This window comes from Sarcophilus harrisii, chromosome 3, assembly GCF_902635505.1.
Source record: "Sarcophilus harrisii chromosome 3, mSarHar1.11, whole genome shotgun sequence".
In the NCBI taxonomy this organism is placed as follows: Eukaryota; Metazoa; Chordata; class Mammalia; order Dasyuromorphia; family Dasyuridae; genus Sarcophilus; species Sarcophilus harrisii.
Window position 1 is genome coordinate 591,701,295 of NC_045428.1, and position 115,018 is coordinate 591,816,312.

A 115,018-nucleotide genomic window follows, 5' to 3' on the forward strand; every position below is an offset into this window, starting at 1 on the left:
GGCACTGATCAACAACACCTTACACTGAGATAAGGTTGAAATGGCTTCATGATTTAGACATAAAAGATGATACTATAAACAAATTAGGAGAACAAGGGATAGTCTACCTCTCAGATCTGTGGAGAAGGGAGGAATTTACAACCAAAGAACTAGAAAATGTTATGAAATGCAAAATTGATTATTTTGATTACATTAAATTAAAAAGGTTTTGCACAAACAAAATCAATGCAATCTAGATTAAAAGGGAAACAGAACAGTGGGAGAAAAAATTTGCAGCCAGTGTTTCTGATAAAGGCTTCATTTCTAAAATATATAATTGACTCAAATTTATAAGGATAAAAGCCATTCCTCAATTGATAAATGATCAAAGGATATGAACAGATAATTTTCAAATGAAGAAATTAAAGCCATTTCCAGTCCTATGAAAAAAATGCTCTAAATTACATTTAATTAATGAAATACAATTAAGACAATTCTGAGGTACTATTTCACACCTCAGATTAGCTCAGATGACTAATCTGAGGGGATATGGGAAAACTGGGACACTGATACATTATTGGTGGATTTGTGTACTGAACCAATCATTCTGGAGAACAATTTGGAACTATGCCCAAAGGACTATCAAACTATGCATACCCTTTGATCCAGCAGTGTCACTACTGAGTCTATCCCAAAGAGATCATAAAGGAGGGGAAAAGGATCCACATGCGCAAAAATGCTCATATCAGCTCTTTTTGCAGTAACAAGGAATTGGAAATTGATTGAATATCCATCAGGGAATGGCTGAATAAGTTGTGGTATATGAGAGTAATGGAATATTGTTGTTCTATATGATTTCAGAAAAGCCTGGAAAGACTTATGTGAAGTGAAGTGAGTAGAGCCAAGAGAACATTGTGCAGAGTAAGCAGAAAGATTATATGATCAATCGTGATGGACTTGGCTCTTGTCAATAATGAGATGATTCAAGACAATTCCAATAGACTTATCATGGAAAGAGCCATCTGCATCCAGAGAGAGAACTCTGGAGACTGAATGTGGATCAAAACCTAGTGTTTTTGCCTTTCTTCTTTATTTTCTTTTTCTTTCTCATGTTTTTCTCCCCTTTTGGTCTGATTTTTCTTGCACAACATAACAAATGTGGAAATGTTTAAAAGGATTGCACATATTTAACTTATATCAGATTGTCTGCTGTCTTGGAGAGGGTGGAGGAAGGAGGGGGAAGGAGAAAGATTTGAAACACAAAAAGTTTTACAAAAATGAATGTTGAAAACTATCTTTACATGTATTTGGGAAAATAAATGAAGAAAAAGAAAAATATTTCCAATACTTGTCATTCCCTTTCCTCCCTTTTGAAAATAAACTCCAAGACTTACACGAACTGATGCTGAGTGAAATGAGCAGGACCAGGAGATCATTATATACTTCAACAACAATACTATATGATGACCAGTTCTGATGGACCAGGCCATCCTCAGCAATGAGATCAACCAAATCATTTCTAATGGAGCAGTAATGAACTGAACTAGCTATGCCCAGAAAAAGAACTCTGGGAGATGACTAAAAACCATTACATTGAATTCCCAATCCCTATATTTATGCACACCTGCATTTTTGATTTCCTTCACAAGCTAATTGTACAATATTTCAGAGTCTGATTCTTTTTGTACAGCAAAATAACGTTTTGGTCATGTATACTTATTGTGTATCTAATTTATATTTTAATATATTTAACATCTACTGGTCATCCTGCCATCTAGGGGAGGGGGTGGGGGGGGTTAAAGGTGAAAAATTGGAACAAGAGGTTTGGCAATTGTTAATGCTGTAAAGTTACCCATGCATATATCCTGTAAATAAAAGGCTATTAAAAAAAAAAAAAAAAAAAAAAGAAAATAAACTCCAGAAGGGAGCTTATAGGGGCAATGGATAGAGCACCAGCCCTGGAGGCAGGAGAATCTGAGTTTAAATCTGGTCTCAGATACTTATTGTGTGGACTTGGGCAAGTCATTTAACCCCAATTGCAAGAAGAAAAAGAATTTATAATAATTGATATCTCTATTTCCTTTCCTCTGCCACTCTTAAATTTCTCCTACCTGGCTTCATTGAACTATTCTCTTTAAAGTCACCAATGATATCTTGTGGTGCTCTCTTCTTTTTTATAACATGATGGTTCTCTTTGGGAGCAGGTTACTTGGGGAGGTTTTCTGGAGGCAGCCTTAGTTTCAGTTCAAAGTAATAATCACTTCAATTATAGCCAGCTTATAAAATTCAAAAGTTTATTTTCTTCTTCCCAGTTTTGTCTCTTTCCTTGGGCCGGTTAGCTTTCTTAGAGGCCTCTCTCCCTCCTTGGTTCCAAGAACTCTTGCAGCTTGTCCTTTGTTGCTTCCACTCACTCCTGGCTCTCAATCTCCCAGAGTGCTCTTTGGCCCTGAGAGCTTCTTGCTTATATGCTGTACACTGAGTATACACCAATCATTCTATCACTGGAAAACCATTATTTGTTGTAGGATTAAGTCAGTGCTAAACTAGATTTAACCATTGTCTCCTCAATTCCACTTAGTACCTTGTTTCAAGTTCTGGCCCATAACATCTCCTTGTAGGATCAGATCAATCATATGGAACCATGCTAAAGTCTGTAATTATTGTCTATCAATTCTAATGACTTAACACTTTGTAAGGATTCCAACAATATCTTAATTAACCAAGGGCTTTTTTTAAAAAAGTTTTTATTTTCCCCAGTTACATGTAAATTTTTTTTATTTTTGTTTTTAAGATTGAGTTCTAGATTCTCTCTTCTTCCCCCATTCCTCCATTGAGAAGACCCATGTGAAGTTGTGCAAAACATTTCCATAAAAGTCATGTTGCAAAAACAAAAACAACCCCCCCCAAAAAAATCCTCAAGGGAAAAAGAAAAATTTTAAAAAGTATGCTTCAGTCATTTCTTATAGAACAATAATATTCCATCATAACCCCATATCACAATTTATTCAGCCATTCCTCAATTGATGGGCATCCCCTTGATTTCCAACTCTTTGCCCTAAGAAAAGAGCTACTAGAAAGACCTTAGTTTGAATCCTTACCAGATGTTGCACTCTGGGCTAGTATTTTAACTATATGCCTCAGTTTCCTTATCTGTAAAATGGAGATAAGAGTATTTACCTATCAGGGAAGAAGAAATGAAATAACATAATACAAAGAATTTTGCAAATCTCAAAGCAACTAAAAATATTTAAATAAGGCCCTACAAATTATATTTATTAATTATAAAGAACTGCTATAATTATTTTTATACATATAGATTTTCAAAATCTTTTTTGGGATTCATGCCATACCCTAGTGGCATTATTAGGTGAAAGGATATGCATGATTTTATAATCCTTTGAGCACAGATCATATCCTTTGATCATTTATCAATTGGGGAATGCCCCCCCTTGTAAAAATAAATTTGACTCAGTTCCCTTTCCATGTGAGAAATGAACCAAGGTCTTATTTTTTTTTTTTAATCCTTTGTCCATCTTCCCCTCTCTATAACCTCTGCCTTCTTGATTATTTCCTTTTCCTAGGTATTTTCTTCTTTCTAGGTCTCAGTTTTGGTTCTCTTCCTGTTGGCAATTCCCGAAGGTCCTGAGGTGGATCCTTTCATCTTCTTCCATCATATAATTTCATTTGGTGACCTCTTTGGCTCCCATGGATTCAATTGTCATTTGTTTCTATGCTGATGATTCCCAGATCTATTTGTCTAGCCCTTACCTTTCTCCTGACATTCAGTCTTGCTTCTCCAGCTGCCTATTCAACATCTCAATTTGGATGTCTTACAGATTTCTTAAACTCAACATATTTATAAACTGAACTCATTATCTCCTTAGTCTCTCATCTGCTCCCCAAATTTCCTTTCCTCTTAATTTCCCTGTTATTGTTAGGGGAACCACCATCTTTCCAGTCACGTAGGCTGGAAATCTGTCATTTTTGTCTCGACACCTTGTCTCCCCACTCTCTCTTTATTCAATTGTTCAATCAGTTGCCAAGTTCAGGTGATTCAACCTTCATATTTCATGTAGGCCCCCTTCTCGCTTATGACATTGCCATCCCGTGCTATAGAACCATATCACCTCAAGTTTGGATTTCTGCAGTAACCTTTTGATTGGTCCCAAGCTCATATCTCTCCCTTCTTCATTTCAACCTCCATTAACTGCCAAAGTGATCTTAAAATATAGGCCTGACCAGATCTCTCTCTATTTAATCAACTCAACTGACTCTTAGTGACCTTCAAGATTAAATATGAATCCTCTGTTTTACATTCAGCATCCACTAACATTGGTCTTCTCTCTGTTCCTTGAGTTTGAAACTCCATCTCCTAACTCAGGGCATTTTCATCGACTATCCCTCATGCCTAGAAAGTTCTGCCTTCCAATGTGTATCAACTGGAGAATGGCTGAATAAATTATGATATGTGATTATGATGGAATATTATTGTTCTATGAAAAATAATGAGCAGGATCCTTTGAAAAAACCTGGAAAGTCCTCCATAAACTCAAGCAAAGTGAAATATGCTATATACAAAGTAATAACAATGTTCTGGTATGATCAACTGTGAATGACTTGGCTATTCACAGCAGTACAATGATCCTCTACTCTTTTTTTCCCCCCTGAGGTAATTGGGGTTAAATGACTTGCCTAGGACCACACAGCTAGGCAGTATTAAGTGTTTGAGGTCAAATTTGAATTCAGGTCCTCCTGATTTCAGGCTGGTCCTCTATCTACTGTACTACCTGGCTGCCCCGATCCTTGACTTTTTTGAAGGACTTACGATGAAAAATGCTTTCTATATCCAGAGAAAGAACTAATTGTATCTGAATACAGACTAAAGCATACTTTTAAAAAACTTTTTTTTGAGTGGGAGTGGAGATCTATGTTTTCTTTTGCAACATGACTTTTATGGAACTGTTTTGTATAACTTCACATGTACCTTCTTAATGGGAGATGAAGAGGGAAAGAATCTAAAATTTTAAAAACAAATGTAAAAATTTTATTTTCCATGTAACTGGGGAAAATACAGAATATGAAATAATTCAAATAATTTTTAAAAAGATCAAGTTTTCCCTCTTTATCTATTTCCTGGCCTCTCTAACTTCCTTTAAATAACTGAAATTTGACCTCTAACCAGAAGCCTTTCTAAATCCCTTCTGATATTGCCTTCCTTCTGCTGATCAGCTTCAATCTATCCTGTATGCATCTTGTGGTATAGTTGTTTACATGTCTGTCTCTCCATGTCTTATATATGAGAGTAGGAGAGCAGGACTTTTTTATTTGTATTTCCTAAATTCAGTGCTTGGTACTGTCACAAAACTTGCATGAAAATGAGGTTTATTACAAGAGAAATGAGCATGCACGTGAGACCCAAAGAGTTCACTAACACAGAAGTTTGTGTGTTTGTGATGTCGCAGTAAAGCGGGGAGAAAACACAAATCTCCACCTAAAGGGACAGTAAAAATGGGAAAAGGACAAGACCTCATCCAAAGGGGAGGAACAAGGCAAGGACAAAAGCTACATTCTTTTCCCTTGGGGACTGTCAGACCATAAAGATAGGGTGGATGGTCTGCTTACCTACAAGTTCCAGCTTCATAAATGTAGTGCTGCTTGCTCTGGACCCAGTGTTTGAGGAAAAAAATGGCAACTCAAAAAGAAAGTTCAAGGGATCCCCTAACAGCACACAGGTACAATCAGTTCTGCTATAAAAATCATCATAGTATGCAAAATTACACAATAAAACAAAGAAACTTGTGTGAAAAATGAAATTATGGGTACTACACTAAAAAAAAAAAAACTCATTAAAAAAGAAAATAGGAACCTAATAAGAATGATAGCAAAGCATTATACAAGTTAAATGGTTAACAATACAGCAAACAGTGGCAATGTCCATGGCCTTAAGCTGCTTTTTGACCTTAGTTCCCATGGTGCCAGCAACCAAAGTTGATGGCAAGTCCACAGAGGGGTATTAGAAGGGGACCATGGCAATCTTGAGATGTTGTATTTGGGAGAGTGAGGGGGAGAGGAGAGTATAGTGTCTTTGGGTGGCTCAGTCCTTTGCCCATAGTTTCTACTGGAGCAGAAGATATATAATATGGCTCTTTATGTCAAAAAAAGGCCCGAAGTTTGCTTGTGGAAGTGGGTGTTTGTAAGGGTTTCTAGCTTGGGAAGTATTGTGAAGTAGTATGGTTTCTCACTGATGAAAATCAGAAATTAGCTAGAGGCAAACATGGAAAGCCCATTAAGGCTAAGTTGTCCCATATCATATTAAACTTGTGTTTTCAAAACTAGTTTATATAGAAATCTAAGTAATTGTACTTAAGTTCTTATTGGCTGACTGACCTTAACTAGCTTCTAGGATATTTCAATTAATCCACTATGGACTTTAGACTAAAGGTCAAAAGTTCTTCAAACAAGAGACATTGCACAAAGCTGAGGAAACTTGGCCAAGCCCCAGGTCCCATCCACAAATTATCAAGGTAGTCAGAACTGGGATGATTCCAGAAATTGGAATAAGTGTTCCAGGAAGATCCCTGAAAAGAAATCTTCTGTGGGGATAAGGGGAAGGAGAGGCCTCGGAATTACCTTTGACCAGACCAAAGTAATCTTTGAGGGGTCCAGAAGATGTTGGACTTCCTGTCTTTAAATTCTGGGGCTTAATTCCCCCAGAGAATGGGAGCCAGGGCCCAAATAGACATGGCTTCAGAGCTCCACAAGGAGCAGTTAAGGATTCCTCTGTTGACAAGAGCTCAGCAGAGCTTCAGGCTCTTTGGGAACAGTTTGAACAACTTACAAGTATGAAAAAGCAGGTAGTAGGTGGGAGCACCCTTTTTGCCATATTGTTCCCTAAGCCTGAGCCCACTTTTCCCAGGGCTCTTGTTTTGTGCAGATGTCTCAGACTTCTGGAGGGTGACCCAGCTCTGCCTGGACTATGAGATAGGATCAGAGGTTTCTCAGGAGCCTTGTTATTTCAGTGCCTCAGGTACCACTTGGAGATTGGCACTTCAATGATTATGGCTGTGGTTCCTTGTGAAAAGCTGTGACAAAACAATGCTTTGCTCAGACTCAGAGACTTTGGCAGCTCTTCCCCATTTCTCCTGGGTCCTTCCCTCACTTTCACCACCCTTTTATTTTATTCTCTGGATTCCTTAATCTATTGGTAACAAATTGTTCTTTATATTAAAGATGGTTCTGCCTCCTTCCTCCATTATTTTGAATTTATATTGTATTTGCTTTTCTACAACATGTTCCTGTTCCCCCTCCGCTCCCCCCCCAAAATTCAAGCTCCTTTGGGGCAAAGGCTTTTTCCAAGCTTAACACAGTGCTTGGAATAGACAATAAATGCTTTTTGAATCGCTTTTATACAAAATAATACCAGGTAATTTCAAGATAGAGAAATTATTACTAGCAGAAATCAGAAAAAGCCTAATTTAGGAAGTGGCCTTGTGCTTTGAAGAATTATAAAGATTCACCAGCCAGAAGGTAAAGCGGATAGAGTGCTGGGTCTAGAGTCAAGAAGACTCAACTTCCTGAGTTCATATCTGGCCTGAGACACTTAAAAGCTGGCCAAGTCCTATCACCCCATTTGCCTCAGTATCCTCAGCTGTAAAAGGAAATAGGAAACCACTGCAATATTTCTGCCAAGAAAACCTCAACTGGGACCACAAAGAGTCGGGCAGAACTGAAAATGACTGAACAATGTGATTCTGGGGGGCAAAAATGAGGAAGGCATTTCACTTATGTCCTGAATGGTGTCTTTGACAGAAACTAAAACACATCCCTGAGGAAAGCAGAGAGAAGGCACTGATAGGGATCTGTTTAGCTCTATGGTCCCATCCTCTGGGGAGATGAGCCAGTCTGAAATTCAATATCAAACTCCTAAACCCCCTTCCCTTCCCCCCGTACAGTCCTGAGCAGTCTTGCCTTGCCCCACCCTTTCAGAAATCCCAGTCATGTCCCTAAGTTTAAATTTTCCCTATAAAATCTACTTATGGGGCCATCCCATGGTTGGTTGCTGCCTTCCTTTGGGTCAGCCCACTGCCTCATGGTTTGTTTTCCCTTCCCTTTCCCCCATGCCATGTATTCTTTCTCCTCACTTCTCTCTCCTAATTTCCCAACCCACTTCTCCTCATAGCTAGCTAACTTTTGGGTGCCATGTTCCTTTCAGGAACTTGTCTTTCCCACTCTGTTTCATACTTACCATTCCCCATGTCTAGTGTACCCCTTCATTTTGCTGTAACCTCTTCCTTAAATAAATCTACCTTTTGCCAAAGAGAATGACCACTGAGAATTCTTCACATGACTGAACCCCAACTTTGGTGCCTGCCATCATCTGGTGCCTACATCATCCACATTATAGATCACATCAGATCTATTATAGGAATATCAAATTGGCAATTGTGGGTAAAGACAAATACTTGCTAAAGAGCATCTTTTATAGAATGAGAAGCTAAGGCTTATAGAAATACACTGACCTGCTCAGTCACAGAAGTAATGAGTAATGAAGCTAGGTCTCCTGACTATAGGGTCAAATGCTAGAGGTCCGGGGCTGGGGGCTTCTATCAGTCCCAGTTCCTTCATCCTCCGAGCTGGGAGTCTTGAAACGACTTAGTGTGAACATATGAATGGGGAGAATGGTTAGGAGGAATTCCGTGGCCTTTGAGCTGAGGTGCCATTTTGATTGTTACCACATTCTAGACTGGGTAGACCTGCTTCTAGGCATATGTAATGGGGCTGACTCAGAGCATGAACATGAGTATTCTAGGTGTGGTGATTTTTAAGTGGGTTGCTGCTGAACAGGAAAGGAGTGCATAAGTCAACAAGCATGTGTGTGTCCACACATAAAAGACGGGGGGAGGAGATGTGTATGTGTGTGTGTGATTGTGTGCAACTTGACTAGTTTCCTGGCTATGTTCCAGTAAGGAAGAAAAATCTTCTAAACTTCTGGATGGTAGACTCCTTCCCCAATCTGGTTGCAATATGGCTTCCAAGCCCCATGATGGCTATGTGGATCCTGCCTCTATTTTTGACTTGGGAGAGCCCTCCTCTACTTAGATGAAGGAAGCTGGAACCATGTTGTGAATTCAAAAAGCTGGGGGGTCAGAGGTCAGGGGTCAAGAGTCCACGCCAATGTGTGCTAGTAGCCACTCACTCCCTGTGCTTCAGCAATCTTGGAGACCTAGGTCAACAACACATGCAGGTGGCAGTGAGACACCATGTACCTTTTGAGAAAGGCAGAGACTTGGCCAAGAACTTGGCATGTGCTTGCCTTTCTATTTTTGCTATGACTTCTCAGTAAATATTCTTTTGTAAAAAGGTGAAGTTAACTAGTTAGATGGCCTTGGTGTATAAATCACTGGGTTTTAAGGAGATGCCAGTAATTGGCACTTGATATACTAGGGGAGATGGCAACTAAGTAGATTGTGGATACAGCGCTATGCTGGAGTCAGAAAGACATCTTCCTGGGTTCAAATCCGACCTCAGATACTTCCTAGCTGTGTGACCTGGGCAATCACTTCACCTTGTTTGCCTCAGTTTCTTCATCTGTAAAATGAACTGGAGAAGGAAATGGCAAACCCCTCCAATGTCTGTCTCTGCCAAGAAAACCCCAAATGGGGTTATGAAGAGTCCAACAGGCCGGAAAGACCTGAATAACATCGGGGTGTACACACCAGAATGTGGCGGCTACAGGAGGTGGCGTTCATTAGGAAGAATCGCCCAGCCTCTCAGAGCAGGATTTTACCCTAAAACCCTGAGTGGGAGTGGGTGGGAGATAGCCAGCCTTACTGTGGATTCAGACCCAACTGGCCAGTAGCTGAAGGCAAAGATCATGGAGGTGTCCACTTTCATTTTTTCTGTTGTCTCCAGGCCGGATCTGGAGCATTAGTGCAGAGACCAGCACTCTGGAACCCAGTTCCCACTTCATAAACGATTACAGTTGAAAAACGAGGGTAACAATGTAACACCTCCCTCACGGACTTGTGAAGCCTGTGTGAGTTCTCCGCAAGGACAAGAGCTAGCTTGGATGAGGTGCACTGGGTACCTTAACTCACTCAGTAATTCCCCACCGCTCCCTGGGGGGCAGCTGCTACGATCTGCTTCTTTTGACAAGAGGAGGAAATTGAGGCAGAGGGAGGGGCACTGGGGGCCACAACAGAAATTTGAACTCTCTTCGGTTCCAGGAGCAGCAGTTTCTAAGTCGCCGGGACTTGGGAGCGAGGACACGTCGACCACAGAGGATAGTCTGGGGAGCAAGGGGCCCATAGGCCCCGGATTCTTCCTAGGGCGAACCCCGGGGGAGGCTTCCCGCCATCGGCTCAGTCAGGCCTCAGCGGCCCCCAGGGCGGTCTTGCTCCGCCCCTCAGGAACTTTAGAGGGCTCCCCTCGGCCCCGCCCCCTTACCGCCCAGGACTTTCTCCGCTTCCCCAGGCCCCGCCTCCTCAGTAACTTTGGTCTTTTTCACGGCCTCACACCCCGCCCTCCGCCCTCTCGGCTCTCCCCGCCACTCCTAAGCCCGCCCTGCGGCTCCCGTTTTGCTCCCGGCCCTGCCCCATCTGTCCGCTTCGGCTCTTTCCGCGCCTACTCGACCCCGCCCACGCCCCGCCCCAGCGCCGACTTTCAGGCTTTCCCCGCCCCACGGGGACTTTCCAGCTCTTTCGCCGGCCCTCAGCCCGCCCCACGCCCCGCCCCTCGGGCCCTCGGCCCTCTCCGCCGCCGCCGGGACGTGACGCGCTCCGCCGCCCCGCCCGGCCCGGCCCGGCCTGCCCCTCCCTCTCAGAGGCCTGGGCCGCCGAGCCGCCCAGCCCGGCCCGCCGCTCCTCCTCCTCCTCCTCCCCCGCCTCAGCGTCCGCTCACAGCCGCCGCCATTTTGTGTACAGTCCGAGCTCGGCAGGCGCGGGCAGCCGCGCTGAGGGAGGGCAGGAGGCAGGAGGCGTCCGCAGGAGTCCCGGAGGGGCCGAGCGCCTCCGCCGCCGCCGCCGTCTTTCCTCGTCCTCGGCCTGGTCCCGGCCGCGCCCGCTCCAGCGCTCCCGCCGCCCCGTCCCGTCCCCGCCCGGCCCCAGCCCCGCCCAGGCCCCGGCCCCAGCCCCGCCGCCGCTCTTTTGCCCGCCGCCCGCCCGCCCCGATGAGGGCCCGGGCTTCAGGGGCCAGGAGGCTTGTGAGAGCGCCTGCCTCCGCAGCCCCGCAGCCCAGGGCGGGGCAGGGGCGCAGCCGCCACGCGCCGCCATGGAGGGCGGCTCGCCGGAGCTCGCCCCTGTTGCCGTCGCCGCCTCGGACCCGCCACCGCCGCCCTCCTCGTCCTCGCCGCCGCCGCCGTCCCCCACCGCCCAGCGTGAGCTCCAGCGCCCCGGCCTCAGCCTGCTCCTGACGACAGGTCAGGTAACCCGGCAGCAGCGGCGGCGGCGGCGGGGGAGGGAGGGCGCAGCCATGATGGGGAGGGGAGGCGGGGAGGTAGGAAGGAAGGGCGGGGTCGGGCTCCCGCCCGCCGCCGCCGCTGCCGGCCCGCTTCCCTCCCTCCCCTTCCCTCCTGCCTCGGTCTCACTGCGGGCGCCATGCTGCAGGCCAGGTGAGCAGCCGCCCCCGGCCCCCGGCCCCGGCCCCCGCGGGAGAGGGCGCTCAGGGAACCAGGGCTGGGGGCGGCCGACGGGATGGGGGAGGCGGGCGAAGAGCCCCAGGCCCAGGCGGCCGCGGACCACGTGGGCCTCGTGCCCGGACCACGCTGCCCAGCCCAGGATTCCCCTGCCCCCTTGAGGCTTCCTCTCCTTCCCTTTTGTCTCGCTCTCCTTTCCCTTCTCTTCCCATCCCCTTTTCTCTCCCTTCCCTCTTTCTCTTGCTCTCTTCCCTTTTTCCTTTTCCGAGGGATTGGATTTGGGAACACCCCCCACTTCCCCATCAGGAAGATGAAGCCAGGTACCCATTCCCCCACTTTTTGTAAGAAAGGCTTTGGGACCGAGTCGCTCCCGGACCCTTTCTTGGGGAATGAAGAGGGGAAATTCTGCTTTCGGAGGAGGAGGAAGTCAGGGTAAATCTAGGATCCTTTCCCTTAGAAAAATCCTCTTCCTTAAATTTCTGTTTATTTTTTGGGAGTGGCTTGAGGAATCCGACTTCCCAGAATGGCATTGGGGCGGGAGGAGCAGGCAGGTTCTCCCGGGTGGGGTGCAGTTTAGTTGGGGTAGGCTCGGGTGAGGCCTGAAACAGGAAATGTGGCCCCAGGGTCCCGGGCTGCCTTCCCCTCTCGAAAGGATTCTCTGCATCTCCGGGCCTCCCCGAGCAGTTGCTGGGCTCCAAGTACCCTCACCACAAGGCCCTCTTTACCCCTCCAGCACCCGGAATTTGCCTCTTTTTTTAGACAGTGTAACTTGTCTTTTCAAAGGGAAAAAAAACCACCACGTTCAGAGACACAAGCACAACTGTTGGGTGAGCATTTTTTTTTTTTTTTTAAACCCCTACTTCCTGACTGCAGCCAGCCTACAGAAGGAGAAAATAAACAGATTAGCAGAGGAGTGCTTGCCAGCCCAGGTTTCTCTTCGGGCTGCCCCCCTCCCCTCCTGGGGATAGGTGCTTTACCACAAGCTGCTTACACTCATTAGCAGGCCTCTCAGGAGTTCTCTTATGTCAGAAGTGTATGGCATGCAAGGGGTTGGGATGGTAAGTAGTCTCTTTTATTCAGTAATTAAATTAGTTCTCTCTTTGCTTCCTTCCTTAGCCCAGGACCAGAGAGATGCTTTTAAAAGAGTTAGTTTGTTGAAACCAGGCGCTCTGCTCTTGTTGGCTCTTTGAGAGTTGCACATCCTTGCAAGTTAATCATTTTTAAGTTATCCCTGAAAGTGCACAGTTTTCTTTTTTTTTAAAAAAGTCTACTGTATCATTCTCAATTAGCGAAATCTACATGTGGTCGGGATCTGACCTCTTTGCCCCTCAGATCCATTGCTTGATCTCCAGCCTTCATCCTTTTATGAAGAAAGTGGATACTGTATCAGTGCCAGTCATGCCTATGTCTATAGGACAGAGAACAATGTGATCTCCTCTTGTTAAACCGCCACCCTGCTCTGCTGCTCCCCCCACCCCCTTACTGGGGGGGGAAGTGGTCCACGTTTTCTCTCACATCTTCTCTCCTGTGTCTTACAGTGTCGATACTTGATGGAAGTTTAAACTGACCAAGTCATTTGTAACATACTGTTGAAGCACAAACTCTGTGAACTGTCCAGTCCCAAGCTTCTGGCTGCTTCTACTGTTCCTTTGTTAAGCACGTGCCTTACAGTGAAAAGTTCATGTGAATGTGTTACACACTCAATCATGGTGGTCAGTACACCCCCCTCTGCCCCTCCTCCCAATATATCCCTCTCTGTCCTTCATGTACAAAGGAAAAAAACATCAACAAAATGACTTGCAGTACCGTACAACGGATGTGTTTTACAAGCATAAGTTTCTTGGAAAAATACAAAACACATGCTGAACCTCCATTCTCTCCCTTTTGCCCTGTGTACCGTACATATATAAGGGCCCTTTGCCATCCCTCACATGTAGTCCCTGCCCCAGCCACAAGTCTGTGTATTAAAAAGACTCACTTTTGGGGGGAAAGGGAACCACTGTCCAGATTCCAGTTGAGTCAGCCACTGCCCTCCCATATAACTACTGCTCTCACCACGTTTGTGGCTTCATAACCTCTTGGGTCTGACCTGCAATTGGGGCTCATGTGTCAGTGATCTCAGTGGTTGAGAGGGAGAGCCTAGTGTGAGCACACAGCTCAGCATTGTGACATAGCAATAGAAGCTGGAGCAAAGATGTCTGAAGCACCCGCAGGGAGCACATGTTTCAGAAAATCATTCTTCCTAGGGCCAAACTAAAGGGAACTGAATTTGTTTTACATTGATGTCAAGTTTCCCTTCCAGTGTGAAATCCACTCCCACTCCCAAAGAGGCCAGTGGCCAAGAATAGCTACCAGCAGCTTTCCATTACTGTTTGAAATGAGAGACCTCCTTTTAGCAAAAACTTGCTGCTTGGGTCAGTGGAAAAGGATGCTCATTTTCCTTTTAAGTTTTTTTTTTTGTTTGTTTGTTTTTTAGGTTGAGTGTATTGGATAATGCATATTCCGAAGTGAAACAGTTTGTAAAAAAAAAAAAAAAGTTGAAACTGTTTCCCTATCATTTAAGTCTTCTCCACATGCAGGGTACATTTTGGGCCTTCTTCCCCCACCCACTCCCCACTCCTGATACAGACCTGCACCAATATGTATCCTTTTAGTTTAAAAGGAAAATGAAATCTAATCTAGTAAAGCCAAAACAAAAAAGGGTTTGCCCTTGAAGTTGGATTTGTACTTTTGTTTAAATGGATTCTTTGCTACAGTATCACTTTTTTAAAAAAAAATTAACTGATGTACTCAGTGTAGTTCAAAATACAAATTTCTGGATGTTGCAAAATAGAAAAGGAGGATGTTTATGGAATCCTTGTCAGCACATCTAGTAAATAACATTTAAAAAGATAGGATTCTGTTTCATAGCCTGCCTTCTAAGGAAGCCTTTTTGTGTGCAAACAGTTAAAATGAATTTGTCCAAGCGTTAGAAAGGTGGTTTGTTTGTTTCCAATCTGAGGAAAAAATTATTTGGACTGTACACGTTAACAGAAGCCTCTTGGCAGAAAAATATTGAGATGCAAGGAGCCAGGATCCTCTAAAAATCAGTTGCTTTCCCAGATAGGGAGTTTTTTTTTTTTTTGTTTTTTTTTGTTTTTTTTTTAATGCATAGCTTGACCTTGGTCTTGCAAACAGTGGGTGGAACTGAATAGTTTTATATTTTATGTTCTTCAGAATCCCCAGAATTCCATAGAAGCAGCTGTTTGGAGATAGTCCCTTCCTTTCCTGCCCTTTTTTTTTTTTCCAACCTAGCTAGAAATGGTCCTCCCAAAGGACATTGAGTGTCTTGTCTTGCTCCTGAGACTTAGGGTTTGCTTGTCTATTTCCTGGTTTGCAAGATTAGAAGTAAACGTTTGACTATAAGTTTGAGAGAAGGTTTCTAGGTTTGTTGGTGTAGAAAGTTTTCTCTTGTGCCATGTTTATTTTCAGGCAAAGTGGCCTGGTTCTTGCTCTTTTTTTTTTTTTCCTCCTGTGATAGGAAAAATAGTTACTTTGGGGATGCCATTCTTTGTAATAAGTAATGCTTTTGTGTTATGTGGTTATTGGAAACATCCTACAGCAGTAAGGTTTAGCTATTTTCCATAGCAGAGCACAGGCCAGATCTTGGAAAAACATAAAATATTATGATTGGAATCTGTTTCTAACCAGAAAATTTTAATGGGCTACTTCTGTGGAGTTAGAAGGGATAAAATTCCAGTGTCATAAGAATGTAGAAGACTTTACAGTTCTGTTTGGGGATTTTGTGTGACCGTGGGTCTGAGCTATCCTCCCCATCTTTGGGTCCTAGTTCACTCTATAAAATGAGGCCATTGGATTAGATGTTCTCCAGAGTCCTTTCGGGATTTGTAAAATCGAGTCACAGAACAGAATAATGCAGAGCTCGTAAGAAAAAGCTATGACCAGGTAGGGTATATGGAATTTCAATTGGATGGTAGATTAGCTAGGAAATGGTTTGGAATCAGAGGCGCAAAAAATGTACTTGGTTGAGACGTCTAGAAGAAGTTGTTCGTTGGCCCTATTTATTTAGAAAGTGAGAAGCTGGGATTAGGTCAGGTCATATCTCTCCAGCAGTTTGTGAATCTAAACGCAAGCTTGGAAATGTGGGGGGAAATCACCTGGCCAGCATAAAGGGCCATTCAACTGAAAATGTCTGTGAGCCACCTACACTTTCATTGCCAAAGAGCTGAGCAGGCAAACGGTACTTAGTCCTTCAAGTGATTCTGATCAAAAGGATAAGGCTTGAGCCCTCTAGAGTTAGATGACCTATTAGTCTGTACTATGTATATCAATATAGAAAATCAGGCCAATAGGCCCATTTTTATCCCAGATAGATGACTGGTAGTGGGGTGCTTCTATCCTCCCTGGACAGACATCTAGTTGGATGGGGTGCTTGACTTCCCAAAGTGTTGGGATGAGTCATATAAGGATCACGGCTGGGTTTTGTTAGCCTCTTTGACCATCTCTTTGGCGGGGTTCTCTCTGCTGGGGAGTAATGGTTAAATTGGTGCGGATTGAATACTGTAGGCTTATGTTTCTAGTTAAGGTTGGTGGATACAAACTATTTTCAGATAACTATGAAATGTGATCAGTAAAATGATCCTCTGAACTCTTTCTTATGAAAGAGACATTAGACCTACTAGAAGTAGGGCCAGTCCTCCTCATGGAACATTTTAGAGGGGAATTCAGAGAACTGGACTAAGTGATCTGAGGCCTAGCACTAATCTTGCATCATTATGGGCTGGGATTTGTGTGTGTTGGGATCAGTCCTTAGCACAGGTATTTGCAGAGAAACTAGCTTGTTGTTTTGTTTTCTCTTTTAGCTCTTTTAAGGCTTCAGTCAATTTACATTGTGATCTGCATGAATTGGGTGCTGGAGTTGTATATATTCTAGGAGATTTTTGAGGCCTCCTTGTCCTGTTTGGTTTTCTGACCTGATCATTTTAAGCTTTTCAGTGACTGAGATTGTGTTGTCCTCATTGGCTGCCTTTCATTCTCAGTGACATTTCTGGAATGGAGAAATTGAGGCAGAAGGTTGGTCATTGGTACCAATTACTACCTTGGCAGACCACATGGAAGTCTAGTTGGCTGATACGGTTTCTATTAATCTGGTTCTTTGACTTGGGGCTCACTAGCCCAGGATTTACCCTCTCATCCCACTTCTCTTTGGCTAAGGAATATAAAAGCCAGGGGTCAGGTACAAAGGGAATCGGGATCGCTCATTAGCAGATATTGGCCTCTATGTGGTCACAGGGCCCTTGGCATTCAGTCAGGAGCCAGAGACTGGCCTGTTCCCCAGAGTCAGTCAAGCCATCAGTAATGCTCCAATCCATTTTCTTCTACACTGAATTATGTCTCCCATGCCAGTGGCTCCCTGCCTGAGTTAAAGGACAGCACGAGCCAGGGGTTCATTTTGTGGCTTGTTACAGTTCATTTTAAATCCTATTACTTGGCAGCCTTGCACGTAGGAGGTAAATATTTGTTGAATGAATGAAGGAATGTGACCTCTGCAGGACACCGGCGGAGTATTAACGAGGTCAGGTTGCCAGTTGGTTCGAGACTCTGGGCCTGCCTTGATTCCAGTAAGGAGGGTATGTGGAGTATGGAAAGAATGGAAATGTTAAGTAAATTTAGAAATAGAAGGTTAGCCAGGGGGAAGAGTGCTAGGCTGAATTCTAGCCTCAGTCCCACCATGTCGTGAGGCTTGTTTGGGCAGCTCACTTGATTCTCTGAGTCTTAGTTTCCATTTGCATGGTAAGGGGGTTGCAGTAGAGCATTGCCAAGGTTCCCTTCCCCTCTTAAGGTCAGTGAACCAAGAAAATTGGGATTTTCCTGGGAAGAGTGAATTAAGATAGCAGCAAACTTTGAGTAGGTAGATACTGTCAGGTGAGGGGCTTCTCTGGTTTGAAAACAGAATTATTGGTGTCTTTTCCCTAAATATTTGGAAATTGTTCTTGGAATTGCTATCAGCTTTTTTGATCTAGATTAGACTGGGCCTGGGCCTGGATTGTTAGAAAGGTTAGGGAATTCAGAGGTTTCTGCATATTTCAGAGCTTCTCCTAATAGACAGCTTGGTGAAAATCGTGTTTGGTCAGTGAAGATGTTTCTGCAAAGTTAAATAATGTCTTGGAGAAATTTGCCCAAAGCTGCCTTTTACTGTTACTCAAGTAACTTAAACATTTAGACCAGGATGTAGCTGCCTTGGTGGTAGGAAAAAGCCCCAGCTTGTTGCCCCCAGGTTTCCCTGGTAAATTTTATTTTAAACTGTACCCAGATGCTAAGGCACAACTCAAGAAGCATTTCATCTTTGGAATCACACCTGTAGAGAGATTCCGCTGCTTAGAGCACGAGGCAGATGAATTTTCACTTGGGACAAAGGATTGAGGCCTGCTTTTTCTCCCTCCTGAGTAACTCTGGACAATTAGCTGTCTTCCATCTATAAAGCTAAGCCGATCCTCTTAGAACCAAATATACTTGGTATTATTATACCTTCTTTCTCTTCCCCCAGTTACTCCATTATACAAAGTCAGATCTTTTAACAGGGTGCCGACATCCTTTGTTAAAAATCAGAAGGGCAAATACCAATTCCGTTGCTTTGTATAGACCGTCTCTGTAGCAATTCTGGGTCCTGGCGTGCCGCCTTATGGTTATTAAGCACCTGCCTGCTCTGTATGATGGCCTGTTCTGGAGCAAGTTGGGGGTGGGTCACAGGGAATGAGACCTTTATAACTCAAGCTCAGTGTCTTGTTGCTTTAGCTGGAATAACCCTGTGAGGGCCAGGGGCTGTGTGCACCCTGCTCAGAGCCATGTTTGTGTTGAGCCTTTTACTTTTTAGAATGTTTGATTAGGCTGCCTGATCCAAACAATAGCCTTGTTCTGCCTTTGAGATGGGAAGGGTGAGGGGTAACTATTCTAATTTTACACTTGGGAAAATTGCTGTCTGATGGCAGAGTTGCTAAAGGGCCTCCTTACTCTTACTCTGATGCTTTTGTGGACTCCATGGGCTTCAGCTTATTATGAAACATATCGGGGGCCTCCAAGATTGTTGTTGGCCAAATTGAAAGTAAAGAAAATGGGGATGAATGCTGCCGGTTGACCTTTCCTGATTTTCCTAACACAGTTTCTGCTTGGTATGACAGACATCCTCCCTACAGCTTTCAAAGGTTGCTAGTGTTAGCACATCGCCATGGAGATCATGGGACGATGTCATAGATACTGGGCTATGACCACACTTGAGAATTGTGAAAGGGAGGTTAGACTAGTAGTACTCTTTTACTCTTGATTAATGAACCTAGGTAGCAAGGACACAGCAAAACACGTGAAAGACCAAAGGTTTATTTCGAGACTGTTCTGGTCCTGAAAATACGTGAACCAGGTTTTATCATGGTGGTGATGTGACTTTACCACTTAGACCCTTTAAATGCCGAGGAGACCTTTCTTAGGGACTTGACAGAGCCCTCAAATTATTTTCTAAAAGAAAAGCTTTATCTAGTCCCACTAACTCCTAGTAAAATTTTTCCTGCAATGTCAGATTTTAGGATTCCAGAGGAACTTAGTTAGGTCTATTGGTCAGTTGCTAAACGTTTGGGAAAACTAGCCTGTATTTAATTTTCGAGGGCTTGTTCCACGGGGGCCTTTTTCAACCCTCGGGATACATTCTGAATATCCTGAATTATTGAACACTGAGAGAGCCTCCCTGGGCCCTTGGCAGATTTAGGGTTTGGGCTGCCAATCACCATAGCCTTGGCCTTCACATTGCCTAGCTAGCTAGCCGCCTTCTGTCAGTGGCTCTCATGCTCTACAGGTAACCCCCACCATTGCCATGAATGTCCATATTTCTTTTCCAATCATCTATGCCCTTCTCGGTTTCACAGGACTTTATTATTTTTTTTCCCGCATGTTACTTGAATTAATATTTGCAAGCAGTGTAATCTCTTCTTCAGAGATTGGTTATTCTATTACTGCTTTTTTCAAGAGGCCTGGACTGCTTGTCTCTTAACTGTTTTACCACTCATTCCCCTCCCCAAACCCCTATCCCCTCTCAGGAATAAGGGAAATACCAACTTAGTGATTTTGTTAGCAGTGCTCTTGAGACAGCTGTTGAAACGTCTTTAATTTCATCATTACCACTGCATTGTTCCTCCTAGCAAAAGGAGCTCTGCTCAAGAGAAACTTCCATTTTAGGTTTATCAGAGTGGGCTTGCTTAGTACTTCTGATAGGTAGCAGTGCACTTAAGATGTTTTCTCTTATTGCTGTTGTTTGTTCCCAAAGAGAGAGAACAGTGGTTGGAGCCCATTTATGTAGAGAGTCCGGTATTGGTGAAGAATTTCTTGGGTTCTGCCTGCTTGTAGAGCTCAGGGAACGGTGGCCCTGTTCATGTAGTGTGTCCAGTTGGCCCTTGGGTAATTCCCTCGAATAGGCTTTCTGCTTACCAGGTTCAGAAACAGGTCCCTTAATTTTCTGAGTAGGATGCTTTGGGGATGGGGGGAGGGAAGTGTGGTGTAATGGAGAGATCTCTGGAGTAGAAGGCAGGAACACCTGAGTTCTAACCTGGAGTAGAACCCTGGCTTAGGAGACCCAGGTTTGCCTCCTGGTTCTTCTTTTTTCCTCTTAGTGTCATTTTGGTCCAGCTCTTCTATCAGTGTAGACCTCACTTTGCAGATGACTGTTCATGTAGGGCTTGGCTGAAATAACCTTCAAGAACTCTTCCGTTCTAAGTCACTTGAACCCTGCCTTCATCCTGATGAACTGTGCCATCTTCTTAGCTGTGGGACTCTTGTTTTCCAACCTCTAAAATGAAGGGATTAGATTTGATGCCATCAAAAGGCACTTCTGACTTTTTAAAAGAGTCCATTTCTGTGTTTCTCAAAAGAGGGGTGTTTGTAAAGTACATAGTACAGAGCCTTACACGTAGGAGGTACTTACTAAATGCTTGTTCTCTTCCTCATTTGGCCTCCTGTTGCAGAGGAATTTAGGAATAGAAAGCGGTAGAATTGGCTGTTTGTGGAATTAACTTTTTATTTGGGTTTTCTTTTTGAGCCCTGCCCTATCCTGCTTCTGGATAGGTAGAAATAGAGTGTGCAGTGTCTCGGTGATAACTTTGGCTAGCTGAAATTTGAGTGGTTTCCCCAGTGTAAGATTTAGAGATGGGAAGATCAGTCTCTAACTAGGTTTAGATCAATGAGCCTTTCCTTTGAGATTATTTGAGTCTTCCTGAGAAATTTTTCTTTTGATATTTTGCTTTGATTCTGTCCTATTTGCTTTTAGTTTTGGAGCCCCCCTCCCCCCATTGTTGTATTGTTGTGTTCAGTCTTAGAAAATGGCTAGGAGGATCCAAGTAAGTGAGGACTTGCTCATTTAACTCTTAAGAATCCTCTCTTTCATCTTTTCATTTGCTATGTCTTTCACCACTGACCTGCAGCCAGTTGTGTGAGATGATCCACAGAAATGAGTTAGCTTAGAAAACCTGATGGGGATTGAAGCACATGAGGTCATTAGGATTGTTCTGCAGGCTCCGACCCATGGCCCAGCAAGCCCTGTGTGCTTCTATAAGAGCTGCAGGGAGAGGTGGAGGGAGCGGGGCTTGGGGAATACAGTCCCAGCAGATTAGGGACACGCCAGCACCCTGGCTTCCCTAATAAACCATTAGTAGTCATTCATCCATGAATGGACATCAGGTTTTTCTGAACCTGCTCCTTGTCTCTACGCGTTCCACTTTGGGCTAATGAATGTCCTAGGGCTTTACTACCCACGGTACAAAAAACTACCTCACTGAACATGAAAGCTCAGGGAGCCTATTGCAGTCTCAGAGTATGAAGAGCCCTCGGGTGGGAAATCTAGCGGGTCAATCTGTTTTCTTCCTTCTGGAGCACAGGCCAGTGAGCCAGCAGGCGGAATGAACATCTCCTTTGATGACTTGGAGGCTTTGGGCTCTCAGTCTCCCTCTGACCATCCCTTCTCAGTCACAGGCTTAGGGTATTTTACTAAATTCACACCTGAGAAAGGAATATCAAGAGACAGAAAAATGGAATTCTAATCTGTTCTACTGTTAGTTGATGGTATGAACCCTGGAGAGTCCTTCAGTTTCCCCCTCTAAGGTGTCATCATTATGTCCTCTCACAGACTTCCAGTGGGAGGGGTAGTGTCCGTATTTGGCATAAGCTGTTCATTGTACATTTGACTGGGTTCTGTTCTTTGTCATTTGTCATCATCTTCTAGTAAGCCAAAAAAATCCTTTGTGAAACTTAACAATTCCAGCTAATTATCCTTCTCTAGATCCTTAATATCTTTCTTAAGGCTCAGTGATCAGGAGGAACTCCCCACCATTTTCCAGGTGTAGATTTAGATTTGCTGGGTGAGTCCCTTTAATAAATCATCAGAGTGTCACACATGCAGAACTGTGGCTCTCTTTTTGGTGAGCCTGACACCTGAGCAGAGTACCTGCTTCTGAGGCAGCCACTGATGTCTGCCCCTGGTGAGGAGGTTTACATTTGTCCCAAAGGTTTGCTCTTCTTAGATGACTTCAATTAGATTTTCCATTTAGCTCTCTCTGGAGAACACAGGCTCCTAGAGGGAGCTGCCTTATAATGGCCCCAGCACACTAACTAACCATTTCCCCTCCTGGAGGGGAGCTAGTGATAAGGGTTCTTGCCATACCTTGCCTGGCTCATGCCTAAAGCGTCATTTTCCGACGTGTCCGGGGGTCTGAAATTGAGCCTGGCAGAAATGTGTCCGTGTGTGTCTTCCCTATGAGCCTGATTTATCTGCTCCTTTTCTTTAGAAGTTGGAGTGGATTCATTTGTGTTTGAGGAGGCAGGGAGTTGAACTTCACCCAGTGTGCTTTTCTCTGCTAGTTTGAGACTTTTATGATGGGTCCCTGATGCTTTTGGTTTGGGAATAAAGGTGAGCAGTGATCCCAGTTTTATCCAGTCAGATTTATACCTTAGGAACCTAGAAAAGAGAATTCCAGGCAGGAAGGTGGTGGAGGGCATATTCTTAGTTACGAGTATTTTTTCTGCAGATCAGAGGATCTGTTTCTTCTGGCTTAATCAGTTTGCTTATTATCCTCATGTTTTTCAGCCATACAGTTCCCATTGTAGAGTGGAAAAACTGAGTTGTGGAAATGTTCTTCTGGACTTTAAATCAAGCTGCTAATGAGGCCTTTGAGATAGAATCATCTTATTTTCCTTCTGCTAGCTCTGGACCTGGATTCATTTCCTTTTGGAGCTTACTGATTAATTGGAAAGGGTAGAATTCCAAAATTGTAAGCAAATGTTTCCGGGGGCTGTGGGGAAGGCATTTGGAAGCCCATTTTCTTCCTTTCAGCCTTTGAGTCTGACTGTTGTCTGTGGGAAAAGATGAGGTCCCTCCCTCCTTAATTGCTTTTTCCTTCCTTGAGGTTTCCATTGGGAAGTAGCATTTTGATGTGAGAAAGAGTGGGATGGTCAGCACAGAATGGAAGGATTTGGTGTTTAGAAGGTAGAGAGAGGTGAGCTTGGAGAGAGGTTCAGGCAAGTTTAGATGGTGAGGAAGGGAATAAACATTGACAGAGTACCTACCATACGCCAGACACTGTGTAAGCACTTTACAAATAATATCTCATTTGATTCTCACAACAAGCCTGCAAGACAGGTGCTGTTATTTTCCCCATTTTACAATTCAGGAAACTGAGGCAGGCAGAGAATAAATAACTGGTCCAGGGTCACAGGACTAGGAAGCGTCTGTGACTGATTCTGAAGTCAGATGTTTCTGATTCCAGACCTACTGCTCTGTCCCACTAGGTAGCCAACCGGAAGTTGGGGGGTAGGGTGGGACGTTGTGCGACTCTCCTGTCATTCTAATGTGGTCCCAGAGACTGGCAGAGGATGTGGGCATTTGATGGAGTAGTGGCTGCCTTATGTATCCTGTCTTTCCTGGGTCACAAGGACCCAGCACTTCACCACTGTTACCTCTTCCTCTCAATTTCTTACCTGCATGCTTTGTCCCACTCTCCTCAGTGAACTTGTTCAGGGATCCTCTAGGATTGTGGGTAGTCCAGTGGTGGTCTAGATTTCCCTGTTGCTCCTTCAGTTCAGAATGACGGTGCTGAAAATAGCAAGCAGTCTGTTTAGAGGTGGCAAGGCAGGGCCCACACATCCTCCTGGGGAGACATTCTCATCTCTACTCTTACCTGGTTTGCTCTCTAGATCCCTGTCTTTCTGTCTCTGTCTCTCTGCCTTTCTTTCCATCCGGAGAGAGAATGCTATATTTTCAAATCTATGGATCCCTCTGTTATCCGTTACCTTTTAAATGGCAAAACTCAAACCAGAAAGCAGCCCAGCCTGGCAAAGCTCCTTTGAAAGCCTTCTCATGTTACAATATCCTTGGGTATACAGGGAAGATGGAGAGTTGGAAGAAGGAGAACTGGAGGATGATGGGGCCGAAGAGACCCAGGAACTCTCTACAGGGCAAGAAAGGAGCCGAAGAGAGAAAGGAGAGAAGCATCACAGTGATTCGGATGATGAGAAAGCTCACCGGAGGATGAAGCGGAAGAGAAAGAAGGAACGGGAGAAGGAGAAGAGGCGCTCCAAGAAGAAGCGGAAATCCAAACACAAGGTAGGTTGCCGAGAGCTTCGCTTTTCCTTGCAGTGGGTTCTTTCTGTTTGGCTCAGCTTGAGATGAACAAGTGGGCATTTATCAAGAACCTCTGGTGCCCTGTATTGCACCGAGCCCTGGAGGAGTGCTCCAGAAGGAAGGGCAGCATCCTTGCCTCCAGGAGAGCTCCCACTGGGCACCATGGGACTAGAGGAGGGGAGCTGATGAGGGGCTGCCTTCCCGAGCACGGAAGCTGGCTGAAGGGAGATACTCGGTCTCTCAGTGGGGAGATAAGGACGGATTTTGAATACTGGAGTGATGTGGTCAGTCAGCCAGGGAACGTTTATTAAAGGGTTACCAAGTACTAGAGACAGAATTGGGACTGTTACTGTGGCAGTCTTGAAGCAAGTAAGTATTTGGGTCCGTAGGGTTCGCTTCACTTCTTCCTTGCCTTTCACCCTCAGGGCCTGGACAGCAAATGCTGCCCTGCTCTGGATCAGCATCTTGCATTGTTTCCCATTCTCTCTGTGCCCTCTGGCCCCAGCCCAGGACATAGCCAGCCTCTGCTGGTGTACCTAGCTCAGCCCATGTCATAGCAGAACTGAGCTTGCACACCAAGGTGGCTGGCACTTACCTCTAGTGGCTCCCCATTGCTGATTCAAATTCAGATTCCTCCTCTCAGTATACAAGGCTTGGTGCTCTCAGTCCTTTGGGGCTCCGGGCTCCAGCCTTCTAGGACTGAGCTCTGTCGCTGTGATTTACAGCAGGACCGTGTTTGCAATAGCCTCTCTTTCCTCTGGAAAAGATTTTGTTTTCTCTTTGTAACCGAGTGTATTTTGTTTATTTGAAGCATTATTCTAAAAAAGAGAGCTATGAAAAGAGCTTTTAAAGCTAGCTCAGATAGCAGCTCCTCCACAAGGTTTTCCCTGGCCGTCCGCCCCTCCGGACTGTCAGATAACCCTTGGCCTTGGGACTTCCTAACGTCCTTGAAATGTGGCCGTGTCAGCTATACTGGGCCTATGAGCCCCAGAAGCCCAGTGTCTTGGACCCTTCGCTGGCTAGAAGCGGGCTTTGCACACAGTAAACTCCAAATGTTTGCTGTTGCAGTAACTGGAGGAAGGGGCAGAACTAGAAGCACTCGGATAAGTTAACCGCCTCTCTAGAGAGACCTGAAAAGAAGGTGGATGGCTTGTCTGAAGAAGGCTTCAAATACGATAGATGCTGGAGAGGGAGATGTTGGAGAGGGAGTCTTCTCCGGGCGTGCATAGATAATTCTGTTGCTGTTTTTTCCCATGCTAACCTGTGAATGTCACAGACTCTCTTTTATAACAAAAGCCGTAAATATACTTCCCTTTTATCCTAGCGACATGCGTCTTCAAGCGATGATTTCTCCGATTTCAGTGAAGACTCTGATTTCAGCCCCAGTGAGAAAAGCCATCGAAAATATCGGGATTACAGTCCTCCGTATTCATCTGTGAGTAGAGGCAAAAAAAGCAGCGTATTCCACCAGGGGGATTGATTCCCTTCTAACGAAGTGTTGCATTTTACCCTGGTGTTCTTGGCTCGGGGAGTAAAACACACGGTTGTGTGTGATCCCGGTAGAGCAGCATTATATCATGGGAGTCCTCGCTGGCTGGCTGTCCCTCAGAATTTAGAATTGATGTTGAAAGGGAGCATGTGGCTCTTGTAACCAACAAAAATCATTTATGTATCAGAAGTAAAATCCCCATCTTATCATACTAGCTTTGAGTTTGGCATAAATTGAAATTACTTTTGGATAGCTTGGTTTTTCTCCTTAGAAAAGGAATTCTCCTACCTCCCTTCTCCTAAACAAAAACCCCCAAACCAAATCCAGAAATCTTTTTGAGAATAAGTAGATAGATATCTCACTCTCTTAATGGCTCTTAAAGGTTAGGATTTGACAATTCAATATAGTGTAATAGAAAGAGCCCTAAATTTGGAATCAGAGTTAAAATTGTATAAGGTAATTGTGTAAGAGCTCTTTCTTTTTTAGATTATCAGATCAATCTGTTTTATTTCTTAAAATACCTTTCAGTCACCTTGCTAAGAATTTATCCCCTCTCCAGAGTTAAGGAATAACAATCCCATATCCTCTTAATTTAGAAAAAAAACTTTTTGTTTTAATATTTAGATCCAAGTGTTTTGAAGTTTATTATGACATATGGTATACAAGGTTTTGTAAATGGAGAAACTCATTATGAACAGGAAGTTAAGCCCATGAAAGATTCTGTTGATTTACATATGCTGCTATTATTGGAATTAGAGATAGCTTTTTTTTTTTAAATTTAATTTAATTTTCTGATCCACATTCTCCCTTTCTCAATTCCATTCTTCCCTTCATTGAGAAAGCAAGAAAAACCAGTTCCCTCTTAGCCATTCTCCATTGACCCCAACCCTCAAGGCCATCTCCGTTGGCTCCCCTATGGCAGGAGAGGGTCTGTGGGCTCATCGGAGCTCCTCTGGGCTTGTAGCAGGTCGGGGGGCTCCTGTTGGCCTCGCAGCCTTTCGTACCAGGCCTTCCCTTGGCGGCCTGCAGGAGCTTGGCCGGGGCAGCTCATTGCTCCTTGTCTTCCTGTTTCTCCAGTCTCACCAGCAGTATCCTTCATCCCACAATGCCCCGTTGTCGAAGAAGGGCTACTCAAAGATGGAAAGCAAGAGCTACGGCATGTATGACGACTACGAGAATGAGCAGTATGAGTACGAAGGGGAGGAAGAGGAAGGCCTGGCGAAGGAAGAGTACGATGACTTTACCAAGGAGCTGAACCAGTACAGACGGGCCAAGGAGGGCAGCAGCCGGGGCCGAGGTGAGCCCTGTGGGAGAAATCCCTCCTCGTTCTGGACTCAGGGCAAGGAAGGTCTCTGCTGGAGGGTGTGGAAGGGGTCCACAGCCTTTCCAAGCTTTGGGGGGCTGGCAGGGGCAGCCTGGCACTGCCCAACGGTGCCTGTGGTCCGGTACCCTGTGTGCCCTCCGTCCCAGGGAGGGCTGTTGCTTTTCCACGTCACCTCACCCACCCTACGCCCTTAGTGCTGAGAGGGCTCTTATTGAAAAGGGCAAAAGCCGTCTGGAAAGGCCACCCCCGGCCAGCGTGGGCAGCTCCGCGCCCCTGGCCTGGACTCTAACTCTGCCCTCCTCACACAATTGAATCCATCATCTTGCAGGAGCCAGAGTCCGAGGAAGGGGCTACAGAGGCCGAGGAGGGCGTGGAGGATCCAGAGGGAGAGGAATGGGTCGAGGAAACCGGGGCAGGGGCCGAGGCTCCATGGGAGACCACCCTGAGGAGGAAGAAGACTTCTATGAAGAAGAAATGGAAGTACGAGATGCTTCTCCTGGCTTGTTTCCCGTCTTGCCTTTGGTGACTTTAGGAAGGCAACGTTCCTGGACAATGGTTTGGGGTCCCCAGGCACAACCCACAGGATCTTAGCCTAAGTGGGTCTTCTGAGGGAAGGGGGACAAGTGCTGAGCTCCAGAGGTTACAGCATGTCCCGGGTGCAGATTCGCCAGGCGAGGGCCCCCAGACAGAGGCCGCTGGGGCTGGGGTCTGACGGGCAGGCTCTGACACTGCCCTGTTTGCCATCCTAAACGTGGTGCTCTCTTTACAAAGGATTGGCACGTGGCACGAGGGGAAGGGTCAGCCTGTGGTGGCGCAGAGAGTGGGGAATGTGGGCAGAGGCCCCCTCGCCCACACCTTGGCCAACCCCCTGCCTTTCTGAATTCTAGTTTGGAGAGAATGAGGAGCTGATGGGCGACGAGGAATATGACGAGTACTCCAAAGACATGAACCAGTACCGCCGGCCGAAGGACGGTCGGGGGCGAGGTAGGCCGAGGTCCCTGCGGGGCGGTGGGGGTGGGGGCTGGTGGGTGTCCACAGGGTGGCGCAGGGGTTCGCGTGGAGGGTGCGTGCAGCCAGTCAGTCTTCTCTCTGGCAGGTTTGAGTCGGGGCCGGGGCCGCGGCTCGAGAGGCAGAGGCAAAGGCATGGGGCGAGGACGCGGGCGAGGCGGGAGCCGGGGTGGCATGAACAAAGGCGGGGGGATGAACGACGACGAAGAGTTTTACGACGACGACATGGGGGTGAGTGGGCTTCCCCGGGGGTCTCTGGCTGTCCTCTGGGCCTTGGGTGGATGCCGCCCTCAGCATAGGAAGCTCCCTTGGCCCTGAGGGGTCCCCAGTGAGACTTTGGGATGTCAGGGAGGGTCCCTGGGAACCAGCTCCCGAGGGCCAGCACGTGCACAGAGGCACCAGGGGGCCACCTGCTCCCCTCTGTCCTGGCACCGCTGGCCGCTGACTCCTGACCTCGTTGTGGTCCCCACAGGATGGTGGCGGGGGTGGCTATCGGAGGAATGACCACGACAAGCCCCACCAGCAGTCGGACAAGAAGGGGAAGGTCATCTGCAAGTACTTTGTGGAAGGCCGCTGCACGTGGGTGAGTGAGGGCCCTTCCAGTGTGGGGTGGGTGGTGGGTGCTGGGCCACACCTGAGGACCCCCTTGGGAGGTTGGGCTTCCTTCCCAGCACCTGCCTGGTGTGTTCTTGGTCAGGGGCTTCCCGATGAGGGAACCACCCTCCTTTCCCAGCTGGGGGTCACCCAGGAGGAAGGGCCCGGGCAGGGAGCAGGGCAGGCCAGGCCGCCCTTCACACGCGCACATGTGGGCGCTGCTTTCTCTTTCCTTCTCCAGGGAGAACATTGCAATTTTAGCCACGATATCGAGCTGCCAAAGAAACGCGAGCTGTGCAAGTTCTACATCACAGGCTTTTGCGCCAGAGCCGAGAACTGCCCGTACATGCATGATATCCTTGGACCTTTGGTTGTGGGGGCTGCACCCTCACTGGGGCCTCGGACCTCACTGATGCTGGGAAGCAGAGCTTGCCCATGTGGCCCCTCTGTGCTCCCATGTCCCCTCTTGTTCTTGACCATTCACCGAGGGAGGGGGAGGCGTAGTGGCTGAGGTCCCGGGTGTGATCCCATGGGGGGTACTCTGCTGGGTGCCCCCTTGGAACCGTCGGCCGGCCAGACCGGGGGGCCCTGGGGTACGGGGAAGCCCGCTGGCCTGGCAGCTGCCAGGGAGCCCCACCACATCCCCGGATGGACAGCAGCCGGTCCCAACTGCCCCTCCCCAACTCTGACAACACAAGGTGTTCTCCTTGACCATGGCAAACGTGATTTTCCTTGTAAGCTCTTTCACACCACTGGGAACTGTATCAATGGCGACGACTGCATGTTCTCCCACGACCCCCTCACCGAGGAGACAAGGGAGCTTTTGGACAAGGTAAAGCTGGCGCGGGGCAACCTTGGAGGCTGGCCAGCTGAGGAGCCCGGCCGGCCGGGGGTCTGGAAGCTGAGCCGCTGAGCTCCCACCGTCGGCCTCGGGAGCCTGCTGTAGGCAGGACTGGGACGACGAGTGGGAGAGGAGGGGGCCAGGAAGGGAAGTAGTCAGTAAGCATTTATTAAGCACCTACCTGTGCCACACGCTCCGCGAAGGGCTGCACGCACACAGAAAGGTGGAAGCCCCTGATCCCTGGGGATGGCAGCAGGGTAGCAGCTGCAGCCAGGCAGGAGGTGCTGGAGAGACTTTAACCAAGCGAAGGCATCAGCAGTCAGGGGGAGTGGGAGCAGGACGGAGCTGGGGCTGGACGGGAGCCACAGGGCGTAGGATGCGAGGGGAGAGTGCGTGCCGGGCCCGGGGCCAGCGGGAGGGAACGCGGCCCGACCTCCCCCACCCCTCTCATTCTGATACACCTCCTTCTCCCCATCCTACACCATCCAGCAGGAGGCGGGGATGGTCATCTTTAGGAAGATCGTTTTGACGGCTGAGTGAAGGGTGGACTGGAGGCAGAGAGTTCAGTTAATCGGGGCAAGGGGGGAAATGACGATGGATCCCAATCAATTTAGGGTTAGCCATTGAAAAGGACCAGAAAAATGCCACCCACCTCCAGAAATAGAACTCTGCAGTCTGGATGTGGATCAGAGCATACTATTTCCACTTTTTTTTTTCTCTTGTGGTTTTCCCCTTTAATTCTGATTCTTCTTTCACAATATAACTAATATAGAAATATGGCTAACATGATTACACATGTATAGCCTATATCAGATTTGCTTGCTCTCTGGGGGTGGGGAGAAGGAAGGAAGGAAAGGAGGAAAATTTGGAATTCAGTCTTTTAAAAATGAATGTAGCAAATTATCTTTACATGTAGTTGGGGAAAAATTAATTTAAAAAGGAAAAAAAAAAGGACCAGAAACAGTAGCAGTTTTGTGCAGAATATAGAGATAAAAGGAGGGTATGAGCTGATCTCCCAGCTCCAAGGCCACTGTCTCCGTCATACCCTCCTTAGGGCACTTTGAGGGCAGAGCCTGTCTCTGCTTTTCCTTTCCTTTTTCCTCAGCACTTGGCACAGTGCCCGGCAGAGAGTTAACGGTAAATCCTTGTAAAAGATCAGGTTGTTCCTGTCTTTAGCCTTTACTTGGCTGTGTTTTAGTAATAAAGTCAAGAGAGAAATCGTTGTAAATGGGACTAAGAGTTCTCATGGAAAGGTCTGTGTTCTAAATTAGTCTGAGTTAATTCCTCAGTCTTACAAATACAGTGTAAACCGTCCTTTCTATAAATGATTGATATTATAACTTGGTGCAAAAGGCTTGTCAGAGAGTTAATTTTAGTTCCCTCCTTAGGCAGGAGTGAGAAACCCCGGAGGTGAGAATCGGAGAGTGCTGCTCTCACAAGTTTTGTGGTTCCTTATAGCTCCTTAATGAAGCTCTTTGAGTCATTTTATTTTCACAAGCTTTTTCTGCTTGGGTAGCAGGTCATCCCTGCATAGCATAGATATCTTGCAGCCCCTCAGCAAGGCAGGGTTTCATCAGGGTAGATCCCCTGGTCATTAACTGTGTGACCAAAAGTCCCAGTCTAGGGACCACTATACTCCTGAGTGGTTCCCTCTAGTGATCTTCCAATTTACACTCCTGGTTCCAGACCCAAGAGAGCTTTTATAGTGGAGTGGAGCTTGTCTTTTTAATTTTTTTCATCCTAGGTTCACAACCTAGTTAAGGAAAAAATTAAACTTTATGTTTAATAGTATTTTATTTTTCCAAAGATATATAAGGTTAGTTTTCAATATTCTTTTTCGTAAAAAAGCATTTTTCCAAATACATGTAAAGATAGTTTTCAACAATTATTTCTGTAAAGCTTTGTTCTAAATTTTTCTCCCTCCCAATTCTCCTATACATATTTCCACATTTATCATGCTGCCCAAGAAAAATCAGATCAAAAGGGGGGAAAAAAACAAGCAGGCATATTAGTAACAACAATAAAAAAGGTGAAAATACTATCTTGTGATCCACATTCAATCCCCATAATCCTCTCTCTGGATGTAGATGGCTCTTTCTCCATCACAAGTGTATTGAAGTTGCCCTGAATCACCTCATTGTTGAAAAAAGCCACGTCCATCACAGTTGATCATCACATAATCTTGTTGCCATGTAAAATGATCTCCTGGTTCTGCTTCTTTAACTTAGCATCAGTTTATGTAAATCTCCAGATCTCTCTGAAATCATCCTGCTGATTGTTTCTTATAGAACAATGATGTTCCATTATATTCATGTACCATAATTTGTTTAGCTGTTCTCCAGCTGATGGGCATCCACTTAGTTTCCAGTTCCTTGCCACTACAAAAAGGGCTGCCACAAACACTTTTGCACATGTGGGTCCCATTCCCTTTTTTATGATCTCTTCCACATACCGACCTGGTAGAAATACTTGCTGGATTAAAGGATATAGTGCAATCCTTTTAAACATATATGAGAAAGAAAAACAAACAAAAAGGTGGAAATACTATACTTTGATAGACATTCAGTCTCCATAGATCTCTTTGTGGATATGATTGGCAAAAAGTTTATTTTATTTTTTAAAATACCCTGCTCTATTAGAAAACTCAGCCAAATACCATCTTTAATGTCAGCAGGATAATCTTCAAAAGAGGAAAAATAAACTTAGTTGTTATTTAAAAGAATATTTTAAATTTAAATAATGTAAAAAACATTTAACAATCCTTTTCTAAAAGTTTGAGTTCCAAATTCTTTCTTCCTCACTTCCCTTCTTGAGAAGGCAAGCAGTTTGATATTGATTATATTTGTGTGAAGTCCTGAAAACATATCTTTATATTAGGCAAGTTACAAAAGAAAACAAAAATAAAGGTATAAAAATAAAGATAGTTTAAAAAATGAGTATGCTTCAGTCTATATTCATTAGCATCTTAGGTCCTTTGGAATTTAAAAGGAAATTTTAATTAAAAAGAGGCAACTGAGAGGCAAGCCTTTTATGCCTCAACTACAACCAAGAGTAATACTGGCCTGTTCATGTAATCAGCATTTATTGTTTGCAGAAACACTGCACAGTCTTAGCTTTTTTCATGCCTTTATGTATGTTCCCTTTTTCCTGAAATCTTCCTCTCTGTGTACATTTGCCTGCAAAACCCTTCTCTTCCTTAACGGCCCTTTTCAGAGGCTATCACTTTTAAATCTGCTACTGAGCTCCAATTCTGCTGTAGCATTTGGTTATTGGGCATTTCAGATTCAGTATTTCTGAAACAGAACTTACTAATTTTCTCCCCAAATCTTCCCATGTCCTGAACTTCCCTCTTTCTGACTGAGGCCACTACCATCCTTAAGTCACTTAAACGTACAACCTCAGAATCATTACGTATTCTTTAGTTGTTCCTTGTTCACCACATCAAAAAACTTTTCAAATCTTGGCATTTAAAAAAAAAAATGAATGTCATTGATTAAATTAAAAATATTTTCTATTTTTTCTATCTCCCTTCCCCTTTGGGGGAAAAAAAAGGAAAAAGGAACCCTTGTAACAAATATGAATAGGCAAACAAAACAAATTCCCAATTTGGCCAAGTCCAAAAAATATATGTCTCAGTCTAAAGCCTTTTTGTCCTTTCCCTTCTTTTCAAAGGGAGAGAAGGGGGCAGCAGTCTTTCTTTATCATAGGTCCCCCGGAATTGTGGTTAGAATGCTTAAGTGTTTTCAAATTTTCTTTACACCTATTGTTATTGTATGTATTGTTCTCTTAGTTAAAATCTTCGTAGTTTCCCTTGAAAGTATTTCCTTTTATTATGTCTCCTTATAAAAAAATTTCATTACATTCATATGTTCCAATTTGCTTTAGCCATTTATAGTTGATAGACATCATCTTATTTTCCAGTTCTGTAACATTATTAAAAAAAAGAAAAGAAAAGAAAACTACCTGCCCTAAATATTTTTGCCTGTATGTGTCCTTTATTCTTTGATCTCTGAGGTGTAGGTCAGTTAGTGCTACTGTTGGGTCAGAGGGTATGCGTAGTTTAATAATTTCTTGGATATAATTTCAAATTACTTTCCAGAAAGGCTGCACCAAATCACACTTTTACCAACCCTGGGATGCTGGGATTTTGGTCACTTTGACATTGACCAAATGAGTTCATTTGACCCCATGGCAAAAGTAGAATTAATACGCTTGTTTTCCTACAGTCCTTCCAGCATTTGTCTTTTTCTTCTTTAATGTCATCTTTGGGCAATTTGATGGAGGTGAGATGGAACCATATAGTTGCTTTTATTCAAGTTTCTCCATTTTGTGATTTGGATTTTTTTATTTTTTATTTGCCTATAAGTAGTATGGATTTCTTCCTTAGGAAAATGCTTACCCTTGTACTTTATTTATCAATTAGGGAATGGTTCTTCTAAATTTGAAGCATTCCTTATTTATTTTCCTTATGAGCTCTTTATTGGAGAAACTTATTGCAAAGATTTTTTTCATAGGTCCCTGCTGCCCTTCTAATTTTAGCTACATTGGTTTTGTTTGTGGAGAACTTTTAAATTTTGTAGTCAGTATTATCCATTTTACTTACTTAATTTGTGATTTCCTCCATCCTTATTTTTTCATTAACCTTTTTCCTCTCCATGAATCTGAAAGGTAAATTTTTTCTTTGCTTTGTTTATGATGTCACCCCTTTATTGCTAAGTCATGTACCTACCTGTTTGAGCTTCTCTTGGTATGTAGTTGGAGATGTTGGTTTATACCTACTTTTTGTTAAATTACTGTCCAGTTTGCAACAGTTTTTTCTCAAATTGCAACCCCTTAGCTGGAATCTTTGGGTTTAAAACGTTAGGATGCTATTAGGATAGGATAAGGTAATGTTATTTACCATCCGATTATTTATTCTAATCTATGGCAATAATAATTATTTTTTAATCAAGCCAAAGGCTTCTCATTTTGCTTGCTTCTGTATTTTCTGTCCCTAAGCTGTTCCACTGATTGACTTTGGTTTTTCAGACAGGACCCAGTTGTTTTGGTGGTTACCGCTTTGTAGTCTCTCTAGGGTCTCTTTTGTCCCATGTTTTTTGTTTTTTTAATTTCCCTTAAGTTTCTTGACTTTTGTTTCTCTACATAAATTTTGTTATTTTTTTTCCAAGTTATTTAGTCCTTTGGTGGTTTGATTGGCTTGGCACTGAATAAGGAAATTGACTAGTTACTATGGTTACTTTTTCTAGCTCGGTTTACCCTTCTACAGTTACTATTTCCCCAGATATTTGTGAAGAGCATTTTTGTAGTTGTATCATGGTAGTTCTTGTGGGACTCTTGGCAGGTAGACTTGTAAGTAGTATTGGATACATTTTGAGTTTATTAAACGAGTTCTTCTCTTCCAGTCTCTTGGGTTTGGTTTTGTTGGTAACATAGAGAAACGCTGGTGATTTATGTGGCATTATTTGATATCTTGCAACTTCTCTGAAGGGATTGTTTCAGCTCTCATGTTTGGGCCTCAGTGGCAGCCCCCTCCTCGGGGTTTGGGTGTCAGGTGTCCCCGACCCTCTCCCTTAAGCTGCTGGTGCTTTCTGCTCACAGTTTTTCCCGTGGGTGTATTTTGTGTCCAAGAGTGTTGTTTCCCAAGGCAGGGACAGTTGGCTTTGCCCCTGGCCCACGACAGGCGCTTGGTCCTTGCTGCTTGGAGGCCCCTGGCCAGAGGAGACCTCCGGGGCATAGTTTGGTGCAAGAGAAGCAGGCCAGACTGGCCTGGCCCTGGGGCCCCGGCACATGAGTGGTTTCGGATGGGTGGGGGCTGCCCCAGCTTCTTGCCTGCTGCTTTGACCTGGAGAACCACCCCATGAAAGGCACCAGCTCCGCCCGGCAGGCCCGCCCTCACTCTCGGTCTCCTCTCCCCTTGTTAGATGTTGGCTGACGATGCAGAAGCAGGAGCGGAAGATGAGAAGGAAGTGGAAGAGCTGAAAAAGCAAGGCATCAACCCTCTGCCCAAGCCTCCGCCAGGAGTCGGCCTCTTGCCCACCCCCCCGCGGCCCCCCGTGCCCCCGGCTCCCACGTCTCCCAATGGCAGGCCCATGCCTGGAGGCCCCCCGCCACCACCCCCGCCCCCACCTCCCGGGCCCCCCCAGATGCCCATGCCCATGCCAGCGCACGAGCCCCTCTCTCCCCAGCAGCTTCAGCAGCAACAGGACATGTACAACAAGAAGATCCCCTCGCTCTTTGAGATTGTGGTTCGGCCCACGGGACAGCTGGCCGAGAAGCTGGGGGTGAGGTGAGTGCCGGGCGGGGGGCTGGCCGTTGGGCGAGGGAGCGCTGGAGGGGGTGGGGGGTTGGCTCCTTAGATAGTCTCACACCACACAGGAAGATGGCACAGGAAGTTAATGGAGTCAAAATCCCATTTTCTGTTTTCTTTTAGACATCCTGCTCCACCTCCCCCCAGATTCCCTGGGCCTGGGGGGCCCCCTGGGCCAATGGGTCCCGGGCCCAACATGGGACCTCCCGGGCCCATGCCAGGACCAATGCACCCGGACATGCACCCTGACATGCACCCAGATATGCACCCCGACATGCACCCCGACATGCACCCCGACATGCACCCGGATATGCACCCGGATATGCACCCGGACATGCCGATGGGCCCTGGGATGAATCCTGGCCCCCCCATGGGTCCCGGAGGCCCACCAATGATGCCCTATGGTCCTGGAGACTCCCCACATTCCGGAATGATGCCCCCTGTTCCGCCAGCCCAGAACTTCTATGAAAACTTTTACCAGCAGCAGGAGGGCATGGAGATGGACCCGGGACTAATGGGGGAGGCAGGTAGGTGCCTTGCTGGGATAGGGGCTGGGCAGACCTGCAGGGAGGATTCGTTTGGTTTAAATCATCGGCAAGGGAGCCTTTTTCTGGCCGTGATCTCTCCGATCTCTCTGACGGCCACTCCGGCCAAAGCCTTTCGCTCGCGATCTCCTCGCAGGTTTTGTAGTAACTTAGTCTGGAAGCTAGCAGCGGCATCCTGCCCCCTTTTGGGCATCGCTTCGGGCTTTGTGCCTGCGGCCTCTGGGCTCTGCTTCCTTTTCTCTTCCTTGTCTCGTCTCCTGTCAGGGAAGTTCTCTCTTGTTGGCTTGATGGTTGACGCCCACTGGGCGCTGTGGACTTGGTATGTGGGCCGCCCCTCTTGCGCCCTTCCTTCTGCAGACGAACGAGGGTTTAGTTAATTCACCCCCTAGATTCGGGCCGCCTCGGCACGTCGACCACAGGTGGTTTTGTCACACTGAGTAGGGCGGCAGCCACCCCCCCCCTCCCCCCCCAAAACAGGCGTCTCATCTGTTTTCTTTAGCAAAAACAATCTGCTTGTTCTCAGCGCTTTCCTTGCACAACAGAGATAGAATTCTTGGCGCGCGTGTTACGCGTGTGTATTTGAGGTTTGAAACATGCACTATATGTTATTTCTGAGAAGCCAGAGTCTCTCAGCATTTATTAAGCACGGAGCTGAACGCCCAGTCCTGGGCCCAGGGTCCCAGGCAGCGGTGTGAAGGAGCCATGGCCTTCTTCCTTTCTTGGGCAGTTTATTCCACAAGTAGAAAAAGAATCTGCTTTTACATTCCCCAAATGATTTCTCAATTCAGAGTGAACCCCAAAGGCAGAGACCTTTCTTTCTCTGCCTGCAGAGGAGAGGGCATAGGGACGCTCTCACTCAGTGATCTCTGAAGCCAGTGTCATGGCGCTCCTTCCGTCGTGCTGATGTGGCCATCGGTCCCTTAGCCCCAAGTAGTCCCGGCTGCTCCTCTCTGCTGCAACCTGCTCTTGGACAGTCAGAGTTAAGGGGATGCCCCACCAAGGGATACCCTGTGGTCTGGTCCCCCTCCCCACTGGTGCTTTCCTTACACCGTGTGAGGTAGCAGACTCCCTCCGGTCAAGAGTAGGGGGAGAAAGGCCCAAGGATTCTGTCTCCTTGGAAGTTCTCGGGTGGGGAGTCCCCGGGCAGGAATGGCTTTGGCGTTCCCACCGACTTCCCCAGGGCCTCCTTCAGTGGGGCCGTGGTCTCCCTGGCGAGGGTACTCCCTCGAGGAATACGAGTCCTCCCCGCCTCCCAAAGATTAATACTTCGCCCCGTGGTTATTCCCCCCAGCAGAGGACTATGGACATTATGAGGAGATGGAAGGCGAGGCAGGAGAGCACGTTTTCCCAGAGCAGCCCCTGGAGCCTGATGGCTTCCTCGAAGCAGGGCCCCCTGGGAGACAGCAGCCCGCCACCAGTGTCCCTGACTTCCTCCCCTCTGCCCAGAGGGCCTTATACCTGCGCATCCAGCAGAAGCAGCAGGAAGAAGAAAGGGCAAGGAGGCTAGCTGAGAGCAGCAAGCAGGAGCGAGAGAATGAGGAAGGCAAGTGTGTTTGTGCCCCTGGCCCCAGAGTCCGGGCCCTCGGGGCTCCGGCCAAGGGTCCCGGGCCACAGGGAGGTGGCCTGCGCGGCGCACCTTCACGTGGCCGGGCCCGGGCGGCGTGGCCGCAGGCAGTGTGGCCGGAGCCAGCGATGGGGGCCGAGAGCCTGGTGCTTTCACACAGATTGTACGGTGCGCAGTTGAGTCGTAGCCCCCGGTGCCCTGAGACTCAGTGAAGGCCTCGGTGTGATGTAGGCTCCACAGAGCAGGATGCCCGGGTGACAGACCACTGCTCTTTGTCCCGGGCGCCTCGGCCCTCCGTCGGGATGGGGGAGACGGAGAGGGCCGGAGCCCCTCCTCGGGCCCGGAGCCCGGCACGTACCGTGCGCCTTCCTCTCTCGGCTCCCGCACCCTCGCTCCCAGTAGCCCAGGAGGGAGCATGACACGTTTCCCAGAGTAGGCGCCCAGAGACAGGCCGCAGGCTCTGGATGGCTCTTTGCCCTTGACTTCATGGACTGCACGGACCTCGTTCTGCCTCTCACACTCGTTACCTTGGCAGGGGGGGACGGCTATGGTAGGGACTGGCCCATTGGCTGCGCGTCGGCCACGGCCGCTTGCTGACGTCTGTCCTTCTCTCGCAGGTGACACTGGCAACTGGTACTCGAGTGACGAGGATGACGGGGGAAGCAGCGTCACCTCCATCCTCAAAACCCTGCGACAGCAGACCTCCAGTCGGCCCCCAGTGCCTGGCGGGGAGTTGGGCGGCGGGGGACCCCTGCCTGCCGTGGGCGATCCCCGCCTCCAGAAGGGGCCCGCCGCCGGGGGCAGACCCGCCGACCCGCGCCTCGCCAGGGACCCAAGGCTCTCTCGTCACACCGATGCTCCCGGCTCTTCGGGCTCTGGGGATTCGGGGCCCTCGGACCCTCGGCTAGCCCGCCCCGCCGCCACCTCCAAGCCCGACGGACTCCATCCGGGTCCGGCGTGTACCAATGTGGGGAAGGGGTCTGGGCCACCCGAAGAAGAAGAAGGGGAGAGGGCTCTGAGGGAGAAAGCGGTGACCATTCCTCTGGACGCCGTGCCGGGGACCCCCTTGCGGGATCCCAGGTTACAGCTACAGCAGTTCAGCCACATCAAGAAGGATGTGACCCTGAACAAGCCCAGCTTTGCTCGCACTGTGCTTTGGAACCCTGAAGACCTCATCCCGGTCCCCATCCCCAAACAAGACTCTGCAAGCTCTCTCCCCGCCGCCCTGCAATCTCTGCCCGCCCTCGATCCCCGCCTCCACCGGCCCCCTGCCGCTGGGCCCTCAGATCCCCGGCAGCGGGGGGTGGCCCCCTCGGACCCCAGCGCTGCTCCCACTGCCTCTGCTGCCAACCTGCCCGACTTTGAGTTGCTCTCTCGAATCCTCAAGACCGTCAATGCGTCCAGCCCCTCAGCGCCCAGTCCGAGCGATAAGCCCAGCGACCCCCGGGTGCGGAAAGCCCCCGCCGACCCCCGGCTGCAAAAACCCGGGGACGCTGCCTCGTCCCGTGCCCCCAAGCCCAGCACTCCTGAGGTCGCCGCGCCAGCCCCCGCTTCCTCCGGGGAGGCCTCGCCTCCAGCCATCGCCCCTTACGACCCGCGGGTCCTGGCGGCCGGGGGGGTCGGCCAGGGCGGCGGCGGCGGGCAGAGCAGCGTGCTCAGCGGCATCAGCCTCTATGACCCGAGGACTCCGAACTCTGGCAACAAAGTGGCCGAGCCAGCCCCCGAAGGGGGGGCTCAGCCCAAGGGTCCCGACGGCAACGGCAAAAGCTCAGCGGCCAAGGCCAAAGAGCCCCTGTTCATCCGCAAGTCGGCCTTGGAACAGCCGGAGGCGGGCAAGGCGGGCTCGGAGCCCGCGGCCACGGACAGGTACAACAGTTATAATCGGCCGCGCCCCAAGGCAACCCCGACCCCTGCCACCGCCCCCTCAGCCACACCCTCCCAGGAGGGGGCCCCCCAGCCTGGCCTCCACAACCTGCCTGTGCCCACCCTGTTTGGGACCGTGAAGCAGGCGTCCAAGGCTGGCTCTGGGAGCCCTTTCGCTGGCAACAGCCCCTCCCGAGAGAGCGAGCAGGATGCCGGGTCCCTCAAAGATGTTTTTAAAGGCTTTGACCCCACTGCATCCCCTTTCTGCCAGTAGTATTAACCTGGACCCGCCCCCCGCCCCCGCCCTGTGATTGTACGTCATGGCCACATTCAGTGTTGGGAATGTCAGGGGAGGGGGAAGAGGGGTGGGGTGGGGTGGGGGGAGCGGGCTCGGGGTTTTTTATTTTTTGGTTCCTATAAATTGTATATAAAAATCTTTGGTTCTGGTCAGTGCTGTATGACTCACAGGCTATCTCCAAGAAAATGTCTTTTTTAATTGAACAATCAAAGTCTCCTGCCCAGATTCCTTCCAAGTGCATCTTGGGCCCCGTGGCGCCACGGGTCTCGGGGCCACTTTGGGTCTAGTTGTGTGGCCGTCCTGTGCTCTGTTCCTTTCCGTGTGTATGAGGCCCCAAAGCTCCTCTGTCCATCGCTGTCCTGTTTTCAGAGCCCGGGTACACCGGCTGGGGTGGGGGGAATCTTGGGGAGTCAGCAGTCCCCCGGGAACCGGGACCGGGCCGGCCCAGGGCGAGTAACTCCATGCCCGTTGGGGTCCTCTGGTGAGGGGGCCAGGTTGGCAAGGCGGGGGTGGGGCCTCTCTGCTCCCCCTTCCTCCCCTACCCCCTTGTGCAGAGGTCAGCTCAGCCTGTCCCAAGGCCCGGCCGGGCCAGACCCTCCACTCCCCCTCCTCGTTCCCACTTCCTTAGTGCCGACAAACCGTTCAGTCTCGAGAAGGTTTTTACTTTGGTCATGCTTCCGTTTCATACCTTTTAAACCCTGGCGGGTTTGGGGCTTATAAGAGTGATCCACAGACACATAATCAGTGCAGGTAGGACCCGGGGGGCCCGGGAAAAAGCAGGCTGTGGGGCAGGCCTGCTCCAGGGGCCTCGGACCTCTCTGTCCTGGGAGGAGGGGGTGGGGGGGGGATGCTAGCTACAACCGGGCAGCCCTGCCGAGAACAGGCCAGGCCCCGGGAGACCCCCGTGTGGCCTGCCCCGGCTTCACTGCTCGAGGGAAATTTGAGTTTGAACATTTGAGAAACTCGGGCACGGTTTTTAATCCAGAAGCTGTCCTGTACGCTCCTCCCCAGGACCCCCAACGAGGCTAAACATGGTCTTTTTAACGTGGACTTTTTGCATATTCTCTTCCTGTTCTCTGGCCCCTTCCTTTTGCCCACCCCCTCCCGTTCCATAAATAATGTAGAAACTGCCTTCCCTGGCGGCGGCGGCAGCTTCTCGGGCTCAGTCGTGCCCCTTGGGGGCCGGGCAGGGCGTGGGGCTGCTGCCGATCAGGTGTTTGAGGGGGCCCGGGACATGATCAGGACCGAGATCGCCCCCTGCCCCCGGAGGGCCAGGTCCCGGGGTGTTTGTAAAATATGCAAGATACGGTGTTTTTTGTTGAGATTTTTTTTTTTTTTTTTTTTGTAAAACTAAAATGAAATAATTTTTTAAAGGACCTAGAAATGGGATCAGAACCCCCCAGAGCTCTGATTCGTCCATAGTTTTTCCCATCAGGCTAGAGCTTTTAAGGACAAATCGTTCTCTAACTAAGATTGTAATAAAAGTGTAAATACTATTTCAGAGTTGACGTTGATGCCAATCTGTATATACCGCACTGTATTTTTACAATTATGGTCGCATGGCTCTCCTGCAGTCCACCCCCCTCCCCCGCCCTTTTTTGTATCCCACATCTGTCTTCCAGGAAATGTCATTCGCGCCTTTCCCCTGTGGTCCCTTCATCTCCAATAATTGTATTACTGCCATTAAAGGATGCAGTTATTTTAAAGCGATCTGGTCCCTTGCTGCTGGTGTTCATTTTCCGCAGGATTCAGAGCATGAGACAGGCCGCCCACCCCGCTAGTCAGCACTCGCTCCCTGGGATGGTGGCGCGGGGAGCACGCTCCCCAGAAAGGCGCCGCGGGGCCGAGGTGCGAGCGTGGTGGCCCCGTCTGCCGGCCCTCGGGCGCCTTGGCGCTCCTGGTGCGACGCTGTCGTAAAGGCCCGGAGTTTGAGGGATTATTCTAATCCCCAATGAGCCTGCGGTCGGGAGGGCAGGAAGCTAGGCTCGGGCCGACTCTGGCCCCTCCCTGGGCCTTGGTTCCCTCTTCGGGGCTCTGGGTGTCAGGACAACCGCATCTGTCCCTTCTTGTAGTTCTTTGGCTCATCAGGCCATCTCTTGAGAAGATCTGTAGAGTCCCGTCCGCCCTCCCTCTCTTGTGAATGGGACAGATGGCTGCTCTTGGGTCCTTTGGTGACAGCCACTGTTGTCACTCAATCTGCGGATTCCTTGGCATTCCGAGGGGCGCTCGATCCTTCTCTCCAACACGCGGGTCCAGTCGCTCTAGAAGAATCCTATGGACTCGCTACCGTGTGGTCTTAGTAGCTCACCCATCTGCTTCCCAAGGAAAGTGGGCAAGAGGAACCAGCAAGAATGGAAGCCAAGGAGCTGCTCCCTCTGGACTCTGCTTCCTGGGCAGCCCCTTCCTGCCTTCCTGGGCAGCCCCCTCCTGCCGTGATGGGCATCCCCTTGCCTCAGAGGCTTTGATAGCACCTCTCGTCTGGCTCAGGAATCCATTGCCCTGTTCTTTTGGGCCACATTTACCTTGGGCTTTGCAATCTCCCCTTCTGGGCAGGGGATGCTTCTGTGGTGGCAAGGAGCCCCAACCTCTGTCAAGGGCCTCATGTGATCCGATGCCCGCTCGGCCCCCGCGGCCGGCAGCTCCTTGGCCCGACATCCATCTCCGGCGAGTTCGTCGGCTTTCTCAGAGTCAGAAGTTTCTTGGGCCTAGCTCTTCCGTCATCCTTGGAGTCATTTTGGCATCACGGGGGCATCCTGCCAGCTCCAGCCCTCCCGGCTGCTCCCCCCATCGGATTGCGGTGTTCCGTGGTGCCCTCCACTCCATTCTTCACCCAGCTGTGAACACCCTCCTTTTCTTGAAGGGGGCAGCTGTGCCCGGCCCCCTCCAGCTCCTGAGCCCGCAAATGGGTGATCCCTGACTCAGCACATCCCGAGCCCCTCGGAACCCTCCCCTTCCGTCCCGTTCCTGGCCATCTGGGAGGCTTCTTGGACCCCCTCTCTGCAGGCAGCTCCCTCTTCCCTCTTCAGGTCCCATCATGCCCCAGAGGGCAGCTCTGTGGGGGTCAGGAACCGGGTCTGGGGAAGGCCCTGGGGCCTTCCTCTGAGGCACAGGGTCAGCACTGATGGGGCCCTTTGTAGGGCTTGGAGCATACCCTTGGGCGCGAGCCTGGCCTGTAAATCCCAGCTTGTTTCTTTGCATCTCAGTGACCTGGGACTTCAGTTTGCTTCTCTGGAGAAGGAAAGGGATGGACTGGATGACATCATGATTTAGAAAGCCTGCTGTGGGGTGGGGGTGAAGGAGGAAGCCTGTGGGATGGGAAGAAGCCATTCTCTTTGGGGACCACAAAGGGAGACAGCTGCCACAGGGCCAGGGAGGCAAGCTAACCCTGGGGAACTTTAATTTAAAACTGAATAAATTAAATTAGAAAATGGAGCTCTTCCCGAGCAGGCGCAGATCCTCGGCGAATCCATGATGTTGCTGCAGGGGGTTCTTCCTCCCTCCCTTGGCCTTCTCTGATTCTCCTCCTCTTCTCTTCAGCCCCCCGGGACCTTGGTCCTTTTCTGCACCCGGGCCGGTCCCAGGGCAACACCGCAGCCGTCCATCTGTTGTCGCTTGTCCTCCCGCGGGACCGTCCTGCCTCCAGTCACTCCTGCCTCAGGAGTCTCTCTGGGCCCCTAGGCTCCCGTGTCAGTATCATGCTTCCAGCCATTTTGCCCTTGTGTTGTTTCCGAGGCCGGGAAACCAGACAGAAAGCACCAGCCTCGCCTCCCCCACGACCCAGGAGTTTGGGGAAAGAAATAGGGCCTCAAGGGAGGGAGGAGGGCCCGGTGGTGAGGGACCAGCCACTAGGGAGGCTTGTGGGGCCCCAAAGGTCATCCAGGGCAGGAGTTAGGGCCCCGGGGAGACGGCAGGAGGCGGGCCGTGAACTTGAGCAGAGAAGAAAACATTCATCTTTTCCTGTCTCCTCTCCTCATGAATAAAACAGACATGAGATGGTTCTTCATGGGCTTCAGCAGACGCTCACCTATCAGAGGGGAAGAGTTTCTGATCATTCTAACAGCCAAGGGAATGGACCCCCAGAGAGGTCCCCCATCTAGTTAAGGGCTTCTCTGGCTCGGAGCCCCAGGCTCTCCTAAGGCAGACAAGCCAGGGGCCAAACTTCCTGGGAAAGGGTGGCGGGCAGAGGCGGGCTGGGACGGTGGCCCAGGCCCAAAGGGAGCTCGGCCTTCCTGGAGTCCCCAAAGGCAGATAGAAGTCCCTGTAGGGCTTGGAGGAGGGACTTCCCAAGGCCTGGGGCAGAGGGCATGCACTGGGGGAGCTCGGAGTGGGCGCTCCCACTTAACAGCTCCACTTGTACTCCCAGCTCCCCCCTGCTCTTGTCCAAAGGTATCTCCTGAAAAACCCCATAACTGCCGGCCCTTTAGAACCTTGACTAGGATGTCCCCAAGAACAAGGCCTTGTCACCCCTGCCAAATCATTCACCCACCTAGGTGAGTATTTGACCTTAGGACCCTAGGAAAATAAGACAGCAAAATAAGCAAAAAACAAAAAGAAAAGAGGAACATGTGAAAGGAAGTGAGTCAGGAGCTCTGAGTCATCTCACTGTGTCATCTTGCTGTGTCATCTCGGCTGGCAAGGCTTAGGCCCGGGCATCTCTCTTCTTCAGCTCACTTTCCTCATCTTTACAATGGGGCTGACATTCCCCCCCCCCCCCCGCCCAAGTTGGGGTGAGTTTCTCTTCTCCTCTCCATGGAGAGAGGAGGTTCTAGGCCCTCGGTCAGCACCGGCTCACCTTTCTCAGGAGGCAGTAGCCGGGCCCCCCTCGGACCTGGCTGCCAACTGGCTCTCTGTGCCCTTCTGGGGCAGCCAAGGCCCCTTGCTGGTGACGGGGTTTGGGCCCCCTTAGCTTCCCTCTTGCCTGCAGTTATCCTGTGGCAGAAGGCGAAGCCTTTAGCACAGACGTGATTCCACGTCCCTCTGAGGGTTTTGCTGGGGAGACGGTCTGTTCTTCCCCCAACACGGCTCATGTTCCTGAGATCTCCATCCAGAGAAAAGCGGGGGGATGGCACTGCAAGGGACCTTCTGGGTGGTCCTCCTGGAGGGAGGAGTAGGTTCTTCGGACCCCGGATCGGGGGCCAACCCATCTGTCTCTGTTATCCAGCCAACTTTTGTTTTCCCACTGGTACATCCCTGTCATCCACCCCCTGGGCGTTGGGTCCTTGCTCACCGGTTGGTTCCTTTTCACAGCCCAGGAGCAATACAGTGCTTTACGATTGTGCAAAGCACTTGAGGTATCTTACCTCATTTTGTCCCAACGGCTCCACAAGGAGGGGGTCATTCTCTCCACTTGTCGGGAGATCAAACGACTGGCTTACGACTAGCCAGCAGGTGGCCGAGCGGAGATTTGAACTTGGGTTCTCCAAATCTACCCCTAGGGGCCCTTAGAATGCCCGAGACCCCCGAGAATATGCCAAGAGGGACCTGGGGATGAGTTGCCCCTACTCTCCTCGGGCTCCAGATGGAAGGAACAGCCCTCGGAGGACAAGGGGCGCACCAGGAGGCCCGATGAGGACTCCATCGCTAAGCCTAGGGAACCACTCTGTCTTGAGGAAAGGCCTCCTGGCCGCAGTGCAGGGGAGCAGGCTCAGGCTGTGGGAGGCCATCTTTCTTCCCAGTGCATCGACTTGCGGGCTGCAGATTGTGCCCTTACAATATTTCACTCCACAGCTTGGCCCCAAACCTGCCTGATCTCTGAGAGGAAAAGGAAGGAAACTGGCCTGCTGGAGAAAGACCTTTGCCAGGAAGGATAGCTCAGAAGTGGGTAACAGGCCGTTGGTCAAGCCCCCCCCCAGCCGGACAAAAGCCCATCTGGGGCCCTGAGAGCACGGGCAGGTGCCTTGGACGGCAAAGGAGCCATTGGTGATCTTTTGAAAGTTCATGGAGGCGGAGAGCCGCTATAGCTCTAGAGGAAGGCAGATGTGTCCTGATTCTCTCATAAGGCATCACGTGGAGTCTGCAAAACTGTGTTCTGCTGAGTCTGGCGTAGAATGCTGGCAAGGTGCTAGAACGTTTTGTTCAAGGGACCTTGGCTGTCATCTAAGAAGGGAAGCAGCGACCACAAAGGAGCCGGTGTGACTTCCTCGACACAAGGGCGCTAGCCTTCTCTCTCTGGGCAGGGCTACTGGGCCTGTGGAAGAGCCGGACGGCACCACGGTGTTGGGGCTTTGGCAAGTGACCGAGCCCAAGGCATCGGAGGGCCCCAGGGATTCCCCAGGGATTCCCTAGGGATCCCCCCAGTTCGTCCTTGTTCCATGTGTTCGTTGGCCCGGCTAGAACAGCACACTGAACCCAGGAGGAAGGAAGTGATCTGAATATAAAGTTTTACAGCTGAGTTTTTCCAAATCCTCAAGTACAAGATGCAAGAGATGTGCCCACATTTTTTATGAAAAAAGCACGGAGGTCGGTCTTAGTGAACCCCACCTTCCACGAGTCAGTAATGTCCAGCGGCAACCAGAAGGGTTAATGTGTCCCAGGTTGCATTGAGAGATTCACAAGTGGCTTCCAGAGCAAAGGAGCCAATGATGGTTCTGTTCCAGTTGGCCTTGGCTTAACTCTGCTGAGTTCTAGGTACCTAAGGAAGCCATTGGCAGAGTGGAATAGTCTTAGAAAAGGGTGAGCAGCATGGAGGAGGATCCCAGGACAAGATCTTCGGGATATTGAGAAAACGGGTTGTCCTGTGGACTTCTTCCTGGTCTCAAGAGTTCTTAACTTGGAGTATGAGTTTCTAAGGAGCAGTCAGTTGTGGGTTTTGAGGAAAAGTTTTCTATCTCAAAGAGCCATCCAGAAATTGAGAATGCCATTTAGGAAGTTGGGGCGTCCCCTTCCAAGCGAAGGCTGTGGAGATGGCCACTATTTGGGAAGTTGGGGAGCTCCCTTCCAAGCAAAGGCCATGGAGATGGCCACCATTTGGGAAGTTGGGGCACCCCCTTCCAAGCAAAGACCATGGAGGCACTCCCTTCCAAGTGAAGGCCATGGAGATGGCCACCCTTTGGGAAGTTGGGGCTCCCCCTTCCAAGCGAAAGCCATGGAGATGGCCGCCATTTGGCAGTGAATGAGCCCTGAGGTCCCTTTTAATTGGTCAGAGCCACATTATGGCCATTAGGCGTCCAGGGAAGCCAGGACCGTGGGGTGTCTGGCCCAGGGAGACACGTCCTGTGTTTCCCCTTGTTGGCCCTGTGACAATGAGAACATTCCTACCTGGTGGGATCCTTCATGTGGTCTGAGTTTGCCTGAGGCTGTACTCACAGGTCTCCCACTGCATCTAGGGCCATCTCTGGGCTTCCTGATCCTGAGGCAGGAGTGGGAAAGGCCTTTGAAGCTCCTGAAGACCCAGTCTAGAACCGCCATCTCTGGAGCTCTGTCAGAGAAACAAAACTTGGAGCAATTTTCTAGTGGGGAGCAAGGAAGGGCTGTAGCCCAGAGACCTGGTATAGGAGCCCATCATAAGGAGGGCAGAATTTGGGAATGGTTGGCAGAGAGGATGACCATATCTCAGGGATGACGGGCATGGCTAGCTTTAAGCAACATGCTCTATATTATTTTCTTGAGAATCATGGAGGGAAAGGCCGGGCCCAAGGTCTTGCATTGAGTCAACTCAGCTGCCCTGTTTGACAGAGTCATGTAGTACATCGGAGGCAGAACCAAGCCTTGGTTGGAGCCCCTGGTAACGGTAACAAACAGCAGCTGACATTTTTATGGCCCGTTAAGGTTTGTAGAATGTTTTATCTACATGTCCTGTCTTGGTCCTCCCTGTAATCTTGCAAGCTTGGGGCCACGGTAGTTGTGATCCCCAAGCGGCAGATGCAGGAACTGAGGCTCAGAAGGAGGGACTTACCCCAGTCCCACGGCTAGGAGGTCCTGGAGCTGGGGTGGGATCTGTTCCTGACGCTTTCACAGGTGTTTGCTGCTCAGGGATCTGCCGCCATCGTGAGTAGATGGTCCATTGTGTTGTAGGTCGAGCATTTAGTGGACCTTAGCACAGGGCTTGGTGCGTAGTAGGTGCACTGACGATCCACCTGAGCATCTGGACATCTTGTGCCCTCAGACAAACTCTACGAATCGGACACACACAAAAACATCCATGTCACGGAAGCTGGACCCTGGAGTCTGGCTCACTCCGAATGAGGATCCCTTCTCTGGCAAAGCCCAAAGTGCTCATCCACTCCTGGGCCCCGGAGGCAATGGCTCCTCTGCTCTTCCCGGCAGCGTCGGGGCCTGCCCTCGGATGTTGGTGGTCCTGTAGTCTGCGGATCCTCCTCTCACGCTGCGTGAAAAGGCCTCTCTGCCCCTCCTCCTGTCTGACTTGCCAGCAGAAGCCCACTCCCCACCTCCCCCTCCAGAGCCTCACGAAGTGGAGAAAAGGACAAGGTAGAGGGATCCCGGCCTGGCCCTCAGGGTCGAGATGGTCAGCCCTGGGCCCGGAGGATTTAGAGCCAAAAGGAATCTTCAGAAAGGTCTAGTCCCACCCACCTGCTGTGTACCCAGAGAGGAAGACGTTTCTCCGAGCTCGCACAAGCTTAGACGTCTCCAGGACGGACCTCGGGGAGAGCCTCCTCCTCCTAAAAGTCCATCTCCCTCCTGACCCCTTCCCTCTAACCTCATGTAACACTACTTTTGTTAACACCTCGCTAATGGGCTTATCGCTTAGTGCTGTAGTTACTCGTTTATCTGCCTTCTCCATCCCCTACTAGACTAGAAAGTCTGACTGCAAAGGATACTACTGGGCTTGTGAACCTGGAGCAGGTTACTTATCCCTGAGCCTCAGGGTCTCATGGGGGGCAATCGGTGTAGTGGTTGGGCCAGAAGTCCTGGGTTCGAATTCCAGCTTTGCCGTTTCCTCTCCCCTCCCTGGGCTTCGCCTTGCTGATTATTGATCTCGGGGGGCCTGTCTCAGCCCCCCCTTCTGGTACACACAGGGGTCTATCGGGAGTTTCAGAGCAGTTGTGTAGAGGAAGCGGTTTGTTTTCTGGCCAGGGGAAGGGTCCTAGGACAGGCCCAACGCAGCCAGAGCTTCCACGCCCCAGGTCTCCCCTCTCCCTGCGGGGCTGGGTGTAATGTGTCTAACTTTTCTCTTTCAGCTCTGGGTTTTCCCCCTTTTCAACAGGTCCCCTTCTCCCCCAGGAGAAGCTGTCTGTGGTGAAAGGATGTCTAGCCAGCGGAGGTAAGCGAGATGCGAACCCAGACTGTGCCCTCCACGCCTTTCTCCCCCTGGGGCTGGGCACACATCTCCCTTTGAGTCAGGGTTTGAGGGAAGACAGTGCCGTGGAATTGGCCTGGGGAAGGCGACGTGTGCGGGAAGGCAGCTGGGGCGGGCTTGGCTCCCGTTCCCTGGTCCCCCTGGAATAGATGAGTCTTGGGGTGGCAGTGGTATCGCCAGGGAGAGGACAATCCCTCAGCGTCCTATCCCCCCAGTTGCCCCTCAGTGTCCTCCCCCCTATCGCCCCTCAGCGAGCCCCCTGCTCGTCTTTGGTTCTTGAAGGAGACGCTGATGAGCCAGCTGGAAGTGAGTCCAGAGAACATGAGCAGCCTGGTGGAGACTGGCAGAAGGAGTTGGGGACGTTTACCTTGGAAGGCAGATGAACTGTTAGGGAAGAAGCACAGGATGGGGATTAGCGGGGGCAGGAGAGGGTCGGGGTTATTGCAAAGGGGCCGGATGACTTGGGCTTCGTGTATGGGAGTGCTCCCTCCCAGTGAGGGGAAGGGGCTGCCTTGGCAGGCAGGGAGCTCTCCCAGCCTGAAGGGCTTCCCCGAAAAGGCTGGCTGAATGCTGCATGGTGTCCAGCTGTGGGATAGCCCGGGTGGGGCCCGAGGCTCTGGGATGCCCCCACTGCTTTTCTGCTCCTCCCTGTCCTGGCTGCCCTTTGTCCCCAGCTTATTAACCTGCTTCTTCTCCGGGGTGGCTTCCTGGGAGAAGTTGGGGAGGGAGGCAGGTCTGCCTTGGAGAGGCTCCTCCTTAGGGAGCTGGGAAGGAGGACCCTGACCCACAAGAGCCAGCTCTGGCCAAGCCCTTGCTGGGCCCCAGCTTAGAGTTTCACAGAGAAATCAAACTGGAGACATAAATATGGTGTGAGGGCATCAAGGCAAAGCAATCATTTAGGCAAGTTTGGGGAAGAGAAAGATACTGGGCAACCCCAAGGATTGGCGTGGGGGGAGTTCCTGCAGGGAGCCAGGGAATCCGGGGTATCTGTGGGGCAGGTTTGGACACCCCGGGCTGGCGTCCGGGCTCTCTCCTTCGAAGGCTACCCAGGCTAGTCTCCTCCTGAGGGCAGGGTTGCGATGTGCAGATGGAGAAAGGAGGTCCCAAGCCCCGGGTGGGGAGGAATAAACGACCTTATAGATTGGAAAGGACTTGGGAGGTTTGACCCCGGCTGTTGAGAACACGGATGGTGAAGAGTTAGAGGGAGGAGGGTGAGTGGCTGGCTGAGCGTACCGGGCTTTGGGGGCTGGGCTGGGCTACCAAGAGACATGCAAGTGATGCTGGGTGGGACAGAACCACCATTTGACGGAACCGGGGGCATTTAGTCTGGAGAAGAAAGGCTCATGGGCAAAAGGGCACCTGACCAAATATGGGGGGCGGGGAAAGAAGGGGAGGTGATGCTTGATAGATGGAAGATTAAGCGCCAGAAGGTTCCTAGTCCAACCACCCCATTCAATGGATGAGGAAACTGAGGTCCAGAGAGTTGTGAAAGCTCCATAGGGAGTCAAGGGGCTAAACTGGGATTTGGGGGCTGGTCTCTCCCATGATTCTTAGTAAAGGCCACATAGCCCAAATGGGAGCTGCCCTGAGAGGGTCTTTCCATACTGGAGTTTTCAAAGACTGTGAAATTGCAGACCGAGACCCCCCATCCTCAAGTTTTCCCTACCCATTTGCTCCCACCCTGCCTTCCTCTTTGTTCTCTGAATGGGAGATAGCTCCCCGCCGCCCCCCTCGCTCCCGGCTCCCTGTGGGCCAAGAGCCGCCAGCAAGGCCCCTGGCCTTGGGAATTTCCCTTCAGGAAGAGAGCGCCCGTTCTTGGGCAGCCCGGGGAGTCCAAAGCCTGTGCTCTGGGGTCCCGGTAGGCCTGCGGGACTTTGGCTCGCCGGGGTTCCAGACCCAGCAGCCTTCAGATAGCGCTTGGAGGCTTGCAGAGTGCCTTCCAGATGGGTCCCCACCGCAGCCTGGAAGTGTCTGAGACTGACTCGGTGCCCGTCTTCTCTGACGCCCCCTCCCCATCGCCCCCCTTTCTTCCCCATCAGAAGACATCAGCACTCCTCTTAACAGATGAAGAAACAGGCCCACAGAGGAACCCGCTCAGCTAGGCCATGACAGGACGGGGACTCCCCACCATCGACCCAGCCTTCTCTCCGCTAGGCCACACTGTTGAGAGTCTTGGGGGACAGCGACAGGAGCCCTGTGGGGGCTTCCCAAGGAGCAGGTCAGGTCCTGCTCGTGAGGCCTTGGGCCTTTGGTGGGCTTCCAGGAGAGAAGGATAAATGCAGGAGGGTCCCCTTCTCCAGGCCTGGGTAGCATCCATAGGACGGGGTGGGGGCGGTGCTCCTCCTTCCCGGGACCCAGGCTCACAACCCAAAGGAAGGGCAGAAGCTGAACTATCCAACGTCTTCCCATTTCCTGAGTTAGGTTCATGGGATGGGGGAAGGGAGGTGGGATGCCCGGAAGCTGAACCCCATTTCTCCAGCACTGACAGGAGGTTCTCCCAGGGTAGGGAGGGGGGCGTCAGGAGCCTTGAGTCATGGGGGCAAGGCTGAGGGAGAGGAGAGTTGCAATTGGGGGCTGCTTCTCCTCAGGTGGCCCTGCCCCAGGGGATTTTGGGAACCCTGAGCTAAGGCTCAGACCCCACCAGGACAGAGGCCGGTGGTTTGACAAATGGACCTGTGTTCTACTTCTATTGAGACGCCTTGGGCAGGTCCGGTTCATCTTTCAGATGGGGATCCGAGGCCTCTCCGGGGAAATGGCTCCCCTGTAGAAATGTTTGTCTCAGTATTTCATTATGAAGCACCATTCTAGCCGTTCTGGAAATTCTAGCTACGTTCTAGATGTGTGGTCCTGGGCCAGCCTCAGTTTCCTCATCTGTCAAATGGGGTGGGAGTAGACTTGCAAGTTCTCTTTGCAGCTGGCAGTGGAATTCTTGGGAGACAAGGCCGGCCTCAGGGCAGGGACGAGGTGGGGGAGGATGGGGGTGGGGTCCAGCAATAGGCCTTAAAGCAAAGGGGGGAGGCCCCTGCTGTGGAAGAGGGGAGGCTAGGGCCAGATTTCACAGACCTTGAATAATACTTGTCCCCCTTCTTGCCCTCTCTGCAGCTGTTGACCACCCCCTCCTCCTGGACCCTTCCTCCTGCTTCCAACCTGTCTCACTGCGGCCCCTCCCCATGGGCTACCCCCCCCCCGGGATCCTCTTCTCATCTCTCTGAAGATGACCCCCCTCCCCTGTCTCTTGAGCCTCAGTCCCAAGTCCATCTGTGGCTGCTGGTCGTCATCTCGACTTGTCCCATCCCCCCTGGGCCCGTCCCTCCCCCAGCTCCCTCCTGTTGCTCACTGTCCTCCAGAACCCCAGCCTTTCAGCCTTGGAGTCCTCCCAAACCTGCTTCTCCTGAGCCCCCACATGCAGACCTTGGTGCTCTCGGCTCCATAGCCGCTTTCAGAGGGTTGCCCCTGTGGCCCCCCCCCCGGGACCCCTGCAGTAGCCACTCCTCCCTGCTTCCGGGGTGTCCCCTAGAGCCCACCTCCCACACAGCGGCCCCTTGGACATTGCTGAAGTGGGCCCACGGCCCCTGGGGCAGCGTCTACACTTTCCCCTTCCGTATTCCCGCCACAACCCGGGCTGGCTTCCTGGTCCTTCCTGGGCACGCCATTCTCCCTCCTCCCACTTTGCCTTTGCTCTGCCTGGCCCCCCCACCCTCTCCCTCCTCATCTTCACCTCCTGGAATCTTCACATCTATTCAAGGCTCAACTCAAGCGTCTCCTCCTCCAGGAAGCTGCTCCTGATTTCCTCTCCCCTCCCCCCCATCACTTTGTATTTATGCTCTTTATACTTTGTATTACAGACCGGACCATGGCTAGTTGTAGCTCCCCTCCCTGCCCCACAATGGAAGCTCCTTGAGGGCATGAACTCTTCCATTTTTGTCTTTGTAACCCCCGCGTCCCCCCGGCTTCACCCAGTGTCCGGCCGAGGTAGCTGCCTAATAAACGCTGATTGAATGGAATTGCATGGAATCATATCACTTGCCCTCCGGATAGGCCATAGAAGCACTGTCGTCCCCGTTGGGGAGCACCCGCGGCGCCCCCTTGCTCAGTGTCTGAGGCCGTCTCCGGGCCACCTGCGAGGGGGCTGTGAGGGGCCGGAGGCTGCCTCAGAGCTCCGAGGGTTTGTGTGGGGGCAGAGAGGGCCCCCTCCCCCAGGCCTGAGTCTGACCCCCCACCTTGCCCCTCCCTGCCATTTAGCTAGAGTTCACAAATATGTCTTCGGTTCCAGTGATTTGCAGACAGTTCAGGTCAGAGAGCTCTGTGAGAGCCCAGGCAAAAGCAGAGGAGAACAATAAGATAATAATAAAGCGCTAATCTTTATAAAGGGCGGCTAGGGGAGGGCTGGGCCTGGGTTCATATCCACCTCAGACACTAGTTGGGTGATTCTGGCCAAATCACCTCACCCCGTTTGCCTCAACATTCTCATCTGTAAAATGAGCTGGAAAAGAAAAAGGCAAAACCAGGAAACACCGGACACCACTAACTACATGACCCCCAAACATCAATGTGTGTGTCTGTGCACACATACAGACAGTGCTTACTCTATGCAGGCTCTGTGCTGAGCATGTAACAGTATGATCCCCATCTTCCAGATGAGAAAACTGAGGCAAACAGCGCCTCAGGTTGGATTTGAACGCAGGCCCAGCCAGCTATTGGCTTCCCTGGCCCCAGAGGAAAGGCGCTTGTGGCCAGAGGCTGCAGAGGGCAGATAGACACAAAATGTGTGGTGCTCTGGGACTCCCCAGTCTGCTATCCAGAGAGGAGCTTGGGCTGGGCTCCATGTTGGACAGGAGCTTGGGGCTCACTTCCCAGAGGTCACCCGGCCAGCCTCCACCAACACAACGACCCTCAGACTCCCCTTGCCCCACGACATAGCTGACCTAGTACAGAGGAGTCGGCTGTTGGCAGGACTGGATTGAAAGCCCAACTCCAGGACGGTTCTGCCTTTTGCCGAGCTCACTCGGGCTCACCTTCCTTGAGGTGATTTTCAGGGAGAACCAAAGGACAGGGACTGTTTTTGCCTTTGTAGGCTCAATGTTTAGCCCAGTACACAGTAGGTGTTTAATGCTTGTTGGCTTTGACACAAGGCTCCACTCTACCCCCTTTTCTCATCCTCTTACTTGTCCACATTGGGCCCAAGCCAGCATCTCCAGTTAACAGTCTACCCTTTGCCACAAATACCTCCTCCCAGAAGTTTTTCTCAGTTCAGGACTTCTTGGACCAAGAGCATTGAAATGGAATTAGGAATTCTGTTACCAGTAATGCTCCAAAGCCCCCCTTCTACAGCCTCCCTGGGGGGTGGAGAGCCTATCCTATCTCAAGGCAGTTGGGCCTCCCGTCCAGGAAATCTCCCAGGACCAGCCGGGAGGTAGATTCTGTTATCTCTGGTTCACAGGCCAGCCCAGCTAACTTGGGAGAGCTTCCTCCCTCACAGTTTGCTCCCCAGTTGGTTTTCTTTTCTCTCAGCTGCAGTAATTAATGATTCTGGCTAAATTGTACAGGATGTGGTGAACCCACATGTATGGTCTCGGATTTACTGATTTGTAATTATGGCATTGCTTTCTATATCATGTAGATATAGCACTTTATATCCCTGTAGAACTGTTGCTAGCAACCATCACTAACATTGTGCATCAAGGTTTACTGAGGGATTTACTTACTTCTTAGATGGTTCCTCACAACCCTGTGTAGTTGATAGAACAGATACTAATAACTCCATTTTATAGAGGGGAAAACTAGGTCTGGAGGGCTAATTAAGGGCTCCTAGTCACACCATAAGTGCTGGAAAGTGGGTTTTGAAAAAGCAAATCTTCCCCATTCCAGCTTCCCACAGAAGGCAAATAACTTCAGCTGGAGGGAGTCTTGGGCAAATCTATCGAGTAATAGAGTGGTTAAGGTCTGTCCTTGTCAGAGTGAGTCATCCCCTCCCCTGTGATGATGAGGTCCACACTGGGACGTGTCACTCCCTAAATATGTATCTATGAAGATGTCCACCCATGGCTGTCCAGTAGAAAGCTAACCTTGAGCTCGGGAAAACCCAAGTTCAAGGTACTGTCTGCCTCATCCCACAGTGAGCAGTGCCTCGGGGTGATGAGATGCTAAATCTCTGAGCAGCTGCTAGGCTCCTCAGGGGTTTCCCATGATAATAAAATCTCAAACGTGGTCCGTTTTCACTCCCCATGCAGATCTCTGTCCATTGATCAGTCCTTAATCTAGCATTATATCAACTCATCACATTAAAAGTCTTGTTCTTCCATTCAGACAAAATTAGACAGCTTCAATTTCCAGTCTCTCTAATCCCATGGTGGACATTTAAACATTTCCAATCTTAGCAGCCTCCTTGGCTCTCTAATGACCAAACACAATTTTCTTGTGACAGAGCTTTCCTTAAAAGCATAATCTAATTAGTAGAAAGTGGGAGGGAGCGCGACTTTATTTTTAGACTTTTGTGGAAAACATGTAATAGATAATGATGATATATGGCACCGTACCCACTCATGTGGGCCCGTGATCACAGCATAGAAAAGTCCCCGGGGCAGCTTATTTGAAAAGGGGATGGCTTGCTCCTCCCTGATGTTCTGCTGGGCACATGACATGCTTCTTTTTGGTTTTATTTTGTTTTGTTTTGGATTCCTTTCCTGTTTTTCTTTTTTTCTTATTATGTTTTTTTTAAATAAAAGAAAACTAAAGTAAAGGGGGTGGGCTTAGAACATGGTCTGCGGCCCCGAATTCCAATGTGCAGTGACATAGCCAGAGTTGTACAGCCAGCAGGTATCAGGGGATGCGTAATGAGCAGCCGGCGAGAGCCCAAATCCCAAGGGCCACCCAAAGCAGATTAAAATGGAATTGAGAAAAGTCTGACAAAATAAATGTACATCTCAACGTAGAAAATTGTGACTTTATAGTTTTCTAAGTCGGTTTGTTATCTGTAGGGAACCGTTTTTATTGGAGTTTTGACGCCATTGCCATGGAGACTGTATGATGCATTGTATGTGTGTTTACATATATACATGCATAAATAGGAATGTGTGTATATATATATACGATTATATGTGTGTATATACATATATGTGTTGGGTTTTTTTGGAAGTAATAGGAATTAGGGATTTGCCCAAAGTCACACAGTGTCAGAGATCAGATTCTGAACTCAGGTTTTCCTGATTCCTGGCCCACATTCTATCCACCAGGCCTCCTCATGCTGTGTGCATGTACATACACACGTGTGTGTCATACATGTCCATACATGCACAGGTATATACATATGGACACAGATACTCTCGTGTTCACATATATACATACACACATCCTTTTTAGGTTATTTTTCCACATCACCATCAGAGTTGTGTTCTATCTTTTAGCCTAAAGGATCACAGCTAGGTAGCATGGGAGGAAAGGTGGGGCTAGAGCCCAGAACTTGGGGTCAGGAAGCCCTGACTTCAAGTCTTGCCTCAGGCACTAACTTTAGCTGGGTGACCCTGAGCAAAGGACTCCTCCTTGTGCCTCGTTTCCTTATCTGTATAATGGGGATTATGATGACTCCTGCTCTGCCAGCAGGCAGGTGCCATATAAGATGCTAGCCAACACGACGATTGATGCCTGCTCTATCACACACACCGACTAAGGGTCCCTCCCTCCAAGCTCTCACCTGTCACTGTCATTCCACTCATGGCAGAGGCGTTTCTCAGTCAGCCCAGGATATCTGTTCTCCATCACCCCAGCCGACACATCCACTGAGCATTATGGGTCAGAAATCACTTCTCCTCTGGTCTTCCCTCAGAAACTCTCCTCGGGAGCTCCAGTCGGCGTTATTCCCATTTTCCAAATGAGAATGTTGAATCCGTGTAACTTGCCCCAGGATCCCACAAGTAGTAACAGTTCAGGAGATGAGATTTAAACTCATGGGTTCTTGATTCCAAGCACAGTTGTATCCACTGGGCCACAATGCCTTTTGTAGGGGACAAGAAGATGTTGATTGGACGTGAGATAGGAAGAGAGTTGTTCTTGAAGTCGTGTGTTCAAATCTGGCCTCTGACATAGACCAGTTGTATGACCCCATGAGGTAAGATACTACCCTCAGCTAAAGGGGGTCCCCTCTAGCTCTAACTCTAGGCTCAAGTTCTTGATGGTTTTTACTGGTGGGATTCAGCAACCACAGATGTTCCTTGTGGAAAGTTAGGGAAAGTCATGGTTTAGATTCAGGAATATGAGCTCAAATCCTGCCCCTGACACCACTGGGTGACTTGGAGCAAATCAGTTTCATCTCTGAACTTATATTTCCTCATCTATAAAATGGGGACAATGGCTCTCTCTCAGTGGTAGTGAAGCTCAGTGAAATTCATGTATGCAAAAGACAGAAAAGCATGGAGGTAGCTCAGTTCCAGGGAGGTCACCTGCCCAGGATTCAGGGCTGGGATAAAGGGCAGAGCTGGGAATTCAGGTGTCCCACACTGCCCCGAGTGAAGACTCCTCTGGGAGGTCTGTGGGACCATGGGACACAAGACACTGGGCAAGGCTCTGAGGGGAGCCTTTTTGTATTTCCCTTTTCCTTCAAGGGATCTCAATGAACCTGGGGAGACACGGACCTGGCTTGGCTTAATTCACAATCTCTGAATGGGGACGGACCTCAGAGGTCATGTGCCAAGTAGGAATCCTTTCCTACTGTTCCCCACAAGTGGTTTATCTGATCTCTGTTGGAAGAACTCTACTAATGGGGACCTTATTACCTCCTGAAGCAGCCTATTTCATTTTTGGATAGCTCGGTATATCAGAAAGTTTTCTTCTGTTGTGTCAAAACATGCACCCATTATTCTTCCTTCTGCCCTGCATACCCAGCAAAACAAAGCTGGCTAAAGTAAAGCCACTCCAGTACTTTGGTAGACATATTACATGTCCTTTCTTGCCCCCCAATCCAAATCTTTTCCTGGCTGAACATCCCCAATGGCCACTCCTCATATGTCCTAGTCCCTATATATTCTGTACATCCTTAAATATCCCCTAGTCGTCCTCCGCCTCCTCACTGCATTCGATTTTGTCAGGACCCTCATGAGATATGACCTTAGAACTGGTCTCTGGCTAGGACACATCATGGCTAACATCTCCCTAGCTCTTCAAACGACATTTTTGTGATGGCAGCCAAAATTTGCGTGCACTTTTATCGACATATATTACTTCCCGTAGAAGGCCGGAACTCTACTTCATTATCTCAAACTAGAGTGATTATATCATTATATCACATTAGAGTGATTATATCATCATATCACACTAGAGTGATTATATCATTATATCATACTAGAGTGATTATATCATATCACACTAGAGTGATTATATCATATCACACTAGAGTGATTATATCATTATATCACACTAGTGATTATATCATTATATCACACTAGAGTGATTATATCATTATATCATACTAGAGTGATTATATCATATCATACTAGAGTGGTTATATCATTATATCACACTAGAGTGATTATATCATATCACACTAGAGTGATTATATCATTATATCACACTAGAGTGATTATATCATTATATCACACTGGAGTGATTATATCATTATATCACACTATACATGGGAACTAGAGAACCATTATCTCATCAGTCCCACTGAGTTAACACCTTGTTGTAAGTATCCTTGTTTTAGGTAGACTTCTCCAGAGTCCGGCCCTCTACATCTTCCTCTCATCTGACTTGTGATCTGGAGAGAACCCGGACCTTTCCCCGGCGGCTTTCTCATGGTAGAGATGCGGTGCATTGCCTGTACCTACCGGATGATTTTCAGTGTCGGGCATTTCCCTGAGGTTATTCTGAGCATTCAAGCTTGCAAAACTCAAAAGTGTAATTTAGTTTACAAGTCAGTGCCCACGGAAGGAACTTGCCTAACTAGTTCAAGGGCTGCCTTTTAGAGAGCCTTCTATCTCTATGACTTACACAGCTGCCCCCGATGAGACTCCTCCAGGGGGAAGCTGCTTTTTTGCTGCTCAACTAACTGCCTTAGCTCCTCTCCTTTGCTGGCTTCTGCAGTTCCACAGATCGCCAGCAGATGGCACACATCACCTTCCAATCCAATCCAATAAGTGTTTATTAAGCGTGCATTATTCTGTCGTATTTGGAGGTACAAAGACACAGTCAAGAGCTATTCCTGCCCTCAAAGAGATTAAATTATTTTAGGGGAATATTAAAGTGTATCCCCTGACGACTATTGGCTGTATGTCCCTGGACAGCTCACTTTGGGGGTTATAGACAGAAATCCCTCCCCTGGTGCAGGGAATTTCTTCACCTGGAAGTCTCTTTAACCAATGAAATCACAACTCCGGTCTCTATTCCCCCCCATCAATATCACCACCATCCTCCTCCTCCTCCAGACAAATAATAAATTCAAGTCCAAGTTCCATTTTCTTAATTCAATTGTTTAAACCAATAAACCATACTAATTACCGGGCACTGTGCCAGGCACTAGGAGTTCAAACAAACAGTCCTTGTCCTTGAGTTGTTTATACTGTCCTTGGGAAGAGGAGGTAGCTGAAAACCACAGCTATGTGAAATAGTGGGTGCAAAATATGTACCTGGGAAATGAACCAGATTGTGATAACTTTTCCCAGATGAAAATTTGGGTTGAAAGTCATAAGGCAACAAAATGAGTTTTGAAAATCCTGACAAGATGGGAACCTTATCTGATTGCCAAGAATAGATGCATCAGTCCCCATTGAACCTATTTACATTATACACCCAGTTCTTTTCATCTTTCGTTCTATATGATTGGAGGAAACTCCTAGCTAGCTATCTTTTTTTTTTTTTTAATCTGTGTGTATTTTATTTTTTTATAGCTCTTTATTTACAAGATATATGCATAAGTAATTTTTCAGCATTGACAATTCTAGCTATCTATCTTACACAGATCTTTCTAGCCCTAATGGCTCCATTTTTTGGTTCGAAGGTCCTTTCCAGATCTGACTTTCCATGTTCTTAAGGTTCCTCCCAGCTCTGATGTTTCCTATTCTAAGGGTCCTTCCAATAGGGACCTTCTCTGTTCTAAGGCCTCCCTCCTGAATCTGACATTCCATGTTCCAAGGTCCCTCCCAGCTCTAACCTTCCATGTTCTAAACCTCTGCCAGATCTAACATACTCTATTCTGAGTCCTTCCAACTCTGACATTCCATGTTCTAAGGTTCTATTCAGCCATCCCACCTGCACTTGGAATCATCTCTAGGACCAGAATTCCCATTACAGGAGGGAAAAGTTTTTCCCCCTCTGTCTTTTCTGTATTTTATACTATTTTGCTACTGTTCATTGTTTTACTTTCCCACTTTTTCTTATTGTTGTTTGGGTGGGTTCACACTTTTATAAACACCAAGATGAATGTAAGACCCTAAGGAACTTTATAAAACTTGTTGTCAAATTTGCACAATTATGTGTTTAGGGGTGAGTGTAAGCTCTGGACCCACTCACATATAGAGAAGGCCTGGGACCTCACAAAAGATTATTTAATAGAAACTACTCACATCCTCAATATAGTCATTAGGGAGCCCTACTCCCCTAACTGGTTTATATAATCCTGTCAATTAAAGGGCAGATAATAGACATAACAAGGTACTAATAGGCCAGCCAAGTGCAGGGACAGATCTACACCTTTTTTAAATGTGGGCAAAGTTTTTGATTAAATTAAAAAAGAGTCTGGTCACTAACTGGGGAAATGTTGGAGATGCCTGGTGTCCCTTAAAAAGCCAAGCTAGCCAGCTCTGATCAGGAGTTTGAGGCAGGGAGCAGCAGCTTGGAGTACATGATCTCTGCCTACCAGAGGGCAGCAAGCATGGGGCATGATGGAAATTCACTTGTGGGAGCTTGTGTGTCAGAGTTTTGGGAGTGTGGACTCCCAGAGCGCCCTTTGCATCTGAAGGTGGTAGTCATCCTCAGGGGAGATAGTCCAGAGAGGGCTTAAACACTTTAGTATAAGTTAGGTGGGGAGAGAGAAGAAAGCTACCATCTACACTCATCTCTTTATATTCTCAGGCCCTTTCCAGATCAAACATTTCTGGTTAAATGACCTCTTTAATCCTGGCAGTATATAGTTTCAGGTCTCTTGCTCTGACATGTATGCATATAGATATTTATATCTGCATATACACACATATATGCATCATATATATGTGTGTATACAATCCCCCCCAATATATCTAAAAACAACATTAGTCTTTTAAAATTTTGAGTTTCTAATTCTCCCCCTCCCTTCTTCCCTTCTATTCTCATTAAGAAGGCAAGCAATTCAATATGGGTTATACATGTGCAGTCATGCAAAACATTCCCATATTAGTCATGTTATAAAAGAAACCACAGACCAAAAAACAAAAAACACCCAACAACGAAGTTAAAAAAAATTACGTCAATTTGCATGCAGATTCTGAGATCAGTTCTTTCTAAGGAGGTGGATGGTGTTTTTCATTAGGAGTCCTTTGGAATTATCTTAGATTATCGTATTGCTGAGAATAAGCTAAATCAGTCAAAGGTGATCGTTGTACGATATTATTGTTGTTGTGTAAATTTTCTCCTGGTTCTGCTTATTTCACTTTGCATTGATTCATCGAAATATTTCCAGATTTTTCTGAGAGTATCCTGCTCCTCATTTCTACATAATCATATAATCAACATTTTGATGGACATTTGTCGCTCTGACTTTCTATATCCTAAATTTCCCGTCAGCTATGACATTTTGTGTTCAGTATTTTAAGGAACCTTCCAGCTCTGACAGCTTGCATTCTAAGCCAGGGATTCTTAGTTTGGGGTTCACATGCCCATTGACCTTTGAATGTTTTGATAATAGTAGTTGATCTCCTTTGTAATCCTATGTATTTTATTTTATACATTGAAAAATATGATCCTAAAAAGAACCATTTAGGATTCACCAGACCAATAGCCAAAAGGCTCCAGAACCCCAACATGGTTGAGTCCCCTCTTATAAAGTATTGACTAGGTCCCTTCTGGCTCTGACCTACTATGTTCCATATTCTAAGTTCTATCTCAGCACTGACATTCTCTGTTCTGAGATTCCTTTTATCTGTGATAGTCTGTGTAGGTTCTAAAGTCCCTTCCAACTATGTTATGTTCTGTGCTTTCAGATTCTGACCAATCGTGTGCTTTCAGGACCTCCCCAGCTGTGACATTCCATGTTCTAAGGTCCCTCCCAGCTTTGAAATTCTATACTCCAAGAACCTTCTGAGCTCTTGACATTCTACTCTCTAAGATCTGTTTCGGCTCTGATGTTCCAGGTTGGATGGAATATATGATGCCTCATTTAATTCAGCTTCTGAGCTTTCTTGCCATTCACACCATATGGCTGACTTAGACTGAGTTTGTGATCCACTAAATCCCACACCTTTTTTTTTTTTTTTTTTGCTGAGGCAATTGGGGTTAAGTGACTTGCCCAGGGTCATACAGCTAGGAAGTGTCCAAATTCAGGTCCTCCTGACTTCAGGGTTGGTGCTCTATCCACTGCACCCACCTAGCTGCCCCAATCCCACACATTTTTTCAGATAAGTGACTATCTGGTTATGCTCCACCCAATCTTGTATTTATAAGTACAAGTATATTTATAAGTATAAATATTTATAAATACTTTTTTAACCCAAATTTTATCTTATTGTATTTGGTCCAATGCTGAGTAACTCTAAGGTCTTCTTTGCACTTATATATTTTTTTTCTCCCCTTCTAGAGATGAGAAGTGATGGTGGCCAGGTTTGGTGGCTTCTTGATGCTTCTTTCCTCCAGGTAAGTACCTGAAAGTCAGTGTCACGTTTCCTTGAACACGTTCCCTGGTGCAGACCTGCTGCCTCTGCTGCTAGTGGACCTGGAACTTTCTCTTGGCCCCAGGGAGCAAAGTCCTTGTGGAAGTCTTGTGGTCGCTGTGCCTTCTCAGGCCCCACGTAGGATTGATCATGGGTGAATACAGTCCTGGGTGAGCCATTAGCACTCCCCCAGCCACTCCCTCAAGTGTACAAGGTCCTCAGGGGTGGGAAACTTGATTCCACCTGGCTTACAGCATCCTCTCTTCTGTCATTTGTTGTAGAGTTTCGTCTTGCTCCTGCGCTTCCCCAGTCCACACTCATTTTGGGCATGAAGGATGGTGGCAAAGCTGCAAAAACGTATTGCTCCTGGGGGCACTCTTCAAAAGAGGTTCCAAAATGCCTAGCCATACTTGTTTGTTTTTAAAGAATTGTAATGGATAACTTTTGTTTTTACATCGCTTTCATTTTTTAATATATTCCTCCCTTTTCCCCTATCTCGTGAGCTGTCCCTTCTACAAAAGATTAAAAAAAAGAAAAATCTGAGGGGGAAAAATTCAGCTAAACTGATACACAACTAAGGCCAGCGGTTTATGCCACGTTCCCACCTCTCACCCCTCTTTCTGCCATAGCCTTTCTTCTCTGCAAAGAGGAGAAGGAAATATGTTTCTTATGTCTTTCCTGGATTGGCAAAACTTTTTAAAAAATGATTTTTTATTTTGAACTTAACCTCCCGCCCCAAGAGTATTTCCATACGTACAACAGATCACAAAAAAGATTCTATATGAAATCATGACTCTCATATTGCTTGCTTTTAAAAAAAAGTACATAATAAATTCTGTTATTTTCAAAACTGTCCTGCTTATCTGTGTTTCTTTCAGTACTTCCTTTTGTTCTCTTCAACACATTTTCAATAATGTTACAATGGCCCTCTTTTTTTTTTTTTTTAACTCTTGCTAACTCCTTGTCTCCCTTTTTTATTCAAAACTGAAAGAAATGAAAAAAAAACCCACAAACACAAACACTTCTTGATGAAAATAGAGTCTAGCAAACAGAATCCTTACAGTGGCCCTATCCCAAAACATGTGATTCTTTACCTTATATATATCATTTCTCTTTCAGGAGGTGGGTGGGCAACAGGGCCTTTGGAGACATGATTGACCATTGCATGGCTCAGAACTCTTAACTTCTTCAAAGCAGTTTTCCTTTAGAATGCTTCTGTCTTTGTATAAATTCTCCTGGTTCTACTCACTTCATTCTCCTTCAAGTTCATACTATTCAGGATTCTCTGAAATTGTTCCTTTTGTCATTTTGTATGTCACAATAATATTCCATCACATTCATATATCATAATAGGTTCAAACATTTCTCATTTAAGAGATTCTTAGCATGTATTTTTAAATTTTTTCCCTTTGAATCTTTCCTATTCCCCTGTAGGAATGAGGAATTTGTTTTTATTTATCTACTTTCCTCCTCTTCTCTTTTAACAGCTTACCTTTTTATCTTTGTATTTTTATTGAGTTTCATATATGTTTACACTAAATGTCTACACTAAAGTGTGTGTGTGTGTGTGTGTGTGTGTGTGTGTGTAAAACAGTAAATTATTTTTGGCTATAAGCCTTTATCTTTTGCTTCTTAGAATATTGCCAAGATCTCCTTTCATTTAGGGAAGAAGCTTCCAGGTCTTGTATGAGCCTACGTGGGAGTGCCTTCTTTCATGTGTTTTCCTGGACATGGGAGCTCTGGATTTTGACTGTAGCATTCCTGGGATTTTTCCTTATGGAGTTCCTTTTAGGAAGTGATTAGCAGATTCTTATCTTTGCCCTCTGATTGTAATAAATATGGCTACTTTTCATTGATGATTTCTTGGAATGTAGAACCTAGGTTTTTCTTACATCATTTTCAGGGAGTTCAATGATTTAAAAATTATCTTTCCCCCTTTTATGTCAGTTAATTTTTTAAAATATATATATGTATATCTTATATTTTCTACCATTTTTTCAATCTCTTGATTTTTGTTCTAATATTTACTACTGTTTCACAAAGTCATTGATTTGTTTGGGCTATTTTAGTTTTATGGTGAGTGCTTTAGTGGAGTAATCTTTATCATATTCTCTTCTAAGCTATTTATTCTTCTAGTTTTTTTTTCCATAAGAAACTTCCTTTTTATTCTCTTACATTGGTATTCTATTATAGTCCTTGGGGAAAAAGCTAATTTTTTTTCTTTTGAGTTTTTGGTTCTAGTTGTTACTCTGTTAGATTCTCCTTCTTTGGGGGATCCCTAGTAGTACAATAATTTCTGATATTGTCTGGTGTTTTCTTTGACTCACTTATCTCTTTAGCTTTAGTTCCTGAATTGAGGCTTTGTGTGAGGGTCATATGTGCAATGCCATACTTTTGGCAAAGTGGTTGACGTAGCACGGTGTCTCACTTGCCCAGTCTGTCTCTTAGGGTTAGACCTGGCTCTCTCTGATATCTTAGGAAAGAGTATTAGAATCTGTATGCTGGTTTGTGCTCGGTGAGCTTCATTCCCACCCAAGAGCTTGTTCAGAAAAGCTGCCAGTCTTGCTGCCCCTGAACATGAGGACTTCAGTGTAAAATACTTTAGTTCATCCCCTGGTTGTCCTGGGTTATCCTGTGCTGTCACTGGCTTTGCTGGGAGCTCCCTTTCCAATTGTCTCTGGGCTTCTGGCTGGCATTTTGTTGCCTAAGAAATGGTTTCTCATTGGATTTCTTGGTCATAATTTGGCCAGGTATGAACTTAACCTTTGCAGATGCTTTCACCACTATATGTTCTATCATCTCATCTCTTCCCTCTGGGAAATCTCTACTCATTTAATTCTTGATGACTAAAGGATTGGTCATTTCTTCCTGGAACCTCCATTTTTAAGGAATAGGCTAGCAATGGTTCTTCTTTTATTCTTCACTGGGCCCTTCTTGATGCTCTGGACATATTTTCCCCCAAAACATTTCAAAAGCATTTAAAAATTGTTTCAGACAAAAATATATAAATTTCACATTTAAAATTTTCTTACACTACTCTAAATAGAAACATGCTTTTACAATTTTTAATATTACATTGAATTTAAAAAACCCACCGCTAATGAAGGCTCCATCTTCCCCTCAGAATACAACTGTCCACATCTGAAGTATCACTTTGACATATGTCAATGTGGTACATTTATAAAACAACACAGCTGCTACTGCCAAAATTACAGATCAATAGAATATTAACTTCGAGTCTTATTAGGTAAGTAGAGTAACAGTGTTATCAATTAATAATGAAAATGGGCTGGCTTTTTTCTTTTTAAACAGAGAAAAATACTGCAACTGCTGAGGTAGGGAAGGGGAGTGGAGCTTGGGGCTGCTATTGTATAGGTTTTTTTTCTAAAACCAAAAAATTTTTATTCATATTTTTTGTTTTTTAGTACCACCATAATTTCCCCTGATATCCCTCCTTTTCCAGAAAGCTATCCCACATAATAAATAGTATCTTTTAAGACAAGAAAAAGCAGGGTGGGGAGGGAATCACCCCCCCTTAAATAATCAGGATATCAAGAAAAGTCTGACAATTCAAAAAATATATGCAATTAGGAACCTCCTTACCTCTGAAAAGGGGTGTCTAAGAATGTTTTCTCATATTTCTTCTTTCAAACCGAGTTTGTACTTTATCATTTTGCAACATTCTCTCTGGATTTTATATGCATCTGTTCTCCTTTCAATTTACATTATCATAGCGATTGTATATGTTTTCTTGGCTCGGATTACTTCCTTCTGCATCAGTTCATGGAGGTCTTTCTATATTTCTCTGTATTCCCTGCATGCATCATTTCTCACAGCACAGTCATATTCTATTGCTTTCATGAATCACAACTTGTGTAGCCCAGTTTCCAATCAATGCACATCTACTTGGCTTCTAATTTCTTTGCTATCACAAAAATTGCTGCTACAAATATTTTGGTAGATAAGGGATTTTTTCTTTTTATCAAGGGCCACTTTGGGTTATAAGCCTACTAATGGAATCTCTGGATCAAAGGGTAAGAACACATTAGCCCCTTCATTGGCTTAATTCCAAATTTCTTTCCTACGTGGTTGTCTAGATTCATCAGCCCACCAATAACACCTCAGCAAGTGTCTGAGATCGGATTTGAACTTGGAGCCTTCTGATTCTAGAGCCAGTTCTCTATCCACCTATCTGATTTCTTAAATATATGTTGGATACTAGATCTTTATAAAGAAAATTTTTTGAAAGGTTTTTTTCCCATTAATCTCTTCCCTTTTTAGCCTGTGTATTAATTTTGTTTATGCAGAAGTTTTTTCAGCTTCAAGTAATCAAAATTATATTTTCAGTTGCTTCTATTAACTGGTACCTTTTATAGTTTTTGTTGTTTTGTCCACATCTGTGATACTATTGGTGTGAGAAAAACACAGTCTGGAAATTCCATTCGTCTATGTGTATCAGCAATTCCTTTAACTTAATGCTTTAGAGAGCCCTGGAAGGTTACGTAACTTTCCTATCAGGTGTTTCTGTGTTCTAAGGCTGGTCTTCTTTCCACTATATCATGTACTAGGGATCTGAGGATAGAAATAAAGCAGCCCCTATTATTCAGCTCAGTCCTTATCAAAATAGAGGTCAGTGGATTATGTTCATCCATATCTGAAATTGGGCTCCATACCCAGAACGCAGTCAATTGGTAGGACACTACGCCTTACTGTCGATGGGCCCTCCTGCCCTAAAATGTAAGATATTTCTGTTGCCTTCCATTCTCCTGCCTCCAGCGGCATCCATGTGCAACCCAGAGGTTTAGACCTCAAACAACAATGGTTTGACAAATCAATAAGTCAGTAAGCATTTATTAAGCACTTCCTGCATATCAGGTACTTAAATGCTGAGTTATAAAGAAAATTAAAAACTTGGCTCTAACCTTCAAGGGACTCACATTTTAATGGAGGAGCTGTACTTATAAGATATTGGTAAGACAAATGGGAGTAATCTCAGAGGGAATTATTAACTAAGCATTACTAATGCTTCTTGAAGAAGGTAGAACAAGAGCTGAGACTGAAGGAAGCCTGCAAAGCCAGAAGACAGAGATGAGGAAGGGCATTCCAGACCTGAGGAACAGCCCAGGAAAATGCCTGCAGGTGAGAGATGGAATGTCTTATTTGTGGAGCAGCAAAAAGGCCAGTGGCTGCAATTTAGAGCAGCGGGAGTAGTGTGGGAAGAGCAGAAAGGGGTGAAGGAATTGGATGATGAAGGACTCTGGATGGGAGATGTCTGAGGGCCTTTGCAGTGAGGGCGGTCTGGGAAGGGCAGCTCCCCCAACCAGAATCATCTTCCTCTCTTGATTTTTCTCCAGTCAGGTTTGGGGAATGAGCACTTTTATTACATCGTGGCTAGTTTTCATTCCCATAGGAGACACTAAGGGACTTCTGCCCTTGACCCAGACTCAAATCATCAGGACTTGTCTGCTTGCACCTGGCTGCTTTTAACAGAGCCAGCGTACCTTCGGCCCTCCTTCTGCATGCTCTTTTAAGTCATTCCAAACATAATCAAGTCTTCCAGGAAGGCCAGCACCTCCAGGTGGCTCCTGTCCCTGGCCACCCCTTCCATGGACCCACTAAAAAGAGCATTGAACAGTCCCTGCCCTTGAGCAGCTTATCATTTATCATGGGGATGGTGAAGATCAGGGTTTCAGGCAGGTCAGTGCAAAGAAAGCAGCAGCTGAGGAAACCTCTGAGTAAGGAAGGAGGCCTGTGGGGCGCCTGAACTCTCCCGCTTAGGAACTTCTGAATCTGGAGCTGTCCGTGACGTTTGTCCGTGATTCCCTTTCCCGGCTGTGAGCTGGATTCTGGCATCTCATGGCCTAGGAGAGTCCTGTCTGCCCCCCAAACTCCCAGGACCCTAAGGGTATTCTGCCCAGTGTCTGGTACGTGGCAGACAGACCAGCAAGCTGCTTGGTGGGAATCCTGTGGCTTGACTGAAATGAGCTCAGAGTCTCTACCCTAGAGACATAGAAAATTCATGTGGATCTTTGGAGCAGAGATAGCCATAAGTGCATGCATCTCATGTTCCATTGGAGCTGCTGCCATCTTGCCTTGCTCGTAGAGCTCAGGGCATCCTGACCCTGGGCCGTATTGTGCCGCTGTCTCCTGTGTCTCGCAATCGATTCGCGTTCTTGAGAGACAAGGAAGCAAGTAGGCAGGCACCTAAAGTATTTTTAACTCCTACGTTTCCTAAGTAAAATAAAGTGCTCACAGTGGGTCTTCCAGGGTGTCATAGCAGGCACTTAAAGGCTCTGCAACATTTGGCCCTTTTCAGCTGATGCTCTCAGATCACGCCCGTGGCAAGTTCTTTTTTTTTTTTTTTTTTTTTTTTGACTTTTTCTTCTTCTTTTATTTTTTTATTATTTTTTCCTATTTTTTAAATAACTTTTTATTTACAAGATATATACATGGGTAATTTTACAGCATTGACAATTGCCAAACCTTTTGTTCCAACTTTTCCCCTCCTTCCCCCCACTGCCTCCCCCAGATGGCAAGTTGACTAATACATGTTAGATATGTTAAAATATAAATTAAATACAATATAAGCATACATGTCCTAACAGTTATTTTGCTGTACAAAAAGAATCAGACTTTGAAATAGTGTAAATTAGCCTGTGAAGGAAATAAAAAATGCAGGCGGGCAAAAATAGAGGGATTGGGAATTCTATGTAGTGGTTCATAGTCATCTCCTAGAGTTCTTTCCCTGGGCATAGCTGGTTCAGTTCATTACTGCTCCATTGGATCTGATTTGGTTCCTCTCATTGCTGAAGATGGTCACATCCATCAGAATTGATCATCATATAGTATTGTTGTTGAAGTATATAATGATCTTCTGGTCCTGCTCATTTCATTCAGCATCAGTTCCTATAAGTCTCCAGGTCTTTCTGAAATCATCCTGTTGGTCATTTCTTACAGAACAATAATATTCCATAACATTCATTTACCACAATTTATTCAGCCATTCTCCAATTGATGGGCATCTACTCAGTTTCCAATTTCTGGCCACTACAAAGAGGGCTGCCACAAACATTCTTCCACATAAAGGTCCCTTTCCCTTCTTTAAGATTTCTTTGGGATGTAGGCCTTTGGGAAGTTCTAGGAGGCATCAAAGGCTTCCCACTAAAATGACAGTAATTATCCAGGGTGAGTTTCTTTGAACTGTCACACAGACTGAAAAATGACCTGTCTGGGCTCTGGGATGGATCCTCGGCCTTGCTCTGTCAGCCCACTCGACAAAGGGGAACCTGCCGTGGTTCACTGCCCAGTAGGCTCCTTCCATAATCCCAATCACCCTGATTTCTCTGAGGGACTTATCTTGCTCAGCAGTGGAGGATACAGTGAGTGGGAGCCTTCTGCCCACCACATTCAGGCTCTGTGACCCTCTCTGGGTCCACGGCTCATTAACTTCCACTTAACATTTGACTGAGCTGCCATTAATGTCAAAGACTAAATAATGTAACTGATGGGGCTGCTGGAGCCATGACAACCTGGGTTGATCCATTAGCTGGGCACAAATTCCTTCCTTTCTCTAATCCTCAGTTTCTTCATCTGTAAAGTTGAATTCAGTGATTCCCTATGGCCTCTAATGGCCCTTGAGCTATGTTACTTTAAAGAGAATGGAGGGTAAATACACATCAAATGAGTGCTTTGCACTTTACACATACAGGAGGTGTCCTATAAATGCTTATTTCCTTTCCTTGCTCTCCCTCTTATTCCCTAACCCCTTTAAGCCAAGTTACCACCCATCCCAGAAGGGTGCCAGTGTGCTCATCCCAGCTACAAGGAAGTGCTACAAGTGAGGGAACTGCCCAGTGGACAAATCCAAGAATCCCAAAATCTGCCAGACACTGGACTTTCCATGTTCAGCAATGTTCAGTAAAGCTCTCAAAGGCTTCCTGGGTAAGGGATGGTGTACTCTCAGGCATCAGCAGCTGCTTTTTCTTTTTTGAAAAAGATGAAGCTTCAGAGTTCAAAAAGTGTCGTTACTAGTTGTCCAAAATTTTTAATACCTCATGAGCAAATGGTGAGCCAAGTGTTAACCCAGTGGGAGTAACACATGTCAAGTGGGAGAGCTACACTTTCTTTTTTTCTTTTTCTTTCTTTCTTCTTTCTTTCTTTCTTTCTTTCTTTCTTTCTTTCTTTCTTTCTTTCTTTCTTTCTTTCTTTTTTTTTGTTTAGATAATTGGGGTTAAGTGATTTGCCCAGGATCACACAGCCAGGAAGTGTTAAGTGTCTCCAGCCAGATTTGAACTCAGGTTCTCCTGACTTCAGGGCTGGTGTTCTATCCACTGCACTACCTGGCTGCCCCCTAAGCCTCTCTATTTTGGGCATCTGAACTTGGTCTGCATTTTGGGAATTCTTAATAATCTGTCTTATTCACTCCCTGACCATATGGCCACCATAAATTATATAGCATAGTCTTCCTTATCATTAAGTCGTTAAGTACCCTTCCATCCAAATCAACCATCCTTGATGTTAAGATGAATAAGGTTCCATTTTTCCGGTACCATTGCTAAAGAAGGATTCCACATTTACAATACCGATGCTGAAAGGTGACCTTTATAGATGGCTCCAAAAGTACCTTTGACCCCCTTCTCTTCTGCCTCCATCACCCCCTCTAGCTTCTGTGTGTCAGAGAATGAAGAGTGGAAATAAAATGATGTATGTAGTGAACTTCACTAATACCCCAGGAGTGGGGAGCTGCCCCAATTTGGAAAACAGAACAGGTCAAAGCTGCCTTACTGATGGGTGGTGCAACTGGGGCCCTTGAATGGTTATCTGATAGTGAAACCCAGGAAAGAAAGAGAGAAACCAAGGGGAGGGAGGAGGGAGGAAGGGAGAATAGGAAGAAGAAAGAAGAAAAGGAAGAGAGAGAAATTTAAAAGGGAAGAATGAGAGAAAGAAAAATAAAGCACCAAAAATCAGGAAAAAAGCTGGCCAGAGTAAGCTTTATGTTGGAGGTAAGATCATTGGGCAATGACTTAGAGCTAAAGATGAGCCTCTAGGGTTAGAAGTTAACTTGGAGAGACTTCGTTTTCCTATGAAGTGTCCAACTTCATTTTCCATGGATGCCTTTGATTTTATGTCACAGGGCCGCCTGAGGGCGCTCGGAAGGCCCGGGGTTCGAGGGCAGCGCGCCCCCCCCCCCCCCCCCCCCGGAAGATTTCTCTGTAATAACAAAGACCAGTTAATCCAAAATCCAAGCCAAGGCATCTAAAATTCCACATCCTCTAAGAAGCCTTTGCCAGTCCTCCTCTTCCCTCTGTCTCCTAGTTATCTTGGCTATACCTTTTTTTCCCCTACACAGTGATAGTTTTTATCTTTCTTTGTATCCTTAGCACCTAGTCCAGTTCCTGGCATATAGTAAGTGCTTAATAAATGCTTGTTGACTTGGTTATATAACGTTCTGTACCCACTAATCTTTATTTCTCCAGGGAGGGAAGTATATATCCTCACTTTTTTTTTCCTGGGGCCAGGATTGAGCATTACAATTTTGCAATACCCTACCCTCATTATAGAAACAAAATATTATATTATATAAACATAATAAATGAATTAGAGCATGCAATAAAATTATATTTATTAAGCTCCATTTTATAATATATAATTATCTATAATTACATTATACAACTATGTGTGACAATTATGTGGCTATAAAATACATACATATATGTATATGTTAATATATATGCATTTTTAATCTTCTTTTAAAACATCATTATCAATTCCAAATCTATCATCCTCCATCCTCTAACTGGTGAACCAATCTTTATAACAAAGATTTAAAAAAGAAAGAAAAATAACTCAACACAACTAAGCATCTTATCAACTCTTCCTGAAATTCTCTCTAATGCTCTCCAATATCATTTTGGGAAAAAAAAAATCAGGTTTATCAATGCTTTCTGTCTTTACCCTGTAGCTATTTCTGCCTATTACCCACTACTTCTTCCTCCACCCAATTCTACTTTATCCTCCCCCCAAAAAACAAGAATTGAAAGAACATCTATTAAGCAAAAAACAACAGACTGAATCTGATGAGCTATGTCACGTTGCACCCCAGTAGCTCCCTGCCTCTGTTCCGAGGGGAAGAAGATTATTTTCCATTAACTGTTATCCTGGGAGGATTTGCTATTGTGATTATTCAAGATTTTTAGCTTTCTTCTTTTTAGTGTTTGTTTGTTTGTTTTTGCAAGTAATTAACCTCAAGAAATTGAGATAATGACAAAAAGAGTCCTTGAAGGGGAGACTCAGGCCATACTCACCTATCATCAGGTGAATCCTTCTGGATGGCCACAGGATTGCCAAGCAAGAGGTTGACAAGGTCACAGTGAGCAGGAGATGAACTGAGGCACCGATAATGAGAGCACAATGAGACTGTCGCCAGGACTACAGAAGATTCTACTCCATAAACTGGACTGTTCAAGTACTCCATTGTCCTCTAAGCCAGTGACGTCATAATCAGGTCACCCAACAACAGGGGAGAGAAATCTTGGACCAACTTTGGATTGAAATTTGGCAAGAGAGAGAGGGGAAGCCGTTGGAAATGGTGGCCACCCATCTTGGGGCATTTGCTCACCCTTGCAGATGTCACGAGGCAGAATGGCCATCATTTCAGCATCTTCTTCCTCTGCCATGGGGGTTTGATTGTATCCACTGGGCAGCTTCCAACACTGAGAACAACTGGCTTCCCAGCTAATTCAAAGCTTGGTTTCTGGACCAGACATGTCTCAGCTCAAGTCAGTGATTCAGATTCATGATTTGGAATGGAATGAGACAATCGTAGACCATCCTAACAGTTAGCAAAGGAAGGTTTAATTAACAATAGCCCAGGAGATGGCATTGGTTTAGGTGGGCCAGAGCTCCTCTGCCTAGACATTTGCCACTATCTTGTGTCTGATCAGCAGGATATGGTAAGCCTGAGAAGCCACCAATTCTTTTAGGTAGATAGGGTAGAATTGGGGAGAATCTTTGTACTTAGGTGACCAGGAGACCCAGGTCAGTGGTTAAGTGGGAAGGACATTTTTATTGTCTTGTTGGGAAAAACTAGCCTGGTCCTGTGTGGCTGAGACCTTAGCACATGTTGGTTCTGTACTGATTTGCTTTAGTCTTCTTATTCTAAGTCCAATAAACCTATTGATCTGGCTGGGTATTTCCAGTGCAGAGACAGTGGGGTAGGGACTCTGCTGGGTGTGGGCTCTTGTAGGAGGGTGGAGCTCTTGCTTTAGGGTTCCTGGTCAGAGTGGAGAACTGAAGGGAAGCTTGAGGCACCATCCTCCCACCCCACGATCAAAGGTGCTTACACTAATACCTCTTATTTTTAAAAAATGAATTGGCAAAGAAGAATGAACCTCACCATTGAAACATATTATGGGAACTGGGATTCATCTTCAGAGGAGGATGCTTTAGTTAAAAAAAAAAAAACTGCTACCCCAAAGAGTAATGTAAAAGAATTTTAAAATAATGAAAAGGGGGAAACTAAAGAATGAAAAATGAGGGGAAAATACATAAAAATAAATCAAGAAAAAAAATTGATACAAATAAAAAAGCTATTTTTAGTTATATAAAAATGCTGTAAATCACTATTGGTTATAGAAATGCAAATTAAAACAAGTCTGAGATACTGCCCACACCTATCAAATCGACTAAAAGGATGAAAAAGGAAAATGATAAATGTTGGCGAAGATGTGGGAAAATTGGGATGCTAATGCATTTTGGGGGGAGTTGTGAACTGATCCAACCATTCTGAAGAACAATTTGGAACTGTGCCCACAGGGCTATAGATCTGTGCATACCCTTTGATCCAGCAATTCCATTATTAGTTCTGTATCCCAAAGAGATCATTAAAAAGGGGAAAGGACCCATGTGTGCAAAAATATTTGTAGCACCTCTTTGTAGTGGTAAAGAATTGGATATTGAGGGGTTGCCTATGAATTGGGAAATAGGTAAACAAGTTGTAGTTTATAAATATAATGGAATACTATTGTGCTATAAAAAATAATGAGCAAGCAGATTGCAGAAAAACCCCAAAAGACTTACATGATGCAAAGTGAAGAGAACAAAACCAGGAGAATACTGTACACAGTAACAGCAAAACTGAACAGGGAACAACTATGAATAATTTACCTCTTCTCAACGATACAGTGATCCAAGACAATTCCAAAAGACTCATGATTGGAAACTGCCATCCACATCTAGAGAGAACTGATGGAGTCTGAATGCAGATCAAAGCATATAATTTTTTTTCTTAATAGTATTTTAGTTTTCCAAATACGTGTAAAGATATCTTTCAACCTTCATTTTTGTAAGACTTTTTGTTCCTATTTTTTTTCTCCTTTTTCCCCAAGACAGTAAGCAATCTAATATAGGTTAAATATGTGCGATTCTTTTAAACATATTTGCCATGTTGTATAAGAAAGATTAGAACAAATCAGAACATGAGAAATTAAAAAAACAAACAAAAAGTGAAAATACTATGCTTCAACTCACATTCAGTGTCTCTTTGGCATTTTCCATCCCAAGTCTATTAGAACTGCTTTGAATCACTGCATTGTTGAGAAGAGCCAAATCCATCACAGTTGATTATCACATAATCGTGTTGTTACTATGTGCAATGTTCTCCTGGTTCTGCTTACTTAACCCAGGATCAGTTCATGGTAAGTCTTTCCAGGGTTTTCTGAAATCATCCTGCTGGTCATTTGTTACAGAACAATAATATTCCATAACATTCATGTCCCATAACTTATTCAGTCATTCCCTATCTGATGGGCATCCACTCAGTTTCCACTTTTTTGCCTCTACAAAAAAGGCTGCAACAAATATTTTTTGCACATGTGAATCCTTTTCCCTCTTTATTATCTCTGGTATACAGATCCAGCATTGACACTACTTTATCAAAGGGTGCTAGCATATTATTTTCACTTTCTTTTATAATCACTTTCTTTTTAGTAATTTTTTACAAACTGTTCTTTCACACCATGACTAATATAATTATGTTTTATATCATTATACATATATCATTTATATCATCTTAGGGAGGGGAAAAGGTAGAAAAGGAAGGAGAAAATTTGGAATTCAAAGTTGTATAAAAATGAATATTAACAATTTTTACATGTAATTGGAAAAAAATACTGTTAAAAACTTTCCAGAAAGCTGCTCTCTGGTGTCTTTGGTATATCTGCCTGGTAGTGATATCAATGGGTCAAAAACCCCAAAGTACACACAGTTTGTTGACTTTTTTGAGCATAGTTTCAAATTGTGTTCCAAAATGGCTAAGTCAACACAGAACTCCACCAACAATGCATTAATCTGCTTTTGAAAAAAAATTTCAGTGAACACAAGTATTTCTTTCCCTCCCATCTCCTGTCTCCACTGCAAAAAAGAAAAAGAAATCTTTAAAAATGTATTCAGTAGTTTATTCCCCCCCCAATTTTATGTAAAATTTTTAAGTTTTTAAAATTTTGACTTCTAAATTCCCTCACTTTCTCCCTTCATTGAGAAGGTAAGCACTTTGATGTGTTATGCATTGTGCAGTCCTACAAAACATTTTCATATTAGTCATATGATGTGAAAGAAAACAGAGCAAAACACCTCCCAAGAAAAATAAAGTTTTTAAAAAAAATTTTGCTTTGATCAGTATTCAGATTCCATCAGTTCTTTCTTTGGAGATGGACAGCATTTTTTATCATAAGTTCTTTAGAATTCTCTTGCATCTCATTTCTAAAATATATAAAGAACAGTGTCAAATTCATAAGATTACAAGCCATTGCCCAATTGATAAATGGTCAAAAGATATAAACAGACAATTTTCAGATGACAAAATTAAAGCCATCTATAGTTACATGAAAAAATGCTCTAAATCACTATTGTTTAGAGAAATGCAAATTAAAACAATGCTGAGGTACCACCTCACACCTTTCAGATTGGTTAAAATGACAGGAAAAGATAATGATAAATGTTGGAAGAAATATGGGAAAACTGGGACACTAATGCATCATTGGAGTTGTGAAATGATTTAATCATTCTGAAGAGCAATTTGGAACTATGCCCAAAGGGTTATCAAACTCTGCATACCCTTTGACCTAGCCATGTCATTACTGGGTCTGTATCCCAAGAAAATCAAAAAGGACCCATGTGTGCAAAAATGCTTGTAAGCAACTCTTTTTGTGATAGCAAAGAATTGGAAAGTGAGTAGATACCCGTCAATTGGAAAATGGCTGAACAAGTCATAGTATATGAATCGGCTTGTTCATCATTTTTAATAGAACAATTATTGTTCTATTAAAAATGATGAACAAGCTGATTTTAGAAAGGCCTAGAAAGATTTACATGAACTGATGCTGAGTGAAACGAGCAGAACCAGGAATACACTGTACACAGTAACAGCAAGATTGTGTGATGATCAACTAGGAAAAACTTGGTTCTTTTCAGTGGGTCAATGATCCAAAGAAATCCCAATAGACTTTGGACAGAAAATGCCATCTGCATCCAGAGAAAGAACTAAAGAGACTCAGTGTAAATCAACACATACTATGTTCACTTCTTTTTCTCTATCTTGTCGTTTTCCTCTTTTGCTCTGATTTTTTTTCCTAACATGATTGATAAAACAATGTGTGTTAAAAATAAATAAATTTACTAGAAAAAAGACTATTCATCTAAGAAAAAAATTCTCTTGGATAATTGTTTTATTGGGAATAGCTAAGCCATCTATAGTTGATCATTGTACAATGTTGCTGTTACTGCATACAAAGTTGTCCTGGTTTTGCTCATTTTACTTTGTATGAGTTTATGTAAGTCTTTCTAGGTTTTTCTGAAATCAGTGTGGTAATCATTTATTTTTTTAATAACATAATAGAATTCCATCACAATTATATACCACAACTTGTTCAGCTATTCCCCAGGTGATGAGCATCCCCTCAATTTCTAATTTTTTGCCACCACAAAAAGAGCTGCTATAAAGATTTTTGTGCCCATAGGTACTTTTTATTTTTTTATCCCTTTGGGATACAAACCTAATAGTAGTATTGCTAAGTCAAAGAGCATGCAAGGTTTCATAGTCCTTTAGGCATAGTTCCAAATTGCTCTCCACAATGGTTGAATCAGTTTACAACTCCAGCTGTACTTTAGTGTCTCATTTTCCCCATATCCTCTCCAGCATTTGTCATTTTCCTTTTCTGTCACATTAGCCAATCTGAGAGGTGTGAGATGGTTCTTCAAGAGTCGTTTTTAATTTGAACTTTTCTAATCAATAGTGATTTAGAACATGTTTTCATATGGTTATACTAGCTTTGGTTACTTCATCTGAAAACTGTCCATTCATATCCTTTGACCATTTATTGATTAAGGAATATTTCTCATTTTTATAAATCTGATTCAGTTCTCTAGAGATTTGAGGAATGAGGCCTTTATCAGAGAAACTTATTCATCCTATCCATCCATAAAAGTGATGACATTTTCACTAATCTACCCTATCTTCTATCAGTTTCCCCTTTCTTTTGTTCTCTCCCTTCTCTTACTTTCCTTTGGGATAAAATAGATTACTTATACACAATTGAGTGTGTTCTGTTGAGATTCTGTTGACAATTCTGTTGAGAATAAGGTTCAAATGTTCCCTCACTACTTTCCTCATCTTCCATTGTAATAACTCTTTCATGCCTCTTTTATGTGAGATAATTTATCCCATTCTCAGTGCATTTTTTAAAGGTATCATTTTGTTTTTTTTTTTAGTCCCCTAATTTTCAACTTATACACATGCCCTCTGGGTACATGCCTTCTAACTACCTTAATAATGAAAAAGTTCTTTGGAGTTCCAAGTATCATTTTCCCATGGTAGAATGTAAACAATTTAACCTTATTGAATCCTTTATGAGTTCTCTTTCATGTTTGCATTTTTATGCTTCTCTTAAATCTTGTGTTTGAAAAGCAGTTATTTTTATTCAGTTTGGACTTTTCATCAGAAATGTTTGAAAGTCCTCTATCTCATTGATTATACATTCTCTCTCCCCCATAGGATTATACTCAGTTTTGCTGGGTAGGTGATTCTTGTTTGTAATCCTTGCTCCTTTGATCTCCAGAATATCATATTCCAAGCCTTCTGATCCTTTAAGGAGAAATCTGCTAAATCTTGTGTGTTCTTAACTGTGGCTCCACATTGAATTGTTTCTTTTGGCTCTTTGCAGTGTTTTCTCCTTGACCTGGGAGCTCTGCAATTTGGCCAAAATATTCCTTGGAGTTTTCCTTTGGGGATCTCTCTTAAGAAATGATCACTGAATTCTTTCAATTTCTGTTTTAACCGCTGCTTCTAAAATATCAGGACAGTTTCCCTTGATACTTTATTGCAAGATACTCCCTAGACTTTTTTCTTTTTTTTTCTTTCTTTTTTTGGGATCGTGGATTTTAGGTAGTCCAATAATTCTTAAATTATTTTTCCTGGATCTATTTTCCAGATCAGTTGTTTTTCAAATCATATATTTCACATTTCTTCTATTTTTTCAATCTTTTGATTTTGTTTTATTGTTTTTTGATGTCTCATGGAATCATTTGCTTCCACTTGCCCAATTCTATTTTTTGGTTGTTGAGCTTTTGTAACTCCTTTTCCATTTGGCCAATTCCATTCTTTGAAAAAAAAATCCTCTTTTCATTGGATTTTTGTGCTTTAAAAAAAACCATGTTGTCTATTCCATTCTATTTTTCTTCAGTATTCTTCAGTTATTTTCTTCCATATTTTTGGTGCCTCTTTTACCAGGCTGTTGACTATGATTTCCTTCCATCATTCTTGTGTCTTTTCTCAATTTTCTCTCACTCTCTCTTATTTGATTTAAAGAAGATTACGAGCTCTTCCATGGCAAGATATTAATTCACATTTTTTGTGAGACTTTGGATGTAGCAATTTTGACTTTGTTGTCTTCTTAGTTTTCATTGTAATCTTCTTTATTGACATAGAAACTTTCTATGCTAAGATCTTTTGTTGTTTGCTCATTTTTTCTAGCCTATTTCTTGATTTTAAACTGAATATTAAAGTTTGATTCTGCTTCTGGGATGAGGGGAGCACTGTTCCAAGTTTCATGTTTTTTGTGCAGTTGTTTTCAGAATAACTTCACAAGTACAGATAGTTTTAGCGATCTGTAACTTTTCAGTTCTTCCAAGGAGGTATGATTTAAGGGAAGATGTGTTTACTGCTCTCCTGGCCTGGGTTCTGGTCTGTGAATGATCACAAGAACTCTTCTACCCTTTAACTGTGACCCTGTGGCCACAAGCTCTGGTGTGTTGGTGCTTTTACTTACATTGGAACAATGACCCATATCTGAGTATGGGCAATACAGCAGAGTTCTGGGTTCAGTACCAGCAAAGGGATTCCTCTAATCTTCTTCTGACCAGTTGTCTGACCTCCTTATCATCTGTGGGCTGAGAGCTCCAGAAGCAATGGCTACCACTGCTGATTTAATTGCCTTCAGGATCTGCTTCTAGTCTGGTAGGGTGGGGTGCTGATAAAGCTTGTGCTGGACTGCTCTCCACTTTCACCCGAGTGTGACAAACCTTCCCTGCCAACCTTCTAAGTTGTTTTGGGCTGGATAATTGTTTCACCTTGGCCTTTTGTGTATTTTGCCCTTCCAAAATTTGTTGAGGCATTACTTACTACTTTGAAAAGTAATTTGGGAGACCTCAGGCAAATCTCCCACCTTGATTCTGCCATCTTGGTTTTACCCCAATCCAGCAATTGAAAACAAAATTCTCATAGCAAATATACATACTTAAATTTGAGAAATGATTCATTTGGATCCCCACTCTATTCCAATCAGTATTAATCATTTTGATATTTTACATAAGTTATATAGGGATAATTAAAGTAGGTTCTTCTGATATAGGTCTATATAATTTAGCTCACACTTTAATGTAATATTCATTCCTTGTTTATCAGTTATGAAGTTTACTTGCACAACCACAAGAATGCTGACAAAGATCTCTCCATCCTTTTTTCTTCTTTTTTTGGTTTCTTAAGGGATACAGGCCCAGTAGTTGTGTCATCGGTTCACATTTTGTTGATTTGGGGGAAATATTTTCAATTACTTTCCAGATGGCTAGACCAATTCATAGCTCCATCCTCAGTGCATTAATATATCTGTTTTCCTGTAGGCTTACTTTCATTTGTCATTTTCCTTTTTTTTTTTTTTTTTACAACTTTGCTAGCCTGATGGGTAAGAGGAGGAAAGTCAGCCTTGCATTAATGTGCATTTTTCTAGTTATTAGTGATTTCGAGCATATATTCATATGGACTAATTAAAGCATGGATTTATTTTTTTCCTTTAGAAAACTGACTTCAAATCCTCTGACCACTTATTATTTGGGGAATGACTTTCATTATTTTAAATTTAAATTATTTCCTTATATAACATGGAAATGAGACCCTCATTAGAGAAATTCACTTTAGAGATTTCCCCCCATTATTTGTTTATTTTCTAATTTTAGTTTTATTAATTTTATAAACTTTTAAATTTTATTTAATCAGTATTGTCCATTTTATCTTCTTTTATTTTCTTTATTCCTTATTTGGTCACGAACTCTTCCACATATGGATCTGAAAGGTAATTTCTTCCCTATTCTTCTTATTCATTTTTTTTGACCCTTTATGTCTAAGTAATGTGTTCATTGGTAGCTTATCTTGATATATGATGTCACATATTGGTCCATACTTATGTTTCTTGCTTTTCTTCTTTTCTTTCTCTCTTTTTCTTCCTTCCTTCCTTTTTTTTTTTTTCCTGAGGCAACTGGGGTTAAGTGATTTGCCCAGGGTCACACAGCTAGGAAGTATTAAGTGTTTGAACCTGAATTTGAACTCAGGTCCTCCTGACTTCAACATTAGTGCTCTATCCACTGTACCATCTACTGCCCCCATCCCTAGTTTCTACCAAACTGTGGCCCAGTTTCCCCAGCAGTTTTTACAAATAATGAATTCATGCGCCTTAGCTGGGTCTTTGTGGTTTTTCAACACTAGGCTACTAAATTAATTTGCCTTTTTACTGTGTGTTCAAAATCTGTTTCTCAGGTCACCCTCTTTTTTTCTTTTGTTGTCATTGAGTCATTTCAGTCATAACTGACTCTCCATTACCCCATCTGGTGTTTTCTTGGCAGAGATACTGGAGTGATTGGCCATGTCCTTCTCCAGCTCATTTTACATATGAGGAAACTGAGGCAAACAGGGTTAAGTGACTTGGCCAAGGTCACACAGCTGGTAAGTGTCCGAGGCTGGATTTGAACTTCAGAAAGATGAGTTGTCTGGATTCCAGGCCTGGTACTCTATGTACTCTGGTGCTCCCTAGCTGCCCTATTACTTATCTGCAGAATATCTAGTCCTTAGTACAAGCTGACATTGATCCTAAAGCTCTTCCAATACTGCTGACTATCATCCTTTGTAGCTAAACTTTTTTGTTTGTATGTTGTCTTCCCTATTAGATTGTGAGCTCTTTGGGGGCAGGTTTTATCTTTTGCCACTTTTATATTTCCAGTGCTCAGTACAAAGTCTGGCACATCATTGATAGTTAATAAATATTTAATAAATTTATTGTTGATCAGTGTATCTCTTTTTAGCCCACTGTTCTAGGGTTCAGTCTTGTAATACACACCCTGTAGCTGATCACTCTTTCAGTTTGACTGTCAGTGATATCAGAGGAGGTTGAGAAGGTGTCTGACCTCCTTGGTGCTAGGATTCACCAGGATCAACCTGTAAAGGTGTCAAGCAGCAGATGTCCCTGGCTACTAGCCAGGACTTCAAATGGTGGTCTTTATGAGAAGAGTTAGGATGTGAGAGCTGATGGTGGTGAGGTTCCTGTGTCATCTGAGACCAAGTAATACTTGATTAAAAGGCATTTTATTTAATCTGTAAAAACAAATGCAGAAGGTGAGGTAGAAAGGACTGATCTGGGGTTTTTAAATTGTATTCATTTCTTTTTTTTAGTTTATTCTTAATATAGATTGTTTTGTGAATTATATTGGGAGAGCAAAATCAGAGAAAATGGAAAAAACCCATGAGAGATTTTAAAAAACAGAAAAAAGAAGTGAACATAGCAAGTGTTGATTTACAATCAATCTCCTTAGATCTTTCTCTGGATGCAGATGACATTTTCTATCCAAAATCTATTGGGATTGCTTTGAACCACTGAGAAGAACCAAGTCTTTCATAGTTGATCATCGCACATTCTCATTGTTATATGTACTATGAATTCCTTGTTCTGCTCATTTTGTTCAGCATCAGTTCATGCAAATCTTTCCAGGCCTTTCTAAAATCAGTTTGTTCATCATTTTTTATACAACAATAATATTCCATTACCTCCATGTACCACAGCTTGTTCAGCCATTTCCCAATTGATGGGCATCCACTTATTTTCCAATTCCTTGCTACCACAAAAAGGGCTGCTACAAGCACGTTTGCACATGTGGGTCCTTTTCCCTCCTTTATGATTTTCTTGGGATACAGACCCAGTAACAGCACCCCTGGGTCAACGGATATGAACAGTTTGATAACCCTTTGGGCATAGTTCCAAATTGCTCTCCAGATGTGGAGAGCACATCTCTTTTATTTTTGAATTTGCTTCAGTAAATGTAATTTAGTGTAAATACCAGTTGGGTGATTTTTCTGTGGTCATACCAAGAACAGAAAGATCTGGAGACCAAGTAGGGCACACAAGTCAAGCAAGTTATGAATTAGTTTAGGGAATATTCTTACTTCAAGAGAAAGAATACTAAAGAGCACTCGGGGGAAAAGACTAAAAGACAATAGGTCTTCTTTGTCCTTACATCACTCAAGCTACCTCTTGACTTGCTCAGATAAGTACTCCAGACTGCTAGTATGGCCATTCCTTCTAATTGTTAGATCAAGAGTTAATATTTGGTTTGATCAGAGTTGCTGTCTTTCAAAGTTGATTTTCTTATCAGTGTTACTGTTTTTACTTAAATGATTCTCCTGCTTTTACACACTTCACTTTACATCAGCTCATACAAATCTTCCTAGGTTTTTCTGAAGTCACACTCTATAATTTTTCTGAAGTCACACACTGTAATATTCCATCACATTCATATAACCATAACTTCTTCAATTTTTCCCAAATTAATGGGCATACCATCAATTTCCAATTATTTGCCACTACAAAAAGAGCTCTTATTATTTTTGTACATGTGAGTCTTTAATGTCTTTATTCTCTTTGAGGTAGACCTAAGGTATTGCTGGCTCAAAGGGTAAATCTACTATAGATTTTTGGACCTAATTCCAAATTACTTTCTAGAATAGTTGGACTAGTTCACAATTGCCAATAATCCACCAGTGAGTGAACCTTGTATAACCTTTTGTTGCAAATTTTCCCCTCCTTCTCCCCACCCCCTTCCCAAGCTAGCAGGTAGTCCAATACATGTTAAATACGTTGAAATACATGTCAGATCCGATATATGTATGCATATTTATACAGTTATCTTGTTGCACAAGAAAAATCAGATGAAGATGGAAGAAAAGGAAAAACTGAGAAAGAAAACAAAATGCAAGCATATAACAACAGAAAGAGTGAGAATGCTATGTTGTGTTCCACACTCAATTCCCATACTCCTTTTTCTGGTTATAAATAGCTCTCTTCATCACTGGACAAGTGAAACTGGTTTGAATCATCTCAATGTTGAAGAGAGCCACGTCCACCAGAATTGATCATCATATTGTTTTCTTGTTACTATATATAATCTCCTGGTTCTGTTCATTTCACTTAGCATCAGTTCATGTAGGTCTCTCCAATCCTCTCTGAAATTATCCTGCTGGGCATTTCTTTTTTTTTTTTAAATAACTTTTTATTGACAGAACCTATGCCAGAGTAATTTTTTACATTATCCCTTGCACTCACTTCTGTTCCGATTTTTCCCCTCCCTCCCTCCGCCCTCTCCCCAAAGATGGCAAGCAGTCCTATACATGTTAAATAGATTACAGTAGATCTTGGATACAATATGTGTGTGCAGAACCGAACAGTTTTCTTGTTGCTCAAGGAGAATTGGATTTAGAAGGTATAAATAACCTGGGAAGAAGAACAAAAATGCAAGCAGTTTACATTCATTTCTAGTGTTCTTTCTTTGGGTGTAGCTGCTTCTGTCCATCCTTGATCAATTGAAACTAAGTTAGATCTTGTCTTTGTTGAAGAAATCCACTTCATCAGAATACATCCTCATACATATCGCTGTTGAGGTATATAATAATTTCCTGGTTCTGCTCATTTCGCTCAGCATCAGTTCATGTAAGTCTCACCAATCTTCTCTGTATTCGTCCTGCTGGTCATTTCTTACAGAACAATATTCCATAACATTCATATACCACAATTTACTCAACCATTCTCCAATTGATGGGCATCCAGTCATTTTCCAGCTTCATGCACTACAAACAGGGTTGCCAAAACATTTTGGCACATACAGGTCCCTTTCCTTTTTAGTATCTCTTTGGGGTATAAGCCCAGTAGAGACACTGCTGGATCAAAGGGTATGCACAGTTTGATAACTTTTTGGGCATAGTTCCAAATTGCTCTCCAAAATGGCTGGATGTGTTCACAACTCCACCAACAATGCATCAGTGTCCCTGTTTTCCACATCCCCTCAACATTCTGCATTATCTTTCCTGTCATTCTGGCCAATCTGACAGGTGTATAAGTGGTATCTCAGAGTTGTCTTAATTTGTATTTCTCTCTGATCAATAGTGATTTGAACACTCTTTCATTTGAGTAGTAATAGTTTTAATTTCATCATCTGAAAATTGTCTGTTCATATCCCTTGACCATTTATCAATTGAGAATGGCTGATTTCTTAAATTAGAGTCAATTCTCTATATATTTTAAATGAGTCCTTTATCAGAACCTGACTGTAAAATGTTTTCCCCAGTTTATTGTTTTGCTTCTAATCTTGCCTGCATTAGTTTTGTTTGTACAAAAACTTTTTCAATTTGATATAGTCAAAATTTTCAATTTTGTAGTCAATAGTGATCTCTAGTTCTTCTTTGGTCATAAATTCCTTCCTCTTCCACAGGTCTGAGGTAAACTATCCTATGCTCTTCAATTTATTATGATCTCATTCTTTATGCCTAGATCATGAACCCATTTTGACCTTATCTTGGTGTACGGTGTTAAGTGTGGGTCAATGCCTAGTTTCTGCCATACTAATTTCCAATTTTCCCTGCTGGGCATTTCTTACAGAATGTCATTTTTATTATATTTGCTCAGCCTACCTATGAGCACTTGATATTTTTCCAATTGATTAGATCTGACTTTATTTGTGTGGAAAGTGTTTTGTAATTGTGTTCATATACTTTCTTACTTTACCTTGGTGAATAAACTTCCGAATATTTTATATTATCTACAGTTATTTTAAATGGAATTTCTCTTTGTATCTCTTGCTGCTGGACTTTGTTGTATATATAAAAATGCAGATAATTTATGTGGATTTATTTTATAATCTGCAACTTTGATTAGATTGTTAATTGTTTAATAGATTTTTAGTTGGCTTTTAGAGTTATCTATTATATCAAATGTAAAAAGTGATATTTGTTTCCTCCTTACTTATTTTTTCATGTCATATTAGAATTAATTGTTCTTTAAGTATTTGATAGAATTCCTTTATAAATTCATCTGGTCTGAGATTTTTTTCCTTGGGAGTTTATTAATGTCTAATTTAATTTTTTTCTACAATGGAGTATTCAATTTCTTTTTCTATTTATTTGGGCAATTATCCATTGCATTTACATTGTCAGTTTTATTGTTATACAATTAGGCATATCCTAATAATTGCTTTTGTTTCTTCTTTGTTATGAAATTTTCATTTTTGATATTAGTAATTTTATTTTCTTATTGAAAAATTTACTAATGATGTGTTTATTTGTAGTTTTAAAATTTCCTAATTTTATTATTATTTTTTTAAACTTTCAACTTTGTTAATCTCTTCATTGACTTTCATTTTGGTATTTAATTTGGTTTTTTAGTTTGTTGGTTTCCTAGTGTCTTTTTTCAGTTATATGCTCAATTTCAGTTTGTAATGTTTAATTCAGTTGTATATTCTTTCTCTCTTTATTGATAGCATATAGAGATATTAATTTCTCCCCCATTAACTGCTTTTACTGCATCCCACAAATTTTGGTATGTTGTTTCAATGTTGTCATTATCTTTAAAGAAATTACTGTTGCTATTATCTAGTCTTTGCCTCATCCATTTTTTTAGGATTAAGTTATTTAATTTCTAATTAATTTTTAATCTATGCTTCAAAAGACTTTGTTGAATGTAATTTATTGTGTTATGGTTAGAAAAAGATCTGTTTTTGTGCATTTGCAAGACATTCCTCAATAAATAAATGGTAAAAGAATCAAAAGATTGGCAAAATCTTAACAAAGTGCTCCAAAGTGCCACTAATAAGAGAAATGTATATAAAAAAAGGATGAGGCTTTACCTCACATTCTGCTAATGCGCAGAGACCAAAAGATGAGACTCATCAATGTTGGAAGGGTAATGGAAAGACTCAACCTATTGTTGGTGAAATTGTGAATTGGTACAGCCATTTTGGAAAGCAATTTGGAATTCTACAAACTGTTTTCTTGATCCAGAAATTCTGTTACTGGGCTTATACCTCAAGGATATTATTGATAAGAAAGTTCCCATATGCAGCAAAACATTCATAACAGCATTTGTGTGTGTGTGTGTGTGTGTGTGTGTGTGTGTGTGATAGCAAAGAACTGGAAATAAAACGAATGTCCATCAAATGAAGAATAGCTAAACATGCTGTGGTACACAAATGTAATGGAATATTACTTTGCTACAAGAAATGATGAATATGAAGAATATTGAGAAGCATGGGAAAATGTATATGGACTAATGCAAAGTGAATGAAGCAGAACCAAGAAAATTCTATATGCAATGATTACAATAACATCAATAGAAAAATACATACATAAACACAAAACCAAAAGTGAATATTGAAAAATTATTGAGAATAAGCATGATTTGAAAGAAGATATGAGAAGATACTCCCACCCCATCCTACCTCTTCATTGTTGTTCATAGCATATATTTTCAGACTTTTCCATTGAATCGATCAGTTATTCCTTTTCTTCTTTTTTATCTTTTAAAATGTCATTTGTTATATGAGATGGATCTCTGGGAGGGGGAAGAAAAGGGAAAGTGATACTAGGAGAAATTATGGTGATATTTTAAAAATACATCAAATAATCTTTTTAAGCCCCTTGAGTACAGGTCCATCTTTCTTTTTGTTTGTATTTGTATTCTCATCACTTAACACAATACCTGGCGCTTACTGCTAAGCATTTCTTAATACTTGTTGACTTGTTCTTGGCTAATATTTTTAAATATTTGAAGGAAATACTAAATTTCATTTAGAAGTTGGTGCGGTGCAAATAAAGACATAATTTTATTTCTCATCTATTTTCATGGCTCCTCTCAAATCTGTCCACTGTGTGTGGACCCCAGATAAAGACTCCTTCTGACTGATCAAACACTGCCCTTTAAGCTGTGTATTTGGGACGGGAAGGTAAGAGGAGAGGGTGAGTGATAAGACTGAAAGAATCATAAATTCAGAGTTGGAAAGGGCTTCGGTAACACTGACCGATAGTTAGTGGAAAATCGGCTGCCTGTGTGTATGCCTGTGAGCCATGTGACATCCTAGGGAATTGGGTAATACAATCCAAACATGGGGTTGCCTTCTTTACTCAATTCCCGTGAGGTAGAATGAACCCATGAAGAGGCCAAGTTGGTCTTTCTGGTGTCCGTAGCTGCCCCCAGCCCTGATTGTACTTCAATATCCTGATGCTGGCCATCAGTTTCTGACACACCAGCCTGCTACTGTTTTCTTGATGGTATCTGGCCTGTATCCTTCCGCTTCACAGGTGTGGCAAATACAATTCTGTAAAGCTCTCTTTTCCTGTAACTTCAAATTCTAAATCTGAGCCTCTTTGGTCCTTTGAAAAGAAATCTCTGGCCAATAAATAGCCTGCTGAATACCTGACTTAGCTTTCTCTGTGTCTACTATTCCGTGTCATCAGCTATTTTGGTCTCTGTGATCTACACTTTGCCGAGATTGCCTGGAATCTCTACGTAGCACTTTTGAGTAGTTTAGTGTACCTGCCCCGGCTGTCTGTCCTTCCTGTGGCCAGATAGCAGCCACCTGTGGGGTGCTGAGGAGGGTGCCATTCCTGAATCCTGGATGGGGATGCAATTGTGTCCCGTCTGCAGACTTCTCGCTGGAAGTCCAGGCTCTTCTTGAAAATGTATCTTTAAAATGACCAGCAGGATGATTTCAGAGAGGCCTGGAGAGACTTACAGGAAATGATGCTGAGTGAAGTGAGCAGGACCAGGAGATCAATGATAATGATCAATGACAATGTACACGGCAACAACAAGATTATGTGATGATCAATTCTGATGGCTCTTTTCAACAATGAGATGATTCAAACCAGCTCTAATTGTTCAGTAAAGAAAAGAGTCATCTACACCCAGAGAGAGAACTATGGGAAATGAGTGGGGAATCACAACATAGCATTTTCACTCTTTTTGTTGTCTGTTTGCATTTTGTTTTCTCTCTCAGTTTTTCCTTCTTGATCTGATTTTTCTTGTGCAGCAAGATAACTGTATAAATATGCATACAAATATATTGGATTTAACATATATTTTAACATATTTAACATGTATCGGACTACCTGCCAGTAGGAGAGGGGGTGAGGGGAAAGGAGGGAAATTAGAATACAAGGTTTTGTAAGGGTCGATGTTGAAAAATTACTCATGCATATGTGTTGTAAATAAAAAGCTCTGATAAAAAAAAAAAGGAAAAAAAAAAAAGAAAGTACATCTTTAAATAAACATCCTCCTGGGCCACAGCAAGGGGCTTTCCCAGGTAGGTCCCAAACAACCCACTCCTTGATAGAATACTGGAATACACTGGTGTGTCCACCAATTCATATTACACAGTAATTGCTACTTCTGCATCTCTGTAGGATTTCAGTCATAAACTACTCTATCCCTAAACATCCTTAGTCCTTAAGACATTGTCCTCATCACTGCTGATTATTATTCTTTCCCTCTCTTCATTTCCTCATTAAACAGCCATCAAATAGGCTCAACACCTGCTTCTGAATCCTCATTCTCTGGTAACCAAATGGTTATTGCCATGATGGGGTTTGGACTGATAGCCATAGTGCAATCAACAACCACAGGGGAATGGCACCTTGACACAGGGAGGTGTAATAGTTACTTTCAGGCAGTAATCTGGTCTACAAAAGTCACACAAGGAAGATCTAGTGCTGCAATCAGAGACAATGGGGGAAACCCCCGAAATATGAGTTGTGGATTCTTATCATCTGAAGGTGTCAGGTTATAGAGGACTAGGAATCCCTGGTTAAGGAAGATGAAGGTTCTTCTTTAAAATGTCAACTCTTTTCTTTCTGTCCACATAGCGCCTGCCACATATTAAGCACTTCATAAATACTTGTCGATTTACCAGTGTTAGACATTAAGGAGCTTTAGAAAGTTTTTGATTGTGTGGAATGAATATTAATCTGCTTTCAGAACGAGAACAATCTGAGGGCTGAAAGTAGAGGGGAGAAGGTTACAATTATCCAAGCAGTGGGGACATGTACTAGTGTAGAGGCAATGAGAATGGGGAGGAAGAGAAGGACCCAAGAGGAAAAGAGAGTTCCCTATATACCAAGCACTCTAGTAAGCCCTTGGGATATGGTTACTGTATCCTGTTACTAGCAAAAAAAAATCAGGTACACTCTGGGCTCCTCACACAAGGGGAAGTCAAATACATCACTACTACAAATAATAATAACAGTAATGATAACCCTAATAATAACAATAACTCTAGGAAAATAGAAGCCTTCCTATATAGTTTCAAGGTTTTCCAAGATCACTCGTTGTCACCTTTGATTCTAGTAGTCCTATGAGGTAGGTGCTGTTACTGTTTTCAACTTGCAGGTGAAGAAACTGAGGCTGAGAAACATAAAGTCACACATTTAAAAACAAATTTTTTTTTTCTGGCAGCTCCGTGGTGGCGCAGTGGGTAGAGTACCAGCCCTGAAGTCAGGAGGGCCGAGCTCAAATCTGGCCTCAGACACTTAACACTTCCTGGCTGTGTGACCCTGGGCAAGTCAACTCCAATTGTTCAGCAAAAACCAAAACAAATTCTGAAAAAGCTTGGAACTCAGATCTTTCTGACTCCGCCTATCACTTACAACATATTGGAGACAAAACACGCAAACACATCCGCACAAAGAAGTTATACACAGGATAAATGGGAAGTAATTAAGAGAGTGAAGGCATTAGGACCGAGAGGCTCCTTAGAAGATGGGATTTTAAGCTATGGAAGCCAATAAGTGGAGATGAGGAGGAGAGCACTCAAGACGCGGGGCAAGGGAGAGAATGGCCAGAGGGAGGGAAATGGAAGCAGCCAGGAGGCCTGTATCACTGGATGGAAGGCCACATGATGGGGAGGGAGGTGGGAGAAGATGGAAAGGTGGGAGGGAGCACGTGCGGAAGGGCTTTGGATGTTTGTATTTGCTCCTGGGGGAGCGAGGGAATCACTGGGCTCACTGACTAGGGGTGACAGCTCAGGCCCCTAGCCATCATCGCTGGCTCCAGAAGCTTCCGCTTCCTGACTCCAGCTCCGGCCCCCCTCGGAGAGCCCGTGGCGATGGGCAAGTCGCTCCGCCCCGTTTGCCTCAGTTTCCTTCTCTGTCAAATGAGTTGGAGAAGGAAACGCCAAAGTGGGTCATGGAGATGGGGCCGCCCTCCACGCACCCGCCGCCGTCTCGTCCGCTTTGCTGCCTGTCGGGTGGGAGGAAAGGACCCTTTTTCCGGTTACGGGCGGTTTCCCACAGTATTTCCACGTTTCCACATCCAGCTCCCCTCCCTGAGCATCCCACGGAATCGGCTCTGCGAAGCGCTGTTAGGGGGCGCGCCCACGCGGGGGCGCTGTGCAGCTGCAATGCTCCGATCTTCTGCGGGACTGCGTCACTCCACGTTCCACGGAGCGTTTTCGAGAACAGGCTGGTGACGTCACAGGCCTCTTGGACCGAGAGGGCTGTGACGTCACGTTCCACATCGCGGGGGTGCTCTCCATGGGCCGCCGGCCCCCAGCGGGGTGCCCAGCATTTCCCCCAAGCATCCTCTGGCTGCGGGGGAGTACCGCAGTCAGTCAGGCCACAGCATTTATTAGGCCCTTTCGGTGGGCCGGGCGAAAAGCCACGCGCGCCTTTTACCGATGATGAAAGTGAGGGACCGGCGGTTCTCGGGAGAACAAAGAGCGTCCCTTCCTTACACTTTGAATTATTCTAAGAGGCAGCCCCTTGGCAAGCACACAGACAGCTAGCGCTTAATAAATGTTTTTTTTACTTGGCTGGACATAAAATGGGGCCCAAAGATGGAATCAGGAAAACGGGAGGGAGGGACCTGTGTACTGTTCCAGCTCTTAAAGGACACTGCTCGAGGCCCAGGAAAACGCCAGGTTCCTGGCGCGTGCGCGCTGTGCCCGAGTGCCCGGGCATGCTGGGATTTGTAGTCCTCGGGAGGCTCTAGGCCTTCGCCGGAGCCTGAGAAGCGAGGCAAGCGCTCTCAGGAGTGACAGGGGGGCGGGTCCTCGCGCGGGCTGGCCACTGAGCGAGGGAGGAGGACGGAGCTTGCCGCTGATGAACGGATCGGCGGCCCTCTCGCTGGGCGGGGGCGGGGCCGAGAGGGCCGCAGAGCCATGGGAGGCGGAGGCTGCTGGTGGTGGGGTCGGGCGGCTCGCCTGGCCCGGCGCCCCGGCTTCCGGGGGGCGCTGCTGCTGGCAGCCCCGAGGCGAGGCCGGGCCGGCCGGGGCTCCTTCGGCCCCGGGCCCGCGGCCCGTGCTGCGGCCTCGCCGCCCCCCGTGTCCGAGCTGGACCGTGCAGGCGCACGAGACGGGTCAGTGCGAGAGGAGACTGGGGGGGGCGGGGGGGAAGGAGAGGAGGAGGGTCTGCATAAGGGAGGCGGTCCGGAGAAGTGGGGTCCGGCGTGGCTGAAGCCCGGCCGGAGGAGCGGGTCTGGTGCGGGGCCGGGGGGAGGGGAGGAAGCCCGGTCCCGGATAGAGTCGGGGGAGGATCGCCTGGCCCAGTTCCCTCATTCTGCAGAAGGGGAGCACGGGGCCCCGAGAGATGGCTGGGTTCGCCCCCGGCGGTGGGACGGACGGGGCGGCACATCCCCCAGGCGAAGTCCTCCGCAGGAGGAACCCGCCGGGAGGGGTTGCCCGCGGCAGGGCGTGGCAGAAGCCCTGACCCCCCCCCGGGCCGGTCATCCTCCTAGGGGCAAAAGCGCTTTTCGGGGAGTCTGGGAGATGCTGGGAGCTGCGCGCTCCCTGGCCGTCAGCGGGACCCCTGGCCGTCAGCGGGACCCCTGGCCTGGCTTCTGCCGCCTGCCGGCAGCGGGCAGCGGGGAGGCCCCGGCGGCGAGGGCTCTCAGAGCCGTCCGACCCGGGCGCTTCCTTTGCAGATGCTCCCGAGCGCTTACTGTGGACCAGGCGCTGGGCTAAGGGCTGGGGATGCAGAGGCGAAAGCCATCCTCGGGCTCAGCGCGGGGAGCCAGCTCCACGTGGGGTCTGTAGGGAATAACGGCCGGGAGGAGGCGGAGAATCCGGGGGGAAGCTTCCCGGAGGAGGAGGAGCAACTGGGACTTCAAGGAGGCCGGGCAGGTCCAGCGTGGAGGAGGGCCAGTGTTCCAGTCATGGGAGGCAGCCCGAATTGACTCTTCCCTCGGGGAAGGGAACGGGGACATTTGGATAGAAATTTATAAAGGGGAAGGGACCGTTTGTTTGCCTTTTCCTTTGGGTTCAGTGCCTGGCCTGTTAGTTGATTGTATCCTGAGGAGAGGGAAAGGAGGCACCAGGTGGCAAAGGGGGTCCTGAAAAACCTGATGTAATTATTTTAAAGCGCTTCCTCCCTTCCACTGAGAAATGACGGGATTTTCCAAGGATTTCCCCGACCTAGAACTCCTGGGCCACAGACAGAAGTTACAACCGCACATCCGCCTCCTGCAACCTTGGGCTTCGGGGAAGTTCCAGGCCTGACTTGGAGCAGTGGGTGGCAGCTCTTGGCTGAGAGGTCCGTGGGATTTGGGACCGAGCCCTCTCCCATCTCCGGACCTCACTTCCCCCATATGTCAGGGATGGTGCTTGGGCTGCACAAAGAATCGCAATATTTCTAGGGCAGTTTTAAGCTAAGTTGGAGATCAAAACTACTTTATAATCACCTAGAGTCCTTTCATTGGTGAAGAGTTTGTTCTATGTTTCAAAATTCTGGAGGCCCTGAAGGCCGGACTGAGTAGACAGAGAGAGATTTGTAGGCTGGGGCACTGAAAGGGATCTTAAGGACTGGTGGAAAGAGAGGTCGTTTTGGTATCAGATCAAGGCACCCCCAGGAGTGACTGTAATAAATATCACTAGATAAGGCCCCAGAGTTGGTAAAGGGTTTTGCTTCTCATCCGGTTCTTGCAGCGCTTACTTATCACCCCCACGGTTACAGAACCGATAAGGGTCTGAGTGGGGACTGGAATCCAGGACTTGCCACTCCCAGCTCCAACACTCTGGGCTCCCCTCTGGGAGGGCCACTGGCTGGGGAGACAGGGGAGAAGGCTGAACCGCACTTAGCCCGTGTAACTGTGCCATCCGTTCCAGTCTGCTTCTTTCAGAGGAAGCTGAGGCTCTCAGAAGGTTACAGGGCCCCTCCACTAGAGGCCAAAAGAACTTCAGAAGTCATTTCACAAAGAGGGAAACTGAGGCCCCAAGAGGAGGAGTTGCCCCAAGGCCATTGGGTATAACCCTTATAGAGAGGCTTTGAAGGCAGGTCCTGGCACCGGGCAGCGCCCATTCTTGGTTAAGCCCTTGGCAGATTGTGAGTCTGGGGTCTCCTGCCGTGGGTTCCGGGCCTCTGCTGGGCCGGGCCGGCTCCTCCCGAGGTTATAAAGGTGGCGGCCTCTCCTTGCACCTTCCCGGTTCAGGAAGCCCTTGGCCCGGGCATGGAGCTTTCCTTCATGCAGGCATGGGCGGAGGCCCTTAGGAGTGCTTTGGAGGGGCCGTGCTTGGACAGGACCCCCCCCGGGGCCCCCCCAGCCCCCCTTTTCCTTTTCTGCACTGGGGGCAAAGGGCATGAAGGGAACAGAACTTTGGGGGAGATCCCGGTCCCCTACTTCCTTGAAAAAAGGGCAGGGGGCTATTTTCCCGGCTCCCAGATTCTGAGCAGCCAGGCTCTGGCCCCTGGAGGCGGGCCTCTGGGGATCCCTTCCCTTCCCACCCCTCCCTTCCTGGATTCTGCCCCTCCTGCCCCCCCCATCCCCGCCCCGGGGTCAGCCCCAAACCAGCCCCCATTGGGGGGCCCCTCCCTGCTTTCCAGGCCGGCCCTTCCCAGTGTCCCACCCGGCCCGCGGCCCGTGGCTCCGGGGGCTTTCCCCACCCCCGGCCTCGATCCCGGCCCCTTTCCTCCCCTTCCCCCCACCGAGGCCCCCCCCTCCGGGCCCCCGGCGGTTTGCCCCAGCCTCTCCCCCCCCCCCTTCCTTCGGGTCCCCCGCCCCTCCCCGCCCCGGGGTCCTGGGCTGTGGAGCTTTGTCCCCGGGCCCCGTCCCTCGCTTTTCCCCTGTTGTCCCATCCCCCGTTCTCCTTTGGGGCTCGTCCTGGGGCCGCCCCCCCCCGCCCCCTCCCCCCTCCCCTGCCCCAGGCCCCTTCCTCTGCCGAACCTCTTCTCCTGGGCGGCCTCGGCCTGTTCTCCGGGCCCTTCTGGCCCTGGCCTCCACGGCCCTTTCCGTCTCCGGGGGGTGGGGGGCCGTGGGCCCCGGCCGGGGCCTGGCCCGGCCGGGGGCCCTGGGCCAACGGGCTGGGGTGGGGGCAATGGGGGCTGGGCGCAAGCGATGAGGGGGCCTCCCGGCCAAACCCCGGCCCTTTCCCCACCCCGTAGGGCTCGGGGCCCCTTCCCCATTGGCACACACTCCCCCGGCTCCAGCGTGGGGTTTGGGGGACTCCTTCCCCTCCACCCCAAGGGGCCCAGGGGGCCCCTGGGGCCTCCTGCCCCCAGTTTCCCCTCCCCACTAGCTGTCCCCTGCCCCCTCCCCTCTCCCGGTCCCAGGGCCCCCAGTTCCCCAGGGGTGCAGCCCTTTTTGGAACTCCCCCAAGGGAAACTAGAGCCGGTTTTTTAGGGACCCGGTGGCGGCTTTCAAGGGAAGGGGTCGGCCCTCCCACTTAAGCCCGGCTCCCTGCCTTCCCCTCCCCCTCTGTTCCTCCCGGGCCCCTCCCCTCAGCCCCAAAAATAAAGGGGGGTGTGCTTTAAATAGCCCCGCTGCTGGCCTCTGTTCCCCCTCAGGGAACCTGGGAGAACAGGCTCCCATTTATTCCCATCCCCGTTTTGTGGGGCCAAAGAAAGGCCTGGGAAGGAGGGAGCCCCCAGTTTGGAAAAAACCCACCCCCCGGGGAAACCCCCGTCAGCCCTCAGCCCCCCCCAGGAAAAAGAAAGGTTGGGAAAGGGAACCTTTTAATTTGGGGGCCCCAGCCCCGCCCCTGGCTTGCTCAGGGCTCCCTTGTGCCCCGATGCTGGGAGGGCCCATGCTGGGAAAACAGGCCCTCCCCGTCCTTTCCGGCGGTCCTATCCCCCCTGTAGCCCCAAGAAGGGTACACGGGTGACCTCCGGAAAAAGCCGGCCCGGGGCCGGTTAGCCTGTGGAGGTGCTGATAAACCAGCCCTGGGGTGGGGAGGGCCAGGCCCAGCTCGGCCGGCCCGTATCGGATGGTGCTGGTGTACAGGCCCCGGCCGGGGGCCAGGTAACCGGCGTGGAGCAGAGTGGGTGGGGATGGGGAGTCGGGGGGCGAAGGGGGCCTGTGGAAGGGCTCCCCAGTGTGATAAGAGGTGGCAAAGCTCCACGGCCTCATGGTCTCCCGCTTCAAGCTCCCCGCCCGGATGACCGAGGTGAATTCGGGACGGGGCACAGGGTGTCTGGACTCCCCCTCATCACTGTCCTCCCTGCCTTCCCCGGCGGCCTCTCCTTGGCCGCTGCTTCCTCTGGCTGGCTCCAGTTTGATGCGTTTTCCCCGGGCATGATGGGCCCCGGGCTCAGGCTGGGAAGCTCCTTGCTCCCCCTCCACCTGGGCCTTGGACTCTGAAAGAGAAGATTCTTGTTCCGGGCTACAGGCCTGAGGAGGGCAACATCCCCCCCCCCCAGCACCTCAAATGAAAGGACTGGGAAATGTGGTCTGCAGGGGCCCCTCTGGCTCCCACGTTCTGTGATTTATGTTCTAATGTTCTTCCAGCTCTGACAATCTAAGTTCTAAAGCCTTCCACCTGACATCCCCTGTTCTAAGCCCCCTCCCAGCTCTGACATCGCCTGTTCTAAGGCCCCACCCAGCCCTGACATCCCCTGTTCTAAGGCCCCACCCAGCCCTGACATCCCCTGTTCTAAGGCCCCCCACCTCTGACATCCCCTGTTCTAAGGCCCCTCCCAGCCCTGACATCCCCTGTTCTAAGCCCCCTCCCAGCTCTGACATCCCCTGTTCTAAGGCTCCTCCCAGCTCTGACCCTCTGTGTTCTCAGCCCCCTCCCAGCCCTGCCCTAACCCTAACCCTAACCCTAAGGCCCCTCCCACACCGGACCTTATCTCCTAGGGTGCTTATGATGGGACACTTTGCTCTGTTTTAGTCGCTTCCATCCTGGCATTCAGTGATTTTCTCAGACTCTTTCACCACTGACGATCCTGGGGATCTCAGATCCTATCTAGGGGCGTCTGCTGTGGGAGTGGGCGGGCTGTGGGAACCAAATTCTGGGGAAGGGGATAGAATTTGGGGTCCCGAGCCCTCCACCACCGTGCCTGCCCCCCCTGACCTGTCCCTGGTAGCAGGGGGGCTTTCTAGCAGTGGCCCAGGTACCTTTGATCTCGGGTTCCGCATCGGAGAGATCCTCCTGGGGGATAATGCTAGGGAGCTGGAAAGTGTCCAAGGCCATGTGGCCGCTTTCCACCTGACTGTGAATGAGGAGCATAGTCACAGGCCGGATCTCCCGGCCTTCATCCCTGCCCCCACTCTGAAGTCTCAGGTTCTTAGAGGGGCTTTGGGGATAACAGGTTCCAGCTGGGGTGACCCGTTCTTCAGAAATGTTTTGGGGGCCAGGGCTGGCTCTTCAGCTCCCCGACGTGGGCCCTGCACTTGACCCTGCATTTTGCTGCCCTGCTGGAGAGACCTGGGGACTCTGATGAATTCTGTCACAAGTAGATGGAATCCCTCCCCACGACCGAGTCCACCCCTGCCTCCTCCCCCCGGACAGTGGCTCGGGCCTGCCTTACCTGAGGATGTAGCTGACCCAGACGACGTGGCGCTCGCCCGGGCTCTTGCCACTGATGGCCACCGTGGCCACAGACTGGAGCCAGATGAAGCCCCCAGCCCTCTGCAGCCATCGGTAGTAGCCCGTCACCACCTGCCCTTTGTCCAGCACTGGCCCGGGAGGGAAAGGCCGAGGCAGAGACGGGTGTCGATCCGAGCCGGGATTGGGAGACAGAGTTGGGAGTGGGGAAACACAAGGTGGGGAGGGGATGCAGGAGAGATAACAATGGAAAAAGGGAGTGATGGGCAGGGATTGGAGACATGGATGGGGAGAGACAGCGGTACAGGGGGACGGTCCGAAAAGGGAAGAGAAGGTGTGGAGAGAGAGACAGAGACAACGTATGGCCGAGAAACGAGAAGTATTAAGGGACACGCAAACAGAAAAATGAAGGTGGAAAAGAGACCAACAGACAGTAAGAATCTGAGAGGTAGGATACATCTAGAGAAAGGGATCTTGGGGATGCTCGGGGGGGGGGGCTCAACTTTGGTCCTTCTACTGAAGGATTCCTCTGAGGATAAAATGAGGGAGAGCAGGACTGAGGGAGCGTGGGCCACTGGAGTACAAGCTAAGAAAGGCATTCCCCAGGGGGAGGTTCCTGGAGATGGGGGGGGTTAATGGGGGACAGAGGGGGTTCACGCACAGTCCAGGTGGCTCTGGCGAATCCCAGCCACGTCCTCCCCGTGGATATACTGGTAGCAGCTTCGTCCGATCAGTTCTGAGGGGCCCACGTCCATGTAATCACTGATCCTGCCAGGGACCCAGATGGACTGAATTAGAATGAAACATCCCAACTCCTCTCTCCAACCCCCAGCTTTCTACCCATCCCTCTAACCCTCTTCTCCTCATGTTCCATCTCCCATCCCGAGTCCTATTTTCCTCATCCCCTCAGCCATTCTCTCCATAGGTCACCTCTTCACCTTCCACCCCCTCCTCTCTTTCCATCCATCTCTTTCCCATCATCCATCTCTCTTTTCCCTTGACTCTCTTCTCTTCTTTCCGTCCTTCTTTCACCCTTTGCAGAATCATAATCTGAACACTGGAAAAGGCTTCAGCAACGACCTACCACATCCTACTCCTGAAAAACATTTCTATTCAAACGTTTCTGACAAATGACCATAGTCTGCATGGAGACCCCTAGGGAAGACCTCCCTAAGCACCCCGTTCTCCTTTTGGATGGCTCTAACTGGTCGAAAGTTTTTCCCGATTCAAGACTGAATTTTCTTCTTTGCATCTCAAACTCATTGCTCCTGAGTTTGCTCTCTGGGGTCAAATAAAACAAATCTAGCCCTTCTTCCGTGATAGCCCTTCAAACATGTCAACATAACAAATCCCCCAGAGTCTTGTCTTCAGTCTGTGTATTTCTGGTTCGTTCAATAAATCTCCATATGGTCTTGACTCAAATCCCATCATTATCCTGGTTGTTCTCTTCTGGACACTCTAGCTAGCCACTATTAAGTGGCCTTTTTAATTTGATGCCAAAAAACTGACCAGACCACTCCATTCTGATTTCTCCATTTTTCATCTATTTTTTCTTCCCCATCTCTTTATCTTTAGTCTATCTGCCTCCATCCCCTCCTCAGCTGCTTATCTTCCATTATAATATCTCCATTGTCCAATCCCGTCCCTGAATCCCCATCCCTCCACGATCATCTCTCTATCCTCAGATAACCACAGATCACTTTATCCATCCACTAAAGCTCCTTCATCCACCTCCTCATCTCCAACTTTGTCCTTTGGATTCATTCCCATCTCTTCCTGAGTTAATTAATCTCCAGCTTTCCATCCATTGCCGTCCATCCCTTCTTTATCCAGCTCTCTGTCTCTCTTTGACTTCTCTGGCACATCCATCCCTCCTCCTTCCTTTCTCAAATCTGCCTCTCCATCGTTTCTTTTCCCCATCTCTCCATTATCTCTACCAATGCCCATTTCTCTATCTTCCATTTCTCATTTCCCCATTTCCTCCTTTTACCTTTGTTGGCCCTTCTTCCAGCCCATTCCTCTTTTACCCATTTCCAGATTTACATCTTTCCATGCTTACTTCCCTACTGTTTCCATCTCTGTCCCCACACTCATCTCCTGACTTCCTATCTCTTCACTCCATTCTCTCTGTCTCTCTCGTCTTTCTCTCTGTGTGTCTCTATCTCTCTGTCAGTCTTGTCTCTTTCTTTCTCTTTGTGTCTTATCTCTGTCTCTCTGTCTGTCTCTGTCTCTTTCTGCCTGTCTCTGTCTCTGTCTCTGCCTGTCTCTGTCTCTGTCTCTCTCACATACACAAACACATCTTCCCATTTCACTGTCCCTGCTTTCCACTTCCACTGATTTATTCTTTATATTTCCTCCATTTCCCATCATTCTAACCCCACCTTCCCACTCTTTCCCCACTTCTTCATTCTCCAAGCTCCTCTTAACTGACCCCCGACCTCCGCACCTTTCTTTCTCTCATTCCTCTGGTCCCCTCTCCTTACGTGAATCTGTTTCCCACCATCTCTTCCCCCATTTCTCAGTCTCCTCCACTCCCCATTCCTTGACTTCTCAGCCCTCTCACCTGCTCTCACAGGAGATGATGGTCAAGGCCAGGCTGAGGCGAAAGACAAGTGTGTGGCCGTGCAAGGGAAGTTCACTGAGTGGGGCTGGGGGCAGGGTGTGGCCCAGAGCTACGAGACCCAAAGCTTGGCCCCGCCGGGCTGTCAACAGCTGAGTCCTGAGGCGGCCGGTCACGTGAATTACCTGTGAGACAGTTGGGAAGCGCACCTGGGTAGTGGAGGGGTGTGGCCAAGGGAGGCGAGGGATGCAGAGCGGAAGGTGCAATGCTTCTCTCTTACAAGTGAGGAAAACAGTTTCCCTGGGAAATTGCCATTTCCCTGGCTCCCACCTGGAACTGGAACCAGGCCTGTTGAGTCCAAATCCGTGGCTGTGAAGCTGGATGAGGACCAGAGCAGTTGGGTAGAAGGGGGCAGATTGGCCATTAATAGGGAGAGGAATTACAGATGGGCAGAGGATGTAGCCGTCAGGTGGCAGAGCGGGCAGAGCGCCAGGCCTGGAGTCGGGAAGATCTGAATTCAAATCTGGACCCGGGCCATAACTAGTGTGACGTGGGCACGTCGCTTAAAAGAAAAAGTAATAGCACTGCCTCCCATCTTGGTTGTAGGAATCAAATGAGATAATGGGAAATCATTTGGCGCTGTACCTGGCACATAGTGCTATAGAAATGTCATTATTGTATAGCTGGGCCGGGGGACAGTTATTATTGTAGTTAATATTATTATAGTTATATAGATGGCCAAAGGAACTGACAGCATAGGAAGCCCAGTTTGGCCAAGGACAAAGGAAGTGTTGAATGTTTATGTCAAGGCAAAGAATAGGGGACTAAAGGACGCTGAGGAAGCCCTCAGGGGGAGGGAGGAAGCCCTGGGAGTCATCTTGGGGAAGGAGGAAGCGAGAGTCAGCTCAGGAGGGCTCACCTTGTATCCCGAAGCCTTGACATGCAGCCCCCGCTTGGTGAGTGTGGATTTCATTCGGACGAAGAAGGAACGCTCAAGGGAGCCGGGCTGGCTTCGAGGAGTAATCACAGGGAGGGCCAGCTCTAAAGCAAGGGGTTTGGGGGCTCAGCGTGTTTCGGGACAGTGAGCCTCCCTCCCCGGTCCTTCTCAGACCAGATCTGGGCTCGTGTCCCCCATCCCCCAGACTCCTCAGCTACACAATCTCATACTTCTCTAGCATTGTCCCCCTTGTCACACATACAGTCACCCAAAGACTCGGAGAAACACAGTCTCGCCAAACACAGATCCAGCGAGCCCCAGATAACCTGGTACGCCACCTGGTTATTCACAACCACAGCCACATACCACCATCATAGCCCATGACGGAGTGGAAAGTATGTTGATATTGAAATGAGAGGTCCTGAGTTCAAGTTTTTCTCTGATTCACTTCCCCTGTGACTATGGATAATTCACTTTATGATAACTATGGCTAGCCTACTTGGGCCCCTCTGTGAAATGAGGACACCAGTGCTCCCAGGACTGCCACTGACCACAAGGAGCCAAGGGAAATGGCAGCTCTTAGTGGGCAGATGGCATGGAGGAAAATCCGAGTTTGAGCCCAGCTAAGCTGAGGTGGGACGCTCTGCACAGGCGAAAGTGGCAAGAGTGCTCCGTATGAAGGCAGAGGGCCTGGGTGCCGCTGCCTGGGTCCCAGGGTCCTCATCTGTGATATAAGGGGCTTGGACTCGCCCCAGAGATCCAGATGTAGATACCATGGTCATTCTTATATCTCCCCTCCCACCCAACCCAGGCCATCTTGAACTAGCCAGCCCGTTCCCCAGGGGGACTTAGACCAGAGGATTCAATTTCCAAGGCTCCGCTTTAAATCAGTAGCTCAAATCCCAGAGGGAAGGGGAGTCAGAGGCTCAGGCCAGGACCCCCACCCTCACTGGGGAAGGGCTCTTAGAGGAAATTACCAATCTCTGGGGCTTCAGAGATTGAGGAAGCTGAGGATGAAGAGGATGAAGAAGAGGAGGAAGAGGGCCCAGAAGGCGGTGCCCCAGGCCCAGGGGGTGGAGCCCTCAGTCCGAGCTGCTCCAGCACCTCTGAGTGGTCCCCCGGATGCACGTAGTCGAACACACTGCTGCCAGTCAGCTCCACCTGTGGGTCAGGGGGTGGCGGAAGTGCAGCGGACACAAGGGCTCATCACTGGTTTGCCCTCGGCCCTACCCCAAGGCATCAGGGGAAAAAAGCCTAGGTACCAGAGAATTATTTCCTACCGTTGGGCGAGGGAAGGAGGGAGTGGGATTATCGGTTCACCTTCTGAGAACACATCTCCCCCAACTAATAGACTCTCTCTGTCTCTAGGGAGCTTAATTATTTTCTTTAGGAAAGGAGAAGTGGGCACAGAAGGAGTCTCTTCTGTTATGGACTAATCTTTCCTCTCTTTTCTTCAAAATGGAGTTTGAAGCTGTCCATGACACCTGAATAAATGGGCGAGGGGGTGGAGGGGTGGGGAAAGGTGTCAGGGACAGGATCTGGGAAGGAAAAGGAGGATTGTCAAAGGAAGTAGCTGAAGGCCCTGGACCCCTGGACACTGGAGGGAGAAAATATGGGGCAGGAAGTACGGGATGAAGGAAGGAGGCTAGAGGATGAGTCTGAGGAGCTTAACATCTAAGGCTTAAGCAGAGGGGAAGGGACTGAGGTTCCCCCAAACTAAATCCAGACAAGAGGAAGGGGAGAAAGGGATTCTCCCTAGAATCCTGAGTTCCCACTAAAAGAAGGCAGAGGAAATTCACAGCTAAGGTCAGAGGCTGAATGCCCAGGACCTCTAACTCCCATGCTTACCTGCGAGAGGCCCAGATAGATGGAAACGGTCTCTGAGATGTAGAGGAACTTGCCCTCCTGGTTCAAGGCGAACACGAATCCGTCCAGCGACTAGGGTGTTAGGAGAGACCTGGAGAAATGAGCTGGGGACCCGAGAGGCTAGAGCACATCAGCTCCTCCAAGAAGTCTTAGAGGTAGGAGGGGTGCCACGGAGGCCGGCACCAGGGGGAGGCTGAGAGCTAATCTGACCCTGAGGGCTCTTCTAGGAAGGGGAGCGCAGAAGGGAGAGGAAACTGGGTTGCCTGGCTTCCCTCATCCTGCAGTTGGGGAAGTGAGAAGAGGGGAAGCTCAAGGGCTTCTGGTAGGGAAGGAAGGAGGCTTCTGGGATCTTACCTGAAGGATGTGGCCTCCCAAATGCTGCTCAAAGAGGTCGGTGAATAGGGCAGAGGTCTCTCTTCGTCCGGAGGCACCAGAGACTGAGGAGAGAGGCTGGGGCTGAAGCCTGCAGGTTAAACATTCTTCTATCTGGCTTCCCCCCACCCTGTGCTTTTGGGCAAATCAGATGGATTTTTTGGACCTCAGTTTCCTTAGCTAAATATGGGATGAGTCCAGACAAAGCCTAAGGCCCCTTTCAGTCTGGAATCTCATGATTCGATGCTCTTAGTTCAAAGCCTCCCTCTGCTGTCATCTGTGCCCGTAGTCAGATCCCCGATTCCTCTGCCTGAAGCTCAGATCCCTTAGATTTGAAGCAAAGAAAGATCCGTAACGTTTTCCCAAGCTCTGAGTCCCATTTTGTTGTGCTCACTGAAGACAGATCCCGCTTGGGTTTTGCCTCTGGTCAGAGGAAGTGAGAATAGACTCATCAGGGCCTCCTTGTGGAACCAAGGTTCCTTCTGGGTCTGCTGTGGTTTGGAGGTCAGCTAGCCTAGCACACATCACACTCACACTCACACTTACACTCACACACACACACTTTCTCTGTCTCACACACAATCACACTCACACACACATTTTCTCTGTCACACACACACAATCACTCACACACTTTCACACACACTCACAATCACACACACATTCACACACACACACATTCACACTCACACACACTCACATATACACATTCACACTCACACACACCCTCACTCTCAGTCACACACATACACACTTTCTCACACACTCACACACCATAGTTACAGATATGGAAAGAGTTCTCAACTTGGACTCACAATACCCGAGTTGTACTCTTGACTCATCCTTTTACTCAACATTAATCAAAGCTCTCTGGGTCTCAGGTTCCCTGCCTAGAAAATGAGCTATCATCCTGTGATCTGATGTCATTCGGATCATTTGGAGTCAGGCAAGGTATCAGCTCCACACCCTGAGAACGCGCAGATGCAAAGCCCTAGAGATTGGGGGTGATCCACCCCCAGACCCCCACGCCCCATTCTCCAAAACCCAGGCTTCGTTTCTTCCCTCGCCGAGAAGCTGCCCTTAGTTCCAGAGTCGCACTGGCGGCTGCTTCAGCCGTTTCTTTGGTGGAGACTTTCAGGACCAAGGTCAGGGACCAGACTTGGTATTCGCTGACTCTGGCTCAGACAAAGCCCCCACAGAAGCCGGGTCCCAGGAGAGCAGCAGTGAGAAGAGCCCTTTCTGACCTCCCAGGGGTGGGGGATTTTCCCCCCAATCTAGGGCCGAAGGAGGGAGAGGGGGAGGGAGGAGGGAAGGCCAGGAAGGAGAGGGATGGCATGAGCTCCGAATTTCTAAATCAGTCCACATCATGTTTTCTGCCACGGAGCAGAGGACGGAAACAGCCTGTTCCCCTGCTCCTGAAACCTTCTGTCTGGAAAGGGCCCAACGACTTTTCCCTCGTCCTCCCCACCTCCAACCTAGAGCTGGACCCAGGCATCCCTTCCACTCGAGATCTGCCTGCCTTCCCTGGGACCTGGGGGTGTTCTCCCCCGCCCCCGCCCCTCTGAGCCTCCTTCTCCCAAGCCCCTAACATTCTCCCACGGTGGCCAGCTCCCTCCCCGGGCTCCCAGCTTGGGTGCAGCCGGCAGCAAACAATGCCTGCGAAGGGGGGTGAGGGGGACCGAGCTCCCGAGCTCACAAACAGCTCCCCCTGACAGACAGGGGAAACAATGCCTTCCCCGATAATTGTCGCAATTTTCTCTGTCATTTCCCTTAATTCTCTCATTTTTCCTTGCTGCAAATAACCCCTCGGGTCAGACAGAGCCCGCCTATAATTAAAAACGTTTAATGGGGGAATTAGAAAGCTGCTGGCAGGGAGCTGGGTGGAGGAGGGAGAAGGAGGATCAGGTGCCTCCCCTTCCCCCCCCCAAACAATTCCCCACTCCCAATCTCAGACCCCTGCTCTCCTCTCAGGCACTGGGCGGGGAGAGGACAGCTCCTGGGAGGTGTTCAGGTCTTATTCCTCACTCCCCAGTTTATTCCTCTTTTCTATATTTTCCTCCTTCCTATTTCTCTGATTCACTCCCTCATTCTTACCTCTGGCTACTTCTCACTCCTACCTCCTCCCATTCCCTTAGAACCCTCACTCACCTTCTCTTGGGCTTCCCTTATTCCTCCCTCCCTCCCCCAATGGTCTCTCTCTCTGCTCTTCCCCAGCTCCTTCCCTTTTCCTGTCCTTCAAGCCCTCAAGCGTGTCCCATCATTATTCCCCCTCCTCACAATTGTCCCTACCACTCCTGTTCCTGCACCTGTCCTCACTTCATCCCTTCCCCCCAAGCCTCATTTCTCCCCAAATGCCTCATTTCCCTGCTTCCACCCTGACCTTCGGATCTCTCCTAGAGTTCAAGTCCATCCTCACTTCCTGCTCCTTTCCTCTTGCCTTTCCCCAGACACACCCATAACCTCCTCCCCCTTTCTACCCATTCCCCATCTCCTCCTCTTCAGAACTCCAGCTCCTATTCCTTGTCTGACTCTCCCCACTTGTCTCAACTACTGTCCCTTCCTCATCTCCCTCCCCCTTCTTTGACTCTTCCTCCTTCATCTCATTCTGCACCTTAGCCCTCATTCTCCCCTCCCTGACTCCCACACCTCTCCCACTCCTCTCACTTCCCTTTCCCCCAGATCTTCACTCCATCCCTTCCACAGAGTGGACAAAGCGGTTGCCATTGGAGTCAGGAACAAGGTCAAACGCCTCCTTGAGCACTTCCTAGCTGGGTAACCTGGTTCTGAAAATTGCTTTTTCTGAGTCTCACTTCGTTCCCCTATAAAATGCAGAAAATAAGAGTCCTACCTCCCAGGGAGCTTTGAGGATGAATGGAGAGACTGCCTAAGGTTCTCTGGGTACCTTAAAGTGCTCTATGAATGCAAGTTAGTTAGTATTATTTCCATATTTAGTAATAATAACAGCTTGCTCATATAGAGATCTAAGATTTGCAAAGGATTTTACAAATGGTTTCCATTTGATCCTCACAACAACCCTGGGAGGTGAGCGCTGACTCCATTTTATTGTTGCTGTTCACTTGTTTCAGTCAAGTCCAACTCTTTGGGATCTCATTTGGAGTTTTCTCGGCAGTTACTGGACAGGTTTGCCATTTCCTTCTCCAGTTCATTTTACAGAGGAGGAAACTGAGGCAAACAGGGTGAAGTGACTTGGCCAAAGTTACCCAGCTTGGAAGTGTCTGAAGCTGGATTTGAACTCGGGAAGAAGAGTCTTTGTGGTTCCAAGGAGCATTCTGTCTATTATGATGCCACCTAGCTGCCAACTCCATTTTACAGATGGTGAAATTAAGACACATGTTACGTGACTGGTCCAGAGTCACCCAGCTAGGAAGTATCTGAGGCCAGTTTTGATCTCACTTCTTCTTGACTCCAGGCCTGGTGCTCCATGCACTGTGTAGACATAGCTATATCCAGCCATGATGCATTTTCCCCTAATCTCCCCCCTCACTACCTGATCCCCCTCCCATTTTTTCCACTTTCCCATTCCTTTTCACTCACTCCCTTTGCCCCGACCCCTACTATCCCTTCCCAATTTAAGCCAGTCCCTTCCAAATGTTCAATCATCTCCCACCCTCTCCCTCCATTAGCAGCTCCACCATCTGTCTCCACCTCGACCCTAACCCCGCTTCCCTCGGTTTCAGGTCCTGAAAGGGTCCAGCCAGACTAAGCAGAGACTGAATGAGACTCTGGCCCATTATCTGGGTGGGTGAGTGGGCATGGAGGGTGCAGGTAATGGGAACCCTCTCCAGAGATAACAGGACCACGAGATTCTAGCTGGAATCCACCTTTGAGATCATCTAGTCCTTTTCCGAGGGGAATGGAGAGGTTGGGAAGCCAGCCCAAGGTCACACAGGCCACTACGACCTGTGATAAAGTCTAGGGAACCGTCACCCCAAATTCAAGGCTCTCCGGCTCCCCACGCTGCTTTGGACCCCGCAGAGCCCTTCTCTCCATCAAGGGGCCAAGGCATTCAGGGGGCTCCAGCTGTCCCTCTTCCTGCCCTTCCTCCTCCAGCCCTGCCCATCCTGCCGCTCGCAGAGGTCCAAATGAGGTTAGGCAGGGGAGGGAGGGTATCCGAGACTGGCCAGACGCTCCCCTCGCCTCTGCGCTTGACTAGGGTGACTAGGACGAGGCAGAAATCGCCTTAGCGTCTGGAACCCAGCTCCCTCCCAGCAGTACAGGGCACACTTGGTATTCCTCTCGCTCCCTCTGGCTTGTCTCCACCACAGCCGGCCTGGGGATGGGAGCTGCATCTTTAAGGAGGCTCTGCTTTTCCCACTTCCCCTAGGAGGGGGGCACTGGGAGAGCAGAGTTCCCCTGCTTTGGGGACACAGAACTAGGGGAACTGAGACAGGGGCACGGGAGTGCTAGGACAGCTGCGAGAACGTGGGGTCTTTGGGACATGGCCCCCCCTCCCCATTTAGGAGGAATGGGGGTGGAGAGGGCAGCTGGCTCTGGAGATCTCAAAGCATTTTTAGCCACTCCCTGTACCTATCGTCTCCCTGCCCCCCTTCAGAGACTGCAGGGTTGGAGGAAGGACAGTGACCTGCCCCAGAAGTCAGAGGAACGTGTCTGGATTGCATTGGCAGGGAGGGAAGGCTGTCAATGTCTTCTCTCCCTCAGCCTCCCCTCTCCCCCCAGCCTCCCCTCTCCCCCAGCCTCCCCTCTGGGGGATCTCTCTTGGTGTCTCCGGGACCCTCCCCACTTTTCTTTGGCGCTAACAGGTATCCCCGAGATCCATCCTAACTAGATCATCTCGTGGACCAGGGAACTGGGGTTCAAGAGGGAGGAGGCTTGGCCAAGGTCACACAAAGAACCGGGTCAAAACCAGAGTCCGGCTCAGCTGGCTGCCAGACCATGACCCCTACAACAATCTACTGCCCACTCTTCCCTCCCCAGCCCCGCTCCCCCATGGGGTCATCCCCAGGTCCGGGGAAGGGAGGGAAACAGAGGGACGGGGAGAAGGCAGACAGGGAGAGGAAGGAGAGACGGAGAGAAGCCTGAAGGATGGAGGGAGACAGCTAGACAGGAGGGGGAGAGAAAAAGGGAACTGGGGGATGGAAGAGAAAGGAAGGAATGAGCCAAAGAGAAAAAAGACCAAAGGACAGAGGGGAGCAGCATAGAATGAAAGCAAAATGGGAGGCTGAAGGATGGGGGGAGGCTGAGGGATGGGGGGGAAGGAAAGGGGGAGTCTGAGGGATGGGGAGAGGGGTGGGGGACAGAAAAGGGGGAGGCAGGGATGGGGGATTTGAGGGAGGGGGACTGAGGGATGGGGGAGGCGGGGAGAGGGGAGGCTGAGGGATGGGGGGAGGCTGAGGGATGGGGGGGAGGCTGAGGGATGGGGGGGGGACTGAGGGATGGGGGGAGGCTGAAGAAAGGAGCAGAGAAAGGGAGGGTTGGAAATGGAGGACCAGAGGAAACCCGAAAAAGGAAGGAAAAAGGCATGGGGAAGCAGGGGAGGGCCGAAGGAGGGAGGGGAGACAGGGAGAGCAAACAGAAAGGGGCATGGGGACAAGGGAGGCTGGAAAAGGGGTGATGAGGGAGAAAAGAGGGAAATGAGGGGCAAGAGGGGAACTAAACCGGGGAATGGAGGGAGAAAAGGAAATTGAGAAACGGGGAGAGGGAAAGGAGAATGAAAAAGAAGGGGAGACTGGGACAAGATGGGGAGACTGAGGCACGGGGGTGGGGAGCGATGGGCAGAGAGAAGGGGGGAGAATGGGGAGAGGCACAAGCAGAAGCGGAGGCAGGGCCTGGGATTCGCCTCCTCTCTCTCCCCCCCTTCTTCTCCCCTTTCTCGGGTGCCTGTTGCACCAACGAGGCTAATTGCAGGCACATTAGCTCGCATTGGCCTCCCGGAGAGCCGGGGTCGGGAGGGTGCACGCGGCGGGGGGAGGCTTCCTTGAGCCCGGTTTCTCGCGGGATTTCCTGGGGTCCCGAGGCCGGAGGGCGCTCCGTTTCTCCTTTACCCTCCCGTCGGCTTCTCCCGGTATGGGGATTTCTCCCGCAGTTTCTCCCTCCCTTTCTGAGCCTCAGTCTCTTCCCCGGGAGGAACTCCCAGCCTTCCCCCACTTCCCTCCGAGCGGAGGGTAAAACGCTTAGAGATCCCCTGAGGAGGGGAACTGAGAAGCCGGCTCCCGCCGAAGCCGGGCTTGGAATGGACATTCTCGGCCCTCGCGTCCGCTCTTCCCAGAGGAGGAAACTGAGACCCGAGGGAGCCGCTAAGTGGGGCGGCCCGGCTCCTGGCCCCGTTCATTTTTTCCGAATTATAGGGGTGAGGGTGGAGGGGAGCAAGGACGGGGAAGGGAAAAAAGGGGGGGGGGGGGGGGGGGGGGGGGGGGGGGGGGGGGAGGCTGCCCCTGACTCTCTTCGTAATGTTGGACAAGTCTGGGCCTCAGTTTCCCTCTCTGTGAAATGGGAGTCTCGAACCGGCTCAGGTGGCCCCGAGCCTCCGAGGCTGAGGCCTTCTCCCGAGAAGTCGGTACTCCTGGGTTCTCTGGAGCCGGGGCGGGGGGGGGGGGGGGGAGCGGGGAGGACGAGGTGGGGTGAAGCCAGAAAAAGAGCCGCGGCGCCCCTCCCTCGCCCGCGCCCCCTCCCTCGGCTCGCGGAGACAATAGGCAGATGTTTATCCGGATTTCCAAGCGCACGCTCGGCGGCGGCTAATTCCCGGGTGGGTAATGACTGTAATCAGTGCTCGCGGTAATGCCGGATTCTCTAGGCGCTGCTTAATTTGCGTAATTACAGCCTTGGAAGCCGCATTATTTAAATGGCGATTTATCGCGGGCCTAATCAATGCTATTTTCTCGGCCCCCCACCATCCCCTCCCCTCCCCTCTGCGGGCGGTGTGGGAACCCGGGGCTCAGCCGGGCTGGGACTCGGACGCCTGGGGCCGCGGGGAGCCCCTCTGCCCCGCGCCAGAAGCGGCCGCCGGGCTCCGCACGGCGCTCCGGGCCCGAGGGGGAGCACAAACTTCTGGGCCCGTGGTCCCCCTGCCGGAGGCGGGCGCTCGGGAGCTAGGCTTCCTTCGGGACTCCTGCCAGGGCCGAGGACGGGGAGAAGGGCTCCCTTCCGGGGCCCGGGGGCCCTCGGGGCTCCGGCAGGCCTGGGAGCAGGGGCACCAGGGGCCTCTGGCCGCCCGGCAGAGGGGCCCCGGATAACGGGCTCCCTCCTGGCAGGGGGGAGGGGCTCGGGGCTCCCGGCAGGCCTGGGAGCAGGGGCACCAGGGGCCTCTGGCCGCCCGGCAGAGGGGCCCCGGATAACGGGCTCCCTCCTGGCAGGGGGACGCTGGGGCTCTCGGGACTGGCTGCAAGGACGTTTCCCCTCCTGGAGGGGGTGGCCAGAGGGGATGCCAGGGTTAGACATAGGAACCAGGTCCGTCTCAGGCCCGGGCCCAGAGACCCCAGGGCTCCCTTCGTCTCTGGGCGGGCCAGCAGAGCCTCGTTCCCCACCTAGCAGGCGAGGGCGCAGGAAGCCTGCTCTTTGTCCTGGCCCTCCTCGGAACCCTGGCGTCCCGGGTCCCCTCAGTGTTACCTGGCACTGGTGGCGGGTCGGCTCTGGGTGGGCTCCAGGGGGGGTCCCCGAGGGCAGCGAAGTCTCGCAGGCGGAGGTAGGTGATGCTGAGCCGCACGATGGAAGCCTTGTCCAGCTGGCTGGTGATGGCGCTGGGCAGGGGCAGCGTCTTCGCCAGCTCGTAAAATTCGAAGTTCTCTTTGCCCCGGCGGGAGCGGGCCGCGTTCCGGGACTTCTCCTTCCGCAAGGCCTGCAGGCTTCGGGAGTGGGGGAAGGGTCACTATGGGCCCCCCAGCCCCCCAGGGGACGGAAGTGGGCCTCTCGGGGAACCCGGAAGGCGTCAGGTAGAGTAGGAGCAGGGGCAGAACCCAGGGGCAGAATTCCAAATGGGTGGGAACAGAACCTGGGTGAGAATCCCTCCATTTAGGGCGGGGACAGAAGTAGGAGAACATTCTCAGGGGGCGGGACAGAGCCCTAAATCGGAGTTTTATCGTCTAGTGGGAGCGGTCAGAACGCAGGTGAGAATGTCCAGTGGGCGGGGAGAGAATGGTCAGAGAGTCCCCCCCTCTTGGAAGTCGGGGACAGACCTGGGGACAGGTGTGAACTTTCTTAATGGGATGCAACAGAATCCTGAGGGAGAAGCCCACTTCTGAGGGGGTGGGGACAGAACTCTGGGTGAGAATTCTGCCAGTACCGGCGGGGGAGGGGGGGGAAGGGACGGGGGAGGGGGGAAGGGCAGGTCTTGCTCACCAGGGCGCAGGCGGGGCTTTGACCAGCAGTCCCTGCAGGAAATCCCACTCCACGCTGACGCACTTGACCTCGCTTCCTGAGAAGTGGGCCGCCATTTCTGCGCCCCGAAAGACAGGCTTGGATGGACTCAGAGTGGGGGGTGGGATTCAGGGTCCTGGGCACCTGCGGTAGGAGAAGAAAGCGGTGGTGAGGACCCATTAGGTGCCCCGGAGGCCCCAGCCACCCGCTGCCTTGTTCCCCCCTCCTCCCCCTGAAGCCGAGTTCTGGCCAAGAGAGGGAGAACCCAGCTCGAGAGCCCCCCGAACTCAGGCCTCCGCTGGCCTAGCTCACGACCTGCTCCAGGACCTCGAGGGTCAGAGTTCACAACGACCGGTTTCTTTCCGTGATTAGCCTTGAATATGCCCCTGCGCAGCTCCCGGCCTCAGTCTCCCCCTCAGGAGCTCCCCGAGCCCGGAATCGCGGTCCCCCCCGGCGCGGTTGGGGGTGGGAGGCGCTGGGTTACTCCTGCCTCCCTTTTCCAGCCCCCAGGCCTCGGGAACTGCAAGAGCCTCGACTTACACATTCCCCGCAGCTCCCGGTCCTCCTCCCTAAGCGGGCGAGTTTCTCTCTCAGAAACCCAGGCGGCTGCTCTCCCCGCAAGCGAGCCCGCGTGGGGCCGCCAGCGCGCGCGGACGTGCCCAGCCTCCCAGTCCTCAGCCGCCCGCGCCGGGCCGGCTCCCGCATACCAATGGGGCCCACGCGGCGCGCATACGGATCGGGACCGGCCCGCGCCCTGCATACCAAGCGACGACCCCGATCGAGCAGGCGGCGAGAGCTGGGCTGCCGGCAGCGGGGAAGGCCGGGAACTGTTCCTGAGCCCTAGACGGCCCGACTCTCCCACCCGCCACCCCGGGGCTCCGGCCATCACCCCTCCCCCCGCCCCCGCCTCCCTACGCCTCAGACTTCCACCCTCCCTCACTTCCCTTTGCCTTGCAGCTGCCCTGGGGAGACCTGGACCTACAGTGGGGGAGGGAAAAGGGAGGCCACTGACCTCTTTCCTCTAGCTCGTGGGGTCTCTAATTGCTCCCCCGACCCTCACTTGGCTGCCTCGAGAGAAAGCCACGTGTTCTGGGCTTTGCGATCCCAGTCCCTCTCCCCCACTTCCCCCCCCCCCCCCCCCCCCCAATCCATCTCCTCTTCTCCTAGGACCTCCTTGGGCGTCCAGTCTCTCCTCCGGATTCCGGAACCGCTGCCTCCTCTCCCCCGGGGCCTCTGATGTCCAGGCGCAGGGATCCAGGTGTCTTCCCCATAAAGCCCCCCCCCCCCAACTGAGCACCGTCTAGATCTCCTCTTTCACTGGGACTCAGGCGTCCACCACACTCCCTCCCAGCCGCGTTGGGCCTCTGCGAGGACCCAGGCATCCCATCTCGCCTTCCTTGGACTCAGGATCCAACCGCTCCCCTCCCTCCCCTCCACCAGTCGTCCAGCTCCCAAAGCCTTGAGGACCCTCCTCCTGGCTTAGCTTCCTCAAGAAGCCGCTTGTCGAAGCCCCTCTTTGCCTAGAATCCAGGGGTCTGGGTCCCTTCTCTTACCAGCACCGGAGTATCCTGGTCCCCTCTCCCTGTGACCCAGACTTCTGGCTTTCCTCTCTCTCCCGGACCAAAGTGTTCAACTCACTGGGCTCTTCCAGCCTTTCCCCCCGAATTACCCAGCTCCATGGCAGTCGCCCGCCTCTGGCTCGGTGTCCCGGGGGGCTCCGGATGCAGCGCTGGATCGGTCCGGTCCAACAGGGAGGCTGGGGGCCGCTCCATAGGCCCTAAAGCTCCCGCCGGGATCCGCGGGGCTCGGGAGGTGCTCACACCCCGAGCTGGCACCAGGGCCGCTTCTCACATGGAGAGCCTTGGACATCGCCGGCTGCCGGGATGGGCGGAGTTTCCCGGAGCCCCGCCCCCGGGAGCCCTTAAGGCCCCATTACCTCGATAGGAGAACCCCTTCCCCCAAACCAGCACCGTTTCAAGAGCAGGGGCGGGGCGGAGGAACGCCCCCTCACTTTCTTCCCATTCAAATAGCGACGAGACTGGCCTCCACAGAATATCTCCCAAGTCCCTCCCTTCCCCAAGTGCCCCGACTCCCCCTAGACCAGCCGGGAGCCCCTCTCTCCAAAGTACCTTCTGGAGGCCTCCTCCAAAGCAGGCTGGAATCCCGGAAGCCCCGCCCCTTCCCGAGTGCCTCTCAGTCCCCATAAACAGCCTCTGAGCCCCCAGAGTCACCCTCCCAGAGAATGTCCCGGAGTCCTCCACAGAAGGGTCCAGAGCAGCCTTCCCTCCAGAAACCTCCCTGATCCCTCCCCTAAGATCTCTCTGCATCCTCCCAGAACCTTCCTGAGGGCCTCACCTAAAATTCGAGGCCCCCGAAGGACGTC

The 115,018-nt window shown here is 48.0% G+C and overlaps 2 protein-coding genes and 2 long non-coding RNA genes across 12 annotated transcripts; 1 reads left to right on the forward strand and 3 right to left on the reverse strand.

The window, feature by feature from the left end:
- The first annotated feature begins 11,244 nt into the window (after positions 1-11,244).
- Positions 11,245-64,017, forward strand: ZC3H4 (zinc finger CCCH-type containing 4). Of its 7 annotated transcripts, XM_031963833.1 has the most exons (17): positions 11,508-11,587; positions 24,026-24,245; positions 25,588-25,698; positions 26,830-27,049; positions 27,405-27,556; positions 27,964-28,060; positions 28,173-28,315; positions 28,557-28,667; positions 28,920-29,031; positions 29,401-29,510; positions 35,441-35,805; positions 35,950-36,353; positions 37,663-37,914; positions 38,553-39,801; positions 49,260-49,316; positions 63,109-63,164; positions 63,463-64,017. In XM_031963833.1, the coding sequence occupies exons 1-16, from the start codon at positions 11,574-11,576 to the stop codon at positions 63,119-63,121; spliced, it is 3,630 nt and encodes a 1,209-aa protein (XP_031819693.1). In that variant the 5' UTR covers positions 11,508-11,573; the 3' UTR covers positions 63,122-63,164; positions 63,463-64,017. The 7 variants fall into 7 exon arrangements, with proteins under 7 accessions (XP_031819692.1, XP_031819693.1, XP_031819696.1 ...); XM_031963836.1 differs by lacking the exon at positions 49,260-49,316; XM_031963834.1 differs by lacking the exons at positions 63,109-63,164; positions 63,463-64,017 and adding an exon at positions 52,455-53,373.
- On the reverse strand, positions 12,815-30,263 carry LOC116423038. Of its 2 annotated transcripts, XR_004233518.1 has the most exons (4): positions 29,701-30,263; positions 24,859-25,020; positions 13,590-23,735; positions 12,815-13,275 (listed from the first exon to the last, which is right to left on the reverse strand). It is a non-coding gene; the product is annotated as an uncharacterized LOC116423038 (long non-coding RNA). The 2 variants fall into 2 exon arrangements; XR_004233519.1 differs by lacking the exon at positions 24,859-25,020.
- On the reverse strand, positions 43,456-73,737 carry LOC116423040. 2 transcript variants are annotated; one of them, XR_004233525.1, is made up of 5 exons: positions 73,486-73,737; positions 57,043-57,342; positions 47,991-48,207; positions 47,354-47,513; positions 43,456-44,120 (listed from the first exon to the last, which is right to left on the reverse strand). It is a non-coding gene; the product is annotated as an uncharacterized LOC116423040 (long non-coding RNA). The 2 variants fall into 2 exon arrangements; XR_004233526.1 differs by lacking the exons at positions 47,354-47,513; positions 47,991-48,207 and having other exon boundaries at positions 73,486-73,726.
- A 22,968-nt stretch (positions 73,738-96,705) lies between these two features.
- NPAS1 (neuronal PAS domain protein 1) lies at positions 96,706-114,576 on the reverse strand. The gene is made up of 12 exons (XM_031961653.1): positions 114,189-114,576; positions 112,618-112,779; positions 111,896-112,124; positions 104,287-104,382; positions 103,915-104,004; positions 103,044-103,227; positions 102,049-102,170; positions 101,133-101,314; positions 99,231-99,337; positions 98,553-98,700; positions 98,140-98,234; positions 96,706-97,376 (listed from the first exon to the last, which is right to left on the reverse strand). Exons 2-12 carry the CDS (start codon positions 112,710-112,712, stop codon positions 96,706-96,708), a joined length of 2,019 nt encoding a protein of 672 aa, XP_031817513.1. The 5' UTR covers positions 112,713-112,779; positions 114,189-114,576.
- Between the last annotated feature and the right edge of the window lie 442 nt (positions 114,577-115,018).

Coding starts and splice junctions, on each gene's coding strand:
- NPAS1 (XM_031961653.1), bottom strand. CDS start 112,712: ATGGCGGCCCACTTCTCAGGAAGCGAGGTCAAGTGCGTCAGCGTGGAG. Junction 104,383..111,895: donor CCAGAGCCGACCCGCCACCA/GTGCCAGGTAAC, acceptor CTTCAGCCCCAG/CCTCTCTCCTCAGTCTCTGG. Junction 98,235..98,552: donor TGGGTCAGCTACATCCTCAG/GTAAGGCAGGCC, acceptor CCTCATTCACAG/TCAGGTGGAAAGCGGCCACA.
- ZC3H4 (XM_031963829.1), top strand. Junction 24,246..25,587: donor AGCGGAAATCCAAACACAAG/GTAGGTTGCCGA, acceptor CTTTTATCCTAG/CGACATGCGTCTTCAAGCGA. Junction 28,668..28,919: donor TGGAAGGCCGCTGCACGTGG/GTGAGTGAGGGC, acceptor TTCCTTCTCCAG/GGAGAACATTGCAATTTTAG.